Source organism: Psittacula echo (assembly GCF_963264785.1).
Source record: "Psittacula echo genome assembly, chromosome: 5".
NCBI lineage: Eukaryota > Metazoa > Chordata > Aves > Psittaciformes > Psittacidae > Psittacula > Psittacula echo.
Window position 1 is genome coordinate 80,365,918 of NC_137739.1, and position 143,448 is coordinate 80,509,365.

Below are 143,448 nucleotides of genomic sequence, written 5' to 3' on the forward strand. Positions count from 1 at the left end.
TGTGCTTCAAACTGTATCAAGGACACTGTACATGGGCACTTCTCAGGTGGCAACAGATACAAGTGTGTAACTCATTAATTAAGCAGAGCAGCTAATATTAGCACTAATGAACTCTAGCTCAGGTAATGTAACATTTAAAATCAATTGGACAGAAGTCATTCACAGTAAAGATTTCCATTCCTGGGTTAGGTGAGAGCTGCTGTTATGATGAGACTACTGCCAGCCAGGATCAAAACAGTACGCCAGGGTAATAGGAAAATAATCATCCATATGGATCAGCTCCAGCTGTAACAAGACGCGCTGTGGATCTGAATGAGGCGCCGGGTGTGAATATGAAATCTCACTACTGTATCAAAACAAACATCACTGTGGAGTACACGTAGAGCATAGCATGCTGTTTTGGCAGGGTGTACTGATCACTGCTCGGTGGCTCAGGATGGCAGAGAGCAGCGATGCAGCAGAAAGTCGCTTGTTCCTTTTCTCCCCCTCCCTTCTTTTAAAAGTCACGGGCTATCACAAGGGCGCTGCAGTTCGATTCAAAATTCATCTTCAGAGCTGTCAGCTAAGAGCATGACTCGGTCTTGCATGCTGTTAAATTCCCTCTGCTAGAGGAAGAAAAGAAACGTGAAAGAGTTCCACATGCAAAAAGGAAATGAAGAGCATTCAGATCCCCCCTATACACTAACTGAGAGGTCCCAGCCACTTCAACCCAGACAAACTATAATCAGGCTGCACTCACTTAACAGAAAAAATGGACAATGGGAGAGTGGGTGGCGGTTTTCCCTTGCATTTGCCGTACCTTTCTTTTATGTCTCTTTGAGCCATTTCTCCTTCGGCGATTCATAATCTTAATGCTGTAGAGTGCTCCTAGGATAAAGAGGGCTCCAGCTATTCCAACTCCTACAGGAACCAGCATCCCAGACATGTATCCTGCCTACATGGAAAAGAAAGAAGCAGAGTAGCACTCACAAGACCATCCTTTCGGAGCTGTTTTTCATCAGTCTAGGACTTCTTTCATTACAGTTTATTTACGTCTCTATCACCCATCTGCATAGGATAAGCCCTGTTGCAGAACTGCTAACCCCAACCAGCCCCCACTCCAGTCCCAAGCTGGTAACCACCACAGCTCACTCACTGTCAGTTTTTACTACAGATGCTTCCTTGAGATAGATGAGACATTGCAGCACTTATCCACCTTTAGGACAGGAAACAATTTTGGTGCAGAGTTGCAAGTGCTGGGATGAAGCGCCTGCTAATACAGGTGCACATGTGAAGGAAAACCTCAACTGCCAAAAGCAGGCAATCTTGAGCCACAACAAAGACCCATGACCTCCCAAACAGCTTCACTAGAAAGTGTGTAAAGTAGGCTGAGTGCTTCTCTGAGCTCCCCAGGTACCACCAGCATAAATCAAGGCACAAGTAAGTATATGTCTGGCCATGTTCAGCAGAGATCAACCCAGAGACCTGAAAGATGCTCTTATGCTTTCCTGCATAGATCTGGACTAGCAGCATGGCACTGAGTGTTGCAGTGACGTGTGCCTCGGCACCCTGCTGCCCACAGCCCCCTGCACCACAGCCCTGGGGTGACAGGAGCAGGCAGAAAAAAACAGTGTGTAAGAGCCACCAGGCAAGACAGCAGGCATCAGCCAGGGAGCAGGTAGAATGGGCGAGGAGGTGTTCTCAGAGAATGGCTGCTCTGTGAAGCAAGGATACTAACCTCCATCATGGGAGGTGGATAGGAAAGGGACCCAGCATCCTCGTGGCCAGCTATGATTGCTGGAGTGTGTCTTACTATGGTGAGACTGCTAATATGCCTCTAGTAAAGGCATACACAACTCCCATGCTTCCTGTAGACATGTTGGCATGACAAAGCAAGTGCTTGGGGAACCTAATGTCATCTCAGCATGGCAATAGAGGAAGCTGCTCCCAGCACCCACAGCTGGGTCTCTGAAGGAACTAAAATGCAAAGGCAGGCTGCGCTCACTTTTCGGAGAGAAGCAGCAGTTTGCTCTCCCCCTGCCTAGCCCAGCCCGAGCCTCCTAGCTTCATCCTCAAAATCTTTGAAAGAAATGCTTTTGCCTTGTATGGGAAGAGGTTACTTGCATGAGCAGGACAGTGACACAGAAGGAGAGCACACTCACCTTCAGCTGGCCTTACGGGAAGCACAGCAAATATAAATCAGCTCTAATTCAATTGCTGCGATCCTTACATTTGCATTGCCCATTAAAAAAAAATACATAGATAGCATGACTAATTTAAAATTGCACATTTAAACATTCAAAATCCTTTGGAAAATATTCCCAAGTGCTTGTTAGTTTATATTTTACTGTTTTAAATGAAAATTAACTGAAGTCTTAAAGTGCCAGATTGCTTCAGCATCCTCACCTAATTCAGGCTGGGAGTCTCAATGGAGTAAGGGAGGCAGGCAATGGCTTACTCCCTTATTAGCACTGCCTTTGTTCACACTGCAGCAACAGAATCCTCTGCTGTGGCACTACAGCTTTACTCTTCACCATCTACACCCCTCAAAACAGATTTTACACCTACCCAGGGACACATGCACCAATCAGATGACTATCAGACAGCTCTTAGCAAGCCTCAGCCCATTGCTTACAACCACTCATCTTCATCTGCATTCCCAAACCGCAACACAGCTTGACAATATTCGCTTACACCATAATTGCTTTTCTCCATAATCCTTTGAGTGTGTGTGGAGGAAAAGCTATTCAGTGCACGCTGCCTTGGCATTGTACACTTACCTGGATAATGAAAATAACTGCTTTCATCTAGGGCAGATACAATGCTAACAAGGGCTGTTTTGCTCTCCCAAATCCCTCCAGTTACTACTCAGAGCTTTAAATAGTAACACCTTTGTGTGTGGATCCCAAAGCTTGAAGTATCCTGAGGTGCACTGTGCACGTTTCCTGAGCACCCTCCCAGAAAAAACAGCCCTGATCAGCACAAGTACTTGGAAGGGGCTGCATGCCTGCACCCGAGTTCCTGAAAAAGGAGGTTAGTGAGAACACAGCTAAAAGACTGTTATCTCTGTGAGGCAATTAAGGTGTCTTAATTCAGTGACCTAATTACTGCAGCCTTGGTTTTTCTATTTCTGGAACTTTGCTGCTGGCGCAGGCAGTGAGGGGAAATTGGGAATGGCTTTTTAATTGCTGCCCTGTTGCGTCTCTGTATCAAAAATCACTAGTTTTAATATGATGAACTTCCTAGACTGGCTGCGAGCCTTTACTCCGCTTGGCCAGCCCATGCCCTTTTACAGGCTTCCCCTAACACCCAAACCAATGATTTATACCCCAAAAGCCTGCAACATGAATCAGATCCAGGACCTTTTCTCCAAGCCAGAACACAGTGGAACACAGCAGCCCACCTCATGAGGGCTTCTGCATTTGCTTCATAGAAAACCCCATTTCACAGGCAGCTCTGAAGCCACGTTTTTACCCCTTATCCATGGGGAAGATGTAACTTCTTTGCAGATCCTAGGGATGCTTTCAATACACTCAGTCCATGACCATGACTTTTCTGGCTCTCCTGGACTTTGAGATAACAACAACAGAGGACTTCAGAGAAACCTCATGTCCATTATTCGGCATACAAAATGCAACATTTGACCAGTGATTGCAGACCAGATAAGAATCTGTCACTGAACCGTGCTTCTGGTCCCTCACTCCCCACACCCTTCCCTCTCCCACCAGGGCAGCCCTGATGGACATACGAGGACTCATCTCTCAGGAATGGGGCCATCACGTGCAAGGATATTCTTCCGGATAGAGGGACTATTTATCTATGTAAAATAGATAGAGCTCTATATTACAATAGAGCCAAGGCCAACAGCAAATAAAAGGGGCACATATGACTGGTAATGATGAACTCCACAGGGAGAGGAGGAAATGAGGTGAGCAGGCTTATTTGCAAGTGATTTGCTACACCTGCATTTGGTTGTGGGGGGGAGAGTGGTTTTTTGTTGGACTTTTTAAGGGAAAACGTGAGCAAGGTGAAAGATCTGCCTTCACACATGTGCTGGTCCCCAGAGAAGGGAGATGGCTCAGAACCAAGTCTCTCTTTTAAGCGGAAACTAGCAGAGCCTCAGTTACACCAATGCTTGTGCTGGGCACTGACACATCTACCTGCTCTACAGAGCAATCCTGTTGGAGACACACATACTGCTGTGACAAGGAAGGACAGAGGTAGCCAACAAGGTGCCAAGAGGAAAGAAGTGAAAGCTACAGCTTCAGTGAGAAGGTACCTGATGCCCCCAAGCTTGTGTTGTGCTGTCTGGGGTAGGTCTGGCATGAGCAGGTGACACATGCATGCCACATTCAGCAGTTTTGGTGTCTGCTTTTTACCTTCATTGGGAGAACCATTCTCTGTTCTTTCAGCATTCGCTCTGGCTGAATCCCAGGCCAAGGTGCTCTGTTATGAGCATAGATTGTACTAGACATCCCTCCTTCCTATTGTAGGCAGAAAAGCAACTCAACAAGCGCTGGGCAGCAACCCACTTTAACCCAATCCTGGAAAACAGATATGCAGATCCCATCTCTCTGTTCAGACTTCATCATAAGGTGCTGCTGAACTTTGGTGGGGATCATGAGGGAAGGCTGCATACACCAGATTACAATCTGATTAGAATTTAGAGATATATTTTCAGGGGCTGGAGTTTCCTATTGAGTCATTATTCCTTACGGTGGTTTTTTCATCTATTGATTGTGATCACGTTCAAGTTTCCAAGCTCTTTGAGTCGCAAAGTGTTCTTGTTTTAAAACACTACTGTCACCTCATTTCTATCTTCATGGCTTTGTCATCAACACAAGATTTGTAAGGCTTCACAACCATTTCACAATGTTATTATTTGCTCTAAGGCAGCAGAGCCTGTGGCTGGCACAACTCCTGATTCCATGCACCACCACCCTGTAACACCAGCAAGAAAAGACTGTTATTTTTTCAGTCTTCCTGTGTTTGCTCTTTTTTCTTCCAGGAATTTGCACCTCTTGCACATGGAGGCAGTAAAGGTCTTGTCCAGAGCTAGTGATGTGGCATGCAGCCTCTCACCAGAGAGGATCACCAGATCCTCTTGATCTGGATCCACCACAAAGCTTAGGACTTAGAGAAAAGGGGTAAAGGTAGGTTAGAGGACAATTAAGAAAGTAACTCTGGTAGTCTGAAAAGAAGGGCTAATGCAGAGAAGTCTACCAAATACACCTGTTCCTCCTTCTGCTCTTAGTTACTACTCATCAGGGATGTATTGTGGATATACGCCACTATATACAACACCAACATCTGGTTCATTTGCCTTCCAGAGAAAAATTTAAGCCCGTTCTCAATTGTCTTTGTAAAGATAAAGAACTGCACTGACAAGAGTTTATTTATTCCTGCAAGTAAACATGCTTTTGCTTTTAAAGTAATTGAAACTCTGAGCCTCCTACCTTATCTTTCAGCTTCTCCATCCAGCTTCTCACTGAAAAATAAGACAAAGAAGCTGTAATCATGTTACTTATATTAATTAGTAACAAATGATAATGATAGTATTAAAATAGACACTAATTAACTTGACAAGCTGATAACACTTTTGATTAGATTTTCTCTCTTCTCATTCATGTAAAGAGCAAATGCAGCAAATCAACAGAGAAATTCTTCAAGTGAATTGGCAGGCAAAAAGCTCCTTTTGCCTGTGCAATTCACATCTTCACAGGGATTAAAAAAGGATGATGAAAAACGGTATTTCAGGTTGTGGGGTTTTAACCAGCAGCTCTCTTACACACACTGGGATATATGACAAGGAGAAAACCTTAAAGCTTGGCTATTCCCTTCCACTGGCCTCCTCCACATAGATATTCTCCCCTTTATGAGGTATCGCCTGTAATGATGCCTAAAAAAGTATTATTCCCTGTCTTTTATTCCCCTGCTTTTCTGGGAGCACCCCACTGCCTGCTCAGAGAACTCAACAGAGGACTGGGATAGCACTAGAGGTGCTAAATTACTAAATCAAGTAAATTCACACTGCCATCACAGAGACTTTAATTTCCTAACAGTTAATATAAGTCCCATGAAATACAGAATCATAGAATCATAGAATAGTTAGGGTTGGAAAGGACCTTAAGATCATCTAGTTCCAACCCCCCTGCCATGGGCAGGGACACTCTACACTAAACCATGTCATCCAAGGCTCTGTCCAACCTGGCCTTGAACACCACCAAGGATTCACAACCTCCCTGGGCAACCCATTCCAGTGCCTCACCACCCTCTCAGTAAAGAACTTCTTCCTTACATCCAATCTAAACTTCCCCTGTTTAAGTTTGAACCCGTTACCCCTTGTCCTGTCACTACAGTCCTTGATGAAGAGTCCATCCCCAGCATCCCTATAACCTCCCTTCAGATACCTGGAAGGCTGCTATGAGGTCTCCACGCAGCCTTCTCTTCTCCAGGCTGAACAGCCTCAACTTTCTCAGCCTGTCTCCATACGGGAGGTGCTCCAGTCCCCTGATCATCCTCGTGGCCCTCCTCTGGACTTGTTCCAACAGTTCCATGTCCTTTTTATGTTGAGGACACCAGAACTCCACACAATACTCCAAGTGAGGTCTCACAAGAGCAGAGTAGAGGGGCAGGATCACCTCCTTTGACCTGCTGGTCATGCTCCTCTTGATGCAGCCCAGGATACGGTTGGCTTTCTGGGCTGTGAGCGCACACTGAAGCCGGCTCATGTTCATTTTCTCATCGACCAACACCCCCAAGTCCTTCTCCACAGGGCTGCTCTGAAGCTGTGCCTGGGATTGCTCCGACCCAGGTGTAGGACCTTGCACTTGGCATGGTTAAACTTCATAAGGTTGGCATCAGCCCACCTCACAAGTGTGTCGAGGTCCCTCTGGATGGCATCCCTTCCCTCCAGCGTATCAACCAAACCACACAGCTTGGTGTCACTGGCAAACTTGCTGAGGGTGCACTCAATCCCACTGTCCATGTCACCGACAAAGATGTTGAACAAGACCGGTCCCAACACCCATCCCTGAGGGACACCACTCGTTACCAGTCTCCAGCCGGACATCGAGCCATTGACCACAACTCTTTGCGTGCGGCCATCCAGCCAGTTCTTTATCCACCGAGTGGTCCACCCATCAAATTGATATCTCTCCAATTTACAGACAAGGATGTCGTGTGGGACAGTGTCAAAGGCTTTGCACAAGTCCAGGTAGATGACGTCAACTGCTCTGCCCCTGTCCGTCAGTTTCCTAGCCCCATGATAGAAGGCCACCAAATTGGTCAGGCAGGATTTCCCTTTAGTGAAGCCATGCTGGCTGTCACCAACCACCTTGTTGTTTTTCATGTGCCTTAGCATGCCTTCCAGGAGAATCTGCTCCAAGATTTTGCCAGAGAGTCAGAGGTGAGACTGACTGGTCTGTAATTCCCTGGGTCATCCATTTTCCCCCTCTTGAAAATGGGGGTTATATTTCCCTTCTTCCAGTCGTCGGGAACTTCACCTTACTGCCATGATTTTTCAAATACGATGGCCAGTGGCTTAGCAACTTCATTCACCAGCTCCTTCAGGACCTGCGGATGGATTTCATCAGGTCCCATGGACTTGTGTACGTTTAGGTTTTTAAGATGGTCTCGAACCAGATCCTCTCCTACAGTGGGCCTAGGGTCCTCATTCTCACAGTCCCTGCGTTCGCCTTCCAAGACTTGGGTGGTGCGGTCAGAGACTTTGCCAGTGAAGACTGAGGCAAAGAAGTCATTAAGAACCTCAGCCTCCTCCAAATCCTGGGTAGCCAGTTCTCCCGATAGCTTCCAAAGGGGGCCTACGTTGTCCCTAGTCTGTCTTTTATTCGCTATGTACCTATAGAATCCCTTCCTGTTATCCTTAACATCCCTAGCCAAGTTTAATTCTAACTGGGCCTTAGCCTTCCTCACCTGGTCCCTAGCTTCCCGGACAGCATCCCTGTATTCTTTCCAGGCCGCCTGCCCCTGCTTCCACCTTTTATAAGCCTCTTTTTTCCTTTGAATTTTCCTGAGCAGCTCCTTATCCATCCAAGGAGGTCTCCTGGCCCTCTTGCTGCACTTCCTTCTAGTTGGGATGCAACACTCCTGAGCTTGTAGCAGGTGATCCTTGAATAACAACCAGGAGTCTTGGGCCCCCCTGCCCTCTAGGGCTGTGTCCCATGGAACCTTACTAAGCAGATTCCTGAAGAGGCCAAAGTCTGCTCTCTTGAAGTCCAGGGCAGTGAGGTTGCTGCACGCTCTTCTCACCGTCCCAAGGATCTCGAATTCGACCATCTCGTGGTCACTGCAACCAAGCATGCAAATATGATACCCAAGAATTAAAAGTCTTTAATGGCTTGTACTTTGGGATTAAATATTCAGCTGATCTCAAAGAACTGCAAGTGCTTAGCAGCAGGTACACAACTCATGAACTCCACAGGGGACTGGATTTCTCTCTACCACACTGAAGACAAAATGCTCAGCCTTTGAGAGATCCAATGGTATTTAAACAAATTCCTGCTCATGAGTAAGAGACAAGCAAACAGTTAAATATCAGGGTTTTTTTCAGGGTTCGGCAGCTGTGTTTTAAGCCTTGGTCGACGACCTCCATTACTCCAGGGGGACAAGGCTACAAGCACAAGGGGACTCCTAGATGCACCAGCGTCCTTCTGAGGGATATTTCTCCTAGGACACATTAGATCCCAAATGTAACACGCTGTTTACAGAGTGAGACCCTAAGTCTGCTTTCTTATAGAAGGTCCATTCAAAGCTTGTATTAGCAGTATTAGAGTCTGCACATGCACGTACATGACTCAGGGTAACCATCCTTCTGAAATGAGAGCTTTACTGTGAGGGTGCAGCAGTAGGGCAATCAGTAAATGGTGATTTTATGTCTCAGATACAATACAGATAAGCACAGCATCTAGGAAGTAGTAATACTCAGCCCAGAATTCAGCATCACTGAATTAAACTGAATTAAACTCTAACAAGTTCAAAGTGATTTGAATACTCCCTTCTTAGCTATTAGTAACATAACAATTTCCAAACAGAAGGACCCCAAATTGTCTTAGAGGTGAAAAAGTGTGAAACAAGCACTGATGCATACACACAAATCCACTTATTTCTGACAGGTAGCTAAGAAAAAAAACGAGTTATCTAGGAGACAAGACACCCAAAGCACTAGGAAAAGACAAAAGGTCTACTTTTATCAACTCTTCCCACCATTAGTCCTGACGTGCATGAACTAAGCCATAGTAAATTCAATTTACGAAGGGCCATGATCAGCATCCTCTGCCAGTTCAAACCTGTATGCCTTGAATATCACTCCAGTGGAATACGGGAGAGGAAGGAAATGCACGGCTCCCCTAGGCTAGGTTTCTTAGCTAGGTTTCTATGTGTAAGACTACAACAAACACTGGGTGAAGTTTCACTTAGACTTTCAAGGAGAGACCCTACGCTGCTACCTGTTGACAGGCATGAGAGAGACCAAATACCAGGAAAATTCTGCTTAAAAATACAAATACTGCAAATCAAAGGAATTCATCCCAAATTCTTGCCACAGAACCTTCTCGTGACTCCATGTTCAATGTTTCTATTGTGTTTTACTCCAGGCTGCCAGGAGGAGTGTTGACAGTGACTCACAGTCACACAGTAACAGCACAGCTTCAAAATCATAATGCACATTTTGAAGCTTCGGACTGATGTCCTCCATGGACATCCAGACAGCTACAGGTGTCCAATTGGCCCTGTCTCAAGCTAAGCACAAAGCCTATTTTTACATGTCTTTCTCAATAATTATATTGGATTGGTGATCTTGTCCACAGTTGACCCACTTTCTTGCCACTGAACAACAGTGCCTCTAAAGCAGCAGTTAACTCTGGAGTCTTTCTGTCAAGTCAGAGGCAGGGGCTGATCTAATAATAGTCTACTACCTATTTTCAATAAACACAAATTCTGGCTTCATTCCTGTCTGCTCCACAAAACAACAGCAGCATGTTCGTCGGGACCCACAGACTCTATAGGACAAATCTTTATTTGCTATTTATACAACTGCCTGTTATTAAAACCAACCTTGTTTTCAGCCATGTAGAGCATGTCAGATGATTTCATGAATCAACCCAAGCCACAGGAAAACACCACAATGTGATTTCTCCCAGACTAGGTGCCTCTTTGACAGATGCTTGTGACAGCCTCTGCCCTTTGCTAGAGGAAAAGAATGGCCCCAAATTCACGAGGTTAAGGCAGCAGGAGGTCAAAAACCTGGCTGACCCTTCAATGTCCTGGCAGGACTGCACTGGTGTGCAGCAGCAGCAGGTCCAGCTCTCCTGGGCAGGAGTGGAGAGTGCAGAGCAGCCACAGCCATGGCCTGTCCCTCCCTGGCTCCACAGCCAGTCAGGCTAGGGGTATAGCAAGTAAAGGAGCGCTGGATTACCATGAATTACAAACACTTTTAATGTCACTAATGCACTAAGCTGATTTAAGACTTTTGAGGAAATGACAACCCAATGTGTCATTAAAACCAAGCACTTACTACTTGAATTATTTCTCTATATGTAGACACTAAGGGGTGTGGGTAGGAGATGAAGCACTTTTTCAAGTTAGAATTGATAACTGTGCTAAATGGCTATCATCAATTAATTCTGGACTTCAGACTCTAATTATGCATCATTATCCATAATTAATATTCTGAACGTGGTCTTGGAAGAGGAACATTGTGGATGGCACTTTCTCATGAAAATGCAACACTCTCCACGAATACTAGGTGACTTGCAATGAGGCCAAGCAAATAATTAGTAACAAATACTCTAGTCCATTTATTTTTCATCATCCCCCTTTTTTCCTTCCCTCATCACAGAATGTCCTGAACAAATGACAACAGTCTCTGGGTGAGAAATTACTAACAGGTGTCTGCAGTGTTGGCTCATACTCCATGGCATTTTAAGGATGGCAACTCATCCAAACTCTCTGCCTTGGCTTGATTTTCATCCCTTGGTTTCATGGGAAGCTAAATTAAATAGGTGTGGAGCACTTATGAAAATTATGTATAATCCAACATTTCCTCAGTGATTTATATAATGTCTGCATCTCAGCAAATTAATTTTAAATAACATATAGTTTAAGATTAAGCAGGTCAGGAGCACAGAGGAGGAGCATGGTTGTCTGGCACTGGCATCAGAACAAGCCCAGGATGAATTCAGGCAGATACAGATGCACTGTGTATTTTTCGTCATTTTTATCCAGCCTTCCCCTTCAAAATGTGCAGCCAGCTGTTAAAAAACTACAGTGCCAACTAAAGAACTAAAGAAGTTAGTCTGATTTGCAGACGTATGCACCAGCCTGCAGTGCCTGCCTGGCTCTTTGAAGGAACCTAGTCCAAAGGGACAGTCAAAAACCCTTATAAGCAAAAGCCTTCTGAAAGTTCAGATTTTGACAGATACAGGCTGAGGGCTCAGGACAGGGACAATACGTGATGTTTGAGCATTTGTGGTATGTAGCACTGGATGGCCCAACATCTCCTTTCATCACTGAACTCTTCAATGCTATACATCCAAACCAACCCTTTCCTTTCCACTGTGTCCTATAGCTTTACATACCCTATAAGAATAGATTTAGCCAGTTTATCCAAGTTGTTAATTTGTTTTTTGCAGGGCTCCTCTTTACAAAGGGGGTGATCAGATATAATTTACAATGGAAAATCAAAGCAGAAGGGGTTTGGAAGCTGCCTCCAAGTTCAGCTGGAAAGATCCTCTGACAATGAAGCATTTGCATGATTTGCATCAGGGGAGATCCAGTATTTGTCACTTCTGACCAAAGAAAGTGAAATTAAGGTAGCATGACAGACTCTATGCACTGCACGTCTAAACCACAGTCTGACACTTTCCTCCTAGGGAAGCATCTATCTCTTGGTGTTTGGCTCAGGGATCTCACAGCACTCTCAGCTCACAGCCCTGCAAAGTCTCTCTACAGACAACTCACCTGAAAGGAGAGGGGGACATTAACTGAGGGCAAAGATCTGGAAAAAGCTCACAAAATATTTACTACACAGTAATTCCAATGGCTACCGTGCACCCCCACCATGGAAAAAAGTGAGTCCACATGTACCACTATTAGAATCATAAAATATAGAATACCTTGACTTGGAAGAGACCCATAAGGATCATCGACTCCAACTCGTTGTGCTCCTCTTCCCTGAACCCTTACGGTGGCTTTCACTCATGACCTCACTTGTTGTTGCTGTTCCAAGGATAGTCCATCTTTAAGTAAGTCTTTTTTTATTAGTCAGGTCTCTTGCACTCCCTTTGTTCTGGAAGCTGCAGGGTACTGGGTTCCAGAGCCAGCCTCTGCCTTAAGCCTCACCGTAACATACCATCAAATCTCTCACCAAAGGCTTTTCCCTGCTTCCCTTGCCACCCTCCTCTGAACTTAGGAGCATAAGTCCTCTGGGCTTCGTGCTTCGCCAAATTTTAGTAATTCTAATTGCCTAATTATCTACTGCAATGCAATGATAAAGCTGCTTAATAATTCTGTTCACTTCTCATTCATTCTCTCTCTTCCCAGATAAGAAAATGCAAAGACCTTTTGGTGGAGATTTCAATCAGTAATTCATGCCCTTCTGTCATCAGTTCTGTCTTCCCCTTCCCCTCTTAGATGCTCTGCTGTTTTATCTTGTCCCTTTAGTTTCATCTTATCAGCTTGTTTTAATCACACTCTCTTTTTTAATCATCATCTAAAGCAATTCTAGTTTTCCGTGGCAAAACCAGCACATTATCCCTCTGCTTGTGCACTGTATTTTCAAATTCAGCATTTATATCTTCTTTCCAGAACTTTATCTTGATATTGATGAAGGTACGTCCAGCACCTTCTCTTTTAATAGTTCTCCACCAACAACCACCAGACCAGTGGTGAAAATGTGGCACATAAGATCCTATATATTCTCCAAAGGGCAGAAAAAAGGGATGAAGGCTGGTTTTATGGTTAAGAATTAACCTGGAGCCCAGGTAACCTGACCCAGCCATTACATCTGCAGTCCCTTAAATGCAATAGGCTGAGAGTTGCACCAAACTTCATTCTCAGAAATCAGAAAATATCAGTCACCCCAATACACTCAGGTCATGAAGAGATTTTGCTCTAATGGCTACCGTTAATTGCTTTTATGTCTGTCTGAAGTCAGAGCATCCCTATCCCAGGAACCAGAGAAGCTATTTAAGGACAAGGCCCCCACTGCATATAATTTATAGATGCAGGAGGCAAAGATGGATGGAGCCAAGGAGCAAAGAGAGTAGCCTTTTGAGCAGTGGAAATGCCTGATGCAGATGCTGGGCTTATTCTGCCTTCCTCCAGCCAGGACAAGGTCTTCATCCTACCCTCAGCTGTGGAAGTTGTAAGGCAAGAAAAAGCTGGTTTGGTATATTTGCAAGAGTGTGAAAATAGCAAACATGTAGGAAGGAGGCTTTGTGTAGGTGATGGTACAGTAAAACGTAACTGCACCTTGCAGCTGATGTAGCTCAGCACATCTTTGCCATTGCCTTTTTCCCTGTGACAAATTTATTCACCTCTTCTATGCCTGCCTGCTACCCTGCTCTTCTCATTCCCCCAGAATGAAATGGCTGGGGTTTGGTGTTGCTTGTTGTTGGAACTAACATCTGGTGGTAGTCAGGAGGAGTAAACTTCATCCTTCATGTTTAGACTTTGCTAGAGACCCCACTGCCAGAGCATCTACCTGTGTACACCTCTGCAGTGAGAAAAGGGCACATTACTGCCCTCTAAAGCACCTGCTGAATCTCTGTTACAAACACTAGAGCAAGTCATTTGCTACAGTTAGTTCTCCTCTTCCCCAGTTTGCACACACAATTTCCAAGCTGTATTCCTCATTCCAGCAAAGGAGAGATGGTTAACATGTATAAAATAAAGAGTTATTTTTTTTTTAAATCAGTCCATATACACCAATCAATCTGCCCTGTTACATTGCAGATTTCATCCCTTCCTCTTGCAAGTGAGACTATTTTAAATGACAGTAGTGAGAACAATTTTGGAGAAATGCTCCATACTTCATCTGCTCAAGCCTGGCAAGTTAACGGCACAAGGCTGCACTGGCTCCTTTTCCTTGAAAAACACAATTGCCAATTTAGTTACTAGCACAAATAATGCAGAAAGTGGCATTTGGCTGGAAGGCAGCATATTTTTAATTCCAGAAGAAAACTATACCTACTTGATGGGAATTTTGATGAATGTGTTTTCCCCTATGCCCAACTCAAGAAGACTTGAATGGCAGCATAATCAAACAAATGTCAAACTGACAATTACCATTTATGTTCTCAGAAAAAAAATTTGGTTGGGTGAGCTCTGAATTAACAAAGTGAACTTTAATAGTTATGGTATGGCTGTCCAGTTTATTAACTGTACTGATGACAACTTTTTCTCTGGCCACCCAGCTACAACCCAAGCCTGGCTGCACACTATTGACTGCTACAACCTATGCAAACCTCTTGAGAGAGGAAGGAAGATGGAGAGGACCACTCGTCATGCTTACCCAGAAAGCAGAAGCTCCAATGGGCTTCCTAATTCCTTCCCTGGCCTTATCAATCTTTTTGACACTGCCTTCCCCTTGGCATCAGGTCATGTTTCTCCTTTTCCTTTCCCCTTGTGCTTTTTTAAGCTGTCTTCCCCTTTGATCAGTGGTGAAAATCTCCATTCGAACTCCAACCCCTGGGTTCCCTTGGCTGAGACACAACAGACAGCAAACCCTGATTTGGGTCTCAAGGCTTCCCAGCCTGCCAGAAGATCTTCATGCTGAATTTCTACTTCAGCTCCTCTCCAAGGGAAGCAGCATGCACAAAGCCAGGTAGTGCTTTCACAGCAATCTTGAGTTCATCTTGTTGCTCTTTGGAGATTGTTTTATCCATTCTCTGGGTTATGGGTGTCTGGGTTAATACCACTCACCTGGTCCATGCGGCAAGCAATGAGGGCATGATTTCAGCTGAGGGAGGGGGAGCCACAGAGGGAGTTTAGCTGGGTGGCAAAGTAAAACATCTCTATGGCAAAATATTGCAAGAATTCAGAATGCAGGGATTACCACAAACTCTAAAGAGATATATTAGTGCCCTGAAAAAAAAAAAAACCACTAAAAAAAGCACATGAAGGCTTTCTTTCATAGGACACATAGCTCTTCAATTGCTGCTTTTATGTAGTAGTATTTGGATAGTGCTACATAAACAAATGGCACACAAACGCTATCTTAAAAAGGTAAGTAAAGATGCAAAATCAAGACTCACGAGTAAAGAAACCCCCCATTTTGCATGTTCAGCAGGAAACCACTTCTAATTGCCCATTATTTTTTTCTCAGAGGTCTCCAGTCAAAAAATTACTGATGGTTTATTTTTCCCTTCTCTTCACACACTAGAGCAGCTGAATTTCTTTAGCTAAAATTTTCTTTACAAGTCTGGGGCAAGCACCATGGAAAAATTTCAGTCCAAACAGTTAAGACTTGGTAAAGTTATCAGGAGCTAGAATACGACAGAATATAAATCCAACAAATTTAAAGACTAGCAGGGCTGTCATTGCCAGGCAAGCCACACTCGTGTGCAGGTTTAAAGGGCAATGCCTTATGAGGGAAGCATTATCCTTCCATTGTAAGAGTATCTCAACCTTAATGAGAGATATTTTTAAAAGCTTTAAGGTACACTGAGATCCTTAGATGGCTGTTTCCTAATTTACAGCAGCTGAGTATGTGGCTCTAGAACATAAATTCTTCCTGCTGTCAGCAGGCTCTGTGTTGTGATTACAATCTGCCCAAGTCATCTTGGGGATCAGAGAAAACAAAGCGCAATAAATAATAGCACAGAGCCACTCTGTGCCAGTTGGGAAGCTGTGACATCCAACGCCACCAATACCAAGAACCAAGCTGCAGAAATGGTTCAAGGATCTTTGTACTTACATTAAGCCAATCTTTTAGCTCTGGAGATGCCATCCAGAGGGACCTCGACACGCTTGTGAGGTGGGCTGATGCCAACCTTATGAAGTTTAACCATGACAAGTGCAAGGTCCTACACCTGGGTCGGAGCAATCCCAGGCACAGCTACAGGTTGGGCAGAGAAGAGATTCAGAGCAGCCCTGTGGAGAAGGACTTGGAGGTGTTGGTCAATGAGAAAATGAACATGAGCCGGCTGCAGTGTGCGCTCACAGCCCAGAAAGCCAACCGTATCCTGGGCTGCATCAAGAGGAGTGTGACCAGCAGGTCGAAGGAGGTGATCCTGCCCCTCTACTCTGCTCTCGTGAGACCTCACTCGAACTATTGTGTGCAGTTCTGGTGTCCTCAACATAAAAAGGACATGGAACTGTTGGAACAAGTCCAGAGGAGGGCCACGAGGATGATCAGGGGACTGGAGCACCTCCCGTATGAAGACAGGTTGAGAAAGTTGGGGCTGTTCAGCCTGGAGAAGAGAAGGCTGCGTGGAGACCTCATAGCAGCCTTCCAGTATCTGACGGGGGCCTACAAGGATGCTGGGGAGGGACTCTTTATTAGGGACTGTAGCAACAGGACAAGGGGTAACGGGTTCAAACTTAAACAGGGGAAGTTTAGATTGGATATAAGGAAGAAATTCTTTACTGTGAGGGTGGTGAGGCACTGGAATGGGTTGCCCAGGGAAGTTGTGAATGCTCCATCCCTGGTGGTGTTCAAGGCCAGGTTGGACAGAGCCTTGGGTGACATGGTTTAGTGTGAGGTGTCTGTCCATGGCAGGGGGGTTGGAACTAGGTGATCTTAAGGTCCTTTCCAAATGTAACTATTCTATTCTATGTTTCTGGCACCAAGTCCCCATGAAATTGCTGGTGGTTTTGGCCAAGCTACAACTGCAGGATTTGACCCATTTTTTTTGTAGAAAAAGAACATGAAATGGAAATTGGTCCCATGCTATCTTTTAATGCCCATTTTTCAACAAGCCTATTTTCTGCTCCATAACCCAGCACCCATTACCATCATTTGGGAAAGACATATACATTTTTGCAATATAAAACTAAATGTCAAGGCATTGTGATGGAGGAAGTGGAAAAGCTGGAGAGGCTGCAGAACGCCTCACACATCCCTCTGCTCTAACAGCATCTCATTTCTGCTGCAAGACAGAAGCAAAACAATAGTCGCTGTTATTCAGCTAAATGCCTTCTAAATTTCCAGCTGAAGCCATGTGATATTTCCCTCTACAAGGAGGAGAGGCCATTTCTCTGTATAGCTCTCAAAATATTCATTCAGCCCTCTTTAAATGCCAGCCACATAGACTTTCCTGTCCTCCTGACAGAGCCTGCTTCTTATCTATTTTAAAGGACCAGCAGCTAAATTGCAAAATTTCTTTCTGTACTTCAGTTTATGTCTGATATTAATCAGGTTCACAAGATTCTTGGTTTGCTTTTCTCCTTCCATACAGAGCAAATGTAATTTTCAGATTCATTTTTCCTGGGGATACTGCATGAAGGATTTGCCTGCAGCAAGGCTGAAATAGGGCAGTTTCCAAAATAAGATATTTATTTCAAGTTTTGGCCTTTATTATGGATGGCCAGATGTAGCACTCATCATAAAATGACAAAAAGATCAATAAAGTACTAAATGGTTGGAAATTAAAATGGAGTTGACCTTTAAAGGAAAAGGTATATATTGAACTATGTTTTCAGCAAACATAGTTCAATTATTCTAGTAATTAAACTACAAAGCCCTGAGCATCAATGAAATGGTAGAAATAAAATCTGATTATCTCAGAGACTTATTTTTATACAAATACATAAGAACATGAGCACTGTCCAGTGTTAATTGCAAAAGGGAAAATGCACTTGTTTATATTTGCTAGCAGAAAAAGTCTGTTCCCATATTCCTCCTGCATCACCAAATGAACATCGATTCCCACTGTGATTCGATGCTGTTGTGATGAAACACAAAATAGGGACTTAGGGTTCCTGACACCAGTTAAATAGCCTTGCAATTGACTTTTTGTATAACCACAGGCAAGTAGATTAATCTCTGTTATTCCATTTGCCATCCTTACCATGGGAATATTAAGGGTATAAAATATAATATTTAGTAGGTCTTTTTTGTTGCAAGTTGCTTGTGTCAGAGCTGCTTCCTACATATTTTAATATTTTAATAGCCCCTACTGTAACACCTCCATCTGGATGTGATGTTCTAGAAGCTAACAGAGTACAAATACTAAACCACAGTAAACCGATCTTATTCAAAAACATGCTCTTTAGGAGGCTATTATCTTAAGTATCAAAGTATCTAGGGTGCTAAGGAAAAACAAATATATTCTCCTTTCTCTGCTCTCATTAGCATCCACTCAGACTGCATTACCTATTCCAGAAGACAGAACATGCAGAAAAGTTTTTTAAAGAATGTTTGAAGGGAGAAGCAAATTGACAAATAAATATAGGACCAAAAAGGGAAGAATTCTGCTGCTCAGAAAGCCGCTCTGAGCATGTATTTGTGACAGAAATTTAACCTCATCTCACTCCTGCTCCAGGAAGAAACATGAAATGTGGGACAACAGACCAAACTCAGCCTTCCGCTATGTGGTGAAACTCCACTAACTTCAGAAGAGATGCACCGCCAGATGATGTGCCCTGCCCAGGGCTGTGGTCACCTTGTACAACTGTAGTGTCCACTGATATCTTCAGTAACATAAGGAAAACTCAGCATGCTGTCAGGAGAAGCCCAGCTCCAGGGAGGAGGTGATACCCAACTGCTACTCATCAATCTGTGCCTGCCTGGACTTCACAATTGGTGCTAACAAAGAGCCTATGAAAAGATGTTGTTCCATTTATTTCACGTAAGGCCTCACCTACTGTCTGCTAAGGTCAACATGAACCTGACCGAAGACTCAGACATACTATACATTAAGCACAAAATGGTCAATTCCCATTTCTACTTATGGTAAAATTAACGACTGTGAAGGTTGAAAATCCATGGAGCAAAGGATCCTTGTTCAGCCAGCGAAGAAAGGAAGAAAAATTATATAGTTATATTAGGCAGGTGAAGAAAGTGAATGGGTTTTCCCCAAACCTCTCCCATCGACCTGTAATGTTCACCGTAGAGCTACAGGAATAGGCTCAAAGGAGATCACAGAGAGAAGAAAGAGAATGAGCTAAGAGCAAAGAAAACCACTGTGGAGAGAAATGGAGATGGTAGGATCTTACTAGTAGTACAGTGATTTTCCAGTGTGCTTACACTTCCCAGTGATTTATTCCTGCTGTCTACAAATGGCTTCTATCACTGGCAGCTTTTATCCCCTAAAAAAAGAGAAAAACTCCACAAATTATGACACCCTTCAGAGACCAGATCACCGAGAAGGTCACGGGAGAGCCGGGTACCATAAAATTGCTGATCAGACTCCTAGCTGCAGGAAAGCAATGGCACAAAAATACTTCATGCCTGGAAGTGAGGCAGACAGGGAGGTAATGGCATGCAGCATCATGCCAAGGCAGCATGAATGATGCCTTCTACTCACTATAATGCATTTTTAATGAACACTGCCACCCTAAATTTATAGCATATGAAGTGGGGGAGGGAAGTCCTCTGTGTGCATCCCTTGAAGTCATGTAAGACCAGGCTAAACTAAAAGCTAAGCGACCAGATCTGATGCACCACTACGTGTTACTACAGCACTGACTAAAATGAAGTATAAATCAGAAACGCAGTTCTCACCATACCAGGCTGTTTGATGCCTACAGGAACCAGAGTGACCATGGACAATCATCTACCCACTTGAACCAGGGTGATGGATCCATTTGCAGCAGAAATCTGCCCTTCCAGTGGAAACATGCTCTGCTCCCTGCTGCTGGCAAGCCTCGTGCAGAGTCTGGCAGCTTTCTTAAAATGATTTCAAAGGGGAAGGGGCTCAGGTTAAGGAACATTTTGAGGCAATTTCAGAGTTGAACAGTCACTTCCCAGATAAAGGCTTTGTGTCTCATTGTATGCTGTGCCCAACACTGCAGCAGCCTGAATGCCAAAGGAACAGAGCTCCTGGGTTGGAATGAAGGTCAGCACTACAACAAATCCCTTTTTCTTTCTTTTTTTGACATTGTGGCATCTTGTACCTTTTTTTTTGACTGGTGACTGCTGTCTCCACAGGATTCTATGCTCTTTGGTCTTTTGTCACAACGTGACCTTCACATGAATGTGGGCTTATCCCATGCTGTAGTAACACTTTGTGGGCCTATCCCGTGCCAGTGATGTGGTGTCAATTCGATGCTGTGCAGCCCACCCTGGTTAATCTGTCCTTCGATTTGTAACTCCAGACCTTGGAAATTGTGCCAAGGAAAAGGCAGCTCCTGGGACAGCAGGGGCCTGACTTAACTTGGAGACTCAGAGCTTGGCAGCAGTGAGGTACATCTATAAAGTGCCACAACATTATAACAGAAATCACATCTCCAACTGGCCAAGGCATAGAACAGTGTCATGGGAGGATGCCACAGGCTGGCTGAGCTTTCATAGGAGCCAACTTTACCAGCCTCATTCAGCCCAAATGTTTGAATCATTCACGTCCTATCACTATTTCCCCTTTAGATGCTGTCTTTGGGCTGGAGAAGAGTCACAGACACCACGCTCTCGAGGAACTGCCCTGGACATACCCCAGTGTGCGTGGGGAGATGCATGTCCAGCTGTCTGGCTGGTCCACACCACCAGACCTCAGATAGCCATTGGATAGGGAGTCTCTCTGGGCATGCATGTATTCAGGAAACCTCAACACATATCCAGGATAGGTCATCCACTACAATTAAAGCAGTTTTGTTTCCCAGCACCCTGATCCAAGGGAAAACCTGGAAGGGGGAGAAAATGCTGCCAGTGACAGCACAGGGGTCTACAGGGTCATGGTACAGGGAGGAAAGAGGCTGCTCTTGATTGTCCTCAAGCACTTGTACAATGGTTGCACTCTCACCTGTATCCTAGGTGCTACCATACTGTCACAGAGTAAAAAGTGAGAAGACTTCTTCCTGTTCTCCTCCAGGCTGGGCTGGCCACAGGACAAGTATCCTCAGCAGTCAAGTCTACTGAGGTGCCTAGGGATGTTCTTATCCAACACTAGGTGGATTTAAGAACAGATGTGGCCACAGAAGAGCTGAAAAGCCCTAAACACAGTCTAAGTTAATTTCTGAAAGAATTTGCAATTGCTCTGGCACTGCAAATGCACACTTATACCAATATAAGCTGAGCAGAAATCACTATATCATTTGAATGGCAGTGATTTACTCTCATCTCATACCGAAGGAAACAGCTGAGCCAGGTTCAAGTCAACTAAGTCCCTCCTGCTCCAGTGTTTCACATCTGTGCAGGCCATTTCCCCTGATGATTTTGTTACAAGAAGCTGAAGACTCATAACGTAGCAACAAGAGAACGTCCCTGTAGGAACACAACAAAGAGAGCACTTTCTTCTCTGTTGCTGTCACAAAGTCACACTGAAGCTCGTGCTGAGCTCTTAGTGACCCTTTCATAGTACAGAAGTTTATTCTCAGCCCTCTTCACCCTCTTTCTCCAGAAGCTTGATGTATTAACAAACAACTGCCTGAGATTTGGCCACTGCCAACTGCTGCATGCATTGCTTCTCACTAGCCCACCCTATATATGTCCGTATCACCTTGTTCAATCCCACCTTGGCTATCCAGGTCTGCAAGGCAGACAGGGAAAACCATGGATGCCACGGAGATGTGACTAACTCGAAGCCACCAGCCAGGCAGGGCTGGAATGTGGGCGGGAGCGAGGTCCTCTATCCCATTTTGTGTTTGTGAGCCTCAGTAATGGTATTATTACCATGGGGAAGCTTTTTTCTCACCAGAGTGAGACAAGTGGCAATGCTTTGAATTTTGCCAACTTGAAAGTAGCAGCACAGAACATGTCGCGTTTGACTGAAAAGGCTAAAGTGATTCTAAGCATTAACCGCAGAAGCTACTCAAAGATTTCAGCAATGGCACACCTGCAGAACTGCACTTCAGTGCTCTCCTCCAGCTCCCGCCTCTGCACTCAGACTCCCCAAATCAGGGTAGCTGTAGCTGGCACAGGCAGTGCAAGCAAGGGATTGCTGCTTATGGCAGGCACTGTGCTGATGTCTGTCCACAGATAAGCGTTAATGCTCCGGCAGCACTCACGCCTTGTCAGTCCTCCTATATTTCACAGGCTGCTTTGTGTAGTGAAGAAGCTTGAGTTGGGATAATTGAAAGCAGTGCCCACTGATTTATTCTGCTTCAAACACATTACATGCCATCTCCTGGGCTCTGAGCCTGGTCTACAAAAGAGAGGAAGTTGGAAGATGGAGAAGTGAAAAAGAAACAGTTTGCCCCACTTTGAGGAGTTGGAGGAAGTGAATCTCTAATTTGTGATATATCATAACACAGAGAATCATAGTCTCATATTTGGCACTGGGGCATCTGTGCGTCCCCAAAACTTAGTATGTGTCTCTAGCCCGCACTACTCTCCAGACATTTAAGATACTTGTAAAGCATCTCCCCATTGCTGGTGTCCCAATGTCTTTCTCTGAGTTACATTCACCTTCCCTAGTAATAAAAAGCCACATACAGAAGATTTTTGTTACAGACGTGCTCAGACCATCTCAGAGCTAAGATGAAAAAGCAGAAACTATCTTAACAGGAAAAGCAAAAGACAGCTTGGCTCATTCAGCTACAGCAAAGGCTGAAAGGGAGCAGCATTGTACTCTATAAGCAAATCCTATTGAAATCCTAGTCAATTCTAGTAAAACCAGGAGAAGAAGAAGAGATACAAAGAGGAGGTAGTTAAGCTAAATAATCATGCTCCAGGGAAAAAGGGGCCATAGACAGTTGAGACTGGAAAGCCAAAGGCTTCTCATTATCACAGCTTGTTGCTTCTCTCACAATGTTGGCCAAAACTCAAAGTAGCTCTGAGATGAAGCTTGCCAGTGAAAGAGGATGGTATGGTATGGCTGCCCATCACAGAGAAGTGACATGCTCATCAACATCTCAAGTCAATGCACCAGGACCATTCCCTCCTACGATGCATTACAGTTTCTCAAAATTGCTTTTTGCCATCCCACAGAGAGAAGCCCACGTTGAGCTGCCCTGTAGCTAAAATGCAGGATCAGGAGCTATAACATCTATCAGTGCAATAGAAATCCACAATCACAGTGGGCAGGGGAAATATCACACTTTTTTTTTCAGAACAGCAGTTACAGGCTTCTTATCATATCAGGACTTTCCAAACCTTAGATGACATCCTCTTAGAAACCCATAAAACCCTCACATCACCACCAACGGCAGTCAAACAAAATCTCCTGATCAAGCAAAATCTCTGCAATATGCCAGTGAATGGGGCATGAGGATCATCTCCTTGACCGTGATAAGTTGGACAACCTTGGAAACCAGGAAACTAAGCGCCAACTAGAATGGTGGCTCTCACCATCTTTTGCATTGTGAGAGTGATGAAGAGAAGATGCTATCCAGAAGCAGAAGCACTGCCAAGTGCCCTCAGGAAGTTACTTCATGCCTCTTGAGTCTCAGATCCCCAAAAGCAGAAGAAGGTTAATGAGATCAACCACCTTTGAGAAGCATCTTGCACAAGACGGGTTCTGCAGGGGGAGCTGGACACTATTACTTGTAGAGCCCTCCCTGGAGGGGCACAACGAGGATAATTATGCAGCTTTTCTATCTCTAATGATGGAAGCATTCACAAGCATTGGAAAATGATAACGTGTTGTTTGCCGTAAACGTCGTAATTATATCTAAACCTCTCATTAACATGGAAATGACAAATGACAAATTAGAATAAAGCATCTACAATTAGGCTAAAAAGCCATGGCAATTTGTTATTCTTTGCAAGAAATCATTTTTCACATCATTTACTCTGAATGAGGTCTCATTATGTATTGATATTTAGCTCTTCCACTTACTTTTCAGTTTTGCAGCTTTATTAATTGCACTCACAACAGCTCTTTAATATAAGCAAGCAGTGATATCTTCTACTGAATGGGAATCCAAACCTGGAAGCACCAATGGGATGTATTCACAGCCAAATGGAGGCAGGAAGACCCAAAGCCAGTGAAGAAAGTAGGGGCAAAATCTTCAAATGTCTTCAGTACAAATATAATTCTGTTCCAGCTGAGAAAAGGAATTTGCATTTCATCACAAAGAGGTTCAGACCAGCGACAAGCTCTTCTGCCAGCCTCACCCAACATCCTATTTTACTGTGATAACAAAAAATATCTCAATGACACTTCCTATTCAGTTAATAGCAAAGCTTCTCAATGAAAGTTGTGCCATGAGGCAGATAGCATTCAAAGCCACTGGGTAGTCCTCAGTAACAATGACTCAGACACCTGATGGCAGTCAAGCCAAAATGGTACTGAGTCTTTACTGGCTGAGGAGAAAGCAAGTTTGACAGACAGAAATTCTCCTAGGAGGCAGGATGTGACAGTCTGATGCTGGGCTGTCCAAATGAAGGAGCCACAAATATATTTGGTAGACAAAAGGTGGAGAAGCTCCCTTTTTAGCTGGCATAGAGGGAAATGGCTGATCTTAAACACCAACACTAAAAAAACTGAAGGGAAATGATTTGAAAGAGAGGAGCAATTTCATCTACCAGCTAGACTGGCAGCTTCAAGGTATGCATCACGGTAGGACCTAGCTATTTTTTGTTCTGCTTTTCAAAACAGCAGGAGACCAAATTCAACCCCCAGACAAGCAAGCCTGGTTTCATGGGTCTAATGGTGTAAAACCATACTGGTAGGACTCAGCACTGTGTAGCAGACTGGTACAGTACCTGGCCACCACTTAGACTCAGCAACTCCTGATTCCCCCTCAGATTTCATACACACCCTGGAGAGGTGCCCTAGCTTGACAGAACAAACTCCAAACCAAGCACAAGCCCCACTTCCACATCCCTCTGGGCTTGTATCTTCAACCTGGGTCCTCATATATTAATTGCTGTGGAGTGGCTGTTCCAGTGGCTGCAGAGAAGTAAAACCTCTTGTTTCTCTGCAGCACCTAGTAACAGTTATGGGTGAGGATTTGCAGAGAAGTTAATATCCCAAAATCTTGGTGAAGTTTGTTCCCATCCACTGAACCTTATAAAATCATCATTGCCTCCCAGACAGCTCTGCACAGCCCTGCAAGTGAAAGGATTAATTTATCCTCAGATCATCTGTTACCTGCATTTCCAATTTATTTAATATACACCACTGTTCCTGCTAGATTAATGTCTACGTGACTTCAGTCTCTGTGGGGTTTGCTGCTGCCACCAAGCACCTGCACCCACTGCTCTGGCATTCTCCATCCCAGTCCTTCTGCTCAGAAACGAGTGGATCTGGTATTTCTCCAAGCAGATCAAGATAATCCATAACAATTCACTTACACTAAAAGGGCATTACCCTGATTGGAACTGGACAAAGACCACTTTCTGATTAGGACAGTGATATGATGCGGCTCTAAGAAGACATTTTAGAATATTAATATCTCTGAATGAACTCCTGATCTTGCTGCCATCATCTGTTCAAACAATGAAGAAATTATTTTGTGCCTAAGAACCTTCACAAAATTATCTGGATAAAGCTTCAGACCTTAATCTACTTTCAAAGTAGCAGCAAATATTTATTATCTAAATGCTGATGGCCAGTCTGTACTGCTCAGCTTCCAAAGTGCACAAAATAGGCCAGAAAGGTTCCTGTTGACTTGACAAATGTATCAGGTCCTCTGGGAAGACAAATTCTGCAGAGACAGTCATAAAGAAGGCACTGACGAGCCCCAACCACATGGCAACCTGATTTCTTCTTGATGACCACCTCTCCAACATGACTCAATCCTTATACATGCCTGCAGATCAATGCTGCAGGCTCTCTCCTCTTACATGGCTTCACGCACCAGGCAGGAGCCATTCACCCCATACTGACCAGCTGCTTTATGCCCACCAGGTGGGACATGCAACAGAGTCACAGGTCAGAGGGAGTTGGCCTATGCCCAGTCATGCAGCAGCCACTCCTCCTGGGACCTCCAGGTCCTTGTCAGATGATGGGATGCAGCAGGCTACACACTCCCTCCCACAGAGAGTCGCTTATAACCCAAGAAAATGTGGAGATGGGAGATCTTTGTCCAAACTCACCATGGGCGACTCTCATCTCCAGTCTGGAAGGTTTGTAGGACACGGCATCACCCACAAGGTGAGATGATGCAACAAAGGCCAAAAAAGACAAGAAGCAGCAGGAGAAAGCACTATAAAATATTTAGAGACCTTTGTCAGGATTTTATATCTCCCGGTGTACAGATAAATCTCCACATTTCATGCTAGAAGTAATCAACCTGGAGAAAGACACAAGCATCTCATCACACTTCAAGCAGGAGGCTGGTCATTTATCTTCCAACATATCTTGCAAAATCCCACAGACAAGTCAGTGAGCAAGCTCTAATATCAAAGGCAATGTTAATAGCCTTCTCTGAGGAGGAAATTGTTATCCAACAGCATATTTCAGAAACACACAAAGCCAAGAAAAGGTTGAGAACCAGAAGTTTCTTTTGGCTGTTTCAAAAGTATCACAGTACATCAGTCAGGAGAGCGCTGTGTCTGAATAAGCTGCAATTTTTTAGTTTATAACTGCAAATATTCCACAAAGAAAATTCTCAGGGAACAGGCTGCCTTTTCCAAAGCACAAACAAAACCTCTACAGGCTACCTAAAATCTGCAATTCTGTGTAGGTACAGAAAACAATGAAACTGTAGCGCACATCTGAAATTTAGCCATAAACACAAAAGATAAATTGCTGGCCTTAGAATCATAGAATAGTTAGGGTTGGAAAGGACCTTGAGATCATCTAGTTCCAACCCCCCTGCCATGGGCAGGGACACCCCACACTAAACCATGTCACCCAAGGCCTCATCCAACCTGGCCTTGAACACCGCCAAGGATGGAGCATTCACAACCTCCCTGGGCAACCCATTCCAGTGCCTCACCACCCTCTCAGTAAAGAATTTCTTCCTTACATCCAATCTAAACTTCCCCTCTTTAAGTTTGAACCTGTTACCCCTTGTCCTGTCGCTACAGTCCCTGATGAAGAGTCCATCCCCAGCATCCTTGTAGGCCCCCTTCAGATACTGGAAGGCTGCTATGAGGTCTCCACGCAGCCTTCTCTTCTCCAGGATGAACAGCCCCAACTTTCTCAGCCTGTCTTCATACAGGAGGTGCTCCAGGCCCCTGATCATCCTCATGGCCCTCCTCTGGACTTGTTCCAACAGTTCCATGTCCTTTTTATGATGAGGACACCAGAACTGCACACAATACTCCAAGTGAGGTCTCACAAGAGCAGAGTAGAGGGGCAGGATCACCTCCTTCGACCTGCTGGTCACGCTCCTCTTGATGCAGCCCAGGATACAGTTGGCTTTCTGGGCTGCGAGCGCACACTGCAGCCAGCTCATGTTCATTTTCTCATTGACCAACACCCCCAAGTCCTTCTCCACAGGGCTGCTCTGAATCTCCTCTCTGCCCATCCTGTAGCTGTGCCTGGGATTGCTCCGACCCAGGTGTAGGACCTTGCACTTGTCATGGTTAAACTTCATCAGGTTGGCATCAGCCCACCTCACAAGCGTGTCAAGGTTCCTCTGGATGGCATCCCTTCCCTCCGGCGTATCAACCGAACCACACAGCTTGGTGTCATCGGCAAACTTGCTGAGGGTGCACTCAATCCCACTGTCCATGTCACCGACAAAGATGTTGAACAAGACCGGTCCCAACACCGACCCCTGAGGGACACCACTCGTTACTGGTCTTCAGCCGGACATCGAGCCATTGACCACAACTCTTAGTGTGCAGCCATCCAGCCAGTTCTTTATCCACCGAGTGATCCACCCATCAAATTGATGTCTCTCCAATTTAGAGACAAGGATGTGATGTGGGACAGTGTCAAACGCTTTGCACAAGTCCAGGTAGATGACATCAGCTGCTCTGCCCCTGTTCATCAGTTCCATAGCCCCATCACAGAAGGCCATCGAATTGATCAAGCAGGATTTCCTCTTAGTGAAGCCATGCTGGCTGTCACCAAGCACCCTGCTGTTTTTCATGTGCCTTAGCATGCCTTCCAGGAGAATCTGCTCCAAGAGTTTGCCAGGCTCAGAGGTGAGACTGACTGGTCTGTAATTCCCTGGGTCATCCATTTTCCCCTTCTTGAAAATGGGGGTTATATTTCCCTTTTTCCAGTCATCAGGAACTTCACCTGACTGCCATGATTTTTCAAATATGATGGACAGTGGCTTAGCAACTTCATTCGCCAGCTCCTTCAGGACCTGCGGATGGATTTCGTCAGGTCCCATGGACTTGTGTACGTTAAGGTTTTAAGGCAGTAGATATCTATTGGAGGACTATATCCTTTTGTGCTAAACTTCAAAACATCTTCTAAATCAAAAGCATATTATTTGACTTCATAAAATCTAGCCTACATAAATAGCACTCACAGGAACATGTTTTGCTTACAGAGCGCATATATCCAGAAAGCATTGCTTCATTGAGGCTATTCCTTTGATCTAATACTATATTCAATCTTCTACCTAACAAAAAATACAGACTATATTTAACCAGTTCTTACAGAAACAGAAAATAACAAAACCCAAGAAGATATTTTCCTGACAGAATATTCATACTGAATCCTACCTCATTGTTTTTCAGAACTTGCTTACTGATGGTTGGAAGGAAAGCCAGAACTGAGCAGGGCAAAGGCAACCCCCATTTACACAAGGGAAAAACAGCTTCTGCCTAGACTGCCTCGACTGGAAGGGCAGACACCAAACCTCCTCAAACCTAAACCAAAGCACATGTTCAAGTATGGGTTTTGGGACAGCTGTGTGAAAGGGAACAAAATCAGGGGAACTCAAGGGGGAGCAGTCCCATGGGATAGTATGGTGAAGCCATTGAGGGGCCTTTGAAATTCTCCACTGGTGTAAGACCTGTCCTCAAGCGTGAAAAGAGAAATGCCAGCACACTCACACACACAGCAGAAGTGCAGAAGGGCCATTGCAATGTCAAGCGTACCAGGGCTGGGTTCCTGACAGGGAGCTTGGAGCAGCATCTGGACTGCCTTGGCATGGGCATCCATAATCTGGTATGATGGATGCAACACCATATCCGTCTTACAAGGATAGTGACAGAAGCGCAGCATGTGACACTGCTAAACAAAACAAGGGACCCCCAGGGAAACATATAATGGCTCCAGAACAGGTGGCCAGGAGGGTAGAGCTCAGCCCCAGTGATTGCATTGAGCCCCTTGCTAAAAACAAGCAGGAAGCTAAGCATTCACTCCTGCAAAACCAGACCATGCAAATACCTGCGTGAGAAGACCAGTCTCAACAGGCTGAGGGCAACAGGGGATGTGGGGAAAGCAAAGGAATAAAGCTGAAGAAACTCTTGGCCTCACTTCACATTAATAAAGCTTCAAGCACAGATGGCGTTGCCAGTGTACTGAAATAAACGACAGGTAATCAGGAAACAGCCTTGCTGAAACCCTTTATTACATCCCAGGCTTGGGTGTTTAGAGCTATTCAAAAACAAGGGAAAAAAACGGAAAAAAACGGAAAAAGAAAAAGTAAAAAAAAAAAAAAAAAGGGTGGAAATAAAGGCAAGCAGAAGCCTCTAGTAATTTTTGCTGTATCAACAGCTCTCTATGATTAATGCTGATACCCAGCATTTTTGCAAAACAACAATTGCTGTGGGTTTGAGGTAATTATTTTATTGTCAGTCAAAATATGAGCAATTTACTTATTTCTAATATATGTTCCTAACTTACTCTCAGGCAGAGCTGGACTTGTATACATATCAAGAGAGCATCCTTCCAGGAGGGAACCCTGATCTCCTTTGATCCTCAAGTGGCCTTAATTTGAGCAAACACCAGAGGGGAGGAAGGTTTAGTATCAGTCATTTGTGGTTTGCACTGCCCAAGCAGAGAGAAAGCATACCCACGTTCTCATTAGAAATGAATATTTTAAAACTATCATCTCAATAAATTCCCCTCTCTCTCCCTGCTCCTTGTCACAATGAGCTCTTTTCCTCTATTTTTCTCTTACCAGCTCTGCAAGGGAGCCAACATTTTAACCCAAAAGATCAGCCTGCGACACAAATCCCCAGAAAGACAGAGGCAATTCAAGGCAAATGAACCTTCACTTTCCCTCGCTCCAGTTTGTCTTTTTTTGGTTCTGAGGGCTGAAATGCCATTAAAACAAAACCTATCTTTTGCACCACAGTATAGATCACTATTAGAAAATAAATGTGATTTCTCCAACATAAAGACAAGTCTTTTTATATGGCAAAAGCCACCCAGACTGGCACATAAAAGAAAAATTAATAACTCTCACCCAGAGAAAGCTACTGCCCTGCCTGTGTTCTTCAATCAAGCTAAGTGATTACTAAAATCCAAAGGGAGAGAGGGCTGAAAACCATCTCCTCTGTCTAAATGGAGCCAAGTTTTCTGACATGTATAAATTGAAGGACAGAAGAGGCAAAGCACACTGAGATGTGATATGTGTATATACTGAAATTGCAGATATGAGGAAAAGCAGGATTACTGCAGATTAAAAAGAGAGCAAAATCGCTACAATTTGTATTACAGTAGGGCTGACAGACATGGGGACAGACAGACAGCACCAAAGCAATTGGCAGTCTAGAAGGATGCCTGCCTCACTGTGCTGTGCAGAAACCCAGATGGTGCTTGGTTAGCAGATGCAGTCCAGCCTTCACAGCACAGAGCTCTGCACAAGCTAATGGACCCTATCCTTTAATCAAAGCGAAAAAACAAGATAAATTACTTGGAGCAGCAAATGCCAAGCCATTCTCCAAGGTAGACACATCCTACATCTAAAGGCTGTAGAAAATGGATTAATAGAGCCAGACAGCTGGAGAAGGCCAAAAGCACTCAGCCATGTGCTTGAATTTTCCAACTTTGCTTTCTTGAGCCAACAAGAGCAACTGGAGGTGCAGGCAAAAACCCTCTTAGAAAGAGTCTTACGCTGGAAAGCCCAGGAGTTTGGTGCTGCTGCAGGCTTCCTTTCCATGCCTGCCCGCAGTCTGAGAAGGGTGAATTTGCTCAGCCATGGTATACCATGAACACGGTCTGCCAGCCAAACTGTAGGTGACCAATGGCGCAGACTTCAGTTCCGTTCAGCACAGCTTCCCTAACGCTCCCTGCACACAAACATCACCAAAAGCTTCCCTGTCCCAGACGGGGGAGACAGCCATTTCCACCACAAAAGCTGTCACTCCCTCCCTGCAGGTATTTCAGGAGATTTTTGCATGGCAGAGTAGCGAGGACTAGGGCATGTAGGAGTGACAGCAGCCCTCCGAGCCTCCCACCATTCATTGGAAATGTCCCCCCATCAGCCAGACCTCAGCTGTGGCCTCTCATACTGACCAATGGCAACCATAGTGACCAATGTCCCCCCTCTCCTCCCACAAACTGACAGTCGATTGCCTCGTGGCTTCACACCACCTCACTCCAAACTCAAGAAAAAGAGGCAGAAATGCTGTGAATGGACAGGACCTCTTCTTTCCCCCCCAGCAGTAGTCAGTAACTCCAGTTTAACACCTTGTATGATGGGATCCCATCTTCTTTGCAGGCAGAGAGAGGAAAGGCAGAGCCAAACCCGAGCAACTCCTGGAGGCAGCACTTAAGGGCTCTTAACAAATGGGCTTAGCCAGTTTTCCTACGACACAGGTTTAACTGGATGCATAAACCTCCTGAAAAAGCTGCTATTTCAAAGTAATGTATCTGAGAATGTTATAGTGCTGCTGTTTCTCAACATACTCCACCAAAAATGTCAGCCTAAAATATCAGCCCAAGTTCCCTGCTGGAAGTTTCCATATAGAAAGGCTCCTGCTGTTTTTCCCTTCCTTTGGATAAATTGCAAGCATATACAATTTTTTCTACCGTAACAGCTTTATTTCACCTATTTCTGATAGCTACTTGCTTTCAGAGCTGTAAATCACTAAAACACCCTTCAATTTTCTGCTTTACTCATCTCAATTCCCTTCCTTCGGTCTTGATTTCTGCTTAAAGGACAAGAGTTCTTAATGTGCTTCCAAGAGGAAGGATGTGATCCCACGCATTGGTGGCTCATGCTCCGTGGCTTGAAGCTCCTCATCCCAATTCACAGCAGAACAGACACACTGTTAGCTCCTCCCATTCAAAATGCATGGCCATCATTCATGAGGACACAGCAGTCTTGTGCTGGATGAAAAAAGGTAAGAGTAGGACAGTAGGACAGGACCATGGGGCTCAGACTTGTCCAAGTTCTGCATCTCCTGGGAAGGTCCCTTTGTCCAAAGTCCCAGCATGAGGCATGGGGCTGCTTTTCATTACACTACTGAGCACCATGATGCAGCACTTGAGCAGGACTGGTCTGCAAGGCTCGTTATCTCAGCTGGCTTCAGAGCAGAAGTAGGAACAAGTCAGGCTGAAGAAAGAAGCAATATTAAAGAGGAAAAGAGACAGAGCTCCCAAACACTTTGGGATAAAAGTTCGTGAAAAGAAAAAGCCACCACTGATGTGAATTGTTCCTTCCTGGGAGCTGCTCTGTCATTACAACAGTGTATGTCACACCAAGCTGCCAGGGACTGTTGCTGTTTACAGGCAGGTGGATGTAAAATTTCCTTTGACAAGGCAAACCCAATTAAACATAAGCCCATTCCAGGATTAAGACACAACCACAAACAATCTCTTAAAACAGATAAAAAATAAGTCATTCCAAAGAGAGTACACATCCCTCATAAGGAACGGAAACTTCATTTAGGCAAAGATTTATGATGGGAGTTTTATTACTGCTCAGGAGGGGAAAGGGGAGCTAGCAAGGAACTGTATAAATTATTTGGAGCACCCAGAAAGACAGGAAAAATAATAAGACCTTGCATGGCCAACCAATTTGTAAAACAGAACTCCCAGAAACACATATGGGGCAAAGCTACAGAGGGCAAGACTGCTGCAGGCAGTTGCACTTTTAATCAGGAATAAAAATTTACTGGCTCTGCTCCTGATCCTGGCTCCTGCCAGCCTGTCTCACCTGGGATTTCTATGGACTCAGCCCCTTCTACTGCTATGGTGACTTTCTATGTGATCCTTTGCTCCCTTCCCAGGGAGAAATGCAGGTACTCACATCCATGAAATGCCCAAGCACTATTTTAATTCTCCTAGCTTAAATCCTTACTCTGCTAAAGGCTCCCTCATGAAACCAGTGGTGTCACTTGGCCTCTCAGTGATTTTGCTTACCACCTTTAAAACACAGATACCCTTTCCAGGGTGATTAACAAGAAAAATGCATTAAAGATTAAAAGGCACTCTGATGTTCCAGTAACACAAGCTGTAACAGTACTTAAATGAGATCCATTTTGGGCAGTGATTAAAGAACAGACTACTAACTTCTAATTCTCAGCTTCTGTCTTCCTATTTTTGCCCATAAAAGCATTAATCCCATCTTCCTGTAAAAATGACATTTCAAATATTCATCATCTTCCACTACTCTGCTTCTGCAACTCTGCCTTACAATTATTAACCAGTGGCATCCATTATATCGTTTATGCAGTATTATTTGTGACCACAGATCTGCAATACAGCTAGAGCTATTTTCTCTGTAACTACTCAAAGCTGCAAATAGCCATTAAAAAAAAAAAAAAAATCACATTCAAAAAGGGTGTTTATTATGCAAGTGCCTTGTCATTACTTAAGTGCAGGAGTTCTATGACCTTCCATTATTGTAAGAACTAAGATCCTACACACAAAAATACATGAAATGCGGGCATGGTTTATATTTTGGAAGCTACTTGTTGAAAATTACATTGTCACACTTTTTTAATCTTTAACTCCCATTTATAGGGATGGTCCAAGCTCCACTGTGTAGAGTATCTTCATGAGTTGATGGAAACGTATAACAAATGCTGCAAAATCAGGAAATTCAGGTGACTTCTCACAAGCTACCCCAAAACCAAAAAAGTCCTGTTACATGGTATTGCTATTTCTGTAAAGAGGTGGATATAAACAACATACCAATGATCAGCTAAAGAAATGCAGATCTGGACAAAAATCGGTTCCAGGTAAACAAGAGAACAAAAAATAGTACCTAACATAGTACCACCATTTACAGTAAATTCAGATGTAACATGGAACTGCAGATCAATGAAGAAAGAGCAAGTTGCAAAAGCACGATAGCAAACATACAAAAATTACTTTAAATGGAACCTAACGTAAGAAAGAAGAAACCATTAATGTGAACACTGAATCTCTCCCGGCAAAAGACTCCAGATATTGATGACCCACTACGAACACCTGAATAATGCCTTAGGACCCACAGAAGCAAGGACAAGCATAACACCAGGATAAAGCACAGAAACTAAGGAGTGTGTGCATAACAATCCTAACTGCATTAGTATTCCTTTTCCTGTTATAATTAGATCTGGACTAATAATTATTAGAGTCTTAAGATTTTAATTATATTAGCAATAAATTCTTGGGTTTATATATACATGAGGTGTGCCTCTTCTTTGCTCATAAAACAAGATTTTGAGCATAACAATGGGGTTTCCTCTGTTAAGGTTTATGGTTCAAATCAGCCTCTCCTGTTTGCTGCTGTTATATTAATGGTGGCCTACAATAAGCAACTGGCAGTTTCAGTCAACATCTTAAAGAAACGAAGTCCACTATAAAAAAACTCTACTTAGACAACTGGAACCATACATTCAAATAGTCACAACCCTGTATGCCTCAAGATAAAAACATCATTGTCACTGCAAACAACTCCATATGTTTTGAATGCACAAAGCAAACTACTGCATGCCCCAAGGCTTAGTAAATTGCCCTAGACCTCCTACTGCTTTCTTGCTATGGAAAGCAAGAGTTCTTCAGCTTGGGACATAGATGATAGGCAAGCAGTATGGCATTAACAAATAGTTTGGAAGCCTGGGGACATTTTTACACTGCATTGCAAAGTCCTCACAACAGTTCAAGCTAAGTTGCTGTGTCTTGGCTCAAGGTTGCTAAATTAAGAATTCTCACAGACACTTAAGTACTCTTAAGAAGGGGGCTAGAGTCACAGCAGTCACTGCCAGAACAGAAGTAGAGGGATTTGATCCCCATGGAAGTGTACAACAAAGAATATCTACTTTAACAATCATGAGAAATAAGTAAAGAACCCAGAAACTGTTCACTAGCTTTGAACCCATTTAAATCAACTGCAGTTCTCCTGTGACGCATAAACAGTTAATCACAAAAGCGGTAGCAGGGAAAAATTATTTTGATTCATTCCCAGAAATCCCGTTTCCCACCCCTCTGATGCTCTCTGAACAGCCAGTGTTTGCCTACGACACACAACTTACATACAAATCAAGAAACAGGTAGAGAAAGGTGAAAGTCATAGAATCATAGAATGGGTTGGAAGGGACCCTAAGGGTCATCCAGTTTCAACCCCCTGCCACGGACAGGGACACCTTCCACCAGACCAGGGTTCCTCCAAGCCCTGTCCAACCTGGCCTTGGATGGGGCAGGCACAGCTTCCCCGGACAACCTGTGCCAGTGCCTCACCACCCTCACAGGGAAGAATTTCTTCCTGATATCTAATCTAAATCTACCCTCTTTCATCTTAAAGCCATTCCCCCTTGTCTTGTCCCTACACGCCTTTGTCAAAAGTCCCTCTCCAGCTTTCTTGTCGCCCCTTTAGGCACTGGAAGCTGCTCTTAAGATTGCCCCAGAGACATCTCCAGGTTGAACAAGCCCAGCTTTCTCAGCCTGTCTCCATAGGAGAGGTGCTCCAGCCCTCTCAGCATCTTCATGGCCCTCCTCTAGACTTGTTCCAACGGGTCCACATCCCTTCTCCAGAGCTACAGGCCATTAAATAGCTTTTGGATCAAGTTTTATTTTACAAAGGCACAAATACCAACCTTCTGCTTTACTTTTAATCTAAATATTGCTGGCTAGAGTGTCAGCTGATGGACTGTAAACCTGACAGCCTCATTACTGGTGCTTATAAATTGCTTTTGCTCAGATGTAGTTAATGTAGGTCCAGCTGACTTCCCAGAATTGATATTTTTAATGATTCTATTTCTCCAGTATTTCATCACTGACCACTACAAAAACCCAAACTGTCTCTTGCTCTGTCAAGCTGTTTGTGGATCAAGTTACTTGTTTTCTAGGGGATTTACAGTGTGTCAAGCCATCAGACCAAGCAAACTCAATAGCAACTGATCTGGGGATAGCTACTCCAATATTTCTAGGCTCTTCTGTACAATAGATTTTAGCATAAAATGTCAAAATTCTGAAGGGTAGAGGAGAGAAGCATCCCCAGGAGCAAGATATATGCGTGAAGTATTTTAGAAATGGAAAACGCCAGCTGTAAAAGTTTGGCGCTTAGATGACGTACCCTCATCTTGTACTCTGTTGGTTACCATTATCTTTCTTCAGGTCTTCCTTTCCTATGCTGTATCCTAGGTCAAGCAGAACAACTTTCCCTTCTAAACCGTATTTCAGGTGCACAAGATGGGAAATTCCTCACATCTCAGCACTATTTGGCAAAGGAAGGGAAGCACAGAGCTCTTCCCCAGATTGCACAAAGACACATGCCATGGGCTGAGGCAGCTGGGAGCACAGTGCCCCTGATGCAGCTGCATTCAGAACTGCAGCTCCCTCCTCCAGGGGCTGTGTCTAGGGACGTCCAGTGGTTATGAAGCTGTCTTATAATCAAGTTGATTTTAGCTTTAGAAGAAAAGCACTTAAAGAAAATAGATGTCAAAGGAATAAAAACCACTTAGAGAAGAAGGGTTTGAAAGATAAATAATCCGTGCACGTGTCCAGTAGATCTAAAGCTTTACAAGCCCTTCACAGTAAGTCTGGTCTCTCCTGGTGCTCAAGCAGACGGGCAGGTCTTCTGACCTACTGTCACATTCAGGGGGTTTCTTCTGCTTTTAACAATCTACCTCCTGCTGACATGAGCTATACACTTTTTCTACCCTTCCTGTTCTCCCTAATATATATCATAAATATGTAACCAGGACCAGGTTTGAACACAAATATGGACACAGCAGTAGCCTAGCATGTGCCAATGCACCCAGGGCCAAGGAACCAGGACAGAAACTCCCACCTGGCACAAACTGGGAAGAGTGGAAGGGGTACACTACTGCCACAGCATCTCAGAGAAAAGGAGTCCAGCACTACATGGAGATGTGACGGCATCTCCCATTCCACACGCACTCCCAGCAAACAACGCCTTCTGGGTTCCCTCAACCTAGGGCTCCTTGTTTGGCTTCAGATTTTCAGTGTGAGTTCATGCAAGCCCTTGGTTTTCTTTGTCCCTGTCAAACATAAATAATCTCCCTTCTTTCTAGGAGCACTGTAGATGGGGAAGGAAACAGTACCAAAGGGCCATTAAGGTTGTCTAGACGTAAAAAGAATAAATGGCTCTTTGAATAAGTTTTTACCTTGTGGAATAAGAGGGGTGAGTCACAAGCAGAGAGACTGATCCCACCATGTCCCTTCTTTTGTCACCTACTACATCATTGCACAGAAATCCCATCTAACTGCCAAAGATGAACTCAGCTCAGCCACCGCCTCATCCTCTCCCTTACAGCTGCCTCCACAGACTGCAACAGCTTAAAAATAAAAGGCAATCCAAACCATTTAAATCTAGTAACACATAACCCTGCCAAGCACTTCCAGGCAATGCAGAAATTCATGTCTGCTCAGTCAATCACATGCGCGGCTTTGGCGCTCTGCAGCTGACCCAACTTGACAGGCTTCACAGGGGGCTCCTCCAATTTACATAAGGTTAAATAAAACATAAGTTAGGGAGAAAAAATCCTTTTTGCCATAAAATCAATTTATTCCATGTCTGAAATTTTTTGAAAGATGGCCTTTCCAAGATCTAAGAAACCAAGAAGGTAGTGGAGGATGAAGGTTGCAGGATGATGCAATATCAAACATCAGAAATTGAACCGGACCCGTATGTTCAGAATCAGGTCTCTAGAACAGATATCGCAAAGTGCACCCTCCAGCATGGCTCTGCACTACAGCAAGGACTTTCATACAGATGCTTTTACACAAGGAGTGTTAAAGGTCCTCACTGTTTCACAGCCTAGGCCTGCTTATTTTTTGTGCACAATTATTACAGCCTCTCCAGTCAGAGAGGTTTACTGAACACCAGGGACAGTTTCAGCTTTCTCACTGCTTTCTCACCTGCCTCATTTACCAACATATCTGATAGACATATCCTACCCCAAACCTCTTCCTACAGCAGCAAAGGTAGTAAGACTGGAAACCCAGCTATAACTCTAGTTCAGACCTGCATCAGCTATGAACAGAACTGTGCCTGAGGAACAACCTCCTCCATAGCCCCAAAGTTCATGGCAACAGCCAATGTCATAAACAAACAGCACCTTCAGCAGTCTCTAGACACCCTGCCAGACAAACTAGCCATGCCCTGCCCTCTCTTCCAGAATAGAACTACTGTCAAGAGCCCTCCAGGGACCCAAGCTGGTGGCATTACATCAGCCACCCTACCTAGGATATTAAATGTAAAAAGATTCCTGAAGAGAGATACCAGTGCAATCTTCCTCCATGGTGCACAATGTGATGTCTGGTGTGGGGGGACATACCTTGGAGTTTGCAAAACACTGCCTCTCTTAAACACATTACAAAGCACTGGCATCCTTAGCCAGGACTGACTGATTCAGAGGTAAAGCTCTGTCAAGCCATTCATCCCAGTACTTATGACCTTGAACCAGGCAAATAGCCTTACATGCTAACTACTCACTATTGCTAGCAATCATACAGAGCTCACCAAGCCAGCCCACTGCATTCCTGAGTGCAGAAAATATATCGTTCTTCTCATGTTTTCTCTCAAGACACCACAAAGATCTTCTACCAAGGAAATTACTACAGTAAGAACACAAAGCTGCTGATGCAATACTCATCATAATCCTGTTTCTTACACACTTTTCCTCTAAATGCCTCTTTAATCAGCTTGCCAAAGCCAACCTTAGAATTATTCCCCTCACACAGCTCCTATCAAGCCTCATGGAATAACAGGACTCATTAAACAGATCAGACATGGCAACCATTCAATATGATGATTTTCAAGCAAGAGTTAGTGGGACAGCGAGACATCGGACCTGATGCAAACTCAGTCTGCCCTCAAGAAGCAACCTTCACATGGAGTTCTTGAAATATGCTCTTTGACTCAATTCAAAGGAAGCTAACAACACTAAAGCAAAGAAACAGCATTATAGGGGGAGAACTGCCAGAATTAAATATCCAGGGGAAGAGCCAGTTCTTATAATACCGCTTATAAAAGAGTTTCATGGTTTCTTCATTTAATGAAATTCTCAAAACAGGTAGATCTGTAATAGTGAGACACAGAGACCTTCTGTACAGATGACCTTCAGCTCCCACCAATTCAAGTGCTTTTGATGGGGCTTGGCTTGGAAATTGAGTATGCTGGGAAATGATCTCAGTGACCTTAGCCAAGCTGGGCAAGTTTCTTTCTAACCTCTACCTTGTCCCACACCAGCTTTGACTTCCATCAGATGGACATCACACATATAAACACTGATAAGATCTTTATAAGTGGAATAAATTAGTCCAGTCATTAAACATAGGGCCTATATGTACAGTGGGGATAAACTGTATAAAGCTTTATAGAGGCTTTGAAGGTTTGTCTTGCTTAACACTGCCAGCATACGGTCCCATGGCTGGACCATACACTCCTTAAAAATGCCAGAAAAGTGGCACTTACAAAGATGTTGCTGAAATAGCAAACAGACTGATCAGCAACTCCCCTATTGCTTTATCCTCAGAGGACGTGTTCTTGCACTAACCCATCTCAGGCAAAGGGAACTGAAATTTCCTCTGGACCCTCACCTGAGAAGTTCTTTATTTGCTCACCCACGAAGCAAGACAACACTAAGCTCTGGGAAAAAAGGGGGAGATCTGGAGTACTAAGAACAACTCTCCCCAAAATGAAAACTCAGATCACACCACTGCCTGGGACCCATCCCAGTTTGATCAGTTGTCACTAGTGGATGGGCTTTCCTCAGAAATGAACCCACTCTGCGTTTAGCTTGAGAGCCAACACATGAAACTTTCTGGCACAAAGGACTGTCTCATGCAAAGTGAAGAGCAGGAGACATGTTCTCTTCTAAGGTGTCTTGGGTTCAGCAGCAGCAGTCACTTTTTCTCCTTCTTAGTAGCTGGTGCAGCACTGTGGTTTTGACTTTCAGCCTGGGAATAACACTGATAAAACCGATGTTTTCAGTTGCTGGTCAGAATGTTTACTCTGATCAAGGACTTTGTGAGTCTCATGCTCTGCGGTTTTATCAGTACTATTCCCGAATAGTACTACTATTTTCATCTAGGTTTTTTTACTAGTTTTATCAGTACTATTCCCGAATACTACAGGCTGAAAGTCAAAAACACAGCGCTACACCAGCTACTAAGGAGAAAAAGTGACTGCTGCTGTTGAACCCAGGACATAAGGGTAAAGGAAGAAGGGGCTTTTTGTCTTACCCAGACCCTGGTTCTGCTGCTCCCACTCGATGGTGTCAGGAACCTGGTAGGACACCCCAGCCAGCTGGGCCACAGGGTTTTCCAGGCCAGCTATGGGCTCCTGGGAGGTCTCTCCTGGAAGCGTGAAACCTGGCAGCTCCGTGTCGCCCTCCATGCTTTCATCCATCAAATCTATGTCTTTATCCTCCTCATCTTCCTCTTCCTCCTCTTCTTCTTCTTCCTCCTCTTCATCCTCTTCCTCACCCTCTGGCCAGGGAGACACAAAAGCAACATTAGGAAAGATCCAAAAAGACAGAAGGCTCATACATCTCTATAGGTGAGCACCACTTCCAAAGGTAGAACAAATGAATAAACTTGTGCCTGTTTTCTAACAGAAAAGACTGTCAAATGCATTAGTGGGACATAATGTTATTTTGCTTCCTAATAGCAGACTATAAAAAAGCACGTGTATGTGTACAAATACCTGAGTATATGTAACTATAGTGCTTTCTGCTCAACTAATTACATCTAAAGTGAGAACTGTCTCCCTGATTTCCAGTCTTGGAGGCAGCAATAAGTTGGTTCTATTTTTAACTTTCATTAAGCCTTTCACAACTCTGCAAGGGTGCTGCTTTCCAGCCCAATTAGACTGATATGGCCCCTCCTCTAGAAAAAGTCTCTCACTTTGATACATGCTGACAGATTGGCTTTTGGGTGCAGGAGAACAGTAGTGATGGTAGTGATCCTCAGCAGGTTTATACCAGCACTCCCATCACAACAGATTAACACGAGACAAAGGCCTGACCAAGGAAGACTTAATTCAGTCTTGAAAAGAAGACAGCACAGCCTATATTTCATGTGAGAGCAGATAAATGTGACACCAAGAAAATCCCTGTGGATTCTCCACTAGAGCAGATACCAGTTTATTCCAAAGCTGACCATACAGTTAACACATGGAGAGAGAAATATTTAAAAGCCATATTCCATTGCTAGAATCTAAATTTTCAACACAAGAATGATCGCACTGGATCAAACCAAAGGCCCTTTCTGCCCATGTCCTATTTCTGGCCACAACTAGCTACAGATGCTGAAGAAAGACTAGAGCAGGGCACATACACAGAGCCAGTCTTGCAACAGTCTCTGTCCCCAGCTTTTAATTATCAAAGACTTCCTGAGCCAGAATTCGCATTCCAGCTATTTAATATCTACTAACGAAGCTACCCACCATGAAAAGATAGTATCTGGAATAAGCACACGCTTCAAATTTCTCACGGTTAGTTTTTCAAATCTGAAAAAAAACCCCATAATATTTATGCATTTTATCTAGTTTACATGAAGCTCTACTCAGCCCTGTAGAAAAACTCCCTCCTGATGTATACCCACACTGGGAGAGCCTATTACCTTGCATCTGAGAAGCTCATTTAGCCAGCAGTCTAAGACCATGTTAAAAACTAACAATCCAGCTAAATCAACATTTGTTTTCTAGATATCCCTTTATGTTGGATCCATATCTCATATAGGTTACAGACACTGCAATAAGATGGAGCGGCTGAGTAGGACAGCTGAGGGGCTGCACATATCATACATGCTGAAAGTAAAGCAGGTGATACTTCACTCTTCTCCTTTCCGCTGTGGGATGCAACGGAACTCTGGCACAGCTACTCCACAAAACACCCAAGAAACAAACTGGTGAACTGTGGAGAAGCTATTTAGTTGGTGCCTATTCAACCTGCATTAGATAGGAGAAGCTGGCCTCCTTCCTTTGGCCTCTAATTCACAGACTGGAATACCTAGAGAAATCAGTGCAAGTCATAAAACCATGGCATTCACTGTGCTGTTAACATGGCATCCCTTTTCTTTCTAATTCAAGGATTTCCTCTGAAACACTGCATGACTTTTCCAGACAAGACAATCCTGCTTGCCACCTTTCCATTCCAGCAATGCATTTCTTACAAATGAGCTGCTATTTGAGTTTAGCTGCATCATCCTGCTATAGCATAGTACTTGGAAACGAATTATCACTCCTGCAAACAATTATACCACACAGATAATCTAATGGATCTTAAAGGTATGTTGTTAGCCCCTTAAATTCCCATTGTATTTTATAGGCAGTTTCTGCCTTATAATGTGCCCATCATTTCAAATCAACATAAGAATTTTCTCTATCAAACTGCATGTTTTCATACAAAATACACAGCTTCTGTAAACCTGAGAATGACACCTGGAGAGTTCTTGCAGGAAACCTACAAAGAAACAAAAAACTAATGTAGGTCTTTGCCTCTGCTGAGAGCAACACAACTGTAAACATTTCCAAACCTTACTAGTAAAGACATTAAAGAGCTAGCACACCAGACAAGAGGAACATGAAACAGAGGTTTTCCCTAGATGAACTGAGTGAAAAAGCAGCCAAGAGAAAACAGGGATTTGATTTTTATCTCTGAAAAACCAGCTTGGGACAAGATTTTTGGAAGCTTCTTGAATTTTTAACAAACCAAATAAAAAGGCACCTGCCAGGATTTAGCTTTGAAGCAGCAGATAGCCATCTCTGTAGCTCCAAATCCTAGCAGGCAGCCAAGCTGAACACCCAAATTGAAAGTGCCAAGACTACTTATCATATCTGATCGTCACCAAGCTACATCAATCATCATGCAGCCACAGCATCGATGTAGTCCTTGAAGCACAAACACTGTGAGGGGAAAAGTCTCTTGTTTCCTCCTCCTCTACTTCTGAAAACAGCTTTTTTTTAAACCCCCATCCCAAAATGCCAACAGCTTGCCTTGCTGCAAGGTGCAGCGCAGAGCACCACTTGGTGGTCACAAGGAGGAAGTTACACTTCTAAAAGAAAATAATAAACTTCACAAACATTGAATTTCAGAAGCAGAGGCACAACAGGAGCCCAGCAGCCATGGACTGGCTGTACATAATACTTGGTAGTCTCACTAGATGGAAAATGGAAGCAAGCATCACATACACGAACCTCAAGCTGGAGGTTTGTGCCTCATGACAGCCTTTTACAAAAATCACTGTTTCCCTCCTAAATTGGCATTTTTGGGCCTTTCAGAAGCCTCAGCTGCAGCTAAGAAGGAAAGAAACAGAAGATGCTGAAAGCAGCAAGGACTGAAAGTGCAAAGACCATCAGATTCAGAAAGCATTCATATTTTCATGTGCATTTTCAGCCCATTGTGAACTATTTTGTGTATTGTTGAATCATAGTCATTTAGGTTGGAAAAGAACTTTAAGATCATTCAGTCCAACCATTAACCTAGCACTGCCAAATTCATCACTAAACCATGTCGCTAAGTGCCACATCTACACCTCTTTTAAACACCTCCAGAGTGTCCACCACTTCCCTGGGCAGCCTGCTGCAATGCTTGAAAATCCTTTCCATGAAGACATTTTTCCTAATATCCAGTCTAAACCTCCCAGGCACAATTTGAAGCTATTTCCCCTTGTCCTATTGCTTGTTACTTGGGGGAAGAGATCAAACCCCACCTCACTACACCCTCCTTTCAGGTATTTGCAGAGAGCAGTAAGGTCTCCCCAAGCCCGCTTTTCTCCAGGCTAAACAACTGCAGTTCCCTCAAACTGTATGTACTCGTCAGTTTTGGCTAAGGTTCATTTTATAAGAAAAGAGAAAAACATGATGAAATGCTAGTGCTTTATGATGAAGATACTAGTCTCCAACCAAAAAAAATGCAAGTATAGCATTTTCTTGGCCACAGAATCTATCCAAATCAGGCAATCAACTAGACCCCAGCTGTAGGAACATTTCTGAATGTCTCAAAGTATTTGAAAGTGCCCCTTGCTTGCTGAAGCAGACAGGTACACAGGACATAAAGCAGTTTCTGCTATGAGCCACCCTTGCTCTATAGCTCTTCATATGTTACACATAAGCTGATTTTACTATTCTGTTTGCATGCATCAAACCCCAGCTCTTGCTTGTGAAGTGCCATGTAGACCTATCAAGAAGGGATGGTATCCTGTCTCCTCTCCCAGTGACACGAGGAGACTTCAGCACTGAAACACTTATGAACATCTATATGGACTATATTTTCTACTGCAGTTAGAGTAATAAAACAGTAGCCTAGGGCAGTTAAAGTCTCAGCTCCAAGAGAGAAGAAATCCAAAATTTGACATTCTTTGGCACACTAAACAAGTACTGTTTTCTGTAGAGTAGGCTCTGCTTTGCCTTCATTGATACAGGAAAGCAAAATACCCAGGAAACTTAACATCTCCCTGCAGTTACAACCATCCAACCTAAGAAAGATGCAAGCATCAGGAATCCGCAGGAAAATGAGATTCCCAGTTCACATGTCAAAGATTTTAGTTTTGAAGGGCTTGACAACAGGCATTCAAATTTTAATGCTTGGAGAAGCTATAGGAGAGCACCAAAAAAAATTAAAAAAAAAAAAAAAGTCTGAGACAAAGTAACAAAGTTTCAGTGGCAGTTTTTGATGTTCCCAGCTTTATAAATAGTCACCAGAAACAGCTATGGTTGGGCTTTATCATGGGACTTCGCACTGATCCATTAGCAACACTGGTGATATCTGTAGGATGGGTTTTGCTATTTCAGGGTGACAACAGCTCACTCAGCTTGCTTCAAAAAAAGGGGGTTCACTACAGAACTGTACATATCCATGCTGACTTTTGTGGCAGAGCAGAGAGAAACGAGACCACCTCACACCTCCTTTGTGAGGCATTACACCGATCCACCAGGAACACACAACCAGCAGTGTTTGAAGCAGCTGGGCAACAACCAGTATCCCACAGGTAAAAGCCTCAGCGCACGACGGCAGCAGGGCACTGGCAAATCAACTGCAAAGAGAGATGGTGCTCGCAGCACTATGAGCACAAGGCAGCAGTTGTAAATCCATGCTGTGGGCAAGCAGAACCAGCAAGGCAGTCGGCACAGTGCTTGGTGCAAACATAACTGTCAGGAACATGCCACAAATGGGCTGTGAGAGCAGCGAGGAAAGGATGTTTTCGTATCATAGCTTCTAACAAGCTAGAACTGAAGCTGCTGTTGTCATAACCTTGCTGAAGGCAACGGAGTTACACTGGGACCTCTGTTTTTAGTTGAAGAAACCTTCACTGAAGAGGGATGTCTCTACCTTTGGATATTTTTTATTAATGTTTGCAAACACTTTTACTCCTCAGAAGATTAAGGAAAAAACCCAACCCAAACTAAAAAGGAGATAGTAAGACAAAACTTGGAGCTCTCATTTTCTTTCCTTTCCCAGCCTACCTCAAATCAAACTCAGAGAACAATGATGTCTAGACAGTAACACAGAGCATTGTTATGCTTCATGATAGTATAAGCTGTGATTTTATAGAGTACACAGTGCTATAGGGCCTGAGTGCTTAGGAGCACCTCGTGAATTCCAAGTTGTGATTAACTAGCAGCTAGCACTAATTGGTTTCCAGTGGTGGGCCCACTCTTTGCCTGAGTTCAGGGAGATGCACTATACCAAGACCTCTCCTGTACAAACACTGAGCAAAGACTCCTGTGAGCTGAGCAATGGCTACAGAGAGCACAGATCTAGCACCTACCTGCATAATGTGCCCATGAAGGAAAGGAGAGAGCTATGGAGCATGATGACTCCCACCTGCACTGTCACACACACTAAGACACACACTATTAAGCAAAATTCTACTTTTCAGTATTTTCCTCTTGTGTGTACTAGAGGCACTTACAGGGGAATAGGGCAGCAGAGGCAGACTGAAGTGTCTCATCCACCACACACCACATAGCTTAGCTTCTGCTCCCATCTACTTCACACCCATACACCAGCAACAGGCCTTGGTCACCCATGTGTGCATATAGCATAGGAAGCAAAGCAATGTAAATAATGACAGGATTAGAGATGGGGGTCTGTGACTATATTCTTTTGCCATAACAAGAGGAAGAGGCATTAAGAAGTCTCTGCCGAATGCTTTCTTCCAGTGAGGTTCATTTTCTGCATTGCTTTTACTATGACATCTGACTGTAAAGGCAGGAAGGCCTTTCTATGACAATTCTCTTCTATTATTAATCTGTTACTTTCCGGTGATCACTGATAATGTCACCATCTGACATCTCCAAAATGCTACCAAGAACAATTGCTCATGACAGCTTGGAAGGAGACAGCTGGTAGGAATGTAGATGGGCTTTCATCATGCGCAGACAGCTTTATGGGCAGAGCACTGTACTGTGGAGGGTCAAGATACCTAAGCAAGCAGTGGGTGCAGAAGGTATGCAATATCATCAGGCTAAAACCTCCCTACTGATGAATTTAGCTTTGCGGTGAACATGGCTCGGCTCAGCTATCTGGGGTATTTGCTGACTGTGTTGCATGAACGTAGTCTTAAATGCTTTGCTCCGGAAGGGGAACCAAATTAAGGATGGCCTCTCATGGGAAGTATCAGCATCTGGCCTATTGTGCAAAGCCAAGGAAAAGGTCCATTGGGAAGAATGCATTCATTGGGTGGGATCCTACCACACAAAACAAAACAGTTTCGCCTAACCCATGTAAGTTTCAAGCAGAGAGTAAATCACTTGTCCAAAGCTTTTCTGTAGCAGAAGCAAATCCTTGCTGCATCTAAAGAGGGAACACACACTTGGCAGCAGCACGGACCTGACACTTCCTTAGGAGCCTCCACTTGCCAAAGCCCCAGCAGAGGGCTCTTTGGCATTGCAAAGACAGTGCAAGGATTCAAATTCTGATTCTTGCCTACTTCTCTCCAAATCTGAGCAGATTCACACTTGCTTTTTCACAGTCCTGGCTCATTGCTCATCACTTGTCACAGGGGATCCAAGGCACTGAAGAGCTTTTGGGAGGAAGAGGGGAAAAAAAAAAAGTGGGGTGGGGGGACAACAGATATTCCAGCAGGGACCACAGGTCTGCTTCTGTATTAAAATCAAAGTCATTCCAAGAGCTGCATTTCCAGCAGAATTCACCACAAAACTGCTTTCACGCTGTGCCAGGTTAGCGAGTTGGTTGAGCAATACAAGGCTATTTTAAAGGGGAAAAAAAAATTCTGCAGAATACATAGGATGAACTATAACAAGTTTGCACCCCAGTTTGCTGCAGAACAGCTCTTCTAACCCGAGGTATGAAGCTGTGGAACCAGCCAGTATAAAATTCAAGACAAGAAACAGGCAGTTTACCAAGTGAGGGCATTCAAATCAGTCCGGACTTGGCAACCATGACTTGTAATTGGACAGAAGACGACAGATGCAACAAAATGCCTTCACATGGAAATATTCTGTGGCCATGGTACTTTTTTCCCCATCACAAAAAAATAAGCCCCCACAGAGACACTAATTCCACTTTCTCTTGCAAAAAAGCTGTTTGATGGTGTCTCTTCAGAAGTACGCAGTTCAACCACACTACTGAGAAAGGAACAACCAACAGCCCAAGAGTTAAGAAAACATTTGAATTCAAGCTATATTTTCAAGACAAACCCAGAATGGATCCATCACAGATAACTTAAATTAGTTGGTGGATCTGTTATTATGGGCAACAGCCTCTACAATACCAAGGTTTTAGCTCAAGTCTTATCAGGTGCCACAAGAGAAGATGACTTCAAGCCCACTCTTCTCAAATCTAGTCAGAGCTCATGCTTCTTTCCAAGTCCTTGATCCCTCTCCCGCAGCCTTCACTGTCCTTTGTCAAAGACAGTGCTTCCACCCAGAGCATCTTCATGAAGAGGTTTGAAACGACACCGCTGGACTGTCCTTGCGCCCATGTGGCCTCAAGAGTTGATGTCAGCCAACATGAAGGACAGTATCCCACCTCCACAGGGCAGGAAGCAGAAATTAATGAGCTAAACCAGCTTGCAAGGTGGTTTGCCCTGGCCCCAGTGCCATGCACAAAGCTCCCCAGAGAAGTCCTATGAGCAACATTATCCCACACACACTGAGAGACCCCCGCCATCAGCAGCTCTGGAAGAAAATGCTCCGTTCAGAGCCTTCAGAAGAAACTGCAACATACCTGAATCCACCTCCCTGGAACTGGGAGGGTGAACTGCTTAATCCCCAGATTAAAACAAACAAAAGCTATTGAAAATTTTCACCCACACAATGCAATTACCTTTCAAAAACAAATGTAAAGGGTTTCTGTTGTTTTTGTTTGAGCTTGAAGATAAGCACGGGAAAGCTACAACACTAATGAGATACTTAAGTGGACTCTAATTTTTTGAATAAATGAGAAGTCAGATGCAGTTAAAAAATCAAGCACAGCCTGGCCAGAACAGGAACCAAGGTGGGGCAGACTAAGAAACATCAACAGGTTAAAACCTGCTGATGCCAGAGTATCACAAACAACAAGGTTACTTAGAGAAGCTTCATTCCCCTCCCAAAACTAAGAACAGCTGTGACAACTCACCTCCACACAGGGAATACATGGCCAGGCACATGCCACTTGCAACACATCTAGGAAAGAATGCAATGGTGCTTTAAACCATTCCTAGATGTTTTTACAGGAGTTACTGTTGAAGACCATAAATCACAGCAGATATGGTATTTGAGAGACAGAGCTCCAGAGTGCATCATCTGGCATAGTCAGCCACTTGAGAGATCGTGTAGCTTGAGTTACTCTAGAACTTCCAGCACATCCATAGCAGAGCGGCCAGACCACATTCTGCTTCCCTTTGCAGGGAAGCACTAACAAGGCCAAGTTCAGCACACTGGCTACATGAAGCAGGAGTTTCCTCACTCCTCTTTGTAGTGAGCCTTTAATTAGCCTAACACCCTCTTAGCTGCTCACTCAAGCTCCCAATTCATTATGGGCTTGATCACACCTCCACACTCCTCCCTTCATCAGCTCTCCAATGGCCTTCATGAAACAAAACAAGTCACCACCAGATTTAACAGCAGAGATGTTGTCTTTGGTCAAACACTTGCAGGGGAAAAAAAGCTTGGTTTTGATACAAAATTTTTGCCCCCCCCCCCTTTTTTTCTTTTTTTTGTTGTTGGTTTTGTTACTGTTTTCTGCTACAAAGGAGGAGAATGAGGGATGAAGTACCACTTACTGTGAAGAACATGGAGGTCAACCTGCACCAGAGAGACAGCACTTCCCATTTCAGTGGTAGCAATAAATGAGAAGCAAGACAATGCGCATACCAAGAATACCTTGCACCAAATACAATTCATTTTGCATGTGCTGTAAGTCTTTCACCCTTGCCTATTTAGCTGATATCCAAACAGCTGGTCAGGAATTACAGTATCAGGCTAGCTAACCATGCTGGGTTAAGTGCCTGTCTTATTTACACCCCTGCAATCTCATTTTAATTTTTAATGGTGTTGCAGAGATTTAATGAGGCAGGTCAATCCATACAGTCTGGGTCCAAGTAGCAATCACAGTCAGAGCCTTGATTTCCAGCAAAAATACGCTTCACATGCAACATAAGGAAGGCTCCTTGTCCTGTGACACAGCTCAGAAGAAAAACATAAGGAGAATTTGAAGGGTCTTTTATAAAAGTTACGTAAATGGCTACAGGTTCTGAAATATTTTCTGAAAAAAGACAACCACTGCCTTCAATTCTAAAATGTGACATGCAGCTTAGATGACTACATAAAAGAAGAACAAGATGAAGAAAGGCAGAGAATAGAGGACTGAGAACTCTTCTCATGGAAATCTGTTAAGCTCTGGTTTTCTTAGAAGGGTAAACAGGAGTACACAGGTCAGCAAAAAGCAATAGGAACTGTTTAAACCCAAAGATAAGTGAATATTATTAAAATATCATTAATTGTTAAGTTTTGAAAGTCTAAAGCTTTATACTGGCACTGCTCTGCAACACCCTTTGACACAGCAGATGAAGCAAATACAGTGAAACCCACAGCTAAGGTTCAGAGGAGAGGTGCCCCATGATTGCAGGACACTGGCTTCACTGGTCCCAACAGTGCCAGCCACATTTTGGCATAGTTGAAGGGTTTCTCCATATCCAAATGCTGCATTAGGTGGGAACATGACAGCTAACCAGGCAGAGTACTGGAAATAGCACTGTGCTGTCCTAAACAGCAGGCACCTGACACTGCTTTTCCAACCCCTCCACCCTAAAGAACTGAATTCTGCCAGCTGCTTGTTGAGAGCCAGCCTGATTAATCAGGAACATTCCACATTCAAGAGCTATATGGATAAGAGCTCCTCCCTCTACAGCAGCTGAGTTTAAGTTGCCCATTTTCACAGAGCTATTGGCTGTTCCTGACACCATACAACAGGTAGAGCATCTCTTGCTTTTATAAAAGCTCTAAGCACCCTTCACATCCAGCAGCCTATATGACAGCTGAACTAAGCAGCTCACATCCAGCAACAAAAGCCTGAAGCAAACCTAGATGGCTGAACAGGAACCAGCCTTAGAGCTTACATACTGTTGCAAAGTAGTTTTGGATTTTGGGGAATAAAGGCTCCACAAAAAATAGGACAGGCACATCAAAAGCACAAATGCATAACACTTTAATTCTCCTTAAAACACCAATGGGAGAGTAGCAAAAGTCAGATGATTTGTTTCTCCCTCCACATCAAAAATTACAAGCAAACAGTCCAGAAATCCCAAGTTAATGCTGAAGCAGGACAAGCTGGGGCTTACCGAGCTGCAGAAAGTGGGTAACACTGAGGTTAAGCCATTTACCCAACGAGCTTGAAAGCATCAAGGGCAACATATAGGGGTCTAACAGCTTTCATGGACTTGTGGTTTGAAACACAGATACACCAAGAGGCAGCTGTTACTGCTGCATCTGGGCAGCCTTGGGAATTCACAGTGACACCTGCCCTGCATGTCAGAGGTTAGTCTTAGCATGGTATGATGAATGCCGGGACATCTTCCACTTCTGTATGTTGTGTGCCCTGCTCCACAATCACCACCTCCAGCCACTTCAGCTGGAGCTTTACTGTCCAGACAGGGTGGTGGCACACAAGAAAACCAAGCCTTAAGGCTGCATTGACAGATACAGACCCACCCTCCCCAGCAGCAGCCATGAGCAACGGTGCTAAAAGCTGTCCACACTGAACTAGGCTATGACCCATGCTGTGATGGGTGAGGCATCACTCAGCAGCAGGCTAGTTTTATACTAACTGCTGGTGTAGAATTAGCACATATGGTTAACATGACCTTAAAGGTCCTCATAGACAGTGCACCAGCCAACCTCCTCCTTAGCCTCAGTGCATGCAATGTGCATGATCCTGTGCTTGGGTCACAGCAATCCCAAGTACAACTATAGGCTGGGCAGAAAATGGATTGAGAGCAGCCCCAAGGAGAAAGACTTGGGATGTGCTGGTTGACAAGAAGCTCAACGTGAACTGGCAGTGCTCACTTGCAGCTCAGAAAGCCAACTGTATCCTGAGCTGCATCACGAGAAGTATGACAGAAGATCAAGAGAAGAGATTCTCCTCCTCTGCTGCGCTCTCATGAGACCCCACCTGGAGTACCATGCTCAGCTGGAGACCTCAACACAAGAGTGACATGGACCTGTTGGAGCAAGTCCTAAGGAGGGCAATGAAGATGCTCAAAGAGCTGGAGCACCTCTTCTATGGGAACAGGCTGAGAGAAATGGGGTTGCTTATTCTGGAGAAGGCTCCAGGGAGGCCTTAGAGCACACTTCCAGTGCCTAAAGGGGGCAACAAGAAAACCGGAGAGGGACTTTTGACGAGGGTATATAGGGATAGGACAAGGGAGAATAGCTTTAAACTGACAAAGGTGAGATCTAGATTAGATATTAGGAAAAAATTCTTCACCGTGACGGTGGTGAGAAACTGGGACAGAAGAACTGTGGCTGCCCCATCTCTGGCAGTGCTCAAGGCCAGGTTGGACAGGGTTTGGAGCAACCTGGTCTAGTGGAAGGTGTCCCTGGCCATGGCAGGGGGGTTGTTACTAACCCAAACCATTCTATGATTCTAGTCTAAGATTCCTGGATCACATCCCATTGTAACAATGTACATTGTTACATTGTAACAATGACAGAAGCTACTTGAGGACCAGCCGAAGGAGACAGCAGCTGTTTTGCTGTGGCCACCAGTCTTCAACTAAAAACTGCAGGGATCACACAGAAGAGTGAACATGGCAGGCTACCTGCCACTTTGCAGAGCTATACCTGCCAAGTGCTACCATTTTTAAAGGTGTGCAGCCAGCTCTGTCAATACCTACCACAGCACACATTACAGCAGAAGAATCTAGTCTGAAAGTAATGTGGTTACTTTCAAAAGAAGCACTTTTCAAAGCATGGTGGGAGGCTTACACAGTAGTCTCAAGTAAGCAAATTGTCCAAAGAGATATAATCTAGCTCCCTAGAAGCCCTAGAGAAAGCTGCAGTGTTTAGCTTGCTAGAAACACACAAATTCTGGACACAGGAACAAACTATATAGTTAAGTCTCTCAGACAAGTGAGCCTCATCCTCTACTGTGTCCTGTCCCCATATCTTATAATCCCTTTATAGGATTTCTCCAGCTATGAAGGGCAAGTAGAACCAGTCACACCAGAATCTAGGAGGATATTGGTTACCCAGCTAATCTCTCCAGAGCCCACTAGAGAGGAGGATAAGCTTACCTAGAGACATTCGAAGTACCTCATGTTTGTGTGTGCAATTTGATTTTTAGAACAGTTTTGCATCCAAGACAGATAGGTGAATATAATGATGCAATTAACCACATACAGCTTGGCACAGATGGCCCCCAAGAAACAGAACTAGCTGCATAGCAGGGGTTTATATTTAATGATGAGCCAAGCCATCAGTGAGGCAAGTCAGCAAGAGCCCCCTAAAGGCAGTGGAGATCAACTAAGCTCACTCAGCTCTTTGCACTTCTTCCACTGGTGAAGAACATACAGCCTCCCCACAAAGGGCCAAGATCTCTCATTAGGGACCCAAGCATATGCCTGCAACAGCAGCAGTATCTGACCTTGCATCACCTAAGAGCTTAAGGACCTTGGGCTGGAGCTCAGTGTAGCTTTATAGGAAAGCATACCCAAACACAGTTGGCAGTATCTAGATATTCTGAGATTAAGCACACAGAACTGTAATATTTGGGGAATGGAAATCAAGCTTCCAAATGCCATCCCCCACCCCACCCAAGAGGATGTGGTAATCCCTAATTGCATTGCACATTAAAAAAAAAATAAATATTAGAAACTCACAGCTCAAAAGCTTCCTTCGTGCTTAACTGGGGCAGTAGCATCCCTAGGCAGAAAACCCATCCCCAAGTGGTATTTGTCCCATTTTACAAGATGTGGATTGGTGATTCCTAACACCAGTGAACATTCTGGCTCACAACACTAAAGAGATTTGGACCACAAAAGCTGCGTCATTTGTCAAAACCACACAGCACAGCAGAGAGCATCATGTAATTGGATTAACGGGTACCTGCAAAGCCATACCCCAGAGCCAAGAAACCCATAGCCTTCTAATACAGTCCTCATCATTTAGGAAAGCTAGTTCTGACTACAGCCCACATTTGTCCTTACAGGAGCTCAGAGCATATTTAAGAGCAGAGGAAGAAAAAGCCTGTGGTTGCATAAGACTGCTCAGCAGGGGCTCAAGGAAGCTGCAGCAGTCCTGTGTCAGAGCAGAAAGACTTTTTTTTTTTTTTTTAAATGTGTATGCAGAAAGCTTCATTAAATAAGGAGACCAATACTCAGTTGAAACAGAAATCCCTCTTATCTTCCTGTGCAGGATTCTAAAGGAGATTAGCAGGCTTCTAAAGGAGATTGCACCATGCTAAGTGCAAGGTCCTACACCTGGGTCGGAGCAATCCCAGGCACGGCTACAGGTTGGGCAAAGAAGAGATTCAGAGCAGCCCTGTGGAGAAGGACTTGGGGGTGTTGGTCGATGAGAAAATGAACATGAACCGGCTTCAGTGTGTGCTCGCAGCCCAGAAAGCCAACTGTACCCTGAGCTGCATCAAGAGGAGCGTGACCAGCAGGTCAAAGGAGGTGATCCTGCCCCTCTGCTCTGCTCTCGGGAGACCTCACTTGGAGCATTGTGTGCAGTTCTGGTGTCCTCAACATAAAAAGGACATGGAACTGTTGGAACAAGTCCAGAGGAGGGCCACGAGGATGATCAGGGACTGGAGCACCTCCCGTATGGAGACAGGCTGAGAAAGTTGGGGCTGTTCAGCCTGGAGAAGAGAAGGCTGCGTGGAGACCTCATAGCAGCCTTCCAGTATCTGAAGGGGGCCTACAAGGATGCTGGGGAGGGACTCTTCATCAGGGACTGTAGTGACAGGACAAGGGGTAATGGGTTCAAACTTAAACAGGGGAAGTTTAGATTGGATATAAGGAAGAAATTCTTTACTGAGAGGGTGGTGAGGCACTGGAATGGGTTGCCCAGGGAGGTTGTGAGTGCTCCATCCCTGGCGGTGTTCAAGGCCAGGCTGGATGAGGCCTTGGATGACATGGTTTAGTGTGAGGTGTCCCTGCCCATGGCAGGGGGGTTGGAACTAGATGATCTTAAGGTCCTTTCCAACCCTAACTATTCTATGATTCTATGATTCCAGAGGGCTCAAAAACTGTTTAGCCTCCTGAATCATACTACTCTTGCTAAGCAGACACCTTTTTTCCCCCAACCTCAAAGTTCAGATTTTCACACACACACAAGCCCTTCTTCCCCTGCTGTCACCCTTCCACCATCAGCACCATATCCTTGTGCTGCCAGATATATGCAAGATTTATCCTGGGAAAGGGCAAGTGCTATAGCTGGAGGTCAAGAGAGCTCATAGGCTTCAAAGCCAGCCGCAAGCCTGACAGAGCAGGAGCTGCAGCACCTCACACATGCAGTTGGGAGGGCTCCCAAATTCTGCTGTCCTCTAAACTTAACAAGAGTGAGAGTTATTGCTTCATGCAGAGAAAAAAAATGCTGATGAGCTGTTGTCTATAGCACCCCACCTCTAATCAGAAGAAAAATACCATCTGGCATTCCACCCCTGGAGGACTGCCAACCTTTGCAGTAAAAGATGAAGGCAAGAGAAGGTCAAGATTAAGGAAGGGAAGCAAAACAGGCAGAAAGATTAATCCCTGCCAGGTGGTGTCAGTCCAGACTAGAGTACAAAACTGGATGGATGAGCAAGCAGAGAAGAGTAAGTAGGAGAAAAAACAGAAAGCAGAAGTGAAAATTCTCCACAGGAAAGTCACGGATAAGCTGGAGAGAGAACAGATCTGAGCTGTAGACCAACTGCAGAGGTAGGATCTACTTCACCTCAACCTCTCCTGATGGGTGTTTGCACAGGTAGAACTGGCGTCACTAGGTTTCAACTTTCTGAAGCCAGCCAGGGAGCAGAGACTCCAAGACTGGCAGCAGGCAAAAGCAGTTTAAGAGAAGACACCTTAAGAAAAGCTTAAGAAGAGAGTTTAAGAGAAGAGAAGAGGGTGAGACAAGGCTGGAGGAGCCAGTAATGGGACACCAGCTTAGCAAGTAGCTTTGAGTTGGAACAGCATCTCATAAGGGATGTATCCTTTGCCTCTCGCAGCAGAGTTGCTCAGGTAGTGTAAATAGGGCATCGCTTGTTCTGGCAAGGTTTCAGCCAGCTACACACCAAGGTAGCCATCTCACACTGAACATCCCCCCCACACTGCATGCAGCAAGGGTTTCAGCAGTAGGGTGGCAAGGGCTCTCCAGCTGCCAAACATGTTCCCATGGGTGTTATCTGGTACAGAGGTTCTGCAACAAGTGCACACACCAACAGTTACAGCCATACAGAGCCAGGCTACTGCAACAGCAATATTACAGCTGCTCCCTCTCCAAGGGAAAACCCCATTCCTTCCACCATTGCCACTTGAATTTCAGGCATCTTCTAGGACATTGTTCATTGCTTGTTTCCTGTACCTCCTTGAAGGGGACAGGCTGCTCAACAACTTTATTAAGAACAACAACATATGCATATAGTTACGTGCCAAACAGACAAATTGGGGATGTGTCAAGGCAAGTGTGCACTCCGCATGAAACTGACTGCTTCTTAGCCTTGGCATCAGTAGTACCTTCTGACTCCAGGCGGTCCAGCCCATAGGTCTCAGCAGTACTGATCCTCCTCACAGGTGGAAGAGCTGTTCTCCTGACAGAAGATGCTGGAGTTACCAGGACCATAGTTCTGCTGGATGGCTCCTCTGTCTGTCCAGATTGGGTTGCAGACATCCCACCAGGAGCTGGAACAGCCTTCTCACTGGTGATCAGGACATCTGTGATGTCTACAGATGACAGGAAGCAGCAGCAGTTCATCACAATATTAAAAACCCAAGCATTTAAGAACAGACTCCTCAATGAAAACTTAACTCAAAGTGGAAGATATTAAACTCTTGCCCTGCTTAAGATGTGAAAGCGACCCTGCTGTAATGAAAGCTTCCCCTCCAGGACAGCCTGCACAGAACTTAAGAACCCCTTAATGAGAACTCAGCTAGGTTTTATTTCCATGGCTTTGAAGACTGCTAGTCACCATACCATAGGAATATCAGATTTCAACCAGTGTCTCCGTGCTCTGAACTGAGTGGCAGAGCTAGCTGTTTGCTGAAAAGAAAAATTATAGAATCATAGAATGCTTTGGGTGGGAATGGACCTTAAAGATCATCTAATTCCAAACCCCTGCCACAGGCAGGGACAAATCAGTTGAATTTTTACTTAAAACCCAGAAGCAAATTAGTGGAAACCACTGAAAGAGCTCTCCCTCCCCTACAAAGAGACCGCAATTTAAGAGATACAATGCAAATAGGTGTTTTCTTTTGATGCCCCACAATATAAGAATTACAAAAAAGGCTTCCCAGCAGCAGTTTCATTACAGTGGTACCTACTACTACAGAAATATCCACAAGCTCCATCAGCTTTGTGCTAAGAGAAATCTTGCTACACTCCTGGCAAGAAGACAGGTTCCTACACGTACCTGCCAAGGTGACATCAAGCCAGCAGGCAGCAGCTAACTGAATACAACTGCTTAAGCATTTCTGTATGAACCAAATCAGCCTGAGAAGAACTCACTATTCCTCAGGAGTGAAAAATCAGGAAAAATCCACACCTGAGGGCTTGCCAGACTCTTTCAAGAGGGTGTCTAATCCCATACTACCACTCCCATGTTACCTTGATGAAGCTTTCATCCTTCAGACTGAGCATCAGCAATCTGACTGCCTTTGGCTCCAGAAGTAAGAGCTTGCCCTCCGTAAATAAAAACTGGCTTAAATGTCTAAGACTAGAAGTCAGCTTGATGTAGGGAGTTTGTTTTGGGTGATTTTTTTGTTTTTTTAAATACCTACTCCACCTTTATATGGGACAAAACATATGCTGGCATATTTCAACCTGATGGATCTTGCAGCATAGGGAGAAAATGGCAGGGCTAGAGGCAGCCTGCAGAAGGCTAGAAAAAAGTCACTTAGAATACATGTGTGGTGGGTTGAGACTTCAGTGTCCAGCAATACTGGTTCCAGATGTACCACCTCATCTTGTGCAGAAACAAACCACAGTCTGTGAAGTAGAACCCTACCTTCCACATCTGGAATGTCTGCTGCAGAGGAAGTACCAGCTGCCACCACCGTCTGGGTGGCTCTAGGAGTAGTCACCATCTGAGTGCCCTCTCCACTGTTTTCCTGGGGAAAGCTTGAAGCTCCTGCTCCCTGGGTAGCACCAGGCATCGGTGTCGCAACTAACAGAGCAGCATTAGCCTCCTGGACAACTGTTGTCACCTCCTGAGTAACACCTACAGGAAGAACATGTGTCAGTACCAACTTGCAGGACAACAGATAGCAAAAAAAGCAGATATTTGAAGGAAAGTGACTCCATGCATTAGCATTTTCAAGCCACAGTGCAAGCAGCAAGTCCTGCCAAGTATCATCAGGGTATTGCAGCATAAAGACAGATGCAAGAATGCATGTAGCAGTAATGAAAGCCACAGAATCAGTGTTCATTTTCTTAATTGCCCTTTAGGGACACGAGGGCCCACTGGGAACTAATGCCAGGGAGTCACAGCACTGCAGGCCCTTAGTGTGAAATACCATTTGAAACATGTGAGGCTGCCAGAGCAGTGTTTTTAGTGACCCAGTCTGATGGCTACAAGACTTCAGCTTTTTAGAAAGGTTTGTTTTTGTTGCACAAGTCTTATTGACAGTGTTTTCCCAACATCTGTGATACAGCAAAGGGAACCTGCTGACAAGTCAAGCACTTATGAATTAATCTAGAAATCAATCAGTCATGTTTCATCACCAGCATGCAATTAGCTTTCTTTCACAGCAAAAGCCAGATCTTTCAGGTGCAGTGATGGGAAGTTGTCCCTTTGCCTCTGTAGGCTAAGAGGGAAGATTAAAGATGTCCAGCAATTAAGACAAAGTCCTAAATCACAGCTCATGTTTCTCACCCTAGGAACATCATTGCTCAATATCTGACCAGAGCTCTTCCTAGCATTGCTCCCTCTTCCTCCCTCCACCCCCCACAAGTCATTAGGCTGCAGGTGCCATCTCTACAGGTAAGTGCAGTAGAGGGTGACACCATCAGCCTGTGGCAGGCTGTCTAGGAGGAAGATTTCTGCCTGCTGTTAACAGACTTGGCACAAGCAGTGGACAGTCAAAGCCTGGCCACAGCTTCGCTCTAGGATATGAAGACAACACCAGGAGCTTTTGTTACAAAAAAAAGCACACAGCTCTGGACAGATCTTTTGATCCAACCACCATTTTAAAGTCAAGGAATATAGTGTTTTACCAGTGGGTCTGAGATTGAGCTCCCTCCTTAGTCATTACAAGAGGCATACCAGAGGGTTATTCAAAGTAGATTTATGTATCCCTGGTCAAGGCAAGATACCTACAATCAGACTACAGCTGTGCCCCTGAACCATTATGGGAGGGCCAAAGCTGAAGCCCCTGCTTTGGCAGCACACCATACATGCAGAACAAAGGAAATTTTCTAACTAGCACCAAGTATCTGCTGTTAAGACTTCAGTTCTCTACAGACACCCACACTGAAGTACACCCATCAGCCACAGGCTCAACTGCCACAGACTTTCCTGTTTGCTACTACAGCCACCCTCTCTCAGCTCCAGAAATTGAAGAGACAGCTCAATATAGTTGCTTCACATCACAGGTGAGGGTACCACCCAACACACTGTGCCTCCTTGTACACAGGGACACTGTGTATAGGAACAGTCAAGGCTATGCTGTACTTTATGGATGCGAATTACCTGTTTAGGCTGTTACCCCTCCACAAAGGTCCATAGCCTTTCCTGGAGAGAAGATGTGTCCTACCTCTATTGAAGGTATCAAGACAACACCTTTCTCTATTTCATCTCCCTGGAAGGAAGCAGATTCCCAAGAGCATCCCTCCTATACCGACACTTAGAGGAAAGTGTCTTTAACAAGCAAGTTTTACCTTTCCATGAGCTTTCCAGAGTAGGAAGGAGATCAGACTGCATATCTGTCACCACAGCAGCCTGTGGCTGTGATTGAGGGATGCTTTTCCCCTCCTCTGCTGTGACTGCACTTATGTTTTCCAGTGAGTTGAGATCAGCCATGTCTACACCCATCAGGCTTGCAATGGGGACAGCATCACCATGGCCTGTGGAAGCTGCTGGCAATTCCTCCCCATGCACCAGCGCTGTGGAGTTGGTCTCCTTGGCAAGCTCAGGAGCTGGTGGAATGGATGCTGGGGATGGCAGCACTCTTATTGCATCCTCTTCCTCCCCTACACCTCCCTGTGGTGTCTGGGATGGTTCTGTTACACCCAGGCCCTCTGTCACCTCCTCAAGAGATACACTTTCCCCTTGACTTATGTCCCTCACTTTTGTGTCATCCCAGTCAGGTGGAACCGTGTCCATAGTATGGACAGTGACAGTGCCAGCCATGGTGGGCAGTTCTCCTTGCCTTCCACCCGTCCCTGCTTCCAGGTGGAGGGAGGCTGAGGTCACTACAGGTAGATGTTTTGCAGCCATAGATGCTTGCACAACCAGGGACTTTAGAGGGCTCCCTGTGTGGGGTCTTGTTACTCCTAGCTCAGGAGTTATGCCATGAGCCTGAGGAGTCAGGATGACAGGGGGGTCACTTGCTGTTTCCCAGCTGGGATAGCTGGGGTACAGTGTGGGCTGGGGTGCCACTGAGGGGTGCGAGTTGCTCCCTGCCTCCTCCTCCACAGCAGTCCCAGAAAGAGGGTTTGCCAAGAGGCCAGGAGAGCTGTGCTGTACTTCAACACCACCTTCAGTGGTGGTCCCACTAATGGGGCCACCAACAGACTCCTCCTGAACAGTAGGGCTCAGTGTGGTCACAGCTGTGGTCAGCATGGCCTTGAATGCATCATCCTCTTCCAGCTCTGACTTTGTGGGACCAAGCTCACCCTCATCAACAGCAGCCACTGCCACAGCAGAGGTATAATCACCCAGACCCTGGCTGCCTGGAATGACATGGCTCAGGCTTACAGACAGCATTTCTCCTTCTGCAGTGAAAGCTTCATTTAAGGGTATCCCAGATGGCTTTACCAACACTCCACATGGCTTTTCAGAGATAGTCTGCTCAGAAGGGCCCAGGTTATTTTTCAAGTTCAACATGCTTGTCTTTTCATCTTCAACCCCATTCCCTGCCCAGGGGCCATGTTGGACCTTTGTCATGTCCCTCTCCTTCAGTGGCAGAGATGCAACGCATGGTGGACTAGAGGACAAGACCAGGATGCTGCAGGTGACCATGCAGACGTTAAATCCTATTGATCTACTCATAGCTGAGAAGAAATGTGCCTAGAAGCCTGCAAAGCTGACAAGTCCAGACTGCACAACCTAGAAAGGAAAAAGGAGCAAGATTACACATACCCATAACCAACCATTGACCCAAGGCCTTAAGTAACCAGGTGACAAGTTCCAAGCATGCTAGTCTACAGCCAGCTCTGGGAAGACCCCACCTATACATCCCAAGCAATGAATCCCTTCATCTATTTTACTATTCTAACCTGAAGTCTTAAGCTAGACAAAACACTCTTGACTTGAAGCCCAAGACAGACCTTGCCAAGCTCTCACACCAGTGGTAGAGGGCTATGCTTTACCCAGCAGGCATCAGACTTGCAAGTAAATGCTCCATCCCTGGCAGTGTTGAAGGTCAGGTTGGACACAGCCTTGGGGAAGGCATCCTTGCCCAAGGCAGGGGGATTGGAACTAGGTGATCTTAAGGTCCTTTCCAACCTTAACCATTCTATGATACTATAAGGATCAACCTATTTGTCCTTTATCAAGTCTAGGTCCTACATTTGACCTGAATCAGACTGAAGTTTCAGGGCTGTTATGGCAAGCCCTGTTCTGTGCATTGACACAGAAGGAAACCAAGGAACTCACAGGGAACAAGGTGCATTTATAGACTGCAACACAGGACCAGAGCCAAAACAGGAGGCTTCAGGACTGCATTAATTCTTGTGTCCTGTACAAGATCCTTGGCCTCAGTGAGAAAGACTACAGCCTAGATAGCAGTACTGCTGCATTAGCACAGTGTTTATCCTGCACTGCAGCATGGAGGCACATCCAGGAAGTTTCACATGTATAATCATTGTGTGCTTCAAGAGTTTCCAAGAGAGCACTGAAACAGTAGCCCAGCAGAGATTTAGCCAGCTGACAGCCTGCTTTTGGCAGGTTCTGTTGTCTCCAGTAACACAGCTAAGGCTGACACATAAATGGAGGACAGCAGCAGCCTGCTCCCAGCCACCTCCCTCTGGGCAAGTGCCTCTCAGTCCTGGGCTTGCTGCACTATCATTTAGCAGATGACCACCACGCCATCCCATGCAGGACAGCTGGTCACACAAGTCTCATGCACACAGCTAACAGCCATCCATCACACAGCAGACCTGCTAAGATCTTCCTCCTTCTCCCAGTTGCAGGAGTCAGCTCGTCAGTGGCACAGTCAAGCTCAACTGTAAGAAGCCCCCAGTTAGCAACAGTTTCACTTCCTTTGACTGGTACCTTCTCAGTTCTACAAGTGAACTGCTCTTACCTTTGAGCCACAGGACTAAGGAATATTATTAAAGAAAGGTTGGGGCTTATCAGAACCACCCCTCAGCTTTCTGGAAAGCAAAGATCACTCTCTGCAGTCTTGCTCATGAGCGCCAGGATGAGTCCCCCAGCTTGCTAGACTCCTCATTTCCCCACCCAAACAGCACATACATAAATATTACCTGCATTTGTACACACACAGCGCAGCAGCAAACCACCTAGCACTGCTTTGCTACACAAGGATGCATCACTCCTCCATGTCTTCTCACGCAACCATGTGATGATGTGCAAGAGGTAACTGCTGTTGTGGGGAGAGGGATCTCAGTAACATCATATTTGTGCTAGTCCAGCTAACACAAAGGCCCTCTGCATCCTGCTGCTCACATATGTTTGTCTCCTTTGGGAAAGTGTTATTTTATCTATCCAGTCAGCTAAATACAACCAAGAACACAGAAAGCTTGTATGTCTGGTCACACACAGCTATATATATTTCCATTGCAAAGAATACCTCTTATTCCAGACAGAAGACTTCTCTAGCTGAAGACCCTTATAATCTACAGGGTTGTCTGTAGCACAGAAGACAACCTCAGCGCTACCAGCTTAGACACACAATCAGTCAACTACTGCAGGCTCCATTATCTGGTTGAGCCTTCAGGGCACACTGAGTCACATTTTCCACTCTCCCCGCAGCTCTGGCTCTCAGCAGCTTGAGCTGCTGGAATAATTCCCTGTCACAGGACACACACACACACAGACGATGCTCAGGGACAAACAGAAACCACCAAGAAACTGCTCACCAGCAACAGCACATACAGTTCTACTGGAGGATAGGCAACAACCCATCTATTACCTCTAACTTCCCTGCCATAAAAAAAAAAAAAAAAGTAGTTGAAAACTGACAGTGTTCAGCTATTCTCCCTTTATGTGCTTCTGTAATTAAAAAGCTCTGAGAGTATATTATGCAATTTAAATTGCTAGTGCCCAATGACAAGCATCTGCCTTGCCATGCTGATGAACGTAAATTATGTTCATTTCATACCCCTTTAGCAAGGGCCAGTTAAGATCAGACATACTGAAACACCAAGAGCTTGTTATTTTTTACATAAAGAACAGCTTGGATCTAACTACAGTTTCTCTGGAAGTCAGAAGTCTTTTCAGGCTATGCAAGTAGTTTTAGCAGTGGCTAAACCTAAACAGAACTCCAGTTGCACTTGAAAGCCATAGCATTTCATTAGCAGTCATACATGTTATACATAAGTATATACACGTACATATATACATTTGTAGGTTTCTAGCTCCAAGAAGCCCAAGACATCTAGGAGGTGGTTACAAGTATTGAAATGTTAATCTCTTCCCAACAAGCTTACTCCTCCTTTCACAGGATCAAGTGTGTCAGTGAATAAGAGGGAATTTTGCTCCCTAGAAGGCTAGCTTTTTGAGATCCATTAATTAAAAACTTGCCTCCTTCTGGCTCATAGATAACACGGGCAGTCAGTACTATACTGATACAAGAATTCCCAGGGCACTTTGGCAGCCTCAAACTCATACTCCCAATCTGAAAAGCACTATTGGTCATAGTCCTACATTTCTAAAGTAAAAAATAATGGAGAGTTATTTGCTCAGGAAATCCACAAGTAGATCTAAGCTAACCTAGACCTCTGCATTCAATAAAGACCAAACATAGTGGCATGGAGCTTACTGCAGGATAATGGCACAAGTTCATGCTTCAAAGAAGATTAATCAGAGCTTAAAGTACTTAGCTTTAGGATGAGGCTGGATTAGACAGTGTATGAACACCAGTGACCTGGTATCTTCTTAAGCAGAGTTTGACACCTTGTTATAGCAGTTCCACTTAATGCAAAAGCAATACAGGTTTTAGCAGATAGCTGGCTGCAGAGCAGTTTGTTACTGAAGCTGCAGTGGGCTATACATTTATCCTCCCATCTGGCTATTTTTATAGTCAGTATGCTCTACTGCCTTAGCCAAGCAATAAAAGTAAGCTGGAGCGTGCTGCTCTGACCAAGCATCTCCTCTGTAGTAAGCTTAAGCTTTTTTGTTACTAGCTTGAAGCTGTACAATAGCTCCATATTTCATGCCACAGGAGTTCCCTATCCCCAGATTTCACCTGGCATTCTCCAAGCTGAAGCCCTGGAGATCAGCTGCCAAGCACCAGCCAGGCTCTCGGTGGAAAACTAATCCTTGCTTCAAATAGGAAGCACACACAAAGGGCAAGAGACAATGCCAGCTACTTCCCCTGCGCTTAATAACAACAAATCCCAAGAGATGCAGTTCCTTTAGCTGCAAAGGCAGCACAACTGCAGACAACCGAAGAGCTTTATCTTTAGCATAGGGGAGGGAGTTTGCCTTTAACACCTAGTAGGCTGGAAAGAAGCACAAAGGACTACTAGGCTAAAACAGGACACAAAACTGGGCATCAGCAGGAGCTGCCCATCAGAATAAGAACCACCTACTACCGGGGCAAGTGACCAAGCTGGGGCACAATAAATATAAATTGGTATCCAGCTGAAGCAGTCTTGCAGACTCAGCTGGATCCTTCCGAGTCAGGCTGCTTCCTTGCTCCATACAATTAGCGCTAGCGACAGCTATTAAACCATTAACCCCTCTCTGAGACCTGGTTGAAGAGTCAGCTCGTGGAAGGTCTGACAAAAGCCAGCTCAGAAGGATCCCCAGCCTGTTATGGTCACTTCAACAGGGCAGGCTTGGAGGGGATGAGCACAGAGCAGAACAGGCTTCTCTCATTCAATAGCTGTTCCTTACACAGACCAGCAGCTTGTGGACACATGCTGCAACACAGGAAACTCTCCCCTCTCGTCCCATTGTATGCAGCTGCTCCCTAGGATGCCTTTTAGAGCTTTGCCCAGCCAGTTTAGTTGGGGATAAAGCCCCAAGAAAACCATTTACTGTTATTTTCTGCCTTGGGCAAGTTCTGGCTGTGTTTCTCGGGGGGGAAATGCAAGTTTTTAACTCACTTTAATTAATAACCATGTTCTAACAATCCCTCTCCCACACAGAAAGTACACTTGTAGTCTGTAGCTGAAATGGCTGCATGCATCATATAGCAGAGAGCGCACAAGATTAACAGGTCAGCTTCAGACAAATCACTGACTAGCCCTTGCAGAACAGAGCTTTTCACACCTCCCAAGTACAAGCTTGATCATGCCAGCTTTGACTAGCTGAACAGTCCTGGATGTGTTCAGCTCCACAGTTCATCTACCGCTTCAGGGAAATGAACAAAAACAGTGCAAATCTTTCAATGCAAAGATTTTAGCCAAAACATACAAGTCAAGCAACTGCCAGCAATCAAATGCTATGTTATCAGAGCACTAACGTATGCTACCCAAGCCTTAACCTGTGCTGAATACAAAAGCCAGCAGACAATACACTGCAGAGCTCCAATTCCTACTTTTGTACACAAGCTGAGAAAGAAGCTTTCATTCTGTCCTTGCCCTGTTCAATCAAGTGAATTGTAAAAGCTGATGGTCTTACAGCACTTCCTGCAGACAAATAGACCTCAACCAGTTAAGCCATCCTTAACAGCTCGCAGTGAAACCCCAACAGTGACATGACTCAGGCTATATTGGTGGGTGGTGTCAAGTAGGATGCACAAACCTAGACACATCTTCCTCTACTTTCTACTTTCTACTGACAGTCCCTTACAAGCAAACAAATGAGATGTTAATACTCTGTAAGGACACCTTCCTACCAGTCCTAGAGAGCCACCTTAATACACAATAGATCACCTCCACTTCCAACATCGGCATTCCAGAAGTAGTTCTTTGAGAAGCAAAAGACATGACATGTTTTAGACATTATTCCTCCAACCACTAAGCAATCACCTGCTTTGTTCAGAGCAGCACACACCATCTATGGAAATCACTACTCAGATTTGCAAGTAAAAGCCACACTCTGACCCATGTCATATCCCCTGCACCACAAGTCAGAGGTTTACCAAATTCTTGAGGGATTAAAAAGACTGAGAGAAGGGGCATCTAAGAATGAGGCCAAGGGGTGCAGCAGTTTCCAGAGACGAGGAGGATGGAAGCAGTGCTCTCCAGACAGACTGGGAGCATTTAGATTCCAATCAGCAAGAACCACTTGGAAATTTCAGTGTCTTATCTAACACAGACAGCAACAATCTGCAGTAGATCTGGAGGATCATGAGTTTCTTCAGGTTAATGTTGAAAATTAAATGCACATTGCCAGGCCCTTTTAGCTTTGGTTCAAACTGCTTTTTGACCAGGGAACAGAATTAGGGATGGCTGGAGGCTCGATTACACACAACACACCTGCTTGCGAGGCATCTTCCTGTCCTTCTCAATCACATTTATAGGTGAGCTTAACAATCCAGGAGCGCATCCTTACCCTACAGCCGCCCACCAGTGTGAACAACCAGCCCGGGATGTCTCCAGCTCAGGCTTGCAGCAGGACAGAGGCACAGCCGTGGTCCTTCACACGCCATCCCGAGAGGAGAAAACCGTCCCCGGGGTTTCTCCAAGAGGACACACCAAGACCCCAGCCCCGCGGAACGGCACCCTCCGCCCCTCAGTGCCCCGGGGACCCGCTCGTCTGGAACAAAGAGCCTCGCCGAGGATGCGCTGCCCCGCGAGCAGCCGAGCATCGTCACCCACCAAACAGTAAATCAGAACGGACAAATGGGGGGACGATCCAGCTTGAGGGTGCCGTGTCCCTCCCTCCCCCCAGAGCCCCCGCGGCCTCACCTGTCTCCCGCCGCCACCGCCGCCTCCCCAGCGCGGCCCTCGGCCCCCGCGCCCCGCGGCCGCTCGGGCGGGGCGGAGCGAGCCGGCCCCGGGGCGGTGCCGCGACTGGACCAGCATCGGCTCCGCCTGCCCGCGGAGGGTCTTATACCGGCAGCATCACCTCGGGGAGTGAGGTCGCGTTTCCTGTTATCTCCTGTCTCCAGACGGAAGTTTTAGTACCCAGCTCTTCCCCCCACCAGCTGGGATCAGAGTCCGGCCCAACAGGCTCCCTCGCTTTGCTCGCAGGAAGATGCAGAAGAGAGGCCTACAGTACTCTTAGCAGTTTTTCATCTCACTACAGTTTCTCCTCCGGTGTTTTCAGCTACAGAGGTTACCTTCCCCCAGTACTCTCTCTAAAAACAAGGAGGACTTCTTAAGTAATATCCCACACAAGTCTTAGCAGAGCTTATTTCAGTTTCTCTGTTTTGTTGATTTGCTTTAAACACCTACTTGGCCAAGGAGAAAGAAAGCTCAAAGATTTTTATACTTGTTTCCCCTGCACACACCTGTTTTTTTCCACACCAGACATCCCACGGCTAGCCCAACACGACTAGGAAACCTTTACACCATCAGGTCCTGACATACTTACCAACTCACTTCATCAAATAGCAGCACAGAAGCCCATAATTTGCTGCCAAAACCAAAAGAAGAGCCTAGGTTACCTTCCTTTTGCCTCCCACCTCAGCTTGGTATCAGGAGCACTAACAAAGCCTTAGTCTCACACACAGGATTTTATATGCTGTCTGAGGCAACGACTTGTTCAGGTTGGTGCTGCAGCAGGTGCAAAGCATTTGTGGTGAGCAGGGACAGGTGAGAAGAGCCTAAGAATGAGGAAATAGTTGGGGTGGAGAGATTTGGGGAGGGAGAGAGGGGAGAGGGGAGAGAGGAGAGAGGAGAGGGGAGAGGGGAGAGAGGAGAGGGGAGAGAGGAGAGGGGAGAGAGGAGAGGGGAGAGGGGAGAGAGAAGAGGGGAGAGAGGAGAGAGGAGAGGGGAGAGAGGAGAGGGGAGAGAGGAGAGGGGAGAGAGGAGAGGGGAGAGAGGAGAGGGGAGAGAGGAGAGGGGAGAGAGGAGAGGGGAGAGGGGAGAGGGGAGAGGGGAGAGAGGAGAAAGTCAAAATCTTGATTTTGCTATGAGTGTGCTTTGCTGCATGAAGTAAATCAGTGAATCCTTCTGTGCTTCCGGTTATAACAGCAATCTATAAAATGAAGCTTCTTTTTTTTTTTCCTAAAGTGAGGTTTAACCTGCAGGTAGATGCCAAACACCCAGCTCTTTCAATAAACAACATACCTGATTGAAGAAAGTGGAGATATTCCTTATTAATAAATTGTTCATTATATTTTTCTTTTTGTTATGCTACTGGAAATAACATTTACTTTTGTGGTCTGTCCTCTTTGCTAGACTCATTCCAATGTTTTACCTCTCTAAGTTTAGAGAAATAGAGTGTTTTCTAGTGGATTTCAACCAAAATGGAACCAACCCAATTCATTTTGGTAGCATTCTGCATCCAATATTAAAACCTTTAAAAGACAGGTTCGTTGTACGTCAGAGCAATTTCTTTCAGGGAAATATTGCTAACCTCTGCGTAAGTTGAAAATAAAGTGCAAAAATGCTTGTATCGGCAATAAAGACTGTCACTGACAAAAAAGACAGGATTTCAAAGTTAAGCTTGGTGGAGCAAGCAGTCAGGCAAAATGATGGGAATAGTCCCTTCTAACTTTGCACCAATGAACTGTAAAATCTGGGAAATTATTAATGAATCAATGTTTCTAGTGGTGTAGCATCTTTCTAAAAAACAAACTCCCAGATTAGGGACCCAGAACTCTCCACAAGTTCATCTTCTGTTCATCATTTTGGCTGAGGGCTTTGACTGAGAGGATGGCTCAGCCATGGAGGAGGCACCACCTCTGAAGTTGAGTGTAGCCGGGTTTTACATCAAACCCAGATCAATGAAGGCTTATTTTCCAATGCAGCACTCCATGCTGTGGTGACTCAGGGACTGATTCTCAAACCGCTCAGTCATCCATATGTGGGGAGAAAGGCAGGACAACAGAGACCCCACACACCAGAAGTCAGAGCTGTAGGCAATCTGTCGCCAGGCTCAAGCCAGAAACTTGGCTTCTGTAACTACAAAATTCACCCCTAACAGCTGACCTAGGATTCAGAATGAGGGGTTGTGTTTCCAACCCTTTTTCTATCTCACCTTTAAAATTATCAGGAAAGTTGTTTAAAATGTAAAGCATATGTAATGGATGTTCTTGTCTTCTCTAAGGCATGCAGAGCACTTGACACATTGGAGCGGTTTTCACTTCCCCCTTGGCATTGACTGTCTCTGAACCCAGATTTGCACTGTATACTGTCAAGGTTAAATATTCATTGATAATCACTGTAACCAAAATAGCTGGTTATCTATGGTTTTTTCCCCTGTTTGAAATGCAGATTCCCTGTACTCTGCAAGTTTTTTCTACCCTGCATAACCTGTCAAAATCAAGGGCTTCTACGTTATCAACACAAAGACATCTACAGGCTGAAAGAAGGAGGCATCAGAGACTGATGAGACCAGCAGAAATCAAAAATCAACAGAGAGCATTGTTTTGTTATTCATTTCTATGGTTTATTATTTGGAAATACTGTTTTTTAACTCAGTTCAGTATGCTACAGAGCACATACATAACCAAGCAAAACCAGCCCCACTTCCACAGCAAGTTAAGAAACAGCCATCCCTTTCCCTTTTTACCAATGCTCTGTTTCAAAATGGTTCAGTGCAATCCTCAGTTGGTGTCATCCTTCAGAGATTTCTTACCTCTCAGGTGAAATTCAGAGAGTAAATTCAGGTGTAAACCGGTTTATTCTTCCATGCTGGTAGCATAGCTGGTAAAGAGCATGAGATTCATGTCCCGTTCCCCGCTCTGACTTGTTAAGTGACTTTGAAAACAAAACTTCACCTCTCTCTGCCTTCATTTCCTCTTCTGTAAAATGGAAATAACAATAGCTAATTGTTGAAAGAGTCCTTTATAAGATCTGTGTGTTATTGTAACAGCAAAGTGTTGTATAAACTAATAATGTCATACAGTAGATTTCTTTAAAAGGTGATATTCCTTTTGCAGCCTTATTGCACAAACCAGAAAGTACAAATAACAGATCCTAATTAAAAGACTGGGTTACTTAATAATTTACAGGAAGACACATTTTGTACATATAAAATTAACTAAAAAAAGCAGTCTTGACATCAGATTACTACATTGACATGCAGATTACTGCATCTTAAGATGCTACCCCAGGCATCTGTGATGAGATGGTATCAGCTATCCTAAGTATGTCAGGACATGCCACAGAAGGTAAAGGCAATTTTAAAATAGCTACCATTAATTTCATTGCTGAATGAGTTTCCCAAATTGAATATTGGGGACATCCAGCACATAAATCAGTGCACACCTCCAGCACACAATTCACCTTTACATCAGCTGTTAGCATCTGTTTTAAGGGGACCTGTTCCCATTGAACAGCAGCCATTGGAATGGAGTAGCAATGAGTCTAATCAGGGAAAGTGAGAACAGCATTGCCTGACACAAAGAGGGAAGTATGCTTAAAATAAGTCCATTTTGAAAAAGGTATCAGGAAGTTTATGGCCAATTAATTATTTCAAATGTAATTGTGTTACAGATGAACAGATTTCTTTCTTCTCTGACTGTAAACCCAATAAATGCCATCTGCAATTAAAACTCAATCAAGAGAATCAACTTGGATTTCTTTCTTCCATGTTCCTCACTGCTGGCACTAACAGAAAAGCTGTGCAAGACCAGGTGATGCCAGTGCAGCTCTACTGCTGGCTCTGATTTATATTAATTAGTTCTACAAGGAGGCACAGGATCCAGCTTCTGTTTCCCTGGGTCTTGTGATTCTGCAGTGCTCACAGAGCAGGAAAGCCATAACAACTTATTTTTGTCACTAAAGTCAGCAGATATGTCTTGGAAAGCGCAAAGTGACCAGATCTGCTGAGTAGGAAAGCGACATTTTTACATGGTCACTTTTCAGAGTAGAACTAGGCTTTAGCTGACTGGTCCAAGGTCACAGAAATCAGTTGCAGCTGCTCTGGGAATACAGCCCAGGAAGACCAGTGCTCACCTCCAGAACTGAATCACAGTACAGCCCTTGCTTTTCTTCATATTCTTTAACAAAATCTATGCAGTTAATGTTGACGTACACCACATATTACAATTTTCCCAGAAATAAAGTGCGCAGGAAGCCATCCCCATACATATTGGAGTCTCAGCTAAAATGTGAATTGTCTGTCAGTTCCCTGTAGCTCTTGGATATATTTTCCCCCATCTTACATACTCCACTACAAAATCAGGTTGACAATAAAAAAAAAAGCACTTGACACATCACCCCAAAGCAAGCTAACTGTTACTAAGCACTGTTCTGACATTAAACCCTGAGCTTCTTCATCATCTCCAAATATAGTCTTTCAGATAATACCCAGAGGGACTTTGAAAACTTCAGCTTTCTTTTGCTTCTCAAAACTTGAGAATAAAACAAACACTGAATCTCTCCAGCACAGGGAAGAGTGGGGTCTTTGCCATGGGTAACATGCAGTATCAGGACACTTGCATGGGAGTCAGACTGTGTTTTAGTGCAAGACAGTGATGCTCTCCATCCAGATGCCACCAGTGTTTTCATTATTCCCCTTTGGGGGATTTAGGGCAGTAAAGAACACTTTTTGGATGGTTATGAGCAAAGAAATACATATTTTTGTGTTGGAAATATTCAAATCAATTAAGCTAAAATAATACGGCAGGAGCCAGGTCCAACTGTTAACAGAACCACAAGCAGCAGAAAAACTATGGGCTTTCCTCCTCTTTCTCCTTTTCTAGAGCAGGTAAGTGGATCCCCTTGAATTTGTGTGCTGGAAAAATGTAAGGAGACACTCTGTGAGCTCCAGAAGCTACAACAGATCTCTCAGTAATTGCTTTTTTATTATGTCTAAAGCTGGACCTAAGTATGCATCGGCCTGATTTTGCGAGAAGAAACGGATACATGCCTTAGTTAGCTTGTATGTAGGGATTAAGAAGGCTTAAAAGTAAGTACAATAGACTAAAACATCCAATGTAGGGACTCAAAAGACCATTTATTTTCTGACCAAGAAAAAAATAACAGTGCTTTGCTGATGAAATATGCATAGGGTTCAGCTGAAATCCAAGTCTCTGCAGGGGTCCAGATAGGAATTTTGGCATCAAAGGGACCAGAATATTAGCTGGGCACAATGCCTCCTTGCTGTACCTATTCAGGCCTGCAGTGTTTATGCTGCAGGACACATTCTTCTATGTCTTCAATATTTGTAAGTGCACTGGAGGGATTAATTAAACTGAGAGATGCCGTATTTCAGGACTAGTACAGAAAAGTAATTTTCTTTATAAAAAATGTTCCCTTTTAACCCTCCAGGATAGTTCTGTAGCTGCCACCTTAAGGTACCAGCATTGCTTTCGCCAGCGCTCCTTCCAGATGAGCACACAGCTCTGCTCTGTGAGAATAATGTATCTGCATGTGATTCAAAGAGATTTTTTGCTGCCAGTGGCTTGAATACCAAAGGGGCCTTGGGGGAAAAAAAAAAAAAAGAAAAAAGAATAAAAGGACTGCATTCGCTAAAAGGAACTATCCTACAAATCTGATATAAATCAGAGTTTTCACTGATTTCAATGGGCTTCTGTTATTTTTTTGCATTTTCATATATTTATATATGACCTCTTCCATGCTTGTCAGAGGTACCACCCCTCCCAAGAGTTGCAGGAACTGGCTTGTCGTGATTTAAACCCAGCTGGTAACTCAGAACAACGCTGCGTTGTTCCCAGGCTGAAAGTCAAAACCACAGCATTGCACCAGCTACTAAGGAGGAGAAAAAAATGACTGCTACTGCTGAACCCAAGACATAGCTGCAATCAGGGAGTAAGTTTTACTTTGTGAGGGAGATCCTGCTTTTCCCTCTCCTCCAAATTCTGCTGGCTTAATTGTCCTACTGTCTCCTTAGACTGTGAATAGCTATCTTTATTATGGCATGTTCAATGGCTGTGGCCATTGTCTACTATTTGGACTTAAGTAAAGCATTTGACACTGTCTCCCACAACATTCCTCTGGAGAAACTGGCTGCTCATGGCCTGGATAGGTGGATTCTTTGCTGGGTTATAAACTGGCTGGATGGCAGAGCCCAAAGAGTGGTGGTAAATGGTATCACATCTCCTTGGTGACGGGTCACTAGTGGTGTCCCTCAGGGCTCGGTGTTAGGGCCAGTGTTATTTAATATCTCCACTATGATCTGGATGAGGGGATCGAGTGCATCCCCAGTGAATTTGCGGTCGACACCAAGCTGGCTGATTCACACGGGGCGGTGCCAGGAGGGAAGGCCCCGCCTTGAGCGGGGAAAGCCCGCCCCAGGGAGCGTGGCACGGCCCTTACAGCTCAGGTGGCTCCTGTAACGGGAGCGGCCTGCGTGCGGCTTCCTGAGCCCTCGCCTCATGACCAGGGCCCTGTCTGGGAGCTCTGCTCTGGCTGCCCTGGCGGTGGCAGCGTAGGCGCCCAGACAGAGCCGATGAGAGGAGAGGCTGCAGTGCAATGCTCAGGGTGTAGAGAGTGCCTGCACTGGTCTTGTGAGGGAACGGTGCACAATGGGCAGGGCTGCACTTGGTGCGCCCTGGTGGAGGTCCTCCTGCAGCAGGGGCTGAGCTGCGAGACACCGCCAACAGGATGAAAGATGTCAGGGAAGCTGAGAGGAAGCAGGACTGCTTCCGTAACAGACTCCTTTCAGGCCCAAACTGTGCAGGGGCCATAGGCATCCACCATAGCACGTACAGGAAAAGAAGAAGGCATTAATCCAGGAAACTGGGAGCTAGTAACAAGAAAAAAAAAACCCAAAACAAACAAAGCAAACCAACCAAGCAAACAAACAAACAAAAAAAAAGCAAACTAAAAAAGGAGGAAGAGGAGAATTAAAAGCAAGGGGCCTCCTCCTAAATCTGACGTCCCTACCCAGAACTGCTTCACAGTTATGCAGGGGTCTAATGAGGAAATGCACACCTTGCCACGTAAACTGATGCACCAGTAAAGAGGATCACTACTGGTGCCGCCAGGAAAAATCAACGGGTCATAGTAGTAGGGGTCTCTACTTTGAAAGAAACAGAGGCACCCATCTGTTGGCCTGACCCAGTCTCAAGGGAGGTGTGTTGCCTACCAGGGGCTCAGATCAGGGGTGTTGCAGAGAGTCTGCCTACTCTAGTAAGTCCCACTGACTATTACCCAATTCTAGTCATCCATGTGGGTACTAGCGATATAGATAGCAGTAGCCCAGAGAACATAAAGAAGGACTACAGAGCCCTGGGAGAGGTGGTTAGGGGCTCTGGAGCTCAGATAGCTTTTAAATCAATTCTCCAGGATAAAGGGGAGGACCCTAAAAAGGCTAGGAGGATTTGGCGGGTTAATGAATGGTTAGAACGGTGGTGACATAGTCAGGGGTTTGGGTATCTAGAACATGGGACTCAATTTAGTAGGCCAGGTCTACTGGAGGCTGGTGGAGCTGGTCTGACAAAGAAGGGGAAGAGTGGTTTTGGTAGGAGGCTTGCCAGACTGGTCAGAGATGCTTTAAACTAGATGTGTTGGGGGAGGGGGGCATCATTCCATCCCAACACACCCAGTCAGTTGCCAGCACCTATAATAAATGCTCGGGGCAATGCGGAGATATTTCAGCCGCTCCAGCCAAAGAGCTGGCTTCATTTGGATGCGTCTATACCTCTGGAAGGCATGCTAAGGCACACAAAAAACAACAAGGTGGTTGGTGACAGCCAGCATGGCTTCGCTAAGGGGAAATCCTGCCTGACCAATTTGGTGGCCTTCTATGATGGGGATATGGAACTGATGGACAGGAGCAGAGCAGATGACATCATCTGCCTGGACTTGTGAAAAGCCTTCGACACTGTCTCGCACGACGTCCTTGTCTCTAAATTGGAGAGACATCAATTTGATAGGTGGACCACTCGGTGGATAAAGAACTGGCTGGATGGCCTCACGCAAACAGTTGTGGTAATCAGCTCAGTGTCCAGTTGGAGACCAGTAAAAAGTGGTGTCCTTCAGGGACCGGTGTTGAGATTGATCATGTTCAACATCTTTGTCGGTGACACAAACATGGACAGAGTGCGGCCTTAGCAAGTTTCCAAAGACACCAGGCTGTGTGATTCAGTTGATACACTGGAGGGAAGGGATGCCATCCAGAGGGACCTTGACACGCTTGTGAGGTGGGCTGATGCCAACCTGATGAAGTTCAAACACGCCAAGTACACAGTCCTGAACCTGGGCTGGGACAATCCCAGGCAGAGCTACAGGTTGGGCAAATAAGAGATTCAGAGCAGCCCTGTGGAGAAGGACTTGGGGGTGTTGGTCATTGAGAAAATGAACATGACCCAGATTCAGTGTCCACTTGCAGCCCACAAAGCCAACCATATCCTGGGCTGCATCAAAAGGAGCGTGACCAGCAGGTCAAAGCAGGTGATCCTACCCCTCTGCTCTGCTCTCATGAGACCTCACTTGGAGTCTTGTGTGCAGTTCTGGTGTCCTCAACATAAAAAGGACGTTGAAATGTTGGAACAAGTGCGGAGGAGAGCCACAAGGATGATCAGGGGACTGGAACACCTCCCGTATGAAGACAGGCTGAGAAAGTTGGGGGTCTTCAGCCTGGAGAAGAGAAGGCTGTTTGGAGACCTCATAGCACTCTGCCAGTATCTGAGGGGGGCATACAGGGATGCTGGAGACGAACGCCTCATCAAGGACTGTACCAATAGGACAAGTGGTAATGCGCTCAAACTAAAACACGGGAAGTTCGGGTTAGATATAAGCAAGAAGTTTTTTTGGTAAGAAAATATAACACCCCCATTTTGCCAATCCGGAAAGAGGATGAGAAAAGCTATCGATTAATACAAGATGTAAGAGCTATTGATAAAATAGAGCTTTATTAATTTAGAACTTTATCCTGCAGCGGCCAGCCCTTACACTTGGTTAACAAAATTAAGAGAGAATCTTGTGTGATTTACTGTTTTAGACTTATAAGACGCCTTCTTCTGCCTGCCCTTGGAGCCAGAGACCCAAAAGTTGGTTGCTTTTGAACGGAAATGGCCCAACATTCTTTGGAAACCAACTGGCAAAAGACCTTGAAGACGGGACTGCACCGCCTGGGCAAGGAGTTTTGCTCCAGTGCGTGGACGACCTGTTGATAGCCACCGAAACCTTAAACAGCTGTAAGGAATGGACGGGAAGCCTGTTAAATTCTCATGGACTTGAAGGATATAAGGTATCTCAGCAAAAGGCACAAACAATGAAGCAAGAAGTCACCTACCGGGGGTATGAGGTCTCAGGGGAGCAGCAGAAATTAGGACAAGAACGCAAAGAAATGACCTGCTAAACCCCTCCACCCCGGGACACTCAAGGAACTTGGGACATTTCTCGGGATGACAGGTTGCTGTCGACTCTGGATCTATAATTATGGTATATTAGTCAAACCCCTATAGCAGTTGCTGCAAACAGAAATGAGGAAATTGCAGTGGACTGGGGAAGCAAAACGGGCATTTAACGAATTAAAGAAGGAAATAATGAGGGCCTTGGCCCTTGGACTGCCAGACGTCACCAAACCCTTTTGGTTATTTTCACGTGAGAGACAAGGCATAACCCTAGGGGTCCTAGCTTAAGATACAGGACCCTATAAAAGGGCTGTAGCTTACTTCTCAACGCATCTAGATGAAGTAAGGAAAAGAACGGAGCACCTCCCGTATGAAGACAGGCTGAGAAAGTTGGGGGTCTTCAGCCTGGAGAAGAGAAGGCTGCGTGGTGACCTCACAGCACTCTTCCAGTATCTGAGGGGGGCATACAGGGATGCTGGAGACGGACGCCTCATCAAGGACTGTAGCAATAGGACAAGGGGTAATGCGCTCAAACTAAAACACGGGAAGTTCGGGTTAGATATAAGGAAGAAGTTCTTTGCTTTGGGGGTGGTGAGGAACTGGAACAGGTAGCTCAAAGAAGTGGTAAATGCTCCATCCCTGGCAGTGTTCAAGGCCAGGCGGGACAGAGTGCCGGGCGACATGGTCTGGCCTGAGGCGTTCCTGCCCATGGCGGAAGGCTTGGAACTAAATTATGTTAAGGTCCTTTCCGACTGTTACTGTTCTATGAATCTATGATTCTGTGGAGCTGACCATCAAGCACAGCCCCCATCAGCCTAACCATCAAGCAGAGCCCTTTCCGTAGCCCACACCCTCACAGAAGCTGTGTGTCTTTGGGTGTAACATGAGAGATTTATTGGCATCTTTGCACAAGAGCAAGCTCCCAGAGGGAATGGACCCTCTCAAAGAGGAAGGGTGCTCACTGTCCCGGTAGTAACAGGAGTCTCTGTTGCCAGGCTCCTTTCCAGTGGGCTCTTCAGCTGCACCTGGGTCCCACTCCCCAGAGCGTGCTCTTGCTGTGGAGGAAAGGCGAGGCAGGAATTCCCACTGCCGATAGAGCAGCGTGTTCTCCGCGCCCAGCATGCTCAGTTCTGGGGCACCAGCTCCCCGGGGAGGGTCCAGCATGCGTAGATTCTCCGTCCAGACCCCAGTGAACACACGGGGGCACATCAGCGGTGCCTCTCGCTTGGTCCCTGCACAGCCGGAGCTGCCACCAAGAGTTTGGCCCATGTGGAATGCCATTCTGGCCGCAGCCAGTGAGAGAAGGAAGCAGGGGGAAAGTCATCTTTGTCGCCGCTGTAGTCGTCAGTGGCTGCTATGTCAAAACCATCCAGAAGAGAATGCTGCTGCTCTTGGCAGAGGTCCACTGCACGAGGTTCTTCCTTTCCTTGCAGCATCCTGCACTCTGCCCTGCCTTTCCTTGCAGCGTCCTGCGCTCTGTCCTTCAGCTCTCTCCTGCATGAGGTGGTCCTCATCTGTCCTCAGCTGTGAACTCTGCAAACACGGCTCTGTGCGTGAAGACCACTTTCCGTGCCCCTAGAAGAAGAGCTGTGCTGTAAGCCGACGTCGCAGCTCCTCGAACTCACGCATTGCCTCCTCGTGGGCAGCCGGATCCTGCGCCAGATGCTGGAAGAGGTTGAATGGCTTGGCTCTTTGCAAGGCTGGGGGCAAGACGATCTCCTTGGGAATCTTCTCGTTCCCAAAGAAGAAGTGGTCGAGGCGTTTCTCCTCCAAGCAGCGGCACAGGTACCTCATGATATCACCCAGCCGCAGCAGGAAATGTGTCCTGCACCAGCCTGACAGGGGTGTGGTGGTCAGGAGGTGCATCACCACCGTCTTCAAGGTATAGCTGGAGAAGCCTGTGCCCGCCAGCATGCGGGTGCAGAGATGCAGGCAGCTGAGCAAGCTGTCATCTGGGGTCTGATCGAACATCAGCCACAAGAACTTCGCCTCTGCCCGGGCGCAGCTCAGTGTCCAGGTTGTGCTTGGGGTGAAGATATCCTCTCTCGCCTGGCTGCTCATGAAGATGTCTGAGTCGCCCAGCTGCACGCCAAAGATCATCTCAACAAGCATGGTTCTCCCAGAGATATGTTTAATTGCCACTTTGCAGGAGCGTCTGGAGGGCAGCACAGTCAGAAGGTAGTAACGTAAACGTAACAGGCGCACGATTGCCTTGTTTTCCCTCACCAAATCCTGGAACCAGCGAGCAGTTTTCCGCACATCTAGATAGGAGCCAGTGCAGAGGGTGTGCAGGAGGCTGGGCTTCTGCTTCTTCCTGAGCGGCTCCTTGGGGTTGTGAAGGAAGCACAGCGCGCGCCTCACCGTCTGCTGAGCAGTGCATGTGCACTCCAGCTCCACATGGATGCGGGACTCGTTTGCCACGGTGCCTGGCTCCAGGCAGAAGGTGTGGCCACGGGAGGGCTTCAGGCGCACGAGCATACGGTAGACAGGCTCGTCTTCCTGGGGACTCCAGCAATCAAAGGCGCTGCCCACCCCGATGGCTGGTCCCAGCTCAGGGAAGAAACCCTTTGACAAGACATTGGACCGTTGGAGAGCAACAAGGAGGCTTTCCACCACCGCATCCACCAACTCGCTCCGGTTCCACAGTTCGCTCGCTGACCACTCGTTGCGCATTGCAATGTACGTCTCCAAATCTGCCGCATCGGCAGCATCTTCTTCTTCACTGTCTTCTGCACTGTCTTCTGCACTGTCTTCTTCGCTGTCTTCTTCGCTGTCTTCTTCACTGTCTTCCTCTTCTTCACTGCTGATGCTGCTGCCCACCTCAGGGCTTCTTTTGCTAAAGCAGCAGCAGAGCCCGACAATCAGGAGGAGCAGGAAGCCAGCGGTCGCCCAGAAGGTCCAGTTCCACAAGGCGGCCGAGAGTAGGCCACTCCAGGTGACACCATTTTGGTCTGTGCTCTTCAACTCCTCGACCTGCTGCTGCTCCAGCTCCTGCACCATCCGAGCCATCTCCTTGATAAGCATCTCCGAACACAGCTGCATGCGGTCACGTGTGGCTTCATCCAGCTCATCACCCACCATGATTACGTTGGAGAATACGCTTTGCAGAACCCGGAGTAAGAGCTTTGTGAGAGCCATGGCCTGCAGGAGAAAGAAGGACTTCAGTGGGGCTGGGAGGGAGGGATGGAGGAAGGGAGCAATTGGCGGGGGGAGCGGGGACGGGAGCCGCAGAGAGCTGGGGACAGGCAGCAGAGGGAATGAGGCAGCTGCGAGGCAGCAAGGCCTGCGCCCAGGCCCCGTGGCAGCGGCAGCGTGCCCTGCCCAAGGAGCTCGCAGCCAGGGTTTCGATGCAGGCTGAGCATCCACCCCCAGGGACCCACGTTTCTGCCCCGGCCCTTGTCCAGCCCAGCCTCCCCCCTGCGTGCGCACTCACTGCTGCCCCAGGCCGTACTGGGGCGGTGCTGCCTGCTGGCAACCTCATATCCATCCCCCATTGTGACTCATCTCCTCTGATGTCACAGGCGCCACGGGCGCACCGCAGTCCCGCCCGCCCAACCGCGGGCCAGCTAGTAAGCAGAATTTGGAGGGGAGTGAGAAGCAGGATCTCCATAACACAATAAAAATTATTCCCTGAATGCAGCCAGTTCCTGCAACTCTTGGCAGTGGTGGTACCTCTGCCGGGACACACCTCCCATGCCTTGCTGAATTAGAAATAGAACAGGGGGGACCGGATGGTTGAAACTCTGGCCAATCCCCCGGTTATAATGAAGCTGGGGAAGGAAGGCACATATGTAGAATTTCTAGTAGACACCGGGGCTACGTTTGCCGAGGTAAATCAACAGTTAGCTTTGATCGATAATGAATTTTTAAATGTGATTGGGGCGACAGGCCAGCAACAGAAGGTACCATACATGCAGCCTCTCCGATACAAAATGGGTAAAATGGTAGGAATGCATACATTTTTTATATATGCCAAATACCCCCAAATCATTCTTAGGAAGGGATCTATTAGAAAAATTGGAAGCAGAGATCAAGTTTAAAAATGGTGAAATACAAATTAAAGTTAGAGACAACGAACGAATTAATCAAAATATTAAGTTCAGCTCTCATCCAGCCATAGGTAACAAAGCAGGTCCCCTTGGACATCTTGGATCGAGTCTATCCAGGAGTGTGGGCCAGCGGAATACCAGGGAAGGCAAAGCGTGCCAAACCACTCCAAGGAAGACTGAAGCCCAGGGCACCACCGGTAAGAAAATATAACACCCCCATTTTGCCAATCCGGAAAGAGGATGAGAAAAGCTATCGATTAATACAAGATGTAAGAGCTATCGATAAAATAGAGCTTTATTAATTTAGAACTTTATCCTGCAGCGGCCAACCCTTACACTTGGTTAACAAAATTAAGAGAGAATCTTGTGTGATTTACTGTTTTAGACTTATAAGACGCCTTCTTCTGCCTGCCCTTGGAGCCAGAGACCCAAAAGTTGGTTGCTTTTGAACGGAAATGGCCCAACATTCTTTGGAAGCCAACTGGCAAAAGACCTTGAAGACGGGACTGCACTGCCTGGGCAAGGAGTTTTGCTCCAGTGCGTGGACGACCTGTTGATAGCCACCGAAACCTTAAACAGCTGTAAGGAATGGACGGGAAGCCTGTTAAATTCTCATGGACTTGAAGGATATAAGGTATCTCAGCAAAAGGCACAAACAATGAAGCAAGAAGTCACCTACCGGGGGTATGAGGTCTCAGGGGAGCAGCAGAAATTAGGACAAGAACGCAAAGAAATGACCTGCTAAACCCCTCCACCCCGGGACACTCAAGGAACTTGGGACATTTCTCGGGATGACAGGTTGCTGTCGACTCTGGATCTATAATTATGGTATATTAGTCAAACCCCTATAGCAGTTGCTGCAAACAGAAATGAGGAAATTGCAGTGGACTGGGGAAGCAAAACGGGCATTTAACGAATTAAAGAAGGAAATAATTGGCCTTGGCCCTTGGACTGCCAGACGTCACCAAACCCTTTTGGTTATTTTCACGTGAGAGACAAGGCATAACCCTAGAGGTCCTAGCTCAAGATACAGGACCCTATAAAAGGGCTGTAGCTTACTTCTCAACGCATCTAGATGAAGTAAGGAAAAGAACGGAGCACCTCCCGTATGAAGACAGGCTGAGAAAGTTGGGGGTCTTCAGCCTGGAGAAGAGAAGGCTGCGTGGTGACCTCACAGCACTCTGCCAGTATCTGAGGGGGGCATACAGGGATGCTGGAGACGGACGCCTCATCAAGGACTGTAGCAATAGGACAAGGGGTAATGCGCTCAAACTAAAACACGGGAAGTTCGGGTTAGATATAAGGAAGAAGTTCTTTGCTTTGGGGGTGGTGAGGAACTGGAACAGGTAGCTCAAAGAAGTGGTAAATGCTCCATCCCTGGCAGTGTTCAAGGCCAGGCGGGACAGAGTGCCGGGCGACATGGTCTGGCCTGAGGCGTTCCTGCCCATGGCGGAAGGCTTGGAACTAAATTATGTTAAGGTCCTTTCCGACTGTTACTGTTCTATGAATCTATGATTCTGTGGAGCTGACCATCAAGCACAGCCCCCATCAGCCTAACCATCAAGCAGAGCCCTTTCCGTAGCCCACACCCTCACAGAAGCTGTGTGTCTTTGGGTGTAACATGAGAGATTTATTGGCATCTTTGCACAAGAGCAAGCTCCCAGAGGGAATGGACCCTCTCAAAGAGGAAGGGTGCTCGCTGTCCCGGTAGTAACAGGAGTCTCTGTTGCCAGGCTCCTTTCCAGTGGGCTCTTCAGCTGCACCTGGGTCCCACTCCCCAGAGCGTGCTCTTGCTGTGGAGGAAAGGCGAGGCAGGAATTCCCACTGCCGATAGAGCAGCGTGTTCTCCGCGCCCAGCATGCTCAGTTCTGGGGCACCAGCTCCCCGGGGAGGGTCCAGCATGCGTAGATTCTCCGTCCAGACCCCAGTGAACACACGGGGGCACATCAGCAGTGCCTCTCGCTTGGTCCCTGCACAGCCGGAGCTGCCACCAAGAGTTTGGCCCATGTGGAATGCCATTCTGGCCGCAGCCAGTGAGAGAAGGAAGCAGGGGGAAAGTCATCTTTGTCGCCGCTGTAGTCGTCAGTGGCTGCTATGTCAAAACCATCCAGAAGAGAATGCTGCTGCTCTTGGCAGAGATCCACTGCACGAGGTTCTTCCTTTCCTTGCAGCATCCTGCACTCTGCCCTGCCTTTCCTTGCAGCGTCCTGCGCTCTGTCCTTCATCTCTCTCCTGCATGAGGTGGTCCTCGTCTGTCCTCAGCTGTGAACTCTGCAAACACGGCTCTGTGCGTGAAGACCACTTTCCGTGCCCCTAGAAGAAGAGCTGTGCTGTAAGCCGACGTCGCAGCTCCTCGAACTCACGCATTGCCTCCTCGTGGGCAGCCGGATCCTGCGCCAGATGCTGGAAGAGGTTGAATGGCTTGGCTCTTTGCAAGGCTGGGGGCAAGACGATCTCCTTGGGAATCTTCTCGTTCCCAAAGAAGAAGTGGTCGAGGCGTTTCTCCTCCACGCAGCGGCACAGGTACCTCATGATATCACCCAGCCGCAGCAGGAAATGTGTCCTGCACCAGCCTGACAGGGGTGTGGTGGTCAGGAGGTGCATCACCACCGTCTTCAAGGTATAGCTGGAGAAGCCTGTGCCCGCCAGCATGCGGGTGCAGAGATGCAGGCAGCTGAGCAAGCTGTCGTCTGGGGTCTGATCGAACATCAGCCACAAGAACTTCGCCTCTGCCCGGGCGCAGCTCAGTGTCCAGGTTGTGCTTGGGGTGAAGATATCCTCTCTCGCCTGGCTGCTCATGAAGATGTCTGAGTCGCCCAGCTGCACGCCAAAGATCATCTCAACAAGCATGGTTCTCCCAGAGATATGTTTAATTGCCACTTTGCAGGAGCGTCTGGAGGGCAGCACAGTCAGAAGGTAGTAACGTAAACGTAACAGGCGCACGATTGCCTTGTTTTCCCTCACCAAATCCTGGAACCAGCGAGCAGTTTTCCGCACATCTAGATAGGAGCCAGTGCAGAGGGTGTGCAGGAGGCTGGGCTTCTGCTTCTTCCTGAGCGGCTCCTTGGGGTTGTGAAGGAAGCACAGCGCGCGCCTCACCGTCTGCTGAGCAGTGCATGTGCACTCCAGCTCCACACGGATGCGGGACTCGTTTGCCACGGTGCCTGGCTCCAGGCAGAAGGTGTGGCCACGGGAGGGCTTCAGGCGCACGAGCATACGGTAGACAGGCTCGTCTTCCTGGGGACTCCAGCAATCAAAGGCGCTGCCCACCCCGATGGCTGGTCCCAGCTCAGGGAAGAAACCCTTTGACAAGACATTGGACCGTTGGAGAGCAACAAGGAGGCTTTCCACCACCGCATCCACCAACTCGCTCCGGTTCCACAGTTCGCTCGCTGACCACTCGTTGCGCATTGCAATGTACGTCTCCAAATCTGCCGCATCGGCAGCATCTTCTTCTTCACTGTCTTCTGCACTGTCTTCTGCACTGTCTTCTTCGCTGTCTTCTTCGCTGTCTTCTTCACTGTCTTCCTCTTCTTCACTGCTGATGCTGCTGCCCACCTCAGGGCTTCTTTTGCTAAAGCAGCAGCAGAGCCCGACAATCAGGAGGAGCAGGAAGCCAGCGGTCGCCCAGAAGGTCCAGTTCCACAAGGCGGCCGAGAGCAGGCCACTCCAGGTGACACCATTTTGCTCTGTGCTCTTCAACTCCTCGACCTGCTGCTGCTCCAGCTCCTGCACCATCCGAGCCATCTCCTTGATAAGCATCTCCGAACACAGCTGCATGCGGTCACGTGTGGCTTCATCCAGCTCATCACCCACCATGATTACGTTGGAGAATACGCTTTGCAGAACCCGGAGTAAGAGCTTTGTGAGAGCCATGGCCTGCAGGAGAAAGAAGGACTTCAGTGGGGCTGGGAGGGAGGGATGGAGGAAGGGAGCAATTGGCGGGGGGAGCGGGGACGGGAGCCGCAGAGAGCTGGGGACAGGCAGCAGAGGGAACGAGGCAGCTGCGAGGCAGCAAGGCCTGCGCCCAGGCCCCGTGGCAGCGGCAGCGTGCCCTGCCCAAGGAGCTCGCAGCCAGGGTTTCGATGCAGGCTGAGCATCCACCCCCAGGGACCCACGTTTCTGCCCCGGCCCTTGTCCAGCCCAGCCTCCCCCCTGCGTGCGCACTCACTGCTGCCCCAGGCCGTACTGGGGCGGTGCTGCCTGCTGGCAACCTCATATCCATCCCCCATTGTGACTCATCTCCTCTGATGTCACAGGCGCCACGGGCGCACCGCAGTCCCGCCCGCCCAACCGCGGGCCAGCTAGTAAGCAGAATTTGGAGGGGAGTGAGAAGCAGGATCTCCATAACACAATAAAAATTATTCCCTGAATGCAGCCAGTTCCTGCAACTCTTGGCAGTGGTGGTACCTCTGCCGGGACACACCTCCCATGCCTTGCTGAATTAGAAATAGAACAGGGGGGACCGGATGGTTGAAACTCTGGCCAATCCCCCGGTTATAATGAAGCTGGGGAAGGAAGGCACATATGTAGAATTTCTAGTAGACACCGGGGCTACGTTTGCCGAGGTAAATCAACAGTTAGCTTTGATCGATAATGAATTTTTAAATGTGATTGGGGCGACAGGCCAGCAACAGAAGGTACCATACATGCAGCCTCTCCGATACAAAATGGGTAAAATGGTAGGAATGCATACATTTTTTATATATGCCAAATACCCCCAAATCATTCTTAGGAAGGGATCTATTAGAAAAATTGGAAGCAGAGATCAAGTTTAAAAATGGTGAAATACAAATTAAAGTTAGAGACAACGAACGAATTAATCAAAATATTAAGTTCAGCTCTCATCCAGCCATAGGTAACAAAGCAGGTCCCCTTGGACATCTTGGATCGAGTCTATCCAGGAGTGTGGGCCAGCGGAATACCAGGGAAGGCAAAGCGTGCCAAACCACTCCAAGGAAGACTGAAGCCCAGGGCACCACCGGTAAGAAAATATAACACCCCCATTTTGCCAATCCGGAAAGAGGATGAGAAAAGCTATCGATTAATACAAGATGTAAGAGCTATCGATAAAATAGAGCTTTATTAATTTAGAACTTTATCCTGCAGCGGCCAACCCTTACACTTGGTTAACAAAATTAAGAGAGAATCTTGTGTGATTTACTGTTTTAGACTTATAAGACGCCTTCTTCTGCCTGCCCTTGGAGCCAGAGACCCAAAAGTTGGTTGCTTTTGAACGGAAATGGCCCAACATTCTTTGGAAGCCAACTGGCAAAAGACCTTGAAGACGGGACTGCACTGCCTGGGCAAGGACTTTTGCTCCAGTGCGTGGACGACCTGTTGATAGCCACCGAAACCTTAAACACCTGTAAGGAATGGACGGGAAGCCTGTTAAATTCTCATGGACTTGAAGGATATAAGGTATCTCAGCAAAAGGCACAAACAATGAAGCAAGAAGTCACCTACCGGGGGTATGAGGTCTCAGGGGAGCAGCAGAAATTAGGACAAGAACGCAAAGAAATGACCTGCTAAACCCCTCCACCCTGGGACACTCAAGGAACTTGGGACATTTCTCGGGATGACAGGTTGCTGTCGACTCTGGATCTATAATTATGGTATATTAGTCAAACCCCTATAGCAGTTGCTGCAAACAGAAATGAGGAAATTGCAGTGGACTGGGGAAGCAAAACGGGCATTTAACGAATTAAAGAAGGAAATAATGAGGGCCTTGGCCCTTGGACTGCCAGACGTCACCAAACCCTTTTGGTTATTTTCACGTGAGAGACAAGGCATAACCCTAGGGGTCCTAGCTCAAGATACAGGACCCTATAAAAGGGCTGTAGCTTACTTCTCAACGCATCTAGATGAAGTAAGGAAAAGAACGGAGCACGTCCCGTATGAAGACAGGCTGAGAAAGTTGGGGGTCTTCAGCCTGGAGAAGAGAAGGCTGCGTGGTGACCTCACAGCACTCTGCCAGTATCTGAGGGGGGCATACAGGGATGCTGGAGACGGACGCCTCATCAAGGACTGTAGCAATAGGACAAGGGGTAATGCGCTCAAACTAAAACACGGGAAGTTCGGGTTAGATATAAGGAAGAAGTTCTTTGCTTTGGGGGTGGTGAGGAACTGGAACAGGTAGCTCAAAGAAGTGGTAAATGCTCCATCCCTGGCAGTGTTCAAGGCCAGGCGGGACAGAGTGCCGGGCGACATGGTCTGGCCTGAGGCGTTCCTGCCCATGGCGGAAGGCTTGGAACTAAATTATGTTAAGGTCCTTTCCGACTGTTACTGTTCTATGAATCTATGATTCTGTGGAGCTGACCATCAAGCACAGCCCCCATCAGCCTAACCATCAAGCAGAGCCCTTTCCGTAGCCCACACCCTCACAGAAGCTGTGTGTCTTTGGGTGTAACATGAGAGATTTATTGGCATCTTTGCACAAGAGCAAGCTCCCAGAGGGAATGGACCCTCTCAAAGAGGAAGGGTGCTCGCTGTCCCGGTAGTAACAGGAGTCTCTGTTGCCAGGCTCCTTTCCAGTGGGCTCTTCAGCTGCACCTGGGTCCCACTCCCCAGAGCGTGCTCTTGCTGTGGAGGAAAGGCGAGGCAGGAATTCCCACTGCCGATAGAGCAGCGTGTTCTCCGCGCCCAGCATGCTCAGTTCTGGGGCACCAGCTCCCCGGGGAGGGTCCAGCATGCGTAGATTCTCCGTCCAGACCCCAGTGAACACACGGGGGCACATCAGCGGTGCCTCTCGCTTGGTCCCTGCACAGCCGGAGCTGCCACCAAGAGTTTGGCCCATGTGGAATGCCATTCTGGCCGCAGCCAGTGAGAGAAGGAAGCAGGGGGAAAGTCATCTTTGTCGCCGCTGTAGTCGTCAGTGGCTGCTATGTCAAAACCATCCAGAAGAGAATGCTGCTGCTCTTGGCAGAGATCCACTGCACGAGGTTCTTCCTTTCCTTGCAGCATCCTGCACTCTGCCCTGCCTTTCCTTGCAGCGTCCTGCGCTCTGTCCTTCATCTCTCTCCTGCATGAGGTGGTCCTCGTCTGTCCTCAGCTGTGAACTCTGCAAACACGGCTCTGTGCGTGAAGACCACTTTCAGTGCCCCTAGAAGAAGAGCTGTGCTGTAAGCCGACGTCGCAGCTCCTCGAACTCACGCATTGCCTCCTCGTGGGCAGCCGGATCCTGCGCCAGATGCTGGAAGAGGTTGAATGGCTTGGCTCTTTGCAAGGCTGGGGGCAAGACGATCTCCTTGGGAATCTTCTTGTTCCCAAAGAAGAAGTGGTCGAGGCGTTTCTCCTCCAAGCAGCGGCACAGGTACCTCATGATATCACCCAGCCGCAGCAGGAAATGTGTCCTGCACCAGCCTGACAGGGGTGTGGTGGTCAGGAGGTGCATCACCACCGTCTTCAAGGTATAGCTGGAGAAGCCTGTGCCCGCCAGCATGCGGGTGCAGAGATGCAGGCAGCTGAGCAAGCTGTCATCTGGGGTCTGATCGAACATCAGCCACAAGAACTTCGCCTCTGCCCGGGCGCAGCTCAGTGTCCAGGTTGTGCTTGGGGTGAAGATATCCTCTCTCGCCTGGCTGCTCATGAAGATGTCTGAGTCGCCCAGCTGCACGCCAAAGATCATCTCAACAAGCATGGTTCTCCCAGAGATATGTTTAATTGCCACTTTGCAGGAGCGTCTGGAGGGCAGCACAGTCAGAAGGTAGTAACGTAAACGTAACAGGCGCACGATTGCCTTGTTTTCCCTCACCAAATCCTGGAACCAGCGAGCAGTTTTCCGCACATCTAGATAGGAGCCAGTGCAGAGGGTGTGCAGGAGGCTGGGCTTCTGCTTCTTCCTGAGCGGCTCCTTGGGGTTGTGAAGGAAGCACAGCGCGCGCCTCACCGTCTGCTGAGCAGTGCATGTGCACTCCAGCTCCACACGGATGCGGGACTCGTTTGCCACGGTGCCTGGCTCCAGGCAGAAGGTGTGGCCACGGGAGGGCTTCAGGCGCACGAGCATACGGTAGACAGGCTCGTCTTCCTGGGGACTCCAGCAATCAAAGGCGCTGCCCACCCCGATGGCTGGTCCCAGCTCAGGGAAGAAACCCTTTGACAAGACATTGGACCGTTGGAGAGCAACAAGGAGGCTTTCCACCACCGCATCCACCAACTCGCTCCGGTTCCACAGTTCGCTCGCTGACCACTCGTTGCGCATTGCAATGTACGTCTCCAAATCTGCCGCATCGGCAGCATCTTCTTCTTCACTGTCTTCTGCACTGTCTTCTGCACTGTCTTCTTCGCTGTCTTCTTCGCTGTCTTCTTCACTGTCTTCCTCTTCTTCACTGCTGATGCTGCTGCCCACCTCAGGGCTTCTTTTGCTAAAGCAGCAGCAGAGCCCGACAATCAGGAGGAGCAGGAAGCCAGCGGTCGCCCAGAAGGTCCAGTTCCACAAGGCGGCCGAGAGCAGGCCACTCCAGGTGACACCATTTTGCTCTGTGCTCTTCAACTCCTCGACCTGCCGCTGCTCCAGCTCCTGCACCATCCGAGCCATCTCCTTGATAAGCATCTCCGAACACAGCTGCATGCGGTCACGTGTGGCTTCATCCAGCTCATCACCCACCATGATTACGTTGGAGAATACACTTTGCAGAACCCGGAGTAAGAGCTTTGTGAGAGCCATGGCCTGCAGGAGAAAGAAGGACTTCAGTGGGGCTGGGAGGGAGGGATGGAGGAAGGGAGCAATTGGCGGGGGGAGCGGGGACGGGAGCCGCAGAGAGCTGGGGACAGGCAGCAGAGGGAATGAGGCAGCTGCGAGGCAGCAAGGCCTGCGCCCAGGCCCCGTGGCAGCGGCAGCGTGCCCTGCCCAAGGAGCTCGCAGCCAGGGTTTCGATGCAGGCTGAGCATCCACCCCCAGGGACCCACGTTTCTGCCCCGGCCCTTGTCCAGCCCAGCCTCCCCCCTGCGTGCGCACTCACTGCTGCCCCAGGCCGTACTGGGGCGGTGCTGCCTGCTGGCAACCTCATATCCATCCCCCATTGTGACTCATCTCCTCTGATGTCACAGGCGCCACGGGCGCACCGCAGTCCCGCCCGCCCAACCGCGGGCCAGCTAGTAAGCAGAATTTGGAGGGGAGTGAGAAGCAGGATCTCCATAACACAATAAAAATTATTCCCTGAATGCAGCCAGTTCCTGCAACTCTTGGCAGTGGTGGTACCTCTGCCGGGACACACCTCCCATGCCTTGCTGAATTAGAAATAGAACAGGGGGGACCGGATGGTTGAAACTCTGGCCAATCCCCCGGTTATAATGAAGCTGGGGAAGGAAGGCACATATGTAGAATTTCTAGTAGACACCGGGGCTACGTTTGCCGAGGTAAATCAACAGTTAGCTTTGATCGATAATGAATTTTTAAATGTGATTGGGGCGACAGGCCAGCAACAGAAGGTACCATACATGCAGCCTCTCCGATACAGAATGGGTAAAATGGTAGGAATGCATACATTTCTTATATATGCCAAATACCCCCAAATCATTCTTAGGAAGGGATCTATTAGAAAAATTGGAAGCAGAGATCAAGTTTAAAAATGGTGAAATACAAATTAAAGTTAGAGACAACGAACGAATTAATCAAAATATTAAGTTCAGCTCTCATCCAGCCATAGGTAACAAAGCAGGTCCCCTTGGACATCTTGGATCGAGTCTATCCAGGAGTGTGGGCCAGCGGAATACCAGGGAAGGCAAAGCGTGCCAAACCACTCCAAGGAAGACTGAAGCCCAGGGCACCACCGGTAAGAAAATATAACACCCCCATTTTGCCAATCCGGAAAGAGGATGAGAAAAGCTATCGATTAATACAAGATGTAAGAGCTATCGATAAAATAGAGCTTTATTAATTTAGAACTTTATCCTGCAGCGGCCAACCCTTACACTTGGTTAACAAAATTAAGAGAGAATCTTGTGTGATTTACTGTTTTAGACTTATAAGACGCCTTCTTCTGCCTGCCCTTGGAGCCAGAGACCCAAAAGTTGGTTGCTTTTGAACGGAAATGGCCCAACATTCTTTGGAAGCCAACTGGCAAAAGACCTTGAAGACGGGACTGCACTGCCTGGGCAAGGACTTTTGCTCCAGTGCGTGGACGACCTGTTGATAGCCACCGAAACCTTAAACACCTGTAAGGAATGGACGGGAAGCCTGTTAAATTCTCATGGACTTGAAGGATATAAGGTATCTCAGCAAAAGGCACAAACAATGAAGCAAGAAGTCACCTACCGGGGGTATGAGGTCTCAGGGGAGCAGCAGAAATTAGGACAAGAACGCAAAGAAATGACCTGCTAAACCCCTCCACCCCGGGACACTCAAGGAACTTGGGACATTTCTCGGGATGACAGGTTGCTGTCGACTCTGGATCTATAATTATGGTATATTAGTCAAACCCCTATAGCAGTTGCTGCAAACAGAAATGAGGAAATTGCAGTGGACTGGGGAAGCAAAACGGGCATTTAACGAATTAAAGAAGGAAATAATGAGGGCCTTGGCCCTTGGACTGCCAGACGTCACCAAACCCTTTTGGTTATTTTCACGTGAGAGACAAGGCATAACCCTAGAGGTCCTAGCTCAAGATACAGGACCCTATAAAAGGGCTGTAGCTTACTTCTCAACGCATCTAGATGAAGTAAGGAAAAGAACGGAGCACGTCCCGTATGAAGACAGGCTGAGAAAGTTGGGGGTCTTCAGCCTGGAGAAGAGAAGGCTGCGTGGTGACCTCACAGCACTCTGCCAGTATCTGAGGGGGGCATACAGGGATGCTGGAGACGGACGCCTCATCAAGGACTGTAGCAATAGGACAAGGGGTAATGCGCTCAAACTAAAACACGGGAAGTTCGGGTTAGATATAAGGAAGAAGTTCTTTGCTTTGGGGGTGGTGAGGAACTGGAACAGGTAGCTCAAAGAAGTGGTAAATGCTCCATCCCTGGCAGTGTTCAAGGCCAGGCGGGACAGAGTGCCGGGCGACATGGTCTGGCCTGAGGCGTTCCTGCCCATGGCGGAAGGCTTGGAACTAAATTATGTTAAGGTCCTTTCCGACTGTTACTGTTCTATGAATCTATGATTCTGTGGAGCTGACCATCAAGCACAGCCCCCATCAGCCTAACCATCAAGCAGAGCCCTTTCCGTAGCCCACACCCTCACAGAAGCTGTGTGTCTTTGGGTGTAACATGAGAGATTTATTGGCATCTTTGCACAAGAGCAAGCTCCCAGAGGGAATGGACCCTCTCAAAGAGGAAGGGTGCTCGCTGTCCCGGTAGTAACAGGAGTCTCTGTTGCCAGGCTCCTTTCCAGTGGGCTCTTCAGCTGCACCTGGGTCCCACTCCCCAGAGCGTGCTCTTGCTGTGGAGGAAAGGCGAGGCAGGAATCCCCACTGCCGATAGAGCAGCGTGTTCTCCGCGCCCAGCATGCTCAGTTCTGGGGCACCAGCTCCCTGGGGAGGGTCCAGCATGCGTAGATTCTCCGTCCAGACCCCAGTGAACACACGGGGGCACATCAGCGGTGCCTCTCGCTTGGTCCCTGCACAGCCGGAGCTGCCACCAAGAGTTTGGCCCATGTGGAATGCCATTCTGGCCGCAGCCAGTGAGAGAAGGAAGCAGGGGGAAAGTCATCTTTGTCGCCGCTGTAGTCGTCAGTGGCTGCTATGTCAAAACCATCCAGAAGAGAATGCTGCTGCTCTTGGCAGAGATCCACTGCACGAGGTTCTTCCTTTCCTTGCAGCATCCTGCACTCTGCCCTGCCTTTCCTTGCAGCGTCCTGCGCTCTGTCCTTCATCTCTCTCCTGCATGAGGTGGTCCTCGTCTGTCCTCAGCTGTGAACTCTGCAAACACGGCTCTGTGCGTGAAGACCACTTTCAGTGCCCCTAGAAGAAGAGCTGTGCTGTAAGCCGACGTCGCAGCTCCTCGAACTCACGCATTGCCTCCTCGTGGGCAGCCGGATCCTGCGCCAGATGCTGGAAGAGGTTGAATGGCTTGGCTCTTTGCAAGGCTGGGGGCAAGACGATCTCCTTGGGAATCTTCTTGTTCCCAAAGAAGAAGTGGTCGAGGCGTTTCTCCTCCAAGCAGCGGCACAGGTACCTCATGATATCACCCAGCCGCAGCAGGAAATGTGTCCTGCACCAGCCTGACAGGGGTGTGGTGGTCAGGAGGTGCATCACCACCGTCTTCAAGGTATAGCTGGAGAAGCCTGTGCCCGCCAGCATGCGGGTGCAGAGATGCAGGCAGCTGAGCAAGCTGTCATCTGGGGTCTGATCGAACATCAGCCACAAGAACTTCGCCTCTGCCCGGGCGCAGCTCAGTGTCCAGGTTGTGCTTGGGGTGAAGATATCCTCTCTCGCCTGGCTGCTCATGAAGATGTCTGAGTCGCCCAGCTGCACGCCAAAGATCATCTCAACAAGCATGGTTCTCCCAGAGATATGTTTAATTGCCACTTTGCAGGAGCGTCTGGAGGGCAGCACAGTCAGAAGGTAGTAACGTAAACGTAACAGGCGCACGATTGCCTTGTTTTCCCTCACCAAATCCTGGAACCAGCGAGCAGTTTTCCGCACATCTAGATAGGAGCCAGTGCAGAGGGTGTGCAGGAGGCTGGGCTTCTGCTTCTTCCTGAGCGGCTCCTTGGGGTTGTGAAGGAAGCACAGCGCGCGCCTCACCGTCTGCTGAGCAGTGCATGTGCACTCCAGCTCCACACGGATGCGGGACTCGTTTGCCACGGTGCCTGGCTCCAGGCAGAAGGTGTGGCCACGGGAGGGCTTCAGGCGCACGAGCATACGGTAGACAGGCTCGTCTTCCTGGGGACTCCAGCAATCAAAGGCGCTGCCCACCCCGATGGCTGGTCCCAGCTCAGGGAAGAAACCCTTTGACAAGACATTGGACCGTTGGAGAGCAACAAGGAGGCTTTCCACCACCGCATCCACCAACTCGCTCCGGTTCCACAGTTCGCTCGCTGACCACTCGTTGCGCATTGCAATGTACATCTCCAAATCTGCCGCATCGGCAGCATCTTCTTCTTCACTGTCTTCTGCACTGTCTTCTGCACTGTCTTCTTCGCTGTCTTCTTCGCTGTCTTCTTCACTGTCTTCCTCTTCTTCACTGCTGATGCTGCTGCCCACCTCAGGGCTTCTTTTGCTAAAGCAGCAGCAGAGCCCGACAATCAGGAGGAGCAGGAAGCCAGCGGTCGCCCAGAAGGTCCAGTTCCACAAGGCGGCCGAGAGCAGGCCACTCCAGGTGACACCATTTTGCTCTGTGCTCTTCAACTCCTCGACCTGCTGCTGCTCCAGCTCCTGCACCATCCGAGCCATCTCCTTGATAAGCATCTCCGAACACAGCTGCATGCGGTCACGTGTGGCTTCATCCAGCTCATCACCCACCATGATTACGTTGGAGAATACGCTTTGCAGAACCCGGAGTAAGAGCTTTGTGAGAGCCATGGCCTGCAGGAGAAAGAAGGACTTCAGTGGGGCTGGGAGGGAGGGATGGAGGAAGGGAGCAATTGGCGGGGGGAGCGGGGACGGGAGCCGCAGAGAGCTGGGGACAGGCAGCAGAGGGAATGAGGCAGCTGCGAGGCAGCAAGGCCTGCGCCCAGGCCCCGTGGCAGCGGCAGCGTGCCCTGCCCAAGGAGCTCGCAGCCAGGGTTTCGATGCAGGCTGAGCATCCACCCCCAGGGACCCACGTTTCTGCCCCGGCCCTTGTCCAGCCCAGCCTCCCCCCTGCGTGCGCACTCACTGCTGCCCCAGGCCGTACTGGGGCGGTGCTGCCTGCTGGCAACCTCATATCCATCCCCCATTGTGACTCATCTCCTCTGATGTCACAGGCGCCACGGGCGCACCGCAGTCCCGCCCGCCCAACCGCGGGCCAGCTAGTAAGCAGAATTTGGAGGGGAGTGAGAAGCAGGATCTCCATAACACAATAAAAATTATTCCCTGAATGCAGCCAGTTCCTGCAACTCTTGGCAGTGGTGGTACCTCTGCCGGGACACACCTCCCATGCCTTGCTGAATTAGAAATAGAACAGGGGGGACCGGATGGTTGAAACTCTGGCCAATCCCCCGGTTATAATGAAGCTGGGGAAGGAAGGCACATATGTAGAATTTCTAGTAGACACCGGGGCTACGTTTGCCGAGGTAAATCAACAGTTAGCTTTGATCGATAATGAATTTTTAAATGTGATTGGGGCGACAGGCCAGCAACAGAAGGTACCATACATGCAGCCTCTCCGATACAAAATGGGTAAAATGGTAGGAATGCATACATTTCTTATATATGCCAAATACCCCCAAATCATTCTTAGGAAGGGATCTATTAGAAAAATTGGAAGCAGAGATCAAGTTTAAAAATGGTGAAATACAAATTAAAGTTAGAGACAACGAACGAATTAATCAAAATATTAAGTTCAGCTCTCATCCAGCCATAGGTAACAAAGCAGGTCCCCTTGGACATCTTGGATCGAGTCTATCCAGGAGTGTGGGCCAGCGGAATACCAGGGAAGGCAAAGCGTGCCAAACCACTCCAAGGAAGACTGAAGCCCAGGGCACCACCGGTAAGAAAATATAACACCCCCATTTTGCCAATCCGGAAAGAGGATGAGAAAAGCTATCGATTAATACAAGATGTAAGAGCTATCGATAAAATAGAGCTTTATTAATTTAGAACTTTATCCTGCAGCGGCCAACCCTTACACTTGGTTAACAAAATTAAGAGAGAATCTTGTGTGATTTACTGTTTTAGACTTATAAGACGCCTTCTTCTGCCTGCCCTTGGAGCCAGAGACCCAAAAGTTGGTTGCTTTTGAACGGAAATGGCCCAACATTCTTTGGAAGCCAACTGGCAAAAGACCTTGAAGACGGGACTGCACTGCCTGGGCAAGGAGTTTTGCTCCAGTGCGTGGACGACCTGTTGATAGCCACCGAAACCTTAAACACCTGTAAGGAATGGACGGGAAGCCTGTTAAATTCTCATGGACTTGAAGGATATAAGGTATCTCAGCAAAAGGCACAAACAATGAAGCAAGAAGTCACCTACCGGGGGTATGAGGTCTCAGGGGAGCAGCAGAAATTAGGACAAGAACGCAAAGAAATGACCTGCTAAACCCCTCCACCCCGGGACACTCAAGGAACTTGGGACATTTCTCGGGATGACAGGTTGCTGTCGACTCTGGATCTATAATTATGGTATATTAGTCAAACCCCTATAGCAGTTGCTGCAAACAGAAATGAGGAAATTGCAGTGGACTGGGGAAGCAAAACGGGCATTTAACGAATTAAAGAAGGAAATAATGAGGGCCTTGGCCCTTGGACTGCCAGACGTCACCAAACCCTTTTGGTTATTTTCACGTGAGAGACAAGGCATAACCCTAGAGGTCCTAGCTCAAGATACAGGACCCTATAAAAGGGCTGTAGCTTACTTCTCAACGCATCTAGATGAAGTAAGGAAAAGAACGGAGCACCTCCCGTATGAAGACAGGCTGAGAAAGTTGGGGGTCTTCAGCCTGGAGAAGAGAAGGCTGCGTGGTGACCTCACAGCACTCTGCCAGTATCTGAGGGGGGCATACAGGGATGCTGGAGACGGACGCCTCATCAAGGACTGTAGCAATAGGACAAGGGGTAATGCGCTCAAACTAAAACACGGGAAGTTCGGGTTAGATATAAGGAAGAAGTTCTTTGCTTTGGGGGTGGTGAGGAACTGGAACAGGTAGCTCAAAGAAGTGGTAAATGCTCCATCCCTGGCAGTGTTCAAGGCCAGGCGGGACAAAGTGCCGGGCGACATGGTCTGGCCTGAGGCGTTCCTGCCCATGGCGGAAGGCTTGGAACTAAATTATGTTAAGGTCCTTTCCGACTGTTACTGTTCTATGAATCTATGATTCTGTGGAGCTGACCATCAAGCACAGCCCCCATCAGCCTAACCATCAAGCAGAGCCCTTTCCGTAGCCCACACCCTCACAGAAGCTGTGTGTCTTTGGGTGTAACATGAGAGATTTATTGGCATCTTTGCACAAGAGCAAGCTCCCAGAGGGAATGGACTCTCTCAAAGAGGAAGGGTGCTCACTGTCCAGGTAGTAACAGGAGTCTCTGTTGCCAGGCTCCTTTCCAGTGGGCTCTTCAGCTGCACCTGGGTCCCACTCCCCAGAGCGTGCTCTTGCTGTGGAGGAAAGGCGAGGCAGGAATCCCCACTGCCGATAGAGCAGCGTGTTCTCCGCGCCCAGCATGCTCAGTTCTGGGGCACCAGCTCCCTGGGGAGGGTCCAGCATGCGTAGATTCTCCATCCAGACCCCAGTGAACACACGGGGGCACATCAGCGGTGCCTCTCGCTTGGTCCCTGCACAGCCGGAGCTGCCACCAAGAGTTTGGCCCATGTGGAATGCCATTCTGGCCGCAGCCAGTGAGAGAAGGAAGCAGGGGGAAAGTCATCTTTGTCGCCGCTGTAGTCGTCAGTGGCTGCTATGTCAAAACCATCCAGAAGAGAATGCTGCTGCTCTTGGCAGAGATCCACTGCACGAGGTTCTTCCTTTCCTTGCAGCATCCTGCACTCTGCCCTGCCTTTCCTTGCAGCGTCCTGCGCTCTGTCCTTCATCTCTCTCCTGCATGAGGTGGTCCTCGTCTGTCCTCAGCTGTGAACTCTGCAAACACGGCTCTGTGCGTGAAGACCACTTTCAGTGCCCCTAGAAGAAGAGCTGTGCTGTAAGCCGACGTCGCAGCTCCTCGAACTCACGCATTGCCTCCTCGTGGGCAGCCGGATCCTGCGCCAGATGCTGGAAGAGGTTGAATGGCTTGGCTCTTTGCAAGGCTGGGGGCAAGACGATCTCCTTGGGAATCTTCTCGTTCCCAAAGAAGAAGTGGTCGAGGCGTTTCTCCTCCAAGCAGCGGCACAGGTACCTCATGATATCACCCAGCCGCAGCAGGAAATGTGTCCTGCACCAGCCTGACAGGGGTGTGGTGGTCAGGAGGTGCATCACCACCGTCTTCAAGGTATAGCTGGAGAAGCCTGTGCCCGCCAGCATGCGGGTGCAGAGATGCAGGCAGCTGAGCAAGCTGTCATCTGGGGTCTGATCGAACATCAGCCACAAGAACTTCGCCTCTGCCCGGGCGCAGCTCAGTGTCCAGGTTGTGCTTGGGGTGAAGATATCCTCTCTCGCCTGGCTGCTCATGAAGATGTCTGAGTCGCCCAGCTGCACGCCAAAGATCATCTCAACAAGCATGGTTCTCCCAGAGATATGTTTAATTGCCACTTTGCAGGAGCGTCTGGAGGGCAGCACAGTCAGAAGGTAGTAACGTAAACGTAACAGGCGCACGATTGCCTTGTTTTCCCTCACCAAATCCTGGAACCAGCGAGCAGTTTTCCGCACATCTAGATAGGAGCCAGTGCAGAGGGTGTGCAGGAGGCTGGGCTTCTGCTTCTTCCTGAGCGGCTCCTTGGGGTTGTGAAGGAAGCACAGCGCGCGCCTCACCGTCTGCTGAGCAGTGCATGTGCACTCCAGCTCCACACGGATGCGGGACTCGTTTGCCACGGTGCCTGGCTCCAGGCAGAAGGTGTGGCCACGGGAGGGCTTCAGGCGCACGAGCATACGGTAGACAGGCTCGTCTTCCTGGGGACTCCAGCAATCAAAGGCGCTGCCCACCCCGATGGCTGGTCCCAGCTCAGGGAAGAAACCCTTTGACAAGACATTGGACCGTTGGAGAGCAACAAGGAGGCTTTCCACCACCGCATCCACCAACTCGCTCCGGTTCCACAGTTCGCTCGCTGACCACTCGTTGCGCATTGCAATGTACGTCTCCAAATCTGCCGCATCGGCAGCATCTTCTTCTTCACTGTCTTCTGCACTGTCTTCTGCACTGTCTTCTTCGCTGTCTTCTTCGCTGTCTTCTTCACTGTCTTCCTCTTCTTCACTGCTGATGCTGCTGCCCACCTCAGGGCTTCTTTTGCTAAAGCAGCAGCAGAGCCCGACAATCAGGAGGAGCAGGAAGCCAGCGGTCGCCCAGAAGGTCCAGTTCCACAAGGCGGCCGAGAGCAGGCCACTCCAGGTGACACCATTTTGCTCTGTGCTCTTCAACTCCTCGACCTGCTGCTGCTCCAGCTCCTGCACCATCCGAGCCATCTCCTTGATAAGCATCTCTGAACACAGCTGCATGCGGTCACGTGTGGCTTCATCCAGCTCATCACCCACCATGATTACGTTGGAGAATACGCTTTGCAGAACCCGGAGTAAGAGCTTTGTGAGAGCCATGGCCTGCAGGAGAAAGAAGGACTTCAGTGGGGCTGGGAGGGAGGGATGGAGGAAGGGAGCAATTGGCGGGGGGAGCGGGGACGGGAGCCGCAGAGAGCTGGGGACAGGCAGCAGAGGGAATGAGGCAGCTGCGAGGCAGCAAGGCCTGCGCCCAGGCCCCGTGGCAGCGGCAGCGTGCCCTGCCCAAGGAGCTCGCAGCCAGGGTTTCGATGCAGGCTGAGCATCCACCCCCAGGGACCCACGTTTCTGCCCCGGCCCTTGTCCAGCCCAGCCTCCCCCCTGCGTGCGCACTCACTGCTGCCCCAGGCCGTACTGGGGCGGTGCTGCCTGCTGGCAACCTCATATCCATCCCCCATTGTGACTCATCTCCTCTGATGTCACAGGCGCCACGGGCGCACCGCAGTCCCGCCCGCCCAACCGCGGGCCAGCTAGTAAGCAGAATTTGGAGGGGAGTGAGAAGCAGGATCTCCATAACACAATAAAAATTATTCCCTGAATGCAGCCAGTTCCTGCAACTCTTGGCAGTGGTGGTACCTCTGCCGGGACACACCTCCCATGCCTTGCTGAATTAGAAATAGAACAGGGGGGACCGGATGGTTGAAACTCTGGCCAATCCCCCGGTTATAATGAAGCTGGGGAAGGAAGGCACATATGTAGAATTTCTAGTAGACACCGGGGCTACGTTTGCCGAGGTAAATCAACAGTTAGCTTTGATCGATAATGAATTTTTAAATGTGATTGGGGCGACAGGCCAGCAACAGAAGGTACCATACATGCAGCCTCTCCGATACAAAATGGGTAAAATGGTAGGAATGCATACATTTCTTATATATGCCAAATACCCCCAAATCATTCTTAGGAAGGGATCTATTAGAAAAATTGGAAGCAGAGATCAAGTTTAAAAATGGTGAAATACAAATTAAAGTTAGAGACAACGAATGAATTAATCAAAATATTAAGTTCAGCTCTCATCCAGCCATAGGTAACAAAGCAGGTCCCCTTGGACATCTTGGATCGAGTCTATCCAGGAGTGTGGGCCAGCGGAATACCAGGGAAGGCAAAGCGTGCCAAACCACTCCAAGGAAGACTGAAGCCCAGGGCACCACCGGTAAGAAAATATAACACCCCCATTTTGCCAATCCGGAAAGAGGATGAGAAAAGCTATCGATTAATACAAGATGTAAGAGCTATCGATAAAATAGAGCTTTATTAATTTAGAACTTTATCCTGCAGCGGCCAACCCTTACACTTGGTTAACAAAATTAAGAGAGAATCTTGTGTGATTTACTGTTTTAGACTTATAAGACGCCTTCTTCTGCCTGCCCTTGGAGCCAGAGACCCAAAAGTTGGTTGCTTTTGAACGGAAATGGCCCAACATTCTTTGGAAGCCAACTGGCAAAAGACCTTGAAGACGGGACTGCACTGCCTGGGCAAGGAGTTTTGCTCCAGTGCGTGGACGACCTGTTGATAGCCACCGAAACCTTAAACAGCTGTAAGGAATGGACGGGAAGCCTGTTAAATTCTCATGGACTTGAAGGATATAAGGTATCTCAGCAAAAGGCACAAACAATGAAGCAAGAAGTCACCTACCGGGGGTATGAGGTCTCAGGGGAGCAGCAGAAATTAGGACAAGAACGCAAAGAAATGACCTGCTAAACCCCTCCACCCCGGGACACTCAAGGAACTTGGGACATTTCTCGGGATGACAGGTTGCTGTCGACTCTGGATCTATAATTATGGTATATTAGTCAAACCCCTATAGCAGTTGCTGCAAACAGAAATGAGGAAATTGCAGTGGACTGGGGAAGCAAAACGGGCATTTAACGAATTAAAGAAGGAAATAATGAGGGCCTTGGCCCTTGGACTGCCAGACGTCACCAAACCCTTTTGGTTATTTTCACGTGAGAGACAAGGCATAACCCTAGAGGTCCTAGCTCAAGATACAGGACCCTATAAAAGGGCTGTAGCTTACTTCTCAACGCATCTAGATGAAGTAAGGAAAAGAACGGAGCACCTCCCGTATGAAGACAGGCTGAGAAAGTTGGGGGTCTTCAGCCTGGAGAAGAGAAGGCTGCGTGGTGACCTCACAGCACTCTGCCAGTATCTGAGGGGGGCATACAGGGATGCTGGAGACGGACGCCTCATCAAGGACTGTAGCAATAGGACAAGGGGTAATGCGCTCAAACTAAAACACGGGAAGTTCGGGTTAGATATAAGGAAGAAGTTCTTTGCTTTGGGGGTGGTGAGGAACTGGAACAGGTAGCTCAAAGAAGTGGTAAATGCTCCATCCCTGGCAGTGTTCAAGGCCAGGCGGGACAGAGTGCCGGGCGACATGGTCTGGCCTGAGGCGTTCCTGCCCATGGCGGAAGGCTTGGAACTAAATTATGTTAAGGTCCTTTCCAACTGTTACTGTTCTATGAATCTATGATTCTGTGGAGCTGACCATCAAGCACAGCCCCCATCAGCCTAACCATCAAGCAGAGCCCTTTCCGTAGCCCACACCCTCACAGAAGCTGTGTGTCTTTGGGTGTAACATGAGAGATTTATTGGCATCTTTGCACAAGAGCAAGCTCCCAGAGGGAATGGACCCTCTCAAAGAGGAAGGGTGCTCACTGTCCAGGTAGTAACAGGAGTCTCTGTTGCCAGGCTCCTTTCCAGTGGGCTCTTCAGCTGCACCTGGGTCCCACTCCCCAGAGCGTGCTCTTGCTGTGGAGGAAAGGCGAGGCAGGAATTCCCACTGCCGATAGAGCAGCGTGTTCTCCGCGCCCAGCATGCTCAGTTCTGGGGCACCAGCTCCCCGGGGAGGGTCCAGCATGCGTAGATTCTCCGTCCAGACCCCAGTGAACACACGGGGGCACATCAGCGGTGCCTCTCGCTTGGTCCCTGCACAGCCGGAGCTGCCACCAAGAGTTTGGCCCATGTGGAATGCCATTCTGGCCGCAGCCAGTGAGAGAAGGAAGCAGGGGGAAAGTCATCTTTGTCGCCGCTGTAGTCGTCAGTGGCTGCTATGTCAAAACCATCCAGAAGAGAATGCTGCTGCTCTTGGCAGAGATCCACTGCACGAGGTTCTTCCTTTCCTTGCAGCATCCTGCACTCTGCCCTGCCTTTCCTTGCAGCGTCCTGCGCTCTGTCCTTCATCTCTCTCCTGCATGAGGTGGTCCTCGTCTGTCCTCAGCTGTGAACTCTGCAAACACGGCTCTGTGCGTGAAGACCACTTTCAGTGCCCCTAGAAGAAGAGCTGTGCTGTAAGCCGACGTCGCAGCTCCTCGAACTCACGCATTGCCTCCTCGTGGGCAGCCGGATCCTGCGCCAGATGCTGGAAGAGGTTGAATGGCTTGGCTCTTTGCAAGGCTGGGGGCAAGACGATCTCCTTGGGAATCTTCTCGTTCCCAAAGAAGAAGTGGTCGAGGCGTTTCTCCTCCAAGCAGCGGCACAGGTACCTCATGATATCACCCAGCCGCAGCAGGAAATGTGTCCTGCACCAGCCTGACAGGGGTGTGGTGGTCAGGAGGTGCATCACCACCGTCTTCAAGGTATAGCTGGAGAAGCCTGTGCCCGCCAGCATGCGGGTGCAGAGATGCAGGCAGCTGAGCAAGCTGTCGTCTGGGGTCTGATCGAACATCAGCCACAAGAACTTCGCCTCTGCCCGGGCGCAGCTCAGTGTCCAGGTTGTGCTTGGGGTGAAGATATCCTCTCTCGCCTGGCTGCTCATGAAGATGTCTGAGTCGCCCAGCTGCACGCCAAAGATCATCTCAACAAGCATGGTTCTCCCAGAGATATGTTTAATTGCCACTTTGCAGGAGCGTCTGGAGGGCAGCACAGTCAGAAGGTAGTAACGTAAACGTAACAGGCGCACGATTGCCTTGTTTTCCCTCACCAAATCCTGGAACCAGCGAGCAGTTTTCCGCACATCTAGATAGGAGCCAGTGCAGAGGGTGTGCAGGAGGCTGGGCTTCTGCTTCTTCCTGAGCGGCTCCTTGGGGTTGTGAAGGAAGCACAGCGCGCGCCTCACCGTCTGCTGAGCAGTGCATGTGCACTCCAGCTCCACACGGATGCGGGACTCGTTTGCCACGGTGCCTGGCTCCAGGCAGAAGGTGTGGCCACGGGAGGGCTTCAGGCGCACGAGCATACGGTAGACAGGCTCGTCTTCCTGGGGACTCCAGCAATCAAAGGCGCTGCCCACCCCGATGGCTGGTCCCAGCTCAGGGAAGAAACCCTTTGACAAGACATTGGACCGTTGGAGAGCAACAAGGAGGCTTTCCACCACCGCATCCACCAACTCGCTCCGGTTCCACAGTTCGCTCGCTGACCACTCGTTGCGCATTGCAATGTACGTCTCCAAATCTGCCGCATCGGCAGCATCTTCTTCTTCACTGTCTTCTGCACTGTCTTCTGCACTGTCTTCTTCACTGTCTTCTTCACTGTCTTCCTCTTCTTCACTGCCGATGCTGCTGCCCACCTCAGGGCTTCTTTTGCTAAAGCAGCAGCAGAGCCCGACAATCAGGAGGAGCAGGAAGCCAGCGGTCGCCCAGAAGGTCCAGTTCCACAAGGCGGCCGAGAGCAGGCCACTCCAGGTGACACCATTTTGCTCTGTGCTCTTCAACTCCTCGACCTGCTGCTGCTCCAGCTCCTGCACCATCCGAGCCATCTCCTTGATAAGCATCTCCGAACACAGCTGCATGCGGTCACGTGTGGCTTCATCCAGCTCATCACCCACCATGATTACGTTGGAGAATACGCTTTGCAGAACCCGGAGTAAGAGCTTTGTGAGAGCCATGGCCTGCAGGAGAAAGAAGGACTTCAGTGGGGCTGGGAGGGAGGGATGGAGGAAGGGAGCAATTGGCGGGGGGAGCGGGGACGGGAGCCGCAGAGAGCTGGGGACAGGCAGCAGAGGGAATGAGGCAGCTGCGAGGCAGCAAGGCCTGCGCCCAGGCCCCGTGGCAGCGGCAGCGTGCCCTGCCCAAGGAGCTCGCAGCCAGGGTTTCGATGCAGGCTGAGCATCCAGCCCCGGGGACCCACGTTTCTGCCCCGGCCCTTGTCCAGCCCAGCCTCCCCCCTGCGTGCGCACTCACTGCTGCCCCAGGCCGTACTGGGGCGGTGCTGCCTGCTGGCACCCTCATATCCATCCCCCATTGTGACTCATCCCCTCTGATGTCACAGGCGCCACGGGCGCACCGCAGTCCCGCCCGCCCAACCGCGGGCCAGCTAGTAAGCAGAATTTGGAGGGGAGTGAGAAGCAGGATCTCCATAACACAATAAAAATTATTCCCTGACTGCAGCCAGTTCCTGCAACTCTTGGCAGTGGTGGTACCTCTGCCGGGACACACCTCCCATGCCTTGCTGAATTAGAAATAGAACAGGGGGGACCGGATGGTTGAAACTCTGGCCAATCCCCCGGTTATAATGAAGCTGGGGAAGGAAGGCACATATGTAGAATTTCTAGTAGACACCGGGGCTACGTTTGCCGAGGTAAATCAACAGTTAGCTTTGATCGATAATGAATTTTTAAATGTGATTGGGGCGACAGGCCAGCAACAGAAGGTACCATACATGCAGCCTCTCCGATACAAAATGGGTAAAATGGTAGGAATGCATACATTTTTTATATATGCCAAATACCCCCAAATCATTCTTAGGAAGGGATCTATTAGAAAAATTGGAAGCAGAGATCAAGTTTAAAAATGGTGAAATACAAATTAGAGACAACGAATTAATCAAAATATTAAGTTCAGCTCTCATCCAGCCATAGGTAACAAAGCAGGTCCCCTTGGACATCTTGGATCGAGTCTATCCAGGAGTGTGGGCCAGCGGAATACCAGGGAAGGCAAAGCGTGCCAAACCACTCCAAGGAAGACTGAAGCCCAGGGCACCACCAGTAAGAAATTATAACACCCCCATTTTGCCAATCCGGAAAGAGGATGAGAAAAGCTATCGATTAATACAAGATGTAAGAGCTATCGATAAAATAGAGCTTTATTAATTTAGAACTTTATCCTGCAGCGGCCAACCCTTACACTTGGTTAACAAAATTAAGAGAGAATCTTGTGTGATTTACTGTTTTAGACTTATAAGACGCCTTCTTCTGCCTGCCCTTGGAGCCAGAGACCCAAAAGTTGGTTGCTTTTGAACGGAAATGGCCCAACATTCTTTGGAAGCCAACTGGCAAAAGACCTTGAAGACGGGACTGCACTGCCTGGGCAAGGAGTTTTGCTCCAGTGCGTGGACGACCTGTTGATAGCCACCGAAACCTTAAACACCTGTAAGGAATGGACGGGAAGCCTGTTAAATTCTCATGGACTTGAAGGATATAAGGTATCTCAGCAAAAGGCACAAACAATGAAGCAAGAAGTCACCTACCGGGGGTATGAGGTCTCAGGGGAGCAGCAGAAATTAGGACAAGAACGCAAAGAAATGACCTGCTAAACCCCTCCACCCCGGGACACTCAAGGAACTTGGGACATTTCTCGGGATGACAGGTTGCTGTCGACTCTGGATCTATAATTATGGTATATTAGTCAAACCCCTATAGCAGTTGCTGCAAACAGAAATGAGGAAATTGCAGTGGACTGGGGAAGCAAAACGGGCATTTAACGAATTAAAGAAGGAAATAATGAGGGCCTTGGCCCTTGGACTGCCAGACGTCACCAAACCCTTTTGGTTATTTTCACGTGAGAGACAAGGCATAACCCTAGAGGTCCTAGCTCAAGATACAGGACCCTATAAAAGGGCTGTAGCTTACTTCTCAACGCATCTAGATGAAGTAAGGAAAAGAACGGAGCACCTCCCGTATGAAGACAGGCTGAGAAAGTTGGGGGTCTTCAGCCTGGAGAAGAGAAGGCTGCGTGGTGACCTCACAGCACTCTGCCAGTATCTGAGGGGGGCATACAGGGATGCTGGAGACGGACGCCTCATCAAGGACTGTAGCAATAGGACAAGGGGTAATGCGCTCAAACTAAAACACGGGAAGTTCGGGTTAGATATAAGGAAGAAGTTCTTTGCTTTGGGGGTGGTGAGGAACTGGAACAGGTAGCTCAAAGAAGTGGTAAATGCTCCATCCCTGGCAGTGTTCAAGGCCAGGCGGGACAGAGTGCCGGGCGACATGGTCTGGCCTGAGGCGTTCCTGCCCATGGCGGAAGGCTTGGAACTAAATTATGTTAAGGTCCTTTCCAACTGTTACTGTTCTATGAATCTATGATTCTGTGGAGCTGACCATCAAGCACAGCCCCCATCAGCCTAACCATCAAGCAGAGCCCTTTCCATAGCCCACACCCTCACAGAAGCTGTGTGTCTTTGGGTGTAACATGAGAGATTTATTGGCATCTTTGCACAAGAGCAAGCTCCCAGAGGGAATGGACCCTCTCAAAGAGGAAGGGTGCTCACTGTCCAGGTAGTAACAGGAGTCTCTGTTGCCAGGCTCCTTTCCAGTGGGCTCTTCAGCTGCACCTGGGTCCCACTCCCCAGAGCGTGCTCTTGCTGTGGAGGAAAGGCGAGGCAGGAATCCCCACTGCCGATAGAGCAGCGTGTTCTCCGCGCCCAGCATGCTCAGTTCTGGGGCACCAGCTCCCCGGGGAGGGTCCAGCATGCGTAGATTCTCCGTTCAGACCCCAGTGAACACACGGGGGCACATCAGCGGTGCCTCTCGCTTGGTCCCTGCACAGCCGGAGCTGCCACCAAGAGTTTGGCCCATGTGGAATGCCATTCTGGCCGCAGCCAGTGAGAGAAGGAAGCAGGGGGAAAGTCATCTTTGTCGCCGCTGTAGTCGTCAGTGGCTGCTATGTCAAAACCATCCAGAAGAGAATGCTGCTGCTCTTGGCAGAGGTCCACTGCACGAGGTTCTTCCTTTCCTTGCAGCATCCTGCACTCTGCCCTGCCTTTCCTTGCAGCGTCCTGCGCTCTGTCCTTCATCTCTCTCCTGCATGAGGTGGTCCTCATCTGTCCTCAGCTGTGAACTCTGCAAACACGGCTCTGTGCGTGAAGACCACTTTCAGTGCCCCTAGAAGAAGAGCTGTGCTGTAAGCCGACGTCGCAGCTCCTCGAACTCACGCATTGCCTCCTCGTGGGCAGCCGGATCCTGCGCCAGATGCTGGAAGAGGTTGAATGGCTTGGCTCTTTGCAAGGCTGGGGGCAAGACGATCTCCTTGGGAATCTTCTCGTTCCCAAAGAAGAAGTGGTCGAGGCGTTTCTCCTCCAAGCAGCGGCACAGGTACCTCATGATATCACCCAGCCGCAGCAGGAAATGTGTCCTGCACCAGCCTGACAGGGGTGTGGTGGTCAGGAGGTGCATCACCACCGTCTTCAAGGTATAGCTGGAGAAGCCTGTGCCCGCCAGCATGCGGGTGCAGAGATGCAGGCAGCTGAGCAAGCTGTCGTCTGGGGTCTGATCGAACATCAGCCACAAGAACTTCGCCTCTGCCCGGGCGCAGCTCAGTGTCCAGGTTGTGCTTGGGGTGAAGATATCCTCTCTCGCCTGGCTGCTCATGAAGATGTCTGAGTCGCCCAGCTGCACGCCAAAGATCATCTCAACAAGCATGGTTCTCCCAGAGATATGTTTAATTGCCACTTTGCAGGAGCGTCTGGAGGGCAGCACAGTCAGAAGGTAGTAACGTAAACGTAACAGGCGCACGATTGCCTTGTTTTCCCTCACCAAATCCTGGAACCAGCGAGCAGTTTTCCGCACATCTAGATAGGAGCCAGTGCAGAGGGTGTGCAGGAGGCTGGGCTTCTGCTTCTTCCTGAGCGGCTCCTTGGGGTTGTGAAGGAAGCACAGCGCGCGCCTCACCGTCTGCTGAGCAGTGCATGTGCACTCCAGCTCCACACGGATGCGGGACTCGTTTGCCACGGTGCCTGGCTCCAGGCAGAAGGTGTGGCCACGGGAGGGCTTCAGGCGCACGAGCATACGGTAGACAGGCTCGTCTTCCTGGGGACTCCAGCAATCAAAGGCGCTGCCCACCCCGATGGCTGGTCCCAGCTCAGGGAAGAAACCCTTTGACAAGACATTGGACCGTTGGAGAGCAACAAGGAGGCTTTCCACCACCGCATCCACCAACTCGCTCCGGTTCCACAGTTCGCTCGCTGACCACTCGTTGCGCATTGCAATGTACGTCTCCAAATCTGCCGCATCGGCAGCATCTTCTTCTTCACTGTCTTCTGCACTGTCTTCTGCACTGTCTTCTTCACTGTCTTCTTCACTGTCTTCCTCTTCTTCACTGCCGATGCTGCTGCCCACCTCAGGGCTTCTTTTGCTAAAGCAGCAGCAGAGCCCGACAATCAGGAGGAGCAGGAAGCCAGCGGTCACCCAGAAGGTCCAGTTCCACAAGGCGGCCGAGAGCAGGCCACTCCAGGTGACACCATTTTGCTCTGTGCTCTTCAACTCCTCGACCTGCTGCTGCTCCAGCTCCTGCACCATCCGAGCCATCTCCTTGATAAGCATCTCCGAACACAGCTGCATGCGGTCACGTGTGGCTTCATCCAGCTCATCACCCACCATGATTACGTTGGAGAATACGCTTTGCAGAACCCGGAGTAAGAGCTTTGTGAGAGCCATGGCCTGCAGGAGAAAGAAGGACTTCAGTGGGGCTGGGAGGGAGGGATGGAGGAAGGGAGCAATTGGCGGGGGGAGCGGGGACGGGAGCCGCAGAGAGCTGGGGACAGGCAGCAGAGGGAATGAGGCAGCTGCGAGGCAGCAAGGCCTGCGCCCAGGCCCCGTGGCAGCGGCAGCGTGCCCTGCCCAAGGAGCTCGCAGCCAGGGTTTCGATGCAGGCTGAGCATCCAGCCCCGGGGACCCACGTTTCTGCCCCGGCCCTTGTCCAGCCCAGCCTCCCCCCTGCGTGCGCACTCACTGCTGCCCCAGGCCGTACTGGGGCGGTGCTGCCTGCTGGCACCCTCATATCCATCCCCCATTGTGACTCATCCCCTCTGATGTCACAGGCGCCACGGGCGCACCGCAGTCCCGCCCGCCCAACCGCGGGCCAGCTAGTAAGCAGAATTTGGAGGGGAGTGAGAAGCAGGATCTCCATAACACAATAAAAATTATTCCCTGACTGCAGCCAGTTCCTGCAACTCTTGGCAGTGGTGGTACCTCTGCCGGGACACACCTCCCATGCCTTGCTGAATTAGAAATAGAACAGGGGGGACCGGATGGTTGAAACTCTGGCCAATCCCCCGGTTATAATGAAGCTGGGGAAGGAAGGCACATATGTAGAATTTCTAGTAGACACCGGGGCTACGTTTGCCGAGGTAAATCAACAGTTAGCTTTGATCGATAATGAATTTTTAAATGTGATTGGGGCGACAGGCCAGCAACAGAAGGTACCATACATGCAGCCTCTCCGATACAAAATGGGTAAAATGGTAGGAATGCATACATTTTTTATATATGCCAAATACCCCCAAATCATTCTTAGGAAGGGATCTATTAGAAAAATTGGAAGCAGAGATCAAGTTTAAAAATGGTGAAATACAAATTAGAGACAACGAATTAATCAAAATATTAAGTTCAGCTCTCATCCAGCCATAGGTAACAAAGCAGGTCCCCTTGGACATCTTGGATCGAGTCTATCCAGGAGTGTGGGCCAGCGGAATACCAGGGAAGGCAAAGCGTGCCAAACCACTCCAAGGAAGACTGAAGCCCAGGGCACCACCAGTAAGAAATTATAACACCCCCATTTTGCCAATCCGGAAAGAGGATGAGAAAAGCTATCGATTAATACAAGATGTAAGAGCTATCGATAAAATAGAGCTTTATTAATTTAGAACTTTATCCTGCAGCGGCCAACCCTTACACTTGGTTAACAAAATTAAGAGAGAATCTTGTGTGATTTACTGTTTTAGACTTATAAGACGCCTTCTTCTGCCTGCCCTTGGAGCCAGAGACCCAAAAGTTGGTTGCTTTTGAACGGAAATGGCCCAACATTCTTTGGAAGCCAACTGGCAAAAGACCTTGAAGACGGGACTGCACTGCCTGGGCAAGGAGTTTTGCTCCAGTGCGTGGACGACCTGTTGATAGCCACCGAAACCTTAAACAGCTGTAAGGAATGGACGGGAAGCCTGTTAAATTCTCATGGACTTGAAGGATATAAGGTATCTCAGCAAAAGGCACAAACAATGAAGCAAGAAGTCACCTACCGGGGGTATGAGGTCTCAGGGGAGCAGCAGAAATTAGGACAAGAACGCAAAGAAATGACCTGCTAAACCCCTCCACCCCGGGACACTCAAGGAACTTGGGACATTTCTCGGGATGACCGGTTGCTGTCGACTCTGGATCTATAATTATGGTATATTAGTCAAACCCCTATAGCAGTTGCTGCAAACAGAAATGAGGAAATTGCAGTGGACTGGGGAAGCAAAACGGGCATTTAACGAATTAAAGAAGGAAATAATGAGGGCCTTGGCCCTTGGACTGCCAGACGTCACCAAACCCTTTTGGTTATTTTCACGTGAGAGACAAGGCATAACCCTAGAGGTCCTAGCTCAAGATACAGGACCCTATAAAAGGGCTGTAGCTTACTTCTCAACGCATCTAGATGAAGTAAGGAAAAGAACGGAGCACCTCCCGTATGAAGACAGGCTGAGAAAGTTGGGGGTCTTCAGCCTGGAGAAGAGAAGGCTGCGTGGTGACCTCACAGCACTCTGCCAGTATCTGAGGGGGGCATACAGGGATGCTGGAGACGGACGCCTCATCAAGGACTGTAGCAATAGGACAAGGGGTAATGCGCTCAAACTAAAACACGGGAAGTTCGGGTTAGATATAAGGAAGAAGTTCTTTGCTTTGGGGGTGGTGAGGAACTGGAACAGGTAGCTCAAAGAAGTGGTAAATGCTCCATCCCTGGCAGTGTTCAAGGCCAGGCGGGACAGAGTGCCGGGCGACATGGTCTGGCCTGAGGCGTTCCTGCCCATGGCGGAAGGCTTGGAACTAAATTATGTTAAGGTCCTTTCCGACTGTTACTGTTCTATGAATCTATGATTCTGTGGAGCTGACCATCAAGCACAGCCCCCATCAGCCTAACCATCAAGCAGAGCCCTTTCCGTAGCCCACACCCTCACAGAAGCTGTGTGTCTTTGGGTGTAACATGAGAGATTTATTGGCATCTTTGCACAAGAGCAAGCTCCCAGAGGGAATGGACCCTCTCAAAGAGGAAGGGTGCTCGCTGTCCCGGTAGTAACAGGAGTCTCTGTTGCCAGGCTCCTTTCCAGTGGGCTCTTCAGCTGCACCTGGGTCCCACTCCCCAGAGCGTGCTCTTGCTGTGGAGGAAAGGCGAGGCAGGAATTCCCACTGCCGATAGAGCAGCGTGTTCTCCGCGCCCAGCATGCTCAGTTCTGGGGCACCAGCTCCCCGGGGAGGGTCCAGCATGCGTAGATTCTCCGTCCAGACCCCAGTGAACACACGGGGGCACATCAGCGGTGCCTCTCGCTTGGTCCCTGCACAGCCGGAGCTGCCACCAAGAGTTTGGCCCATGTGGAATGCCATTCTGGCCGCAGCCAGTGAGAGAAGGAAGCAGGGGGAAAGTCATCTTTGTCGCCGCTGTAGTCGTCAGTGGCTGCTATGTCAAAACCATCCAGAAGAGAATGCTGCTGCTCTTGGCAGAGATCCACTGCACGAGGTTCTTCCTTTCCTTGCAGCATCCTGCACTCTGCCCTGCCTTTCCTTGCAGCGTCCTGCGCTCTGTCCTTCATCTCTCTCCTGCATGAGGTGGTCCTCGTCTGTCCTCAGCTGTGAACTCTGCAAACACGGCTCTGTGCGTGAAGACCACTTTCAGTGCCCCTAGAAGAAGAGCTGTGCTGTAAGCCGACGTCGCAGCTCCTCGAACTCACGCATTGCCTCCTCGTGGGCAGCCGGATCCTGCGCCAGATGCTGGAAGAGGTTGAATGGCTTGGCTCTTTGCAAGGCTGGGGGCAAGACGATCTCCTTGGGAATCTTCTCGTTCCCAAAGAAGAAGTGGTCGAGGCGTTTCTCCTCCAAGCAGCGGCACAGGTACCGCATGATATCACCCAGCCGCAGCAGGAAATGTGTCCTGCACCAGCCTGACAGGGGTGTGGTGGTCAGGAGGTGCATCACCACCGTCTTCAAGGTATAGCTGGAGAAGCCTGTGCCCGCCAGCATGCGGGTGCAGAGATGCAGGCAGCTGAGCAAGCTGTCATCTGGGGTCTGATCGAACATCAGCCACAAGAACTTCGCCTCTGCCCGGGCGCAGCTCAGTGTCCAGGTTGTGCTTGGGGTGAAGATATCCTCTCTCGCCTGGCTGCTCATGAAGATGTCTGAGTCGCCCAGCTGCACGCCAAAGATCATCTCAACAAGCATGGTTCTCCCAGAGATATGTTTAATTGCCACTTTGCAGGAGCGTCTGGAGGGCAGCACAGTCAGAAGGTAGTAACGTAAACGTAACAGGCGCACGATTGCCTTGTTTTCCCTCACCAAATCCTGGAACCAGCGAGCAGTTTTCCGCACATCTAGATAGGAGCCAGTGCAGAGGGTGTGCAGGAGGCTGGGCTTCTGCTTCTTCCTGAGCGGCTCCTTGGGGTTGTGAAGGAAGCACAGCGCGCGCCTCACCGTCTGCTGAGCAGTGCATGTGCACTCCAGCTCCACACGGATGCGGGACTCGTTTGCCACGGTGCCTGGCTCCAGGCAGAAGGTGTGGCCACGGGAGGGCTTCAGGCGCACGAGCATACGGTAGACAGGCTCGTCTTCCTGGGGACTCCAGCAATCAAAGGCGCTGCCCACCCCAATGGCTGGTCCCAGGTCAGGGAAGAAACCCTTTGACAAGACATTGGACCGTTGGAGAGCAACAAGGAGGCTTTCCACCACCGCATCCACCAACTCGCTCCGGTTCCACAGTTCGCTCGCTGACCACTCGTTGCGCATTGCAATGTACGTCTCCAAATCCGCCGCATCGGCAGCATCTTCTTCTTCACTGTCTTCTGCACTGTCTTCTGCACTGTCTTCTTCGCTGTCTTCTTCGCTGTCTTCTTCACTGTCTTCCTCCTCTTCACTGCTGATGCTGCTGCCCACCTCAGGGCTTCTTTTGCTAAAGCAGCAGCAGAGCCCGACAATCAGGAGGAGCAGGAAGCCAGCGGTCGCCCAGAAGGTCCAGTTCCACAAGGCGGCCGAGAGCAGGCCACTCCAGGTGACACCATTTTGCTCTGTGCTCTTCAACTCCTCGACCTGCCGCTGCTCCAGCTCCTGCACCATCCGAGCCATCTCCTTGATAAGCATCTCCGAACACAGCTGCATGCGGTCACGTGTGGCTTCATCCAGCTCATCACCCACCATGATTACGTTGGAGAATACGCTTTGCAGAACCCGGAGTAAGAGCTTTGTGAGAGCCATGGCCTGCAGGAGAAAGAAGGACTTCAGTGGGGCTGGGAGGGAGGGATGGAGGAAGGGAGCAATTGGCGGGGGGAGCGGGGACGGGAGCCGCAGAGAGCTGGGGACAGGCAGCAGAGGGAACGAGGCAGCTGCGAGGCAGCAAGGCCTGCGCCCAAGCCCCGTGGCAGCGGCAGCGTGCCCTGCCCAAGGAGCTCGCAGCCAGGGTTTCGATGCAGGCTGAGCATCCACCCCCAGGGACCCACGTTTCTGCCCCGGCCCTTGTCCAGCCCAGCCTCCCCCCTGCGTGCGCACTCACTGCTGCCCCAGGCCGTACTGGGGCGGTGCTGCCTGCTGGCACCCTCATATCCATCCCCCATTGTGACTCATCCCCTCTGATGTCACAGGCGCCACGGGCGCACCGCAGTCCCGCCCGCCCAACCGCGGGCCAGCTAGTAAGCAGAATTTGGAGGGGAGTGAGAAGCAGGATCTCCATAACACAATAAAAATTATTCCCTGAATGCAGCCAGTTCCTGCAACTCTTGGCAGTGGTGGTACCTCTGCCGGGACACACCTCCCATGCCTTGCTGAATTAGAAATAGAACAGGGGGGACCGGATGGTTGAAACTCTGGCCAATCCCCCGGTTATAATGAAGCTGGGGAAGGAAGGCACATATGTAGAATTTCTAGTAGACACCGGGGCTACGTTTGCCGAGGTAAATCAACAGTTAGCTTTGATCGATAATGAATTTTTAAATGTGATTGGGGCGACAGGCCAGCAACAGAAGGTACCATACATGCAGCCTCTCCGATACAAAATGGGTAAAATGGTAGGGATGCATACATTTTTTATATATGCCAAATACCCCCAAATCATTCTTAGGAAGGGATCTATTAGAAAAATTGGAAGCAGAGATCAAGTTTAAAAATGGTGAAATACAAATTAGAGACAACGAATTAATCAAAATATTAAGTTCAGCTCTCATCCAGCCGTAGGTAACAAAGCAGGTCCCCTTGGACATCTTGGATCGAGTCTATCCAGGAGTGTGGGCCAGCGGAATACCAGGGAAGGCAAAGCGTGCCAAACCACTCCAAGGAAGACTGAAGCCCAGGGCACCACCGGTAAGAAAATATAACACCCCCATTTTGCCAATCCGGAAAGAGGATGAGAAAAGCTATCGATTAATACAAGATGTAAGAGCTATCGATAAAATAGAGCTTTATTAATTTAGAACTTTATCCTGCAGCGGCCAACCCTTACACTTGGTTAACAAAATTAAGAGAGAATCTTGTGTGATTTACTGTTTTAGACTTATAAGACGCCTTCTTCTGCCTGCCCTTGGAGCCAGAGACCCAAAAGTTGGTTGCTTTTGAACGGAAATGGCCCAACATTCTTTGGAAACCAACTGGCAAAAGACCTTGAAGACGGGACTGCACCGCCTGGGCAAGGAGTTTTGCTCCAGTGCGTGGACGACCTGTTGATAGCCACCGAAACCTTAAACAGCTGTAAGGAATGGACGGGAAGCCTGTTAAATTCTCATGGACTTGAAGGATATAAGGTATCTCAGCAAAAGGCACAAACAATGAAGCAAGGAGTCACCTACCGGGGGTATGAGGTCTCAGGGGAGCAGCAGAAATTAGGACAAGAACGCAAAGAAATGACCTGCTAAACCCCTCCACCCCGGGACACTCAAGGAACTTGGGACATTTCTCGGGATGACAGGTTGCTGTCGACTCTGGATCTATAATTATGGTATATTAGTCAAACCCCTATAGCAGTTGCTGCAAACAGAAATGAGGAAATTGCAGTGGACTGGGGAAGCAAAACGGGCATTTAACGAATTAAAGAAGGAAATAATGAGGGCCTTGGCCCTTGGACTGCCAGACGTCACCAAACCCTTTTGGTTATTTTCACGTGAGAGACAAGGCATAACCCTAGGGGTCCTAGCTCAAGATACAGGACCCTATAAAAGGGCTGTAGCTTACTTCTCAACGCATCTAGATGAAGTAAGGAAAAGAACAGAGCACCTCCCGTATGAAGACAGGCTGAGAAAGTTGGGGGTCTTCAGCCTGGAGAAGAGAAGGCTGCGTGGTGACCTCACAGCACTCTGCCAGTATCTGAGGGGGGCATACAGGGATGCTGGAGACGGACGCCTCATCAAGGACTGTAGCAATAGGACAAGGGGTAATGCGCTCAAACTAAAACACGGGAAGTTCGGGTTAGATATAAGGAAGAACTTCTTTGCTTTGGGGGTGGTGAGGAACTGGAACAGGTAGCTCAAAGAAGTGGTAAATGCTCCATCCCTGGCAGTGTTCAAGGCCAGGCGGGACAGAGTGCCGGGCGACATGGTCTGGCCTGAGGCGTTCCTGCCCATGGCGGAAGGCTTGGAACTAAATTATGTTAAGGTCCTTTCCGACTGTTACTGTTCTATGAATCTATGATTCTGTGGAGCTGACCATCAAGCACAGCCCCCATCAGCCTAACCATCAAGCAGAGCCCTTTCCGTAGCCCACACCCTCACAGAAGCTGTGTGTCTTTGGGTGTAACATGAGAGATTTATTGGCATCTTTGCACAAGAGCAAGCTCCCAGAGGGAATGGACCCTCTCAAAGAGGAAGGGTGCTCACTGTCCAGGTAGTAACAGGAGTCTCTGTTGCCAGGCTCCTTTCCAGTGGGCTCTTCAGCTGCACCTGGGTCCCACTCCCCAGAGCGTGCTCTTGCTGTGGAGGAAAGGCGAGGCAGGAATCCCCACTGCTGATAGAGCAGCGTGTTCTCCGCGCCCAGCATGCTCAGTTCTGGGGCACCAGCTCCCCGGGGAGGGTCCAGCATGCGTAGATTCTCCGTCCAGACCCCAGTGAACACACGGGGGCACATCAGCGGTGCCTCTCGCTTGGTCCCTGCACAGCCGGAGCTGCCACCAAGAGTTTGGCCCATGTGGAATGCCATTCTGGCCGCAGCCAGTGAGAGAAGGAAGCAGGGGGAAAGTCATCTTTGTCGCCGCTGTAGTCGTCAGTGGCTGCTATGTCAAAACCATCCAGAAGAGAATGCTGCTGCTCTTGGCAGAGGTCCACTGCACGAGGTTCTTCCTTTCCTTGCAGCATCCTGCACTCTGCCCTGCCTTTCCTTGCAGCGTCCTGCGCTCTGTCCTTCATCTCTCTCCTGCATGAGGTGGTCCTCGTCTGTCCTTAGCTGTGAACTCTGCAAACACGGCTCTGTGCGTGAAGACCACTTTCAGTGCCCCTAGAAGAAGAGCTGTGCTGTAAGCCGACGTCGCAGCTCCTCGAACTCACGCATTGCCTCCTCGTGGGCAGCCGGATCCTGCGCCAGATGCTGGAAGAGGTTGAATGGCTTGGCTCTTTGCAAGGCTGGGGGCAAGACGATCTCCTTGGGAATCTTCTCGTTCCCAAAGAAGAAGTGGTCGAGGCGTTTCTCCTCCAAGCAGCGGCACAGGTACCTCATGATATCACCCAGCCGCAGCAGGAAATGTGTCCTGCACCAGCCTGACAGGGGTGTGGTGGTCAGGAGGTGCATCACCACCGTCTTCAAGGTGTAGCTGGAGAAGCCTGTGCCCGCCAGCATGCGGGTGCAGAGATGCAGGCAGCTGAGCAAGCTGTCGTCTGGGGTCTGATCGAACATCAGCCACAAGAACTTCGCCTCTGCCCGGGCGCAGCTCAGTGTCCAGGTTGTGCTTGGGGTGAAGATATCCTCTCTCGCCTGGCTGCTCATGAAGATGTCTGAGTCGCCCAGCTGCACGCCAAAGATCATCTCAACAAGCATGGTTCTCCCAGAGATATGTTTAATTGCCACTTTGCAGGAGCGTCTGGAGGGCAGCACAGTCAGAAGGTAGTAACGTAAACGTAACAGGCGCACGATTGCCTTGTTTTCCCTCACCAAATCCTGGAACCAGCGAGCAGTTTTCTGCACATCTAAATAGGAGCCAGTGCAGAGGGTGTGCAGGAGGCTGGGCTTCTGCTTCTTCCTGAGCGGCTCCTTGGGGTTGTGAAGGAAGCACAGCGCGCGCCTCACCGTCTGCTGAGCAGTGCATGTGCACTCCAGCTCCACACGGATGCGGGACTCGTTTGCCACGGTGCCTGGCTCCAGGCAGAAGGTGTGGCCACGGGAGGGCTTCAGGCGCACGAGCATACGGTAGACAGGCTCGTCTTCCTGGGGACTCCAGCAATCAAAGGCGCTGCCCACCCCGATGGCTGGTCCCAGCTCAGGGAAGAAACCCTTTGACAAGACATTGGACCGTTGGAGAGCAACAAGGAGGCTTTCCACCACCGCATCCACCAACTCGCTCCGGTTCCACAGTTCGCTCGCTGACCACTCGTTGCGCATTGCAATGTACGTCTCCAAATCTGCCGCATCGGCAGCATCTTCTTCTTCACTGTCTTCTGCACTGTCTTCTTCACTGTCTTCTTCACTGTCTTCTTCACTGTCTTCCTCTTCTTCACTGCTGATGCTGCTGCCCACCTCAGGGCTTCTTTTGCTAAAGCAGCAGCAGAGCCCGACAATCAGGAGGAGCAGGAAGCCAGCGGTCGCCCAGAAGGTCCAGTTCCACAAGGCGGCCGAGAGTAGGCCACTCCAGGTGACACCATTTTGCTCTGTGCTCTTCAACTCCTCGACCTGCTGCTGCTCCAGCTCCTGCACCATCCGAGCCATCTCCTTGATAAGCATCTCCGAACACAGCTGCATGCGGTCACGTGTGGCTTCATCCAGCTCATCACCCACCATGATTACGTTGGAGAATACGCTTTGCAGAACCCGGAGTAAGAGCTTTGTGAGAGCCATGGCCTGCAGGAGAAAGAAGGACTTCAGTGGGGCTGGGAGGGAGGGATGGAGGAAGGGAGCAATTGGCGGGGGGAGCGGGGACGGGAGCCGCAGAGAGCTGGGGACAGGCAGCAGAGGGAACGAGGCAGCTGCGAGGCAGCAAGGCCTGCGCCCAAGCCCCGTGGCAGCGGCAGCGTGCCCTGCCCAAGGAGCTCGCAGCCAGGGTTTCGATGCAGGCTTGAGCATCCACCCCCGGGGACCCACGTTTCTGCCCCGGCCCTTGTCCAGCCCAGCCTCCCCCCTGCGTGCGCACTCACTGCTGCCCCAGGCCGTACTGGGGCGGTGCTGCCTGCTGGCACCCTCATATCCATCCCCCATTGTGACTCATCTCCTCTGATGTCACAGGCGCCACGGGCGCACCGCAGTCCCGCCCGCCCAACCGCGGGCCAGCTAGTAAGCAGAATTTGGAGGGGAGTGAGAAGCAGGATCTCCATAACACAATAAAAATTATTCCCTGAATGCAGCCAGTTCCTGCAACTCTTGGCAGTGGTGGTACCTCTGCCGGGACACACCTCCCATGCCTTGCTGAATTAGAAATAGAACAGGGGGGACCGGATGGTTGAAACTCTGGCCAATCCCCCGGTTATAATGAAGCTGGGGAAGGAAGGCACATATGTAGAATTTCTAGTAGACACCGGGGCTACGTTTGCCGAGGTAAATCAACAGTTAGCTTTGATCGATAATGAATTTTTAAATGTGATTGGGGCGACAGGCCAGCAACAGAAGGTACCATACATGCAGCCTCTCCGATACAAAATGGGTAAAATGGTAGGAATGCATACATTTCTTATATATGCCAAATACCCCCAAATCATTCTTAGGAAGGGATCTATTAGAAAAATTGGAAGCAGAGATCAAGTTTAAAAATGGTGAAATACAAATTAAAGTTAGAGACAACGAACGAATTAATCAAAATATTAAGTTCAGCTCTCATCCAGCCATAGGTAACAAAGCAGGTCCCCTTGGACATCTTGGATCGAGTCTATCCAGGAGTGTGGGCCAGCGGAATACCAGGGAAGGCAAAGCGTGCCAAACCACTCCAAGGAAGACTGAAGCCCAGGGCACCACCGGTAAGAAAATATAACACCCCCATTTTGCCAATCCGGAAAGAGGATGAGAAAAGCTATCGATTAATACAAGATGTAAGAGCTATCGATAAAATAGAGCTTTATTAATTTAGAACTTTATCCTGCAGCGGCCAACCCTTACACTTGGTTAACAAAATTAAGAGAGAATCTTGTGTGATTTACTGTTTTAGACTTATAAGACGCCTTCTTCTGCCTGCCCTTGGAGCCAGAGACCCAAAAGTTGGTTGCTTTTGAACGGAAATGGCCCAACATTCTTTGGAAACCAACTGGCAAAAGACCTTGAAGACGGGACTGCACCGCCTGGGCAAGGAGTTTTGCTCCAGTGCGTGGACGACCTGTTGATAGCCACCGAAACCTTAAACAGCTGTAAGGAATGGACGGGAAGCCTGTTAAATTCTCATGGACTTGAAGGATATAAGGTATCTCAGCAAAAGGCACAAACAATGAAGCAAGGAGTCACCTACCGGGGGTATGAGGTCTCAGGGGAGCAGCAGAAATTAGGACAAGAACGCAAAGAAATGACCTGCTAAACCCCTCCACCCCGGGACACTCAAGGAACTTGGGACATTTCTCGGGATGACAGGTTGCTGTCGACTCTGGATCTATAATTATGGTATATTAGTCAAACCCCTATAGCAGTTGCTGCAAACAGAAATGAGGAAATTGCAGTGGACTGGGGAAGCAAAACGGGCATTTAACGAATTAAAGAAGGAAATAATGAGGGCCTTGGCCCTTGGACTGCCAGACGTCACCAAACCCTTTTGGTTATTTTCACGTGAGAGACAAGGCATAACCCTAGGGGTCCTAGCTCAAGATACAGGACCCTATAAAAGGGCTGTAGCTTACTTCTCAACGCATCTAGATGAAGTAAGGAAAAGAACAGAGCACCTCCCGTATGAAGACAGGCTGAGAAAGTTGGGGGTCTTCAGCCTGGAGAAGAGAAGGCTGCGTGGTGACCTCACAGCACTCTGCCAGTATCTGAGGGGGGCATACAGGGATGCTGGAGACGGACGCCTCATCAAGGACTGTAGCAATAGGACAAGGGGTAATGCGCTCAAACTAAAACACGGGAAGTTCGGGTTAGATATAAGGAAGAACTTCTTTGCTTTGGGGGTGGTGAGGAACTGGAACAGGTAGCTCAAAGAAGTGGTAAATGCTCCATCCCTGGCAGTGTTCAAGGCCAGGCGGGACAGAGTGCCGGGCGACATGGTCTGGCCTGAGGCGTTCCTGCCCATGGCGGAAGGCTTGGAACTAAATTATGTTAAGGTCCTTTCCGACTGTTACTGTTCTATGAATCTATGATTCTGTGGAGCTGACCATCAAGCACAGCCCCCATCAGCCTAACCATCAAGCAGAGCCCTTTCCGTAGTCCACACCCTCACAGAAGCTGTGTGTCTTTGGGTGTAACATGAGAGATTTATTGGCATCTTTGCACAAGAGCAAGCTCCCAGAGGGAATGGACCCTCTCAAAGAGGAAGGGTGCTCACTGTCCAGGTAGTAACAGGAGTCTCTGTTGCCAGGCTCCTTTCCAGTGGGCTCTTCAGCTGCACCTGGGTCCCACTCCCCAGAGCGTGCTCTTGCTGTGGAGGAAAGGCGAGGCAGGAATTCCCACTGCCGATAGAGCAGCGTGTTCTCCGCGCCCAGCATGCTCAGTTCTGGGGCACCAGCTCCCTGGGGAGGGTCCAGCATGCGTAGATTCTCCGTCCAGACCCCAGTGAACACACGGGGGCACATCAGCGGTGCCTCTCGCTTGGTCCCTGCACAGCCGGAGCTGCCACCAAGAGTTTGGCCCATGTGGAATGCCATTCTGGCCGCAGCCAGTGAGAGAAGGAAGCAGGGGGAAAGTCATCTTTGTCGCCGCTGTAGTCGTCAGTGGCTGCTATGTCAAAACCATCCAGAAGAGAATGCTGCTGCTCTTGGCAGAGGTCCACTGCACGAGGTTCTTCCTTTCCTTGCAGCATCCTGCACTCTGCCCTGCCTTTCCTTGCAGCGTCCTGCGCTCTGTCCTTCATCTCTCTCCTGCATGAGGTGGTCCTCGTCTGTCCTTAGCTGTGAACTCTGCAAACACGGCTCTGTGCGTGAAGACCACTTTCAGTGCCCCTAGAAGAAGAGCTGTGCTGTAAGCCGACGTCGCAGCTCCTCGAACTCACGCATTGCCTCCTCGTGGGCAGCCGGATCCTGCGCCAGATGCTGGAAGAGGTTGAATGGCTTGGCTCTTTGCAAGGCTGGGGGCAAGACGATCTCCTTGGGAATCTTCTCGTTCCCAAAGAAGAAGTGGTCGAGGCGTTTCTCCTCCAAGCAGCGGCACAGGTACCTCATGATATCACCCAGCCGCAGCAGGAAATGTGTCCTGCACCAGCCTGACAGGGGTGTGGTGGTCAGGAGGTGCATCACCACCGTCTTCAAGGTGTAGCTGGAGAAGCCTGTGCCCGCCAGCATGCGGGTGCAGAGATGCAGGCAGCTGAGCAAGCTGTCGTCTGGGGTCTGATCGAACATCAGCCACAAGAACTTCGCCTCTGCCCGGGCGCAGCTCAGTGTCCAGGTTGTGCTTGGGGTGAAGATATCCTCTCTCGCCTGGCTGCTCATGAAGATGTCTGAGTCGCCCAGCTGCACGCCAAAGATCATCTCAACAAGCATGGTTCTCCCAGAGATATGTTTAATTGCCACTTTGCAGGAGCGTCTGGAGGGCAGCACAGTCAGAAGGTAGTAACGTAAACGTAACAGGCGCACGATTGCCTTGTTTTCCCTCACCAAATCCTGGAACCAGCGAGCAGTTTTCTGCACATCTAAATAGGAGCCAGTGCAGAGGGTGTGCAGGAGGCTGGGCTTCTGCTTCTTCCTGAGCGGCTCCTTGGGGTTGTGAAGGAAGCACAGCGCGCGCCTCACCGTCTGCTGAGCAGTGCATGTGCACTCCAGCTCCACACGGATGCGGGACTCGTTTGCCACGGTGCCTGGCTCCAGGCAGAAGGTGTGGCCACGGGAGGGCTTCAGGCGCACGAGCATACGGTAGACAGGCTCGTCTTCCTGGGGACTCCAGCAATCAAAGGCGCTGCCCACCCCGATGGCTGGTCCCAGCTCAGGGAAGAAACCCTTTGACAAGACATTGGACCGTTGGAGAGCAACAAGGAGGCTTTCCACCACCGCATCCACCAACTCGCTCCGGTTCCACAGTTCGCTCGCTGACCACTCGTTGCGCATTGCAATGTACGTCTCCAAATCTGCCGCATCGGCAGCATCTTCTTCTTCACTGTCTTCTGCACTGTCTTCTTCGCTGTCTTCTTCACTGTCTTCTTCACTGTCTTCCTCTTCTTCACTGCTGATGCTGCTGCCCACCTCAGGGCTTCTTTTGCTAAAGCAGCAGCAGAGCCCGACAATCAGGAGGAGCAGGAAGCCAGCGGTCGCCCAGAAGGTCCAGTTCCACAAGGCGGCCGAGAGCAGGCCACTCCAGGTGACACCATTTTGCTCTGTGCTCTTCAACTCCTCGACCTGCTGCTGCTCCAGCTCCTGCACCATCCGAGCCATCTCCTTGATAAGCATCTCCGAACACAGCTGCATGCGGTCACGTGTGGCTTCATCCAGCTCATCACCCACCATGATTACGTTGGAGAATACGCTTTGCAGAACCCGGAGTAAGAGCTTTGTGAGAGCCATGGCCTGCAGGAGAAAGAAGGACTTCAGTGGGGCTGGGAGGGAGGGATGGAGGAAGGGAGCAATTGGCGGGGGGAGCGGGGACGGGAGCCGCAGAGAGCTGGGGACAGGCAGCAGAGGGAACGAGGCAGCTGCGAGGCAGCAAGGCCTGCGCCCAAGCCCCGTGGCAGCGGCAGCGTGCCCTGCCCAAGGAGCTCGCAGCCAGGGTTTCGATGCAGGCTTGAGCATCCACCCCCGGGGACCCACGTTTCTGCCCCGGCCCTTGTCCAGCCCAGCCTCCCCCCTGCGTGCGCACTCACTGCTGCCCCAGGCCGTACTGGGGCGGTGCTGCCTGCTGGCACCCTCATATCCATCCCCCATTGTGACTCATCTCCTCTGATGTCACAGGCGCCACGGGCGCACCGCAGTCCCGCCCGCCCAACCGCGGGCCAGCTAGTAAGCAGAATTTGGAGGGGAGTGAGAAGCAGGATCTCCATAACACAATAAAAATTATTCCCTGAATGCAGCCAGTTCCTGCAACTCTTGGCAGTGGTGGTACCTCTGCCGGGACACACCTCCCATGCCTTGCTGAATTAGAAATAGAACAGGGGGGACCGGATGGTTGAAACTCTGGCCAATCCCCCGGTTATAATGAAGCTGGGGAAGGAAGGCACATATGTAGAATTTCTAGTAGACACCGGGGCTACGTTTGCCGAGGTAAATCAACAGTTAGCTTTGATCGATAATGAATTTTTAAATGTGATTGGGGCGACAGGCCAGCAACAGAAGGTACCATACATGCAGCCTCTCCGATACAAAATGGGTAAAATGGTAGGAATGCATACATTTCTTATATATGCCAAATACCCCCAAAACATTCTTAGGAAGGGATCTATTAGAAAAATTGGAAGCAGAGATCAAGTTTAAAAATGGTGAAATACAAATTAAAGTTAGAGACAACGAACGAATTAATCAAAATATTAAGTTCAGCTCTCATCCAGCCATAGGTAACAAAGCAGGTCCCCTTGGACATCTTGGATCGAGTCTATCCAGGAGTGTGGGCCAGCGGAATACCAGGGAAGGCAAAGCGTGCCAAACCACTCCAAGGAAGACTGAAGCCCAGGGCACCACCGGTAAGAAAATATAACACCCCCATTTTGCCAATCCGGAAAGAGGATGAGAAAAGCTATCGATTAATACAAGATGTAAGAGCTATCGATAAAATAGAGCTTTATTAATTTAGAACTTTATCCTGCAGCGGCCAACCCTTACACTTGGTTAACAAAATTAAGAGAGAATCTTGTGTGATTTACTGTTTTAGACTTATAAGACGCCTTCTTCTGCCTGCCCTTGGAGCCAGAGACCCAAAAGTTGGTTGCTTTTGAACGGAAATGGCCCAACATTCTTTGGAAGCCAACTGGCAAAAGACCTTGAAGACGGGACTGCACTGCCTGGGCAAGGAGTTTTGCTCCAGTGCGTGGACGACCTGTTGATAGCCACCGAAACCTTAAACAGCTGTAAGGAATGGACGGGAAGCCTGTTAAATTCTCATGGACTTGAAGGATATAAGGTATCTCAGCAAAAGGCACAAACAATGAAGCAAGAAGTCACCTACCGGGGGTATGAGGTCTCAGGGGAGCAGCAGAAATTAGGACAAGAACGCAAAGAAATGACCTGCTAAACCCCTCCACCCCGGGACACTCAAGGAACTTGGGACATTTCTCGGGATGACAGGTTGCTGTCGACTCTGGATCTATAATTATGGTATATTAGTCAAACCCCTATAGCAGTTGCTGCAAACAGAAATGAGGAAATTGCAGTGGACTGGGGAAGCAAAACGGGCATTTAACGAATTAAAGAAGGAAATAATGAGGGCCTTGGCCCTTGGACTGCCAGACGTCACCAAACCCTTTTGGTTATTTTCACGTGAGAGACAAGGCATAACCCTAGGAGTCCTAGCTCAAGATACAGGACCCTATAAAAGGGCTGTAGCTTACTTCTCAACGCATCTAGATGAAGTAAGGAAAAGAACGGAGCACCTCCCGTATGAAGACAGGCTGAGAAAGTTGGGGGTCTTCAGCCTGGAGAAGAGAAGGCTGCGTGGTGACCTCACAGCACTCTTCCAGTATCTGAGGGGGGCATACAGGGATGCTGGAGACGGACGCCTCATCAAGGACTGTAGCAATAGGACAAGGGGTAATGCGCTCAAACTAAAACACGGGAAGTTCGGGTTAGATATAAGGAAGAAGTTCTTTGCTTTGGGGGTGGTGAGGAACTGGAACAGGTAGCTCAAAGAAGTGGTAAATGCTCCATCCCTGGCAGTGTTCAAGGCCAGGCGGGACAGAGTGCCGGGCGACATGGTCTGGCCTGAGGCGTTCCTGCCCATGGCGGAAGGCTTGGAACTAAATTATGTTAAGGTCCTTTCCGACTGTTACTGTTCTATGAATCTATGATTCTGTGGAGCTGACCATCAAGCACAGCCCCCATCAGCCTAACCATCAAGCAGAGCCCTTTCCGTAGCCCACACCCTCACAGAAGCTGTGTGTCTTTGGGTGTAACATGAGAGATTTATTGGCATCTTTGCACAAGAGCAAGCTCCCAGAGGGAATGGACCCTCTCAAAGAGGAAGGGTGCTCACTGTCCAGGTAGTAACAGGAGTCTCTGTTGCCAGGCTCCTTTCCAGTGGGCTCTTCAGCTGCACCTGGGTCCCACTCCCCAGAGCGTGCTCTTGCTGTGGAGGAAAGGCGAGGCAGGAATTCCCACTGCCGATAGAGCAGCGTGTTCTCCGCGCCCAGCATGCTCAGTTCTGGGGCACCAGCTCCCCGGGGAGGGTCCAGCATGCGTAGATTCTCCGTCCAGACCCCAGTGAACACACGGGGGCACATCAGCGGTGCCTCTCGCTTGGTCCCTGCACAGCCGGAGCTGCCACCAAGAGTTTGGCCCATGTGGAATGCCATTCTGGCCGCAGCCAGTGAGAGAAGGAAGCAGGGGGAAAGTCATCTTTGTCGCCGCTGTAGTCGTCAGTGGCTGCTATGTCAAAACCATCCAGAAGAGAATGCTGCTGCTCTTGGCAGAGATCCACTGCACGAGGTTCTTCCTTTCCTTGCAGCATCCTGCACTCTGCCCTGCCTTTCCTTGCAGCGTCCTGCGCTCTGTCCTTCATCTCTCTCCTGCATGAGGTGGTCCTCGTCTGTCCTCAGCTGTGAACTCTGCAAACACGGCTCTGTGCGTGAAGACCACTTTCCGTGCCCCTAGAAGAAGAGCTGTGCTGTAAGCCGACGTCGCAGCTCCTCGAACTCACGCATTGCCTCCTCGTGGGCAGCCGGATCCTGCGCCAGATGCTGGAAGAGGTTGAATGGCTGGGCTCTTTGCAAGGCTGGGGGCAAGACGATCTCCTTGGGAATCTTCTCGTTCCCAAAGAAGAAGTGGTCGAGGCGTTTCTCCTCCAAGCAGCGGCACAGGTACCTCATGATATCACCCAGCCGCAGCAGGAAATGTGTCCTGCACCAGCCTGACAGGGGTGTGGTGGTCAGGAGGTGCATCACCACCGTCTTCAAGGTATAGCTGGAGAAGCCTGTGCCCGCCAGCATGCGGGTGCAGAGATGCAGGCAGCTGAGCAAGCTGTCGTCTGGGGTCTGATCGAACATCAGCCACAAGAACTTCGCCTCTGCCCGGGCGCAGCTCAGTGTCCAGGTTGTGCTTGGGGTGAAGATATCCTCTCTCGCCTGGCTGCTCATGAAGATGTCTGAGTCGCCCAGCTGCACGCCAAAGATCATCTCAACAAGCATGGTTCTCCCAGAGATATGTTTAATTGCCACTTTGCAGGAGCGTCTGGAGGGCAGCACAGTCAGAAGGTAGTAACGTAAACGTAACAGGCGCACGATTGCCTTGTTTTCCCTCACCAAATCCTGGAACCAGCGAGCAGTTTTCCGCACATCTAGATAGGAGCCAGTGCAGAGGGTGTGCAGGAGGCTGGGCTTCTGCTTCTTCCTGAGCGGCTCCTTGGGGTTGTGAAGGAAGCACAGCGCGCGCCTCACCGTCTGCTGAGCAGTGCATGTGCACTCCAGCTCCACACGGATGCGGGACTCGTTTGCCACGGTGCCTGGCTCCAGGCAGAAGGTGTGGCCACGGGAGGGCTTCAGGCGCACGAGCATACGGTAGACAGGCTCGTCTTCCTGGGGACTCCAGCAATCAAAGGCGCTGCCCACCCCGATGGCTGGTCCCAGCTCAGGGAAGAAACCCTTTGACAAGACATTGGACCGTTGGAGAGCAACAAGGAGGCTTTCCACCACCGCATCCACCAACTCGCTCCGGTTCCACAGTTCGCTCGCTGACCACTCGTTGCGCATTGCAATGTACGTCTCCAAATCTGCCGCATCGGCAGCATCTTCTTCTGCACTGTCTTCTTCGCTGTCTTCTTCGCTCTCTTCTTCACTGTCTTCTTCACTGTCTTCCTCTTCTTCACTGCTGATGCTGCTGCCCACCTCAGGGCTTCTTTTGCTAAAGCAGCAGCAGAGCCCGACAATCAGGAGGAGCAGGAAGCCAGCGGTCGCCCAGAAGGTCCAGTTCCACAAGGCGGCCGAGAGTAGGCCACTCCAGGTGACACCATTTTGCTCTGTGCTCTTCAACTCCTCGACCTGCTGCTGCTCCAGCTCCTGCACCATCCGAGCCATCTCCTTGATAAGCATCTCCGAACACAGCTGCATGCGGTCACGTGTGGCTTCATCCAGCTCATCACCCACCATGATTACGTTGGAGAATACGCTTTGCAGAACCCGGAGTAAGAGCTTTGTGAGAGCCATGGCCTGCAGGAGAAAGAAGGACTTCAGTGGGGCTGGGAGGGAGGGATGGAGGAAGGGAGCAATTGGCGGGGGGAGCGGGGACGGGAGCCGCAGAGAGCTGGGGACAGGCAGCAGAGGGAATGAGGCAGCTGCGAGGCAGCAAGGCCTGCGCCCAGGCCCCGTGGCAGCGGCAGCGTGCCCTGCCCAAGGAGCTCGCAGCCAGGGTTTCGATGCAGGCTGAGCATCCACCCCCAGGGACCCACGTTTCTGCCCCGGCCCTTGTCCAGCCCAGCCTCCCCCCTGCGTGCGCACTCACTGCTGCCCCAGGCCGTACTGGGGCGGTGCTGCCTGCTGGCACCCTCATATCCATCCCCCATTGTGACTCATCTCCTCTGATGTCACAGGCGCCACGGGCGCACCGCAGTCCCGCCCGCCCAACCGCGGGCCAGCTAGTAAGCAGAATTTGGAGGGGAGTGAGAAGCAGGATCTCCATAACACAATAAAAATTATTCCCTGAATGCAGCCAGTTCCTGCAACTCTTGGCAGTGGTGGTACCTCTGCCGGGACACACCTCCCATGCCTTGCTGAATTAGAAATAGAACAGGGGGGACCGGATGGTTGAAACTCTGGCCAATCCCCCGGTTATAATGAAGCTGGGGAAGGAAGGCACATATGTAGAATTTCTAGTAGACACCGGGGCTACGTTTGCCGAGGTAAATCAACAGTTAGCTTTGATCGATAATGAATTTTTAAATGTGATTGGGGCGACAGGCCAGCAACAGAAGGTACCATACATGCAGCCTCTCCGATACAAAATGGGTAAAATGGTAGGAATGCATACATTTCTTATATATGCCAAATACCCCCAAATCATTCTTAGGAAGGGATCTATTAGAAAAATTGGAAGCAGAGATCAAGTTTAAAAATGGTGAAATACAAATTAAAGTTAGAGACAACGAACGAATTAATCAAAATATTAAGTTCAGCTCTCATCCAGCCATAGGTAACAAAGCAGGTCCCCTTGGACATCTTGGATCGAGTCTATCCAGGAGTGTGGGCCAGCGGAATACCAGGGAAGGCAAAGCGTGCCAAACCACTCCAAGGAAGACTGAAGCCCAGGGCACCACCGGTAAGAAAATATAACACCCCCATTTTGCCAATCCGGAAAGAGGATGAGAAAAGCTATCGATTAATACAAGATGTAAGAGCTATCGATAAAATAGAGCTTTATTAATTTAGAACTTTATCCTGCAGCGGCCAACCCTTACACTTGGTTAACAAAATTAAGAGAGAATCTTGTGTGATTTACTGTTTTAGACTTATAAGACGCCTTCTTCTGCCTGCCCTTGGAGCCAGAGACCCAAAAGTTGGTTGCTTTTGAACGGAAATGGCCCAACATTCTTTGGAAACCAACTGGCAAAAGACCTTGAAGACGGGACTGCACCGCCTGGGCAAGGAGTTTTGCTCCAGTGCGTGGACGACCTGTTGATAGCCACCGAAACCTTAAACAGCTGTAAGGAATGGACGGGAAGCCTGTTAAATTCTCATGGACTTGAAGGATATAAGGTATCTCAGCAAAAGGCACAAACAATGAAGCAAGAAGTCACCTACCGGGGGTATGAGGTCTCAGGGGAGCAGCAGAAATTAGGACAAGAACGCAAAGAAATGACCTGCTAAACCCCTCCACCCCGGGACACTCAAGGAACTTGGGACATTTCTCGGGATGACAGGTTGCTGTCGACTCTGGATCTATAATTATGGTATATTAGTCAAACCCCTATAGCAGTTGCTGCAAACAGAAATGAGGAAATTGCAGTGGACTGGGGAAGCAAAACGGGCATTTAACGAATTAAAGAAGGAAATAATGAGGGCCTTGGCCCTTGGACTGCCAGACGTCACCAAACCCTTTTGGTTATTTTCACGTGAGAGACAAGGCATAACCCTAGGGGTCCTAGCTCAAGATACAGGACCCTATAAAAGGGCTGTAGCTTACTTCTCAACGCATCTAGATGAAGTAAGGAAAAGAACGGAGCACCTCCCGTATGAAGACAGGCTGAGAAAGTTGGGGGTCTTCAGCCTGGAGAAGAGAAGGCTGCGTGGTGACCTCACAGCACTCTTCCAGTATCTGAGGGGGGCATACAGGGATGCTGGAGACGGACGCCTCATCAAGGACTGTAGCAATAGGACAAGGGGTAATGCGCTCAAACTAAAACACGGGAAGTTCGGGTTAGATATAAGGAAGAAGTTCTTTGCTTTGGGGGTGGTGAGGAACTGGAACAGGTAGCTCAAAGAAGTGGTAAATGCTCCATCCCTGGCAGTGTTCAAGGCCAGGCGGGACAGAGTGCCGGGCGACATGGTCTGGCCTGAGGCGTTCCTGCCCATGGCGGAAGGCTTGGAACTAAATTATGTTAAGGTCCTTTCCGACTGTTACTGTTCTATGAATCTATGATTCTGTGGAGCTGACCATCAAGCACAGCCCCCATCAGCCTAACCATCAAGCAGAGCCCTTTCCGTAGCCCACACCCTCACAGAAGCTGTGTGTCTTTGGGTGTAACATGAGAGATTTATTGGCATCTTTGCACAAGAGCAAGCTCCCAGAGGGAATGGACCCTCTCAAAGAGGAAGGGTGCTCACTGTCCAGGTAGTAACAGGAGTCTCTGTTGCCAGGCTCCTTTCCAGTGGGCTCTTCAGCTGCACCTGGGTCCCACTCCCCAGAGCGTGCTCTTGCTGTGGAGGAAAGGCGAGGCAGGAATCCCCACTGCTGATAGAGCAGCGTGTTCTCCGCGCCCAGCATGCTCAGTTCTGGGGCACCAGCTCCCCGGGGAGGGTCCAGCATGCGTAGATTCTCCGTCCAGACCCCAGTGAACACACGGGGGCACATCAGCGGTGCCTCTCGCTTGGTCCCTGCACAGCCGGAGCTGCCACCAAGAGTTTGGCCCATGTGGAATGCCATTCTGGCCGCAGCCAGTGAGAGAAGGAAGCAGGGGGAAAGTCATCTTTGTCGCCGCTGTAGTCGTCAGTGGCTGCTATGTCAAAACCATCCAGAAGAGAATGCTGCTGCTCTTGGCAGAGGTCCACTGCACGAGGTTCTTCCTTTCCTTGCAGCATCCTGCACTCTGCCCTGCCTTTCCTTGCAGCGTCCTGCGCTCTGTCCTTCATCTCTCTCCTGCATGAGGTGGTCCTCGTCTGTCCTTAGCTGTGAACTCTGCAAACACGGCTCTGTGCGTGAAGACCACTTTCAGTGCCCCTAGAAGAAGAGCTGTGCTGTAAGCCGACGTCGCAGCTCCTCGAACTCACGCATTGCCTCCTCGTGGGCAGCCGGATCCTGCGCCAGATGCTGGAAGAGGTTGAATGGCTTGGCTCTTTGCAAGGCTGGGGGCAAGACGATCTCCTTGGGAATCTTCTCGTTCCCAAAGAAGAAGTGGTCGAGGCGTTTCTCCTCCAAGCAGCGGCACAGGTACCTCATGATATCACCCAGCCGCAGCAGGAAATGTGTCCTGCACCAGCCTGACAGGGGTGTGGTGGTCAGGAGGTGCATCACCACCGTCTTCAAGGTGTAGCTGGAGAAGCCTGTGCCCGCCAGCATGCGGGTGCAGAGATGCAGGCAGCTGAGCAAGCTGTCGTCTGGGGTCTGATCGAACATCAGCCACAAGAACTTCGCCTCTGCCCGGGCGCAGCTCAGTGTCCAGGTTGTGCTTGGGGTGAAGATATCCTCTCTCGCCTGGCTGCTCATGAAGATGTCTGAGTCGCCCAGCTGCACGCCAAAGATCATCTCAACAAGCATGGTTCTCCCAGAGATATGTTTAATTGCCACTTTGCAGGAGCGTCTGGAGGGCAGCACAGTCAGAAGGTAGTAACGTAAACGTAACAGGCGCACGATTGCCTTGTTTTCCCTCACCAAATCCTGGAACCAGCGAGCAGTTTTCTGCACATCTAGATAGGAGCCAGTGCAGAGGGTGTGCAGGAGGCTGGGCTTCTGCTTCTTCCTGAGCGGCTCCTTGGGGTTGTGAAGGAAGCACAGCGCGCGCCTCACCGTCTGCTGAGCAGTGCATGTGCACTCCAGCTCCACACGGATGCGGGACTCGTTTGCCACGGTGCCTGGCTCCAGGCAGAAGGTGTGGCCACGGGAGGGCTTCAGGCGCACGAGCATACGGTAGACAGGCTCGTTTTCCTGGGGACTCCAGCAATCAAAGGCGCTGCCCACCCCGATGGCTGGTCCCAGGTCAGGGAAGAAACCCTTTGACAAGACATTGGACCGTTGGAGAGCAACAAGGAGGCTTTCCACCACCGCATCCACCAACTCGCTCCGGTTCCACAGTTCGCTCGCTGACCACTCGTTGCGCATTGCAATGTACGTCTCCAAATCTGCCGCATCGGCAGCATCTTCTTCTTCACTGTCTTCTGCACTGTCTTCTTCGCTGTCTTCTTCACTGTCTTCTTCACTGTCTTCCTCTTCTTCACTGCTGATGCTGCTGCCCACCTCAGGGCTTCTTTTGCTAAAGCAGCAGCAGAGCCCGACAATCAGGAGGAGCAGGAAGCCAGCGGTCGCCCAGAAGGTCCAGTTCCACAAGGCGGCCGAGAGCAGGCCACTCCAGGTGACACCATTTTGCTCTGTGCTCTTCAACTCCTCGACCTGCTGCTGCTCCAGCTCCTGCACCATCCGAGCCATCTCCTTGATAAGCATCTCCGAACACAGCTGCATGCGGTCACGTGTGGCTTCATCCAGCTCATCACCCACCATGATTACGTTGGAGAATACGCTTTGCAGAACCCGGAGTAAGAGCTTTGTGAGAGCCATGGCCTGCAGGAGAAAGAAGGACTTCAGTGGGGCTGGGAGGGAGGGATGGAGGAAGGGAGCAATTGGCGGGGGGAGCGGGGACGGGAGCCGCAGAGAGCTGGGGACAGGCAGCAGAGGGAACGAGGCAGCTGCGAGGCAGCAAGGCCTGCGCCCAAGCCCCGTGGCAGCGGCAGCGTGCCCTGCCCAAGGAGCTCGCAGCCAGGGTTTCGATGCAGGCTTGAGCATCCACCCCCGGGGACCCACGTTTCTGCCCCGGCCCTTGTCCAGCCCAGCCTCCCCCCTGCGTGCGCACTCACTGCTGCCCCAGGCCGTACTGGGGCGGTGCTGCCTGCTGGCACCCTCATATCCATCCCCCATTGTGACTCATCCCCTCTGATGTCACAGGCGCCACGGGCGCACCGCAGTCCCGCCCGCCCAACCGCGGGCCAGCTAGTAAGCAGAATTTGGAGGGGAGTGAGAAGCAGGATCTCCATAACACAATAAAAATTATTCCCTGAATGCAGCCAGTTCCTGCAACTCTTGGCAGTGGTGGTACCTCTGCCGGGACACACCTCCCATGCCTTGCTGAATTAGAAATAGAACAGGGGGGACCGGATGGTTGAAACTCTGGCCAATCCCCCGGTTATAATGAAGCTGGGGAAGGAAGGCACATATGTAGAATTTCTAGTAGACACCGGGGCTACGTTTGCCGAGGTAAATCAACAGTTAGCTTTGATCGATAATGAATTTTTAAATGTGATTGGGGCGACAGGCCAGCAACAGAAGGTACCATACATGCAGCCTCTCCGATACAAAATGGGTAAAATGGTAGGAATGCATACATTTCTTATATATGCCAAATACCCCCAAAACATTCTTAGGAAGGGATCTATTAGAAAAATTGGAAGCAGAGATCAAGTTTAAAAATGGTGAAATACAAATTAAAGTTAGAGACAACGAACGAATTAATCAAAATATTAAGTTCAGCTCTCATCCAGCCATAGGTAACAAAGCAGGTCCCCTTGGACATCTTGGATCGAGTCTATCCAGGAGTGTGGGCCAGCGGAATACCAGGGAAGGCAAAGCGTGCCAAACCACTCCAAGGAAGACTGAAGCCCAGGGCACCACCGGTAAGAAAATATAACACCCCCATTTTGCCAATCCGGAAAGAGGATGAGAAAAGCTATCGATTAATACAAGATGTAAGAGCTATCGATAAAATAGAGCTTTATTAATTTAGAACTTTATCCTGCAGCGGCCAACCCTTACACTTGGTTAACAAAATTAAGAGAGAATCTTGTGTGATTTACTGTTTTAGACTTATAAGACGCCTTCTTCTGCCTGCCCTTGGAGCCAGAGACCCAAAAGTTGGTTGCTTTTGAACGGAAATGGCCCAACATTCTTTGGAAGCCAACTGGCAAAAGACCTTGAAGACGGGACTGCACTGCCTGGGCAAGGAGTTTTGCTCCAGTGCGTGGACGACCTGTTGATAGCCACCGAAACCTTAAACAGCTGTAAGGAATGGACGGGAAGCCTGTTAAATTCTCATGGACTTGAAGGATATAAGGTATCTCAGCAAAAGGCACAAACAATGAAGCAAGAAGTCACCTACCGGGGGTATGAGGTCTCAGGGGAGCAGCAGAAATTAGGACAAGAACGCAAAGAAATGACCTGCTAAACCCCTCCACCCCGGGACACTCAAGGAACTTGGGACATTTCTTGGGATGACAGGTTGCTGTCGACTCTGGATCTATAATTATGGTATATTAGTCAAACCCCTATAGCAGTTGCTGCAAACAGAAATGAGGAAATTGCAGTGGACTGGGGAAGCAAAACGGGCATTTAACGAATTAAAGAAGGAAATAATGAGGGCCTTGGCCCTTGGACTGCCAGACGTCACCAAACCCTTTTGGTTATTTTCACGTGAGAGACAAGGCATAACCCTAGGAGTCCTAGCTCAAGATACAGGACCCTATAAAAGGGCTGTAGCTTACTTCTCAACGCATCTAGATGAAGTAAGGAAAAGAACGGAGCACCTCCCGTATGAAGACAGGCTGAGAAAGTTGGGGGTCTTCAGCCTGGAGAAGAGAAGGCTGCGTGGTGACCTCACAGCACTCTTCCAGTATCTGAGGGGGGCATACAGGGATGCTGGAGACGGACGCCTCATCAAGGACTGTAGCAATAGGACAAGGGGTAATGCGCTCAAACTAAAACACGGGAAGTTCGGGTTAGATATAAGGAAGAAGTTCTTTGCTTTGGGGGTGGTGAGGAACTGGAACAGGTAGCTCAAAGAAGTGGTAAATGCTCCATCCCTGGCAGTGTTCAAGGCCAGGCGGGACAGAGTGCCGGGCGACATGGTCTGGCCTGAGGCGTTCCTGCCCATGGCGGAAGGCTTGGAACTAAATTATGTTAAGGTCCTTTCCGACTGTTACTGTTCTATGAATCTATGATTCTGTGGAGCTGACCATCAAGCACAGCCCCCATCAGCCTAACCATCAAGCAGAGCCCTTTCCGTAGCCCACACCCTCACAGAAGCTGTGTGTCTTTGGGTGTAACATGAGAGATTTATTGGCATCTTTGCACAAGAGCAAGCTCCCAGAGGGAATGGACCCTCTCAAAGAGGAAGGGTGCTCACTGTCCAGGTAGTAACAGGAGTCTCTGTTGCCAGGCTCCTTTCCAGTGGGCTCTTCAGCTGCACCTGGGTCCCACTCCCCAGAGCGTGCTCTTGCTGTGGAGGAAAGGCGAGGCAGGAATTCCCACTGCCGATAGAGCAGCGTGTTCTCCGCGCCCAGCATGCTCAGTTCTGGGGCACCAGCTCCCCGGGGAGGGTCCAGCATGCGTAGATTCTCCGTCCAGACCCCAGTGAACACACGGGGGCACATCAGCGGTGCCTCTCGCTTGGTCCCTGCACAGCCGGAGCTGCCACCAAGAGTTTGGCCCATGTGGAATGCCATTCTGGCCGCAGCCAGTGAGAGAAGGAAGCAGGGGGAAAGTCATCTTTGTCGCCGCTGTAGTCGTCAGTGGCTGCTATGTCAAAACCATCCAGAAGAGAATGCTGCTGCTCTTGGCAGAGATCCACTGCACGAGGTTCTTCCTTTCCTTGCAGCATCCTGCACTCTGCCCTGCCTTTCCTTGCAGCGTCCTGCGCTCTGTCCTTCATCTCTCTCCTGCATGAGGTGGTCCTCGTCTGTCCTCAGCTGTGAACTCTGCAAACACGGCTCTGTGCGTGAAGACCACTTTCCGTGCCCCTAGAAGAAGAGCTGTGCTGTAAGCCGACGTCGCAGCTCCTCGAACTCACGCATTGCCTCCTCGTGGGCAGCCGGATCCTGCGCCAGATGCTGGAAGAGGTTGAATGGCTGGGCTCTTTGCAAGGCTGGGGGCAAGACGATCTCCTTGGGAATCTTCTCGTTCCCAAAGAAGAAGTGGTCGAGGCGTTTCTCCTCCAAGCAGCGGCACAGGTACCTCATGATATCACCCAGCCGCAGCAGGAAATGTGTCCTGCACCAGCCTGACAGGGGTGTGGTGGTCAGGAGGTGCATCACCACCGTCTTCAAGGTATAGCTGGAGAAGCCTGTGCCCGCCAGCATGCGGGTGCAGAGATGCAGGCAGCTGAGCAAGCTGTCGTCTGGGGTCTGATCGAACATCAGCCACAAGAACTTCGCCTCTGCCCGGGCGCAGCTCAGTGTCCAGGTTGTGCTTGGGGTGGAGATATCCTCTCTCGCCTGGCTGCTCATGAAGATGTCTGAGTCGCCCAGCTGCACGCCAAAGATCATCTCAACAAGCATGGTTCTCCCAGAGATATGTTTAATTGCCACTTTGCAGGAGCGTCTGGAGGGCAGCACAGTCAGAAGGTAGTAACGTAAACGTAACAGGCGCACGATTGCCTTGTTTTCCCTCACCAAATCCTGGAACCAGCGAGCAGTTTTCCGCACATCTAGATAGGAGCCAGTGCAGAGGGTGTGCAGGAGGCTGGGCTTCTGCTTCTTCCTGAGCGGCTCCTTGGGGTTGTGAAGGAAGCACAGCGCGCGCCTCACCGTCTGCTGAGCAGTGCATGTGCACTCCAGCTCCACACGGATGCGGGACTCGTTTGCCACGGTGCCTGGCTCCAGGCAGAAGGTGTGGCCACGGGAGGGCTTCAGGCGCACGAGCATACGGTAGACAGGCTCGTCTTCCTGGGGACTCCAGCAATCAAAGGCGCTGCCCACCCCGATGGCTGGTCCCAGCTCAGGGAAGAAACCCTTTGACAAGACATTGGACCGTTGGAGAGCAACAAGGAGGCTTTCCACCACCGCATCCACCAACTCGCTCCGGTTCCACAGTTCGCTCGCTGACCACTCGTTGCGCATTGCAATGTACGTCTCCAAATCTGCCGCATCGGCAGCATCTTCTTCTGCACTGTCTTCTTCGCTGTCTTCTTCGCTGTCTTCTTCACTGTCTTCTTCACTGTCTTCCTCTTCTTCACTGCTGATGCTGCTGCCCACCTCAGGGCTTCTTTTGCTAAAGCAGCAGCAGAGCCCGACAATCAGGAGGAGCAGGAAGCCAGCGGTCGCCCAGAAGGTCCAGTTCCACAAGGCGGCCGAGAGTAGGCCACTCCAGGTGACACCATTTTGCTCTGTGCTCTTCAACTCCTCGACCTGCTGCTGCTCCAGCTCCTGCACCATCCGAGCCATCTCCTTGATAAGCATCTCCGAACACAGCTGCATGCGGTCACGTGTGGCTTCATCCAGCTCATCACCCACCATGATTACGTTGGAGAATACGCTTTGCAGAACCCGGAGTAAGAGCTTTGTGAGAGCCATGGCCTGCAGGAGAAAGAAGGACTTCAGTGGGGCTGGGAGGGAGGGATGGAGGAAGGGAGCAATTGGCGGGGGGAGCGGGGACGGGAGCCGCAGAGAGCTGGGGACAGGCAGCAGAGGGAATGAGGCAGCTGCGAGGCAGCAAGGCCTGCGCCCAGGCCCCGTGGCAGCGGCAGCGTGCCCTGCCCAAGGAGCTCGCAGCCAGGGTTTCGATGCAGGCTGAGCATCCACCCCCAGGGACCCACGTTTCTGCCCCGGCCCTTGTCCAGCCCAGCCTCCCCCCTGCGTGCGCACTCACTGCTGCCCCAGGCCGTACTGGGGCGGTGCTGCCTGCTGGCACCCTCATATCCATCCCCCATTGTGACTCATCTCCTCTGATGTCACAGGCGCCACGGGCGCACCGCAGTCCCGCCCGCCCAACCGCGGGCCAGCTAGTAAGCAGAATTTGGAGGGGAGTGAGAAGCAGGATCTCCATAACACAATAAAAATTATTCCCTGAATGCAGCCAGTTCCTGCAACTCTTGGCAGTGGTGGTACCTCTGCCGGGACACACCTCCCATGCCTTGCTGAATTAGAAATAGAACAGGGGGGACCGGATGGTTGAAACTCTGGCCAATCCCCCGGTTATAATGAAGCTGGGGAAGGAAGGCACATATGTAGAATTTCTAGTAGACACCGGGGCTACGTTTGCCGAGGTAAATCAACAGTTAGCTTTGATCGATAATGAATTTTTAAATGTGATTGGGGCGACAGGCCAGCAACAGAAGGTACCATACATGCAGCCTCTCCGATACAAAATGGGTAAAATGGTAGGAATGCATACATTTCTTATATATGCCAAATACCCCCAAATCATTCTTAGGAAGGGATCTATTAGAAAAATTGGAAGCAGAGATCAAGTTTAAAAATGGTGAAATACAAATTAAAGTTAGAGACAACGAACGAATTAATCAAAATATTAAGTTCAGCTCTCATCCAGCCATAGGTAACAAAGCAGGTCCCCTTGGACATCTTGGATCGAGTCTATCCAGGAGTGTGGGCCAGCGGAATACCAGGGAAGGCAAAGCGTGCCAAACCACTCCAAGGAAGACTGAAGCCCAGGGCACCACCGGTAAGAAAATATAACACCCCCATTTTGCCAATCCGGAAAGAGGATGAGAAAAGCTATCGATTAATACAAGATGTAAGAGCTATCGATAAAATAGAGCTTTATTAATTTAGAACTTTATCCTGCAGCGGCCAACCCTTACACTTGGTTAACAAAATTAAGAGAGAATCTTGTGTGATTTACTGTTTTAGACTTATAAGACGCCTTCTTCTGCCTGCCCTTGGAGCCAGAGACCCAAAAGTTGGTTGCTTTTGAACGGAAATGGCCCAACATTCTTTGGAAACCAACTGGCAAAAGACCTTGAAGACGGGACTGCACCGCCTGGGCAAGGAGTTTTGCTCCAGTGCGTGGACGACCTGTTGATAGCCACCGAAACCTTAAACAGCTGTAAGGAATGGACGGGAAGCCTGTTAAATTCTCATGGACTTGAAGGATATAAGGTATCTCAGCAAAAGGCACAAACAATGAAGCAAGGAGTCACCTACCGGGGGTATGAGGTCTCAGGGGAGCAGCAGAAATTAGGACAAGAACGCAAAGAAATGACCTGCTAAACCCCTCCACCCCGGGACACTCAAGGAACTTGGGACATTTCTCGGGATGACAGGTTGCTGTCGACTCTGGATCTATAATTATGGTATATTAGTCAAACCCCTATAGCAGTTGCTGCAAACAGAAATGAGGAAATTGCAGTGGACTGGGGAAGCAAAACGGGCATTTAACGAATTAAAGAAGGAAATAATGAGGGCCTTGGCCCTTGGACTGCCAGACGTCACCAAACCCTTTTGGTTATTTTCACGTGAGAGACAAGGCATAACCCTAGGGGTCCTAGCTCAAGATACAGGACCCTATAAAAGGGCTGTAGCTTACTTCTCAACGCATCTAGATGAAGTAAGGAAAAGAACGGAGCACCTCCCGTATGAAGACAGGCTGAGAAAGTTGGGGGTCTTCAGCCTGGAGAAGAGAAGGCTGCGTGGTGACCTCACAGCACTCTTCCAGTATCTGAGGGGGGCATACAGGGATGCTGGAGACGGACGCCTCATCAAGGACTGTAGCAATAGGACAAGGGGTAATGCGCTCAAACTAAAACACGGGAAGTTCGGGTTAGATATAAGGAAGAAGTTCTTTGCTTTGGGGGTGGTGAGGAACTGGAACAGGTAGCTCAAAGAAGTGGTAAATGCTCCATCCCTGGCAGTGTTCAAGGCCAGGCGGGACAGAGTGCCGGGCGACATGGTCTGGCCTGAGGCGTTCCTGCCCATGGCGGAAGGCTTGGAACTAAATTATGTTAAGGTCCTTTCCGACTGTTACTGTTCTATGAATCTATGATTCTGTGGAGCTGACCATCAAGCACAGCCCCCATCAGCCTAACCATCAAGCAGAGCCCTTTCCGTAGCCCACACCCTCACAGAAGCTGTGTGTCTTTGGGTGTAACATGAGAGATTTATTGGCATCTTTGCACAAGAGCAAGCTCCCAGAGGGAATGGACCCTCTCAAAGAGGAAGGGTGCTCACTGTCCAGGTAGTAACAGGAGTCTCTGTTGCCAGGCTCCTTTCCAGTGGGCTCTTCAGCTGCACCTGGGTCCCACTCCCCAGAGCGTGCTCTTGCTGTGGAGGAAAGGCGAGGCAGGAATCCCCACTGCTGATAGAGCAGCGTGTTCTCCGCGCCCAGCATGCTCAGTTCTGGGGCACCAGCTCCCCGGGGAGGGTCCAGCATGCGTAGATTCTCCGTCCAGACCCCAGTGAACACACGGGGGCACATCAGCGGTGCCTCTCGCTTGGTCCCTGCACAGCCGGAGCTGCCACCAAGAGTTTGGCCCATGTGGAATGCCATTCTGGCCGCAGCCAGTGAGAGAAGGAAGCAGGGGGAAAGTCATCTTTGTCGCCGCTGTAGTCGTCAGTGGCTGCTATGTCAAAACCATCCAGAAGAGAATGCTGCTGCTCTTGGCAGAGGTCCACTGCACGAGGTTCTTCCTTTCCTTGCAGCATCCTGCACTCTGCCCTGCCTTTCCTTGCAGCGTCCTGCGCTCTGTCCTTCATCTCTCTCCTGCATGAGGTGGTCCTCGTCTGTCCTTAGCTGTGAACTCTGCAAACACGGCTCTGTGCGTGAAGACCACTTTCAGTGCCCCTAGAAGAAGAGCTGTGCTGTAAGCCGACGTCGCAGCTCCTCGAACTCACGCATTGCCTCCTCGTGGGCAGCCGGATCCTGCGCCAGATGCTGGAAGAGGTTGAATGGCTTGGCTCTTTGCAAGGCTGGGGGCAAGACGATCTCCTTGGGAATCTTCTCGTTCCCAAAGAAGAAGTGGTCGAGGCGTTTCTCCTCCAAGCAGCGGCACAGGTACCTCATGATATCACCCAGCCGCAGCAGGAAATGTGTCCTGCACCAGCCTGACAGGGGTGTGGTGGTCAGGAGGTGCATCACCACCGTCTTCAAGGTGTAGCTGGAGAAGCCTGTGCCCGCCAGCATGCGGGTGCAGAGATGCAGGCAGCTGAGCAAGCTGTCGTCTGGGGTCTGATCGAACATCAGCCACAAGAACTTCGCCTCTGCCCGGGCGCAGCTCAGTGTCCAGGTTGTGCTTGGGGTGAAGATATCCTCTCTCGCCTGGCTGCTCATGAAGATGTCTGAGTCGCCCAGCTGCACGCCAAAGATCATCTCAACAAGCATGGTTCTCCCAGAGATATGTTTAATTGCCACTTTGCAGGAGCGTCTGGAGGGCAGCACAGTCAGAAGGTAGTAACGTAAACGTAACAGGCGCACGATTGCCTTGTTTTCCCTCACCAAATCCTGGAACCAGCGAGCAGTTTTCTGCACATCTAGATAGGAGCCAGTGCAGAGGGTGTGCAGGAGGCTGGGCTTCTGCTTCTTCCTGAGCGGCTCCTTGGGGTTGTGAAGGAAGCACAGCGCGCGCCTCACCGTCTGCTGAGCAGTGCATGTGCACTCCAGCTCCACACGGATGCGGGACTCGTTTGCCACGGTGCCTGGCTCCAGGCAGAAGGTGTGGCCACGGGAGGGCTTCAGGCGCACGAGCATACGGTAGACAGGCTCGTTTTCCTGGGGACTCCAGCAATCAAAGGCGCTGCCCACCCCGATGGCTGGTCCCAGGTCAGGGAAGAAACCCTTTGACAAGACATTGGACCGTTGGAGAGCAACAAGGAGGCTTTCCACCACCGCATCCACCAACTCGCTCCGGTTCCACAGTTCGCTCGCTGACCACTCGTTGCGCATTGCAATGTACGTCTCCAAATCTGCCGCATCGGCAGCATCTTCTTCTTCACTGTCTTCTGCACTGTCTTCTTCGCTGTCTTCTTCACTGTCTTCTTCACTGTCTTCCTCTTCTTCACTGCTGATGCTGCTGCCCACCTCAGGGCTTCTTTTGCTAAAGCAGCAGCAGAGCCCGACAATCAGGAGGAGCAGGAAGCCAGCGGTCGCCCAGAAGGTCCAGTTCCACAAGGCGGCCGAGAGCAGGCCACTCCAGGTGACACCATTTTGCTCTGTGCTCTTCAACTCCTCGACCTGCTGCTGCTCCAGCTCCTGCACCATCCGAGCCATCTCCTTGATAAGCATCTCCGAACACAGCTGCATGCGGTCACGTGTGGCTTCATCCAGCTCATCACCCACCATGATTACGTTGGAGAATACGCTTTGCAGAACCCGGAGTAAGAGCTTTGTGAGAGCCATGGCCTGCAGGAGAAAGAAGGACTTCAGTGGGGCTGGGAGGGAGGGATGGAGGAAGGGAGCAATTGGCGGGGGGAGCGGGGACGGGAGCCGCAGAGAGCTGGGGACAGGCAGCAGAGGGAACGAGGCAGCTGCGAGGCAGCAAGGCCTGCGCCCAAGCCCCGTGGCAGCGGCAGCGTGCCCTGCCCAAGGAGCTCGCAGCCAGGGTTTCGATGCAGGCTTGAGCATCCACCCCCGGGGACCCACGTTTCTGCCCCGGCCCTTGTCCAGCCCAGCCTCCCCCCTGCGTGCGCACTCACTGCTGCCCCAGGCCGTACTGGGGCGGTGCTGCCTGCTGGCACCCTCATATCCATCCCCCATTGTGACTCATCCCCTCTGATGTCACAGGCGCCACGGGCGCACCGCAGTCCCGCCCGCCCAACCGCGGGCCAGCTAGTAAGCAGAATTTGGAGGGGAGTGAGAAGCAGGATCTCCATAACACAATAAAAATTATTCCCTGAATGCAGCCAGTTCCTGCAACTCTTGGCAGTGGTGGTACCTCTGCCGGGACACACCTCCCATGCCTTGCTGAATTAGAAATAGAACAGGGGGGACCGGATGGTTGAAACTCTGGCCAATCCCCCGGTTATAATGAAGCTGGGGAAGGAAGGCACATATGTAGAATTTCTAGTAGACACCGGGGCTACGTTTGCCGAGGTAAATCAACAGTTAGCTTTGATCGATAATGAATTTTTAAATGTGATTGGGGCGACAGGCCAGCAACAGAAGGTACCATACATGCAGCCTCTCCGATACAAAATGGGTAAAATGGTAGGAATGCATACATTTCTTATATATGCCAAATATCCCCAAATCATTCTTAGGAAGGGATCTATTAGAAAAATTGGAAGCAGAGATCAAGTTTAAAAATGGTGAAATACAAATTAGAGACAACGAATTAATCAAAATATTAAGTTCAGCTCTCATCCAGCCATAGGTAACAAAGCAGGTCCCCTTGGACATCTTGGATCGAGTCTATCCAGGAGTGTGGGCCAGCGGAATACCAGGGAAGGCAAAGCGTGCCAAACCACTCCAAGGAAGACTGAAGCCCAGGGCACCACCGGTAAGAAAATATAACACCCCCATTTTGCCAATCCGGAAAGAGGATGAGAAAAGCTATCGATTAATACAAGATGTAAGAGCTATCGATAAAATAGAGCTTTATTAATTTAGAACTTTATCCTGCAGCGGCCAACCCTTACACTTGGTTAACAAAATTAAGAGAGAATCTTGTGTGATTTACTGTTTTAGACTTATAAGACGCCTTCTTCTGCCTGCCCTTGGAGCCAGAGACCCAAAAGTTGGTTGCTTTTCAACGAAAATGGCCCAACATTCTTTGGAAACCAACTGGCAAAAGACCTTGAAGACGGGACTGCACCGCCTGGGCAAGGAGTTTTGCTCCAGTGCGTGGACGACCTGTTGATAGCCACCGAAACCTTAAACAGCTGTAAGGAATGGACGGGAAGCCTGTTAAATTCTCATGGACTTGAAGGATATAAGGTATCTCAGCAAAAGGCACAAACAATGAAGCAAGGAGTCACCTACCGGGGGTATGAGGTCTCAGGGGAGCAGCAGAAATT

The 143,448-nt window shown here is 49.0% G+C and overlaps 6 protein-coding genes across 6 annotated transcripts; all 6 read right to left on the reverse strand.

Annotated features, from left to right (window-relative positions):
• Positions 1-536: 536 nt before the first annotated feature.
• Positions 537-61,099, reverse strand: ARMH4 (armadillo like helical domain containing 4; the record flags this gene model as incomplete). Its single annotated transcript, XM_080619455.1, has 8 exons — positions 537-605; positions 800-934; positions 4,359-4,463; positions 5,436-5,467; positions 40,488-40,733; positions 56,409-56,615; positions 57,896-58,108; positions 59,767-61,099. The coding sequence occupies 8 exons, from the start codon at positions 61,097-61,099 to the stop codon at positions 537-539; spliced, it is 2,340 nt and encodes a 779-aa protein (XP_080475581.1).
• A 17,038-nt stretch (positions 61,100-78,137) lies between these two features.
• Positions 78,138-79,643, reverse strand: LOC308221321 (inositol 1,4,5-trisphosphate receptor-interacting protein-like 1; the record flags this gene model as incomplete). The annotated part of the gene is made up of 1 exon (XM_080618307.1): positions 78,138-79,643. The coding sequence occupies one exon, from the start codon at positions 79,641-79,643 to the stop codon at positions 78,138-78,140; it is 1,506 nt and encodes a 501-aa protein (XP_080474433.1).
• Positions 79,644-82,924: 3,281 nt separating this feature from the next.
• Positions 82,925-84,430, reverse strand: LOC308221322 (inositol 1,4,5-trisphosphate receptor-interacting protein-like 1; the record flags this gene model as incomplete). Its single annotated transcript, XM_080618308.1, has 1 exon — positions 82,925-84,430. The coding sequence occupies one exon, from the start codon at positions 84,428-84,430 to the stop codon at positions 82,925-82,927; it is 1,506 nt and encodes a 501-aa protein (XP_080474434.1).
• A 3,283-nt stretch (positions 84,431-87,713) lies between these two features.
• Positions 87,714-89,219, reverse strand: LOC308221323 (inositol 1,4,5-trisphosphate receptor-interacting protein-like 1; the record flags this gene model as incomplete). The annotated part of the gene is made up of 1 exon (XM_080618309.1): positions 87,714-89,219. The coding sequence occupies one exon, from the start codon at positions 89,217-89,219 to the stop codon at positions 87,714-87,716; it is 1,506 nt and encodes a 501-aa protein (XP_080474435.1).
• Positions 89,220-97,291: 8,072 nt separating this feature from the next.
• LOC308221324 (inositol 1,4,5-trisphosphate receptor-interacting protein-like 1) lies at positions 97,292-98,797 on the reverse strand (the record flags this gene model as incomplete). The annotated part of the gene is made up of 1 exon (XM_080618310.1): positions 97,292-98,797. One exon carries the CDS (start codon positions 98,795-98,797, stop codon positions 97,292-97,294), a length of 1,506 nt encoding a protein of 501 aa, XP_080474436.1.
• Positions 98,798-111,614: 12,817 nt separating this feature from the next.
• Positions 111,615-113,120, reverse strand: LOC308221325 (inositol 1,4,5-trisphosphate receptor-interacting protein-like 1; the record flags this gene model as incomplete). Its single annotated transcript, XM_080618311.1, has 1 exon — positions 111,615-113,120. One exon carries the CDS (start codon positions 113,118-113,120, stop codon positions 111,615-111,617), a length of 1,506 nt encoding a protein of 501 aa, XP_080474437.1.
• Positions 113,121-143,448: the final 30,328 nt, after the last annotated feature.